The 144,179-nt window shown below is 39.3% G+C and overlaps 1 protein-coding gene and 1 long non-coding RNA gene across 2 annotated transcripts; one reads left to right on the top strand and one right to left on the bottom strand.

The window, feature by feature from the left end:
- The first annotated feature begins 408 nt into the window (after window positions 1-408).
- Window positions 409-6,289, top strand: LOC138745628 (uncharacterized). Its single transcript, XR_011346372.1, has 3 exons — window positions 409-489; window positions 2,819-2,950; window positions 6,153-6,289. It is a non-coding gene; the product is annotated as an uncharacterized lncRNA (long non-coding RNA).
- A 28,217-nt stretch (window positions 6,290-34,506) lies between these two features.
- On the bottom strand, window positions 34,507-129,594 carry LOC138746146 (voltage-gated potassium channel KCNC2-like). The gene is made up of 4 exons (XM_069904051.1): window positions 128,656-129,594; window positions 38,803-39,733; window positions 36,019-36,174; window positions 34,507-35,286 (listed from the first exon to the last, which is right to left on the bottom strand). The coding sequence occupies exons 1-4, from the start codon at window positions 129,199-129,201 to the stop codon at window positions 35,162-35,164; spliced, it is 1,758 nt and encodes a 585-aa protein (XP_069760152.1). The 5' UTR covers window positions 129,202-129,594; the 3' UTR covers window positions 34,507-35,161.
- Between the last annotated feature and the right edge of the window lie 14,585 nt (window positions 129,595-144,179).

The raw sequence follows: 144,179 nt of genomic DNA, 5'->3' as shown, positions 1-144,179 counted from the left end.
TGAACGTGATAACATTAACATTCATGTGGGCAGAATGAAAATTAACAAGCTGTGCTGTGTGATTAGTGTCATACACCTTGCTAAATTTAAGAAATAAAACCCCACTCAGATCTATGGCAGGTTTTGGATAGGGGCACCAGATCTAGACTTTAGATTTGTATGTGAATGCCTCAGAAAGAATAAAGTGGATAACTGAAAATACAGCATCAAAACAAATCAATTTTAACAACTCACTCATCACTAAACATGACTTTAGTTCAATGATTAATGGACATGTCACTTTTAGAATGTCAATCGCATTGAGAAATGGCAATGCTAATTGAGGGGCAAATGCATTCTTTGTACAGTAAAAGACTAAAAGTAGTAGATTGTAGTTCTAATGCCTGTATTAATTTCTGTGAACAGTGCTCTCATACAGCTCTAATCTTCCCAAAGAGTTTGTAAGATCAGTGGGAGTGTATATCATTCAAATAGAATAACAAATTTAAGGTATGTATAAGCCTTTACTAGATTTGTTGTTCAAGACATTTCTCTACCCACCCATATAATTTCCATTTGATATCCCTTTTGCTACATCAGTTTGCTGGTTTTACTCCCATGTCATAACTTATCTTGCCAGAAATGGGGAGTTTGCCCATTTAAAGGACAAAGGGATGTGTTCCACTATTTTCCACTATTTTCTAGAGGATGTCGAGCAGATGAAACCTCTGAAGAATTCTCGTCTCTCAGTTCAACATGTTGAAGACAGCAATGGGTTTCACATAATCACAGGACTTCCTAAACCAAATCAGTGGAACAGCTCTAAATAAAGATTCTGTTCATTCAAAATGGAACGTCAGATTAGGAATTTATGCAACAACAATAATATGAATGTTAGTGTTTTTGATGCAGCTTAAGATGTTGTTAGCAAATAAAGCTTGATACTACACCAGGATTGAAGGGTGTCCACTTAGAACAGAGAAATTTCTTTAGCCAGAGGGAGGTGAATCTGTGGAATGTGTGTTCACAGGTGGTTGTAGAAGCCAAGTCATTGTGTGTATTTAAGGCAGAGATTGATAGGTTCTTGACTAGCCAGGGCATCAAAGTTTACAGGGAGAAGGCTGGGCAGTGAGGATGTGTGGGAAAGTGGATCAGCTAATGATTAGATGCAGGCAAGATTCGATGTACTGAATAGCCTATTTCTGCTCCTTTGCCCCATGGCCTTGTATCAAGAGATATTTGGATGAATAGGAAATATAATGAATATCATAAAACAGGAAAGGGGAATTAAAAAGTGGATTGGTTTATAAAAAAAACACAGCTTATGACTTTGGCAACTGGCCATGGGATGGAGTGAAGGTATTCAGGAATGTAGGGTGGAGGTTACAGAGACAGAGGGGGTTAAGGTCATGGAGAGATTTGAAAACAAGAATAAGAATATTAAAAATCGAGTCTTTGCTGAATTTTCTGTTCAAGAAGGTCACAAAGCAAAGTGATGATGGGTGAACAGGACTTGGGATATGGGAACCAGAATTTGAGATGATTTCACATTCACAGGTTGCATATCAAGGACCCTGAAGAGGAATATTTTGGGACAATTAAGGTGAGCTTTAAAAAATAAACAAGACCAAGTCTTTAAGCAGTGATCACCTGAGTCAGATGCAGATCAGGATAATGTTTTGGAGGTAGAATTAAATGAAGCGAGTGAAGGGTTGGATATCTTGGGACCAAACATGAGACCAAGATATAAACAGTCTGGTTCAATTTTATCAACTCCTATAAAGATGGAAAGGGTCTTTGGTTAGGGAGCTTGAAATAGGACTTGGAATGGTTTCACTCTTGGTAGCTGGAAAATATTTCATCCGATGTTTAACTGTTGAACAAGCAATCTGACCATTGCATCACAGTGAATGGGTCAATAAGGAAGCAGAATATAGTTTATCCGCTGAGAAAAAAAAAACCATAATGGCTTAGAAGTTCAGGCTATTTTTTAACAGAGGAGAAAGAGGCAGCTCATTTTGTTTGAAGACTGGGTGACCTTAATGTGACTCTCCGGAAACTCGGGAAGTAGAAGGACCTTGAAAATCATTGGTGAGGTTGGAAGAAGGATGAAATTGATGGCTAGAGCTGTGAAGTTGAAAGCTGGGGTTAAGCCCATCAATGTTTTGACATGGGTCTGGAGGAGGTCACTTCAGATTTCTTCAGCCAAAGTTTAATTATACTATCCAGCACAAGCAAGGGACAACAGATAAAGTGAGAAGCTGAGGATAGTGCCAAGAGCCTAAGAGCCAAACATTTGTCCGACTCAGCACCTCCAATATGATGGGTAGAGTGGATCAACTATGGATAAATGCACACTGCAAAAATTGTGCATGAATGGTGTTGAGCATGAGGATTTTTTTTGTGTGATGACATCTTAGTTCGTTCAAGGATTTGTGGCTCAAGAGCTCTTGCTTCAGGTGCTGAGGATGGTACAACGTTTGATGAAGCCTACTCAACTTTCAGGAAGTCCTTCGCACTTGTATGTTTTTCAATTCTGCCTTCTAAAGTAACCTGACTGCCTCCTAGATTTATTTGCAAGGATTATGCTTGTATTTCACATATGCAACATCACATCATATCTTAAGCTGTAACCGACGATAAATTATAACTAGTCAAAATTTTCAGAGTTAATCAATGCAATTTTTTCTCCTCTGAGTTAATGTTTCCATTGATGTTTTTCATGTCAGAGACTTGGTTTATTTAGCAGTTAATTTCTATTGTTTTTTTTTGCCATTATTTTCACTGAGCTAATTCTACTCGATTCTTTCCTCTGTTCTTTTCCTCACTATTCAACAAGACTGGATTTATGGTACAGCCCTTTCATCATATTACTGTGACCTGGTGGGACAACCGTGCATTCCATGACTCATCCCTCAATTATCTCCGCTGCTACCATGGAAACAGAGGCACCCACAATAACTATGACAACGTATGTTTAACACTTTAAACTTTCCTAGAATATGCTCATGCAGATTCTTAATATCTGGATCTACATTACAAAGAATGTATTGCATAAACTAAGCCATTCTCTATGCTGGTTTATATGTCTGCACAGTTTTATTTTCCTTAACATCTTCATATTGACTCTTATCATATTTGTGAGTTAGTTATATACTTGAAGAATCATGAACTACAAAGTTACTGAATTCGTGCTTGAAGATGGAATTGCACTGGAGAATTGTAGTCAAGAGAGAATGGGCCAAAGGCCTTCATCTGTGTCATAAAATTTCTATAATTTACAAAATATTATGTGTACTTCTGCAGACATTTCTATCTGAAAGGCTATAATGTGGTGCTCATTGAATAATATTCCAAAAGATGCGACATGCATATTAATCTGATCTTTATCTTGCTTAGCTCCACCTATAACTCTACAATCAATCTTCGTCTGAATATTATATTGTAGCTTCTTCTATGTGTTTAACTGATAAATTATTCATAATTACAAAAACTGTGCATTGAACCTCTATTTGGAAAATGATGCATGATATTAATGCTTCCTTACATTTGCCAAACTGAGAGACTATGATTGACAAGTTCCACACATTGAAATGCACTTTACATAAATATTTGTGCAGCAAAAATCTGCTTGGAAATGAACATCCATGATAATGAATTAAAGGACATTATAAATATTCATTTGATTTAATGAATCTGTACCATTCAATTTTATTTGCAGCTTTTTCAAAGTGAAAAAGCAGGGCCTTGTCAAAATAATATTATTACTTTGGGTGTGAAATAGCCAGGGCTGGAGGTAGCTGAGTACATTTTGAGTTCTACTCTTGCTTTATGCTTGGAGTGGAAGGGACAAAATAACCTCAATGAATTATTAATTAAAATTGAATTTTTTTTAATAATTGTCCACATCAGCTGCCTTGTTGTTCCATGAACAGGCATAAAATGGCATTTTAATCACTACAGGATCATAAACCAGAGAAAATCCAGCACATCTAAATATTATAGTTAAGAGAATATTAATCTTGTCCAGAACGTACTCGGAAAAGACAGAGGGATGGACATGTGTCCTTCATTGCAAACAGTAATCACACATTGTATGGTACTCCATTTCCAAAATTCAGTTCAATTTACTTCATTCATTTTAGTACATTTGATGGAAGACAATTTTTTATTCTCTATTTGATAAAGCTCTATTCTCAAAAAAGTGATCCTATTATAATCTGACCTCAAATCATCAAACTGTATACACATACTGTATTAATTATAAATAGGTTTTGGTAAAAATACTCACTGATATTCTCCAAAATTAACATATTTATATGATTTTCTGAAATTATAATTTTTAAGATATCAGTTCCATTGATGCAGCTGGTTTTGAGGGGATGAATATAATCCCAGATATTCGAATGGCACTAGGAACAAATATACCATTGATTGCAGTGCAGACAGGATTTTTGTTGTCTATCTCTTTACCTGTCTGCAGCAACTTGCAAGCACTGAACATACTGATCGAAAAGCAGTGCAACTGCATAGCTAAATTTAAAAAAAAAAGAATATGTTGGAATGGCACAACAGGATAAATCGTACCTGAGAAGGGAGGAAAGAGTAAAATGGCAGCTGCTGCAACATTAGGTTTCTTTGAAGTTCATTTTCAGGGACTATCACCACTGACGTGGCCAACAGTTCAGCTGTAGTTGCCCTTGAGAATAAATAGTGGGAAGTATTGGTGTCTTTCTGGTAAAGGAAGTCATGCACATTGCTGCTGTGAGTCGCGTTCCAGGACTTGGACCCAATGATGGCGAAGGACTGGCAATTTATTTCCAAAAATCAGGATGGTGTGTATGATTGGAGGAGAACCTACAGGTGGGATAGTGTTCCCAAACACTGCTCTTCTTGTTGTTCTTGGTGGTGGGAACTGCTGTCAAGTAGCTGCAGTCACTGAGCCCCAGTAAAGAGGCCTGCTTTATCCTGAATGGTGGTAAAAGAGTGAAACATGAAAGTCCACAGGCGCTGCGATTGCATTAAAAACACAGAGATGCTGGAGGAACTCAGCCTGTCTCAGAGGATCTTCAGGAGGTAGAGACACATTACTGATGTTTCGGGCCTGAGCCCTCCTTCAAAGTAACTTGGAGAAGGACTCAGGGCTGAAAAGTTGGTAATATATCTTCAACTCCTGTCTTTTTACTGAATGGTGACGAGTCTCTCCAGTGCATTTGGAGACCATTCCATCACACTCCTAGCAGGTGTTTTGAAAATGTCGGAAAGGCCTTGAGTTATCATGAGGTGAGTAATTCACTATAGCATGACAAGTCTCGTGCTATTTCACTGCAGTACTGTAACTAGTACATCTGAGTTTCTGATCAATGATGATGCCCTGAATATTAATAGTGGCACACTCAGCAATGGCAATCCCATTGAATGTCAAGGCCAGGGGATGAGACTCTCTGGTTTCTCTCTTCACAAATGTTCACTAACCTGCTCTCTTGTGTATTTCCAGCATCTTCTGCTTATGTCTGCCTTGCTGATTATGAGTTAAATGCTTTAGAAGCAGCCAAATATTAACGTAATTTACGATGAAACTGCATTACTTAGTCAGCATGCATTCCCAAAGGTGAAGTGTTCTGTGGCTCGAGTAAGTGTTGATGAGTGTTCTATTAATGAATCTGATACTGAAAACATGGAAGAACGAGTACTAACATTTTTAGTTGGTGCAATGGAGAACCTGAACTTTGATGTGTTCTGTGCTTGCACACAATGGTGGGAGAGTGGGTGTGTCGATCCACTCCAAGCGCAATCAGACATCAGTGAAAACAAACAGTAAATGCTAGAGGAATTCAACCTGTCTTGCAGCACCCCTAGGAGGTAAAGGAACGTCACCGATATTTTGGTCCTGAGATTTTCTTCAAGGTATAAGCAAAACACAGGTAGGTGCTTCAATAAAAACTGGGAAAGGGGAAAAAATGGGAAGGAAAGGAGTCCAGATCGACAGACAAAAGGTGTTAGACCCATCTGCCAACAATTTATTTTAATCAGTATTTGCACCAAACACTCCTTCCATACCCTCACTGAACTCCTCACAAATCAAAACTCACATTTGCCAGTTATTTCATTATGTCAGCCAGAAAAAATAATCACTTCTCACTTGAGTCACTTTTCTTCCTTTTTGTGAACAGGAGAAAATGGAGACCAGAGGAAGCAGAGAAATCCACGCTGGGATGAAGCTGAAGATTGAACCCTTAATGTATGTACTTAATGGAGCAGCCTCTACCAGGACAGAAATTTCATTAGATTCACTAGACTCTGAGAGAATCAGTGTCTCCTCATTTTTATCTTAAATTTACTTCCATTAATCATGAGGTTAGGTTTGCTAGATCTAGTCTCTCCTACCAGTGAAAACAACTTTCCTGCTTCCATGTTATCTATTCCTTTTATAATTTTATATCTTTGTCACTCTTCTAAACTCCAGGTGACTTTAATCTCAAGTGCAAGTATTGACTTCGCACTTTCTGGCCCTATCCTGCACCACCTAACCTTTAGTAAGCCCAGCTGATCAACCCAGACATCTGTCTCTCATTGCCAAGATGGCGCAGTCTGCGTTAGGGCTTTTACCCTCAGAGATGGAAGGCCATCCTTCAAGATCACCTGGAATCAGCCAGCAGCTCCCACCATCTTAGCTGCAGCCGCTGAAATAGCATTGCATCATTGCAGTGAATTGAGCAAAGTCAAATGAAAGACAAGCTCAAAGAGGACACAAGAGTGACTGGTATCGGTGACTTGTGTGACGATTTCATTGATACTTTATTTGAAATAACATAGAACGTGGAATATTACACACATACTTCAGCCCGCACTGTTGTGCCGACCTATATATTCTTACTAAAATAAAGCTCCTGAATCCTTCCTACATCATATCCCTCTATTTTTTTATTTCATCCTTGTCCCTGTCTGAGTGTCTTAAATATCTCTATTTTGCCAGATTCCATCACCACCCCTGGCAAGGCATTCCAGGAACCCACAACACTCAGTGCAAACAAAATATTACCCCTGACGTCTTTCCTCCCTTCACTTTGTGCAGATGTCCTCTGGTGTTTGCTATTCCTGCCTTGGGAAGAATGCACTGGCTGCCTACCTTAACCTATGCCTCTCAGAATCTTGTAGGCCTTTATTAAGTCACCTCTCATCCTTCTTCACTCCAGAGAGAAAAGTCCCAGCTCTGCTAACCTTGGCTTGTTAGACTTATTTTTCAAGCCAGGCAACATCTTGGTAAATCTCATCTGCACTCTCTCCATAGCTTCTATATTCTTCCAAAAACAAGGTGATCAAAATTGAACACAAGTGTGGTCTCACCAGAGATTTGTAGAGTAAATGTGCATGAAAGTTTATTTCTGATGGATTTTGTTCCTGTAATGTGGCTAAGTGGACTTTCTGCTGTGACTTTCTGATGTGGGATGTTGGTAAATGGGGGAATAAGGGGTTCCAAAGTTGATAGCTCTTCTTCCATTTCCTCCTCTCTGTCTGTGGCAGCATAACTTTAACATTATGCATGCTGCTATCATATTCATAGGTTTGATCAGGAACCATCTAACATTCCTTTGGCAAATTTATCTTATCACTCTTTGGTTTGCCATGATGTTTCCAATGCCGCTGCCACAGTGATTTCAGAGGAAATCTCATATCGAGTCTGCTGCCAGATGATTATTTTCACTCACATCTTGATGCCTATGTTTACATTTCTGCTAAGATGTGAAACCCCTTTTAATTTTGCTGCAAGATTAACATAATGGCTCCTGCAAAAGGGATACACATACGATCAAAGGCAGGCTGCATTGAGTTCATCTACAAACTTCCCAAACCCGCATTGTTTCTTCTATACAATTCTCCTGAGGAAAGGTGTCATGGTGTTTGCTCTCGTAAAATAAGGAAGCTTGGTGATTCATATGAGTATTAGAGATCTTTCCAGATCTAAACTTGTAGCAGATCGATTAATGAGGATTCACCTTGGCAGGATCCGCGACTGCACATGTTTGCAGCAGGTAGAATTGCTTAGTGAAGAAGGACTTCCTCATAACCTGTAAGTGCCTGAGATTGTCTGATTGCTGAAGCTCAGGCCTGGTTAGTACTTGGAGGGGTGACTGCCTAGGAACATCAGGCGCTTGTAGGTTTCTTTGAGGGGCACTGGACAGCATGGTGACCCTCTGTCTGCCTTACGGTAAACAAAAGTTAAAGAATTTCATGTATGTTATATTATAAATGTAGTATTATGCAACAATAATGGAACCTTTATCTGCTGTTTGTCACTAGGACTCAGGACAAAGGGCTGTTCCCTGAGCAGAAGTGGATGGTAATGACATACTCCTAAAAGCCTTTCTTCCCACTTGCTTGCTCCCATTTCCCGCAGAGTGTTCCGCTCTGTACACCCTCTTCTCATTCTTCCAATATTGCTTTGTTTCAAAGAAAATTCACCATGCCCAGAGCCACCGTTTGTGTTGATGTTTTGAAATCAGCCAAGAGTTCCTTGGCATCTGCCAGACCACACCTCAGAGCCGCCTGTATCTGCAGAAAACACTTACAGAATTAAAGCAACAGCTTGAAGAAATCAATGAAACAGTTGTTAGACGATGATGATTTATTTCATTGAAGCTTCTTGTAGAAATAAAAGCTCATGGTACAGGGGCTGGATGGTAGATTGGCTGACAGACAATCAGCATAAATAATTTTTTTTCTTGTAGGCAAGAACTAGAGTCAAAGGGATTTGTGCTGGGATCTCAAGATTAACAATTTATATAAATTATGTTGATGAAGGCTCCAAGACTAGGGGTGGGGGTGGGAGATGGTGAGTATGTTGTGAAGAGGGCATAATGAAGTAATGAAGGAAGATATTGAATGAGTTGGCAAAGGTTTGGCAAATGAAGTAAAATATGCAAAACTGTCCATTTTCTAAAAAAAGATGTTGGGAGTTTGCAGAGGTCTGAGAAACAAAGGAAACTGGGAGATCCTAGTGCAAAGGTAGAGTTTGTAGGGACTGCAAATAATTAGGAAAACTAACATAATGTCATTCATTTTTTTGCTAGATTAACTGATTATAAAGGTCATGAGGCTATGTTTCAATTATACAGAACATTGACAAGCCAACATCTGGAGTTCAGTATGTGTTATTGGTCTCTATTCATGGAAGGATATTCTTTTCAGCTTTTATGGACTTTGGTGAAGGTTTACTTGATTGGCATCTGGAATGGGGCTGTTTTATAAGGAACATTTGGACAAGCACCAACTGGAGATAAGTGAGAAGATATGACATATATCTATGGGATTGTATGGGATGTTAAAATGGTGGTAGCAGGCGTTAAGATGGTAGATATGCAGAGGATGTTTTCTCGTGTAATAATCTAGAATTTAGGGATGGATGTGCAAAAATAAGTGGTTGACCATTTAAAGCAGAGATAAGATACTTATTTTTCCTTTCAGAGCTGTTAGTCTTTGGAATTCTCTTTCTCAATGGATGATAGAAGCTGTATTTGAATATTTTTAAGACCATGTTATATTCTTGATAAGCAGAGTCATTTTTATTTATAAATTTTAATGGCACAGCGTGGTGGAAGGCCCTTCTAGCCCATGAAACCTGTGTGGTCCTTATAGCAGCAGATTAGCTAACCAACCCCGAACGTTTTGGAGGGTGGGAAGAACTGCAGCACGTGGAGAAAACTCATGCCGATTGTGGGGAGAATGTACAAACTCCTTAAAAGCAGCACCAGATTCCAACCCGGGTCAGTGGCGCCAATAATAGCTTTGGACTGACTGTGCTGCCCACAGTAAATGTGAAAGTTACTGCGGCAGGGGAGGAATGAGAATGTGGTTACAATCAGATCTAATTGTTAGAAAACCATCTGGTCCATAATTCAGTGATGCAAAATATTCCAAATAATGGAAGCCTTTGCTTCTCTTCTCCAAATTTGAATTTCAGTCTTTTAGGCCTAAGGAATATTTCACAGATTCATTTAAAATGGATTTTGTTAAGTAGTTTGCACTGTACTAAATTCAACATATTTTTTATAAAATTACCGTCTCTTTATTCTAATTGATTCTTTGCATTTTTAATAAGTATCAATCAACTCTTCATTATTTCATGAGCTACCTTAATTAGCTCATGAAGTAACAGCTGTGAAATATAGCTTTCACAGACTGCTTTATTGTGATATTACATGATACTTCTTTGAACATGTGAAATTATTATTCTAGTTACAGTTTCAGCAACTAGAACAGCAGCTTGAATGCATTTGACTCAAAATATATTACCTTTAAATGAATCAGGCATGATAAGGGCTCTGTCAAGTCACCTTTATTCGTTGTTCATACCATGCATTGCACGGTAAAGACGAGATAGCGTTTCTTCAGGACCACGGAGCAGATTTACTTAAATAGAAGTTAAAATATTAAGACATACAATAAGAGTTCATGGAACACTATCATAACATAATAATAACATAACAATTACAGCACAGAAACAGGCCATTAGGCCCTACTAGTCCGCACCGAACCAAACACCCCTTTCTATTCCCACCTCCCTGCACAATGCCCATAACCCTCCATCTTTTTCTCATCCATATATCTGTCCAACCTTTTCTTAAATAATACAATTGACTCCGCCGCCACTATTTCTCCCGGAAGCTCATTCCACACGGCTACCACTCTCTGAGTAAAGAAGTTCCCCCTCATGTTACCTCTAAACCTCTGCCCCTTAATTCTTAACTCATGTCCTCTTGTTTTAATCTTTCCTCCTCTTAATGGAAATAGTCTATCCACATCCACTCTGTCTATCCCTTTCATAATCTTAAATACTTCTATCAAATCCCCTCTCAACCTTCTACGCTCCAAAGAATAAAGACCTAATCTGTCCAATCTCTCCCTATACTCTAGATGCTTAAACCCAGGTAACATTCTGGTGAACCTTCTCTGCACTCTCTCCACTCTGTTTATATCCTTCCTATAATTAGGCGACCAGAACTGCACACAGAACTCCAAATTAGGCTGCACCAATGTCTTATACAATCTCAACATCACCTCCCAACTCCTATATTCCATGCAATGATTGATAAAGGCCAGCATACTAAAAGCCTTCTTCACCACCCTATTCACGTGAATTTCTACCTTCAGGGAACGATGTACCGTTACTCCTAAATCTTTCTGCTCTTCTGTATTCCTCAATGCTCTCCCATTTACCACGTATGTCCTATTCTGATTCTTCTTACCAAAATGAAGCACCTCACACTTATCAGCATTAAATTCTATCTGCCATTTTTCAGCCCACTTTTCTAAGCAGCCCAAATCCCTCTGCAATCCTTGAAAACCTTCTTCATTATCCACTATTCCACCTATCTTAGTATCGTCTGCATATTTACTAATCCAATTCACCACCCCATCATCTAGATCATTAATGTATATAATGAACAACAATGGGCCCAATACAGATCCTTGAGGCACACCACTGGTCACCGGCCTCCAACCTGACAGACAATTATCCACTACCACTCTCTGGCCTCTTCCTTTCAGCCAATGTTCAATCCATTTGACTATCTTAAAATTTATACCTAAAGACTGCACATTCCTAACTAACCTTCCATGTGGTACCTTATCGAAGGCCTTACTGAAGTCCATATAGACAACATCCACTGCACTACCCTCATCCACAATCCTAGTCACCTCTTCAAAAAATTCAATCAGATTGGTCAAACATGACCTTCCTCCCACAAATCCATGTTGAGTGCTCCTGATCAGACCCTGTCTATCCAGATGTTTATAAGTACTAAGAATTTTCTCCATTAATTTACCTACCACAGACGTCAAACTTACAGGCCGATAGTTGCCAGGCTTCCTCCTTGAACCCTTTTTAAATAACGGAACCACATGCGCAATGCGCCAATCCTCCGGCACTATCCCCATATCTAATGACATTTGGAAAATTACCGCCAGAGCCTCTGCTATTTCCTCCTTCACTTCTCTCAATGTCCTGGGGAAGATCCCATCTGGTCCCGGAGACTTATCCACCTTTATATTCTTCAAAAGCCCTAAAACTACACCTTTTGTAATCTCTATATTCCACATATTTACCCAATTTGCTTTTTTTAATCTCACATCTCCCAATATCCTTCTCCTTAGTGAATACCGAAGAAAAGAAACTGTTCAATATCTCCCCCATTTCTCTAGGCTCCACACACAGTTTTCTGCTCTGATTTTCTAAGGGACCAATTTTGTCTCTAGCTTTCCTTTTACCATTAACACATTTGTAGAACTCTTTTGGATTAGTTTTCACCCTGCTTGCCATAGTTTCCTCGTACCTTCTTTTAGCTTTCCTAATTCCTCTCTTAAGATTCCTCTTACATTCAATGTATCTTTCAAACATCTCCTTAACTCCATGCTTCTTATATCTAATGTACGCCTCCCTTTTTCTTCGAACCAAGTTTCCAATATTCCTTGAAAACCACGGCTCTCTCAAACCTTTTGCCCCTCCTTTTAACCTAACAGGAACATAAAGCTTTTGCACTCTCAAAATCTGATCTTTAAAAGACTTCCATCTCTCTACTACATCCTGCCCATAAAACAAATTGTCCCAATGCACACCCTGCAAGTCCTTTCGCATCTCCTCAAATCTAGCTTTTCCCCAATCAAAAACCCATATGTTCTGGGAATTCAGGAGCCTGATGGCTTGGGGAAAAAAAATCTGTTGCCCAATCTGGACGTAAGGGCCCAAGCGCTACAGTACCTCCTACCAGATGGCAGAAGGGAGAAAATTTTAAATGATGCTTATTGCCTTCCATATGCATCGTGTGTTGTAGATGTCTGTCATGATAGAAAGAGAGCTCCCAATGATCTTTTCTGCTGACTTCCATATCCTCTTCAGGGTCTTGTGGTCTGAAGTGATACAGCTTCCAAACCAGGCGGTGATGCAATTGCTCAGGATGGTCTCAATGCATCCTCTGTCGAATGTCTTGAGGATGGAGGGTGGTGGCCTTCATTCACAAGTATTGACCGAGCTTCATCCCGCAGTGCACCACAACAAAATGCTTCACTAAATGAAGTACAATGGATCATTAGTCACACCAAAATGGCTAATCTGAAACAATTATCTATCTCAAGCAGATGTAATACCTGTTCCCATAAGTTAATCAGTGAAACTAAACTGAAGGTGACTGGCAGTGAGAAATTGGGTATCTTCACTTCTGACTTTTACGTTCATCTCATCTGTGTTAAAAGAAGAAGTGACCATGTGTGAAATGCCAATAAGCTCAAAGGAGCATCTATTTTTTCAGACTGAATAAACTTATTCATTACATGTTTAGCGATAGAGGAGAACTTGGAACAAAACAAAAAAATAAGTGGATCAGATGAGATATATTGTCCTGTAATAAACAGAAATGCAATATTACACATAATTGCCTTTAGTCTGCCATAAGGCAAAGATTCACCATTGCCTGGTGCCCTTTACAGTCAGAGAAAGAGAAGCAAAAGGGAATCCTCTCAGAATAACCAAGTGTCTGTGGATTCACCTCCAGTGCTCCTGATTGTCAATTATAACCATCAACTTTCCATGTTGTAATTTGGACCTCATGTCTTGTCGGATCTTGGCAACCAGCTCCAGAATCATGATTCCTAAAAGAAAAATCCATCTAAAAAGTATTGAATTTGCAGTAAAACTAACACCTTACATTTTACAGCACCATTAACTTGGGAAAATGTTCCAAAGAAATTTACAGATGATGATTGGGAGTGAAAATCAGGCAACAAAAGCAGAAAGTTGAAAATGGGGATGGAAAGCAGAGTGAATGCAATTGGCTATGATGTTTTATTATAAGTGGAAAAAGAAATGAAGACAGGAGTGGAGAGAGTTTTAAGTGAAAGATCAATTTGGTTGAACGATACTTCTGAATGTTGCTGACGGTAACTGAACTCTGTGTGACAATGGATGAATCATGCAAAGTTCAGATTTATTGTTAGAGTACATACATGACATCACATACAAGCCTGAGATTCTTTTCTCCAGAGGGCAAGGCAGAAATTCTACTTATTGGTAACTGTATGCTGTACTCAAGTAAAAAATATAAACAAAGGAAGAAATGTAAACAAACTGTGTAATACGAAAAAAAAATTCATTGATAAATAATAACGTGTAAATTAAGAGTCCTGAAATTAGTGTCTGATTGAGTTTGATGGTGGAGGGTGTAGCAACTGTTCCTGAACCTGGTGGTACAAGTCTTTTGCATATATACCTCTTTCCTGATGGCAGCCGTGAGAACAGAGCACGCTACTGCTACTACCAGGGTAAGTGTCAAGGAGAAAAGTTTGCCCTTGTGATGCAAAATGGAGAGAATGTTGGGTGGCACAGTGGTGACCAGATTGCACAGCTATCTCGCAGCTCCAATGGCCCAGGTTCAATTCTAACCATAGTGCTGTCCATGAGGAGTTTGCCTGCTCTCCCTGTGACTGTCTTGGTGTTTCTTGGGTGCTCTGCTGTCCTTCCACATCGCAGAATATCCTGGTTGCTAGATTAATTAGATACTATAAATTATTCCTTGTACAAATGAATGGCGAGGGAATCATTGGGGTGTAAATAGATATGGGTGAGAGAATAGTTTACTGGGAAATAAGTGGTGTGAATCCTCTGAGGACAGGCAAAGGCCTGATGGACATAATGGCTTTCTTCCACATCTTCAGAAAATATGAATATAACACCACTACAGAAATGTTTGTGAGACCATTCTGCTCTTCTTTGCTCCACAGAAAGAACGGTGCCCTGCCAGTATAATCGAATAAAGGTAAATATAAAACAAGAAGCGGCAGATCCCATAAGTTTAGTTAATTTAGTTATACAGTACAGCAACAGGCCCTTCTGGCCGATGAGCCAGTGCTGCCCAAATACACCCACGTGACCTTCTATCTCTGTATGTCTTTGGAACATGCGAAGAAGCCGATGCACCCAGAGGAAACTCATGCATGCGGGAAGAAGGCTACAAATTCCTTACAGATAGTGCCAGATTTGAACCTCGGTCACTGGTGCTGTAATAGCATTGAGCTAATCGCTATGCTAACCCTACCACCCATTTTCAAATGAAAAAAATTAAAAATTAAAAATGCTGAAAACAATTAAAATTTCAGGTCAAAGACCTAAAACATTGACCTGAAATATTAACCGTTTCCCTTTGAAAGTTTCTAATGTTTCTCTTTTTATTTAGAAAATAATAAATTTTTACTTATTATCAGATTTCTACTTGTTTTTCAATTTAAATTGGACCCTATTTAACTACATTCACAAAGATCTTAGGAGAGATGAGAAGATACCAACAGAAATCGAAACCTCCTGTATTTTGATGTTCATTTCTGCAGCACCCAAGTTCTGCCAGACAGAATATTAAAATTTAGCATGTACCACGGCAGTGAAATCGTAGGCCAGTTGAATGTATGAAAGAAAAGAAGTTGTGATTTCAGCCAGCAAACTTCTCAGAGTTGAGCCTGGAACTAACATTAAGTGTGTCAGGACAGTTCCCTTCTCCAGAGAAGGGGAATGACCTAAACATCTTCACAAGCTCACAAAAGAGAAATTGAATTGTGAAGTCTGCTCATTAGCCAAGTTGAAATCCAAGCAGAGCTCTCTGTATATTTATGAAACACTCTCTGAAAATTAAATGAATCCATCAAAAGGTTAAGAATGTGCTCAACATGTCAAACACTGATTCATTGCAAGTGTTAAATTTTAACAAATGTTGTCAATGTTCAATTAACATAATATGGAGAATGAAGGAGAAAAGGTCAGCTTACTTTCTTTGGAAAGTGAAAAGGATGAGAGAAGACACTTGGGATGAAACATCCCAACATCTCCTTCACAATCTCCATCAGTACTGGAGCATTTCAGGGCTGATTTCCCAGTCCCCTGTTCTACACCGATGACTGTGTGGCATGGAAAAACAACAATATCTACAAATTTGCTGACAGTACCACAGTAGTGGGTTGTATAAAAGGGGGCGATGTGTCAGAATACAGGAGGGAGGCTTGAAATTTGGCTGAATGGTGCACCAACAACCACCTCACACTCAATGTCACCAAAACCAAGGAGCTGATTGTGGACTTCAGGAGGGGAAAACCAGAGGTGTATGCTCTGGTGATTATTGGAGAATTAGAGGTGAAGAGGGTGAGCAAATTTAAATTCCTGGGAGTCACTATTTCAGAGGATGTTTCCTAGACCCAATACACAAATGTCATCATGAAGAAAGCATGTTGGTGGCTCTACTTTCTCAGAGGTTTTGGAGATTTGGTAATGACATTAAAAAAAAACCTTGGCAAGCTTCTACAGATGTGTAGCAGGAATTGTGTTGACCACTGCATCATGGCCTGCCTGGTGGGAGGGGGGGGGGAGGAAACCACGGAAACAGCCCAGTACATTGCAGACAGAACTTGCCCCACCATCAAATTAAAATTGAACTCTGCAAGCAAGTGCAGACCTTTTGAAATATTTTGTCTCACCACATTTGTGAACATATGAGGATCAATATTCAAAAATTAGATACATTAATGATAAAGGGCAACTTAGATAGATGCAGTGACAAAAAGTCAATCAATCAATCAATTTTGGAAGATGACAAAAAATAATGAATTATATCCAAATAAATACAATGAGTGTAGAGCTCGTCGAAAGAACCAAAGACTTGTTGATCCAAACCAAGGCTTTTATTAGCAAAAGCCAGGAGCTCTTCACAGGTAGCCCACCAGTCCGGAATGATCCGACCTGGCTAGGGACACAACCCTTTAAGGCCCAGACAATAGGCGTGGCTTAGCTCTCAGCCAATCGCTGTAAGCACAGTCTAGATACTGTTACTATATACACTATATACATTGGTGATAGATCTGTACTATCACACTGAGCCACTGATTATTGTACTGAATCATACTCGATCTGGTCTACTGTTTGAACTCACCAGCCATATCATCGATCCAGATGGAGGGTTGATTGTGTGAACCTCTGTGTCTGAGTATGATCCTGACTGAATGGATGCAGAGAAGACTGTTTCTCTTGTAGCCGAACTTTGAACTAGATGCTACTGTAGAAAAGGAAGGGGGTTGCTTGTTTAAGATAGAGATGAGGCTTTATCTTTCTCTGAAGATCGTGCGCCTTGGAATTCTCTTCCTCAAATGGTGAGAGAGAAAATAAAAAGTCTTTGAACAGCCTGCAATACTTTTTCAGTGCCGGTGGCCCAGGTGAGAATCTGCCACTCTATGTAAGAGGTTTGTTCTCTCTGCAACCATGAAGATTTCTTCCAGGAGCTCTGGTTTCCTCCCATGTTCTAAAGACGTATAGGTTGGTTTGCAAATTGGTCACACGGGTGTACTTACTGTTGTAATTCAGACTGAAGGATCAGTCATATCTTGGAATAGACATATGTCAGAATTGTGTACATTTATTAAAAAAAAATTAAAAATATAAAATTAACATTGTTTATGTTGTTTTTGACAAACCATAACAGGGATGCAGGACACGCAAGAGTCAAAATGTGCATACTTACCTTGTTAGTCGATGTTCCGGGGTCCGTAGGCTGGGAGCAACCATCATGATTCCTGTGCTCATGCGCAAGTCTCCAGTTGGCGCATGCGTAGTTTGCAAACTGGAGTTCATTTGAAGCTTGCGTGAGTTAAGTGCCCTAACGATATTGAATTTGTACCCTTAACTCTCGTGCATGTGCCAACTGAACTCCAATATGTGAACCCAAGTTGCAGGTCGGGGAGTACCTGGCGATACTGGCTTGTGGAGCAGAAGGGCCTACAACTTAGTTGTATCTCTAAAATTAAAAATGAAGACAGGGATGGATAGCACTTTGATTAGTAAGGCATTTAAATGTTACCATATTTGGATAGCAATGCAGAGTTGTGGTTATGTTCAGTTCAGGCACAATCTTATTCAATGATGGTGTATGGTTGAGAAGCCAAGCAACCTACTTCTGCTCTTAACGTATATCCTGATGTAAAGTAGAACAGTCCAGGAGTGGAGCCTTGTCTGCATCCTTTCTTACAATCTTAATAGAGCATGCTGCCGTCAAAGGCTATCGACATTTCAGAGGCATTTAAAAACAGTTTGTATTACAAAAATAGTTTAAACTTCATACAATTAATTAAATTTCAGATTTATTGTCAGAGTACATACATGACATCATATACAACCCCGAGATTCTTTTTTCTGTGGGCAGAGCAGAATTACCACTTATTGGTAGTGCAAAAAAAACTAAACACAGTGTATACATGTAAACAAATAAAGAACTGTAAATAGATAACAAATGTAAACAAACTGACTGCACAAGACAGAGAGGAAAAAAAAAGTGCACAAGAGTCCTTAAATGAGTCCCTGATTGAGTTTGTCTGATGGTGGAGGGGTAGCAGCTGTATTGAACTTGGTGATGTGAGAGTTATGGCTGCTATACCTCTTTCCTGATGGCAGCAATGAGAACAGAGCATGTGCTGGGAGGTGTGGATTCTCAATGATTGCCGCTGCTCTCTGTCGGCAGTGTTTCCTATAGATGTTCTCAATAGTGGGTGGGGTTTTGCCTGTGATGTCCACTACCTTTTGCAGGGCTCTACGCTCATGGCTATTGATGTCCCCATACGAGACCATGATGCAGCCGGTCAGCACACTTTCCACCACACATCTGTAGAAATTTGCTAGGGTTGTTGTGTCATACTAAACCTCTGCAAATTCCTAAGGAAGTAGAGGCATTGACGTGCTTTCTTCCCGATGCTATTAGTGTGTTGGGTACAGAAAAAGATCCTCTGAGATAATGCCTCCCAAGAACTCAAACTTGCTCACCCTCTTCACCTTTGATCTCCCAATGATCCCAGGATCGTATACCTCTGGCTTTCCCTTCCTGAAGCCAACAATCATCTTCTTGGCTTTGGTAACGTTGAGTGCAAGGTTGTTTATGGTACACCATTCAGCCAGGTTTCCAATTTCACTCTTGTATGCTGACTCATCACCTTTCTTTGTACAACCCACTACATTGGTATTGTCAGCAAATTTCTAAATGGTGTTATTGTCGTACCAAGCCACACAGTCGTAGTTGTAAAGTGAGTAGAGCAGGGGGCTAAGAACATAGCATTATAGTGCTCCGGTACTGATGGAGATTGTGGAGATGTTCTTACCAATCCTCATTGTTGTGGTCTGGAGGTGAGGAAACACAGTGGGGTGCTGAGTACCAGGTCTTGGAGTTTGTTGATCAGCTTTGAGGGGATAATGGTATTAATTACCAAACTGTAACCAATAAAGAGTATCCTGATGAATGCATTTTTCCTGTCCAGGTGTTCCAGGTCTTCATGTAGAGCCAGTGAGATAGCATCTGCCATAGATCATGATAGACAAACTGGAATGTATCCATGTCACTGCTCAGATAGGAGCTGATATGCTTCAACACCAGCCTTTCATTGAGAATATTAATGAGGAAAAAAATAAAGAAATCATTCCCTTAATAATCGTTATATCAACTTGCTGTTACTTAAATCAGACATGGGTGACATGATTCACCAATGAGTCCAGAGATGGAGTAGAAGATCTGATACACAGATTGTCCTGATACAGAAGACACTGCAGATGCTTGAACATGGAGCAAAAAAATCTGCTGGAAGAAATCAGTGGGTAGAGCAGCATGAGGGAGAGAATAAGGTCTTGAAAAACAAGTCTTGATGAAGGGTTCAGATCCAAAATATCAACTATTCTTTTTCTCTTGTTCATGCTGCTTAACCTGCTGAGTTCATCCAGCAGATTTTTTTTTGTTGCTCTAAATCTCCCAGTTCAATGAGCACATGAAGACAGAGAGAAGCTGACCCACAAAAGAAGACATTACTGCAGTCCACTAGTAAATATAACTATATCCAATAAATTACTCAAAGAGATCTTTCAATACCAATTGATTTGTTTCTTTAATATTCCCAATGGAATCATTAAATAACAAGAATATATTGGAAAACTGCATATTTATTCTGTTTATGCTCATCTGTCCGATTGAGGCACTGTAGTCATGTCGATCTGATTTCCCAGTGTTAAGGTTCTACGTGCACATATAAACATAAATTTAAAAAACACACACACACAGGTTTGAATTTGGCACTGTCTGTAAGGAGTTTCTACATTCTCTCTGTATCTGCGTGGGTATCCCCCAGGTGTTTCTGTTTCTTCCCTCTCTCCAAAATGTACTGGGTTGCAGGTTAATTTGGGTGTAATTATAATTGTGCAGCATGAATTTAAACAGCAATGGGCGAGCTCTCCACTGGCCACCGAGACAGAGGTGCACCAAAGAAGAGGCACAAGGACTGCCTAAAGAAATCTCTTGATGCCTGCCACATTGACCATTGCCAGTGGGCTGATATCGCCTCAAACCGTGCATCTTGGCACCTCACAGTTCGGCAGGCAGCAACTTCCTTTGAAGAAGACCGCAGAGCCCACCTCACTGACAAAAGACAAAGGAGGAAAAACCCAACACCTAACCCCAACCAACCAATTTTCCCTTGCAACCATGTCTGCCTGTCCTGCATCGGACTTGTCAGCCACAAACGAGCCTGCAGCTGATGTGGACATTACCCCTCCATAAATCTTCATCCGCGAAGCCAAGCCAAAGAAAAGAAAGAAATAAACACACACACATATATACTTCATAATGTATGCACACACACACACACATATATACACACATATATATATATATATACATATATATATATACACACACACACATATATATACATATATATATATATACATATATACATATATATATATACATATATATATATACATATATATATACATATATATATACATATATATATACATATATACATATATATATATACATATATATATATATATATATCTATATATCTATATATATCTTTGGCTTGGCTTCGCGGACGAAGATTTATGGAGGAGTAAAAGTCCACGTCAGCTGCAGGCTCGTTTGTGGCTGACAAGTCCGATGCGGGACAGGCAGACACGGTTGCAGCGGCTGCAGGGGAAAATTGGTTGGTTGGGGTTGGGTGTTTCCTCCTTTGACTGGTACACTTTATTCCCACTATTTCTGTTGTCCAATAGAAGGTGGAATCACTGCCCAAGTTTTTCCACGTTACAGGTACAACAGAAAATGTAAGCACTCTCCATGTCAAAAGTTTTCACTAGCTTATCACAGTGGAGAGATGACTGCCATTGCATTTGCAGAGATGTAGAAGGAGGCTCATGGAGCTTAGAGAGGCCAAGGAAACAGAGCTATCATTTGTCATTGGCATCTTGACAGGAGATTGCATCAGAATGGCTTGAGCTTATCTTCAAGATGGTGAGGAAAATGACTTTCTGTCTCAATGGGTCAGGATAATTTGCTAAGTCTTGCTGATCTTGGCAAAGCTAGTACTGAAGGGCACTCCTACAATGGACTTTCAAAGCCAACTCAATGGCAAGTCCTATTCAGAGGCTACTTTAACAAGAAGTACATTTTGATTGCAGCAGGGAGTAAACTCAAATTTCTTTTCAAAAATATGATAGTGGTAGAATCTCAGCCACCAATCTTATAGGCTTGGGGTTAGTGTAGGGCTGGCCCTTGTTAAGAGTGCCCATCGTCTAGGACAGGGGTGGGCAACTTTTTTTAAACTCACATTCCACCTTAAGTATTCTCTATGCCATAAGTGATCTGTGATTATTAAGGCGTTGCTTAAGGTGGTATGTGAGTGGAAAGAAAAAGTTTGAAAACCACTGTTTTAATTGTACCTAATGGACTCGTTATGTGCACCTTAAATTGGTCTTCCAAGGAGCATTTGGAAGTTTAGCAAAACAAAATGTAACACTACAAGCAATATCAACTACATTGTTGCTATGGGACTTAGATGGACAAGAGACCTAAAGGTCATCATACAGAATGTGAGCAGAATCCACCACACCCTAACTCAATATTCGTACATATCAAGAGTTTTCAGGGTTGAAATAACAATTACAGCATGGAAACAGGCCATCTCGGCCCTTCTAGTCCGCACCGAACCAAGTAGACTCTTCTAGTCCCACCTACCTGGACAACAATTGGTTTGCTTTCTGAAAAAAATGGGGATTATGACAGACAATTTCAAGCTGAACATAAAAAAAAAATTCAGAGTTGGTGTAAAATGTAGGAAGTTGGAGAAACATTAACTTTTATTGTTTAATCGCATAGAGATGCTGACACATTGCGTTAGTTCAACTGACTTTAAATTTTTACCGCTGATTTTTGTTTGTACTCAGCAACTGAGTCCTCTTGGGTCAGTGTCCAACTATAGTTGGCCAGTATTGATGGATTCCAGTTGCCCTGATACCACTTTTCCATGTCTTAGACTTAGACTTCGAACAGCTCAGTGCAGGCCTGAGAAAACAGTGCCAACCCATATATCCCTAAAGAAATACTACACCCACCCTACACCGTAACCCTCTATTTTTCCTTTATCCATCTGCCTGTCTAAGAATCTCATAAATCCTCCTAATGTTTCAGCCTCCACCATCATCTCAGACAAGGCATTCCCGGTGAAACCTTTCACCACGTTCGTCACTGACTGCACCAAGATCAGCAGGATGAAGTCCAAGTGCGAAGGCAGAAAATGTATTTTCAATGATATGTTGCACTTCGTGGTTTTGTATTCTTGAATTATACTTATGACAGGAAATTACAAAAGTAAATTATATCTAAAAAAAACTGTATGTGTTAGAAATATTTTAAAGTGAATTTTGTGTTCAACAGCCCAGAATTCAAAATATACCCAAGTGTTCAGGAAGAAAAATCTTCATTGTCCAGTATAATTGGAAAACAGAAAATAAAATCTGTCATTGTATAATTAATCTCTCTCTCTCTCTCTGATTAGTGTGAACAATCAGAACCAAACAATTTTGTTCAAGATTGTAACTGTAGCAGGAGGCATTTCCAACTTTTGAGAAGATGGTGGTGGTGGTATTGAAGGAGAAAACAGGCAGGTCCTCAGGAAGGAAATTGCAATTGCCCAATAGAAACAATTTTTAACTTGCTCAAGACAAGGGATGGCTGGGAGACAAAGCGGGATATGGAACCTGAGATGATGAATTCTCAGTTTGTTTGGACCAGGTGATTTTCTCTTTCAAAATGGCAGAAATGTTCTGTTTGCATTAGTTCTGCTCTAGCTTGGGATGAAAGGTGAAGCATCAACATCACTCAAAATGCACTAGCGTCCATTACGAGGAATTTACAGACAGTAATCAAGGTGCAAGAATACGTGTCCAGAGATACCAGACTGACTTCCATACCCTTGTGTGCAAGTGGAGTAAGAAAGGCTGAAAACCTACAAAACCAAATGGTAAAATTGGCACAGGCAGAGTCCCTCACACATTGACAATGATGGTAAACTCTCAGCATTAGGTCCAGCATTAGAAGCTCATCAGATTAGATCAGGAAATTATTTGATTAACAGAATGAAGGTGCTGCTTATATAGAATAAACTCTTATAAAATTAAAGTGGAATTACAAAATGCATAACAATTTTATACAGAAACAATGCAACAACTGGTTAGAATTGCCAGAATATGAGGCAATTTGATTTATCGACCACTCCAGAGAAAGTATTATGATTCACAGTACGAACCTCTGTTCATGTTACTTGAATGCAACGTAGCAATAAACCAACAGGTGAAATAGTGCCTGCACCTTATCAAAGTAAATTTACAGAATTCCTTTGTTTAGCCTAGAGTATATGTGTATGGAACTGCTATTAGAACAACCCTCCACTACACATTAATAACTCTGCAATGGAGAGAGTGGAGAACAACAAGTTCCTTGGAGTTCACTTAACTAGTGACCTATTGTGGACACACATCTGCTCATTTGTTCGAAAGGTGCACAGCGACTCTACTTCCTGAGAAGGCTGAAGCAGGCAAGGCCACGATCCTGTCATCCTTCAACAGGAGCTCTTTTGAGAGCGTCCTGGTTGACTGCATCACAGTATGGTACAGCTGCAGAGAAACAGATCGAAGGTCAATCCACAGGGACATAACAGTGGCAGACAGGATCACTGGAGTCTCCCTTCACTCCTTTGATGTGACCTGTCGGGATTGTTGTCTGAAGAGGGTGCACAAAATAATTGAGGAGCCCTTCCACTCCATGCCCAGCATCCTTCAGCTGCTCTTGTTGGGAAAGAGAGACAGGAGTATCAGCTTCTTCCTGCAGGTAGTGAGAATGTTGAATACCAAAGGAACTGGTCACACTAACCATCCGAGATTTTAGCGATTACGAAAGAATATTTATTTATATATATGAATACTTGTCCTGCATATGTGTTATGTGTGACTGCGTTTTGCACCGAGGACTCAAGAACGCTATTTCATCTGGTGCAATCAGATAATAATAAACTTGATTTAACTTGAACAAGTTGGAATCTTTACAGCAAGGCCACCTCGTACATTGTATTATATGCTGATCATGGTTCTTCATCCATCTACTATTCAATGCCTTGGCACACACAATATTATCTTCTTATAAATATTATAAGGTTTGAAGTATATTTTCCACAACAGCTATGAAATACAGAAACCAATCTCTAATAACATCAGTTGGATTTCTCTAGTTAAAGGTCAATAAGCCATCATAGTCCCTGATCTATGGGTGGGCTTTGAATGTGCCTTTGCTCAAAAACACATGACTGGTAAATTAAATTTTTAAAATTAAATTAAAAAAAAATTAGGCATACAGCATGCTAACAGGCCAATTCGGGCCTACAAGTCTATGCCACCCAATTTACACCCCATTAACCTTCACCCCTGGTACATTTTAAAGGTTGGGAGGAAACTGGAGGCACCAGAGAAAACCCATGCAGATACAGGGAGAATGTACAAACTCCTATCAGACAGCGTGGGATTCTAACCCAGGTCCGGTCCTGATCACTGGTGCTGTAAAGGCATTGTGCTAACTGCTACACCAACCATGCTACCAATACTCTTATTACTTGGAACATAGACCAGTGAATGAACAAATTGGCTACCGCATTGAGAGCAACATATATGCTGTAATAGTTCATTAACTTTGAAGCTATTTGGGATGTCTTATCAATGTTAAAGGCACTCTATAAATGCATATTCCTACCACATAATTCTTATACTTTATCTCTCTTTTCAAATACAATCATACAGAAACAAACACATAATATGTGCAATGATTACGGTATGGCATGGTATATGAAACTGTGATGGAAGATGTTTCCTGGAGGCAACTTATGTCATTTCCTTACCTAAACCTGAAAAAGTTAGTTCCATGGACTACTCACTGCCTATTTTATTCTGCATCCCTTTCCCAACTTAATAATTACCAGAACATTTAAGCATACATTTGATGGTGCCATAGTGTGGGATCTCCAACATCGAAGTACTCGAGATGGCAGAGGCCGACAGCATCGAATCCATGCTGCTGAAGATCCAACTGCGCTGGGTGGGTCACGTCTCCAGAATGGAGGACCATCGCCTTCCCAAGATCGTGTTCTATGGCGAGCTCTCCGCTGGCCACCGAGACAGAAGTGCACCAAAGAAGAGGTACAAGGACTGCCTAAAGAAATCTCTTGGTGCCTGCCACATTGACCAACGCCAGTAGGCTGATCTCGCCTCAAACCGTGCATCTTGGCGCCTCACAGTTCGGCGGGCAGCAACCTCCTTTGAAGAAGACCGCAGAGCCCACCTCACTGACAAAAGACAAAGGAGGAAAAACCCAACACCAACCAACCAATTTTCCCTTACAACCACTGCAACCGTGTCTGCCTGTCCAGCACTGGACTTGTCAGTCACCAACGAGCCTGCATCAGACGTGAACATTTACCCCCTCCATAAATCTTCGTCCGCGAAGCCAAGCCAAAGAAGAAAGTGTGGGAGGTAGTCAAGTTTGCAACATAAGTTACAAATGATGATGAACAAACATTCCTAAAAGAGGAGCAATAATTTTTTTTTTTATTTACAATGTACACATCATTATATTTGAAACAGGAGACAGATAGCACTAGGTAAATACGATCAAGTTGCATTACTCATCAGCAGAAAAAAGATGATAAATACATGATGCATCAAGTGTTTGTTCATAGATCACTGGACATCACATTAGCTACACTGCAGATGATCTATCTGGAAGCAGAAACAAAAAGTGTAAGTGCAGTATTAACATTGCCTGTTAGTGGTAGTGACAATCCTCTGGCATTGGTCAGTAGCAGGCTTCTTCCACCACTGCAACACAGCTTCCACTGGCAACTTTAGTCTATTCTGACACTGCACTTCGGATGAATCCAGGTAAATCCGCCACCAGTTGCGTGCGTAATTTGGAGAACGACGGCGCTTAGATGCTGTTCTCTTCTGGTGCAATCTTACCTGTTCTGCACATCTCCATCCCTCTTCTTCCTGCAGGAAACATAAATATAGCAGATTCCAGAGGGAATTGCCAACATTTGTAGGAGCCCTCAAAGTATAGAATCATAGAACTAAAGAGCATAGGGGACCTTGTGGTACATGATGCCTGCACTGGCCCTTTGACATCATTGAATTAATCGTTTCCTCCTGCTTTGCCTCAGGCACTTAATTAATTCTTTTCTAAAAGTTAGCCTTGAATCTGATTGTGCAAACCTCTCAGTCACTGTTTCTTCAAGATTTTTTTTTGTAGTTTCTAATTCTTTTGTCAACTAATTTATATCATCTGCTTGGGATACACACGTTTGCTTCTGGAAACCATTTTGCTTTACTAACTCTTTCAAAACCTCCAATAATCTTGAATACTTCCATTAAGACTCTACTTAACATTCCCTGCCCTTGATATTTCAGAACCAGGTCAGAGAATCAAAAATCTCTCACAAAAAAAAAAATTCAAAGCATACTTTCAAGCATGAGAAACTTTAAAACTTTACCTTTTGTAAGGGATATCCAAAAGTAAACTGATAATGCAAAATACCCACCATAAAGGCTGCACTATGTCAAAATGTTCAACTGACATCACCTCCTATCATTAAAATATTGAAATGTCTGCTTCCAGCAGAAGCTCCATCCATCAATCATTGATTATAGCCTTGAGAAAACATAACATTACAGCATGCAAAATGGCCATTTTATTAGGCGAGTCTGCTTTCACCTTTTTCTCCAGAGGAGCCATCCAGATCCAGTACTTTTCCAGTTTCTCAAAACATATTAGGTATTGGCAGAAGGCAGGAATTCAATACTTGGCTATGGACCTCGTTTCGGAGGAAAGGGGCTGTCTGATTACAGCAAGTGGTCGCGTGACTTCTTAAAATGGGGATATTCTTTAATCTTTTCTTCCATTTCCCCTTTGGCTCCAGTGATTGACTGCACAATACATGCCTGCTTCTGCCTCTTTGCAACGATGGGCAGGCATCCTCCAGCAACATGCTAATATCCCAAACATGGAATTCCAATGCGATAAATTCCACTGGTGAACCCGTGCCAGAGCCAGATCATGCATTAATCAGCTCACAGTTCTATTATTTAAATAGAAAATGACTGAAGTAAATGCAGAACACAATCTTTAGAAGAAAGCAGAATGCTTCCATGAAATGCTTAATTATCTTATCTTATAATAAAGGAAACTATGAAAATGGCAAATTTAGCTTCATGTTCCATTTATAGTTTTGTTCCCCATGTTTAAAAAATATTGGGCTTCATTGTATCAGAATTTTGATCCCTCTCATTGTTAGTTTCATACAGTATTTATTAAAACAATTGATTTTATTGACTTTCGTGAATGGTGGACTTCTATATCACTTCAATTTTCTGAAAAACAGCAAAGGGAATACATTTCACTGTATAGTATTTTAATCAGCTGATTTTTAGATTACTGGTGGCTGTCCAGTTAATTATTATAACAAAATCATGAACCTGTGCATGTGCAGAAATTTAAAAAAATTGCATTTATGTACTGCCTTTCATATCTTTTTTCAGGATGTCGCAAAGCATTTCACAGCCAACAAAGTATTTTTGAATATTAGTCCCTGCTGCAATTGGGAGACGGCAGACAATTAGCTTATCACAGCACCCACAAACATAAATGTGAGAATTACAGGATAATCTTCTTGCTTTAGAAAATATGAATAAGTAATAAACATGGGCCAGGATACCAGGGATAACTCATCTGCTCCTCAAAATAATGCCAGAGGATTTTGAAAGTCAACCTGAGATAACAAATGGCGCGTAGAACAAACATCTTATTGGAAAATCAGCAATTAACAGAGGTTCACCATTAAGGACAGAGTGCAAGCATCAGCCTATATTATTGGACTAAATTATAGAATGAAGCTTGGACCCAAAACTTAATGCCTCAAGAGGGCAGCTAAGATGCTGGTGTTTAACCATAACAAGCAACACATAGAATCTGAATTTATCGAGCACAAATCCCATATATTTTATGGTAATACTTGGTGTAGAGAGAAGTGTTTTTAGTCTGAGCATATCTGTCTGGGTTCCAACTTCAGGAGATGACGGTTTTCAAGAAGATCAGATTTAAATATAAATCTTTGTTAAAACTTTCAAAGAAAGATTTACTCATGTTGCAAGTTTGAGGAGACTGGGAAATATAGATCAACAATAAATAAACTACTGAAAAATATGTGCTGAAGTTAAACATTCCACTGATTCATCAGATAACAGATGCACTTTGATTATTGATCGTTGAAAGAAATAGCATAGATTAGATGATATGGAAGTGAAATGTACAGGCAAATTACTTCCTGAAAATTAATACAATACTTAATTTATTATGGGAAGATTGAATCCAGACCAGGTGACAACAATTTTGGATGTCACGGACATGGACCACATCACAATGGAAGGCAAAACTACAAATTATTTATGTATTAGATCAGTTGCTTCTACCTTGCTAAGCTGAGACAGAAAGATGGAAAGACAAACATGCCAATATAGTGTTGACATTCAAATAATCACAGAGACAATTGAAATAGAAAGTGTTATATTTGCATTGATTTGCTACTTGTTAGAAAGTGTTATATTTGCGTTGGTTTGCTACTTGTTAGAAAGTGTTATATTTGCGTTGGTTTGCTACTTGTTAGAAAGTGTTATATTTGCGGTGGTTTGCTACTTGTTAGAAAGTGTTATATTTGCGTTGGTTTGCTACTTGTTAAACCTAGCACAAGTCTACTGGCTGACATTCTTATACACCCTATGTTACCTTTAGTCTATTCCTGTAATGCATTCACCCCTTTGCCAAGAGGCCATGCATTAATCTCAATTTATTACTTGCCATTTTACCCCCTTGTGTTTTCATCCTATGTCTGTTTGTTTGTCTGTGTTCCATGCAAATCAATATGCAGCCCTCTAGAAATGTCCAAGGAGGTTCAATGCCATGACCACATTGAATTTGACCTGTAAGGTCATAGAAGTTCAAATGTTTAAAACAAATTTGAATTTGCACCTGGGTCACTTCAATTAGTTACAGCACTGTGCATCAATGTACATTCAGAATAAAAACAAATGGCCAACCCCAATTCAATATGGGCCCTAAAAAGCGAAGCAACACTGGCAGGAGCTCTTCAAAAGCCTGTAGACTTAGACAAAGGAGAAAGCAAGAGACAGCGGAGGAACATCAGTCTTGCCCCTCACTGTTGATGCTTCCAGACAAGCAAGGAGCAGGCAGCAGGAAACAGAACAGCAGCGATACGCCCGTCTCAGTGCTCAGGCCTCCAGACAAGCAAGGAGCAGGCAGCGGGAAATAGAACAGCAAAATCAGGCATGCCTCATTTTTATTTCCTGGGCAATGCCGGGTATCCTGCTAGTCATAAATAAAATGCAATCTCTCCCATAGACAGGTCACCTCAGCCCCTCTGGTCTGTGCCAAACCACTTTTTCATGTCTAGTCTCACTGAGCTGCACTCAATCCATAGAACTCCACATTTTTCCCATCTAAATACCTCTACAAATTTCCATTAAATGTTAAAATTGTGCCCTCATCTACCACTTCAGCTGGAAGCTTGTTCCACACTCCCACCAGTCTCGGAGTGAAGAAATTCCCCACATGCTCCCCCTAAACTTTTCCCCGTTCACTCTTAACCCATTCCTCTTGTTTGAATCTCACTCACCCTCAATGGAAAAAAAAACAATCTACATTTACTATCTATCCTCCTCATAATTTTAAATACCTCTATCAAATCACCCCACATTCTTCTGCACCCCAGGGAATAAAGTCTTAACTGGTTTAAACTTTCCCTGTAACTCAGTCCCTGAAGTCAGGGCAACTTCCTAGAAAATCTTCTCTGCTCTCTTCCTATCTTATTGATATCCTTCCAGTGGTTAGGTGACTAAAACTGCACACAATACTCCAAATTTGGCCTTATATATATTTATATAATTTTTTTTTTTTTTTTTTACAACTTTAACATAACATCCCAATTCCTGTACTCAATACTTTGATTTATGAAGGCCAATATGCCAAAAGCTCTCTTTACAACCTTATCCACATGTGACCACTTTGAATGAATTATTTATCTCTATTCCCAGATCCCTATTCTGCTACACTCCTCAGTGCCCTACCATTTACTGTGGATGTCCTTTCTTGGTTTGTCCTTCCAAAATGCAACACCTCACACTTGTCTGCATTAAATTCCATCTGCCATTTTTCAAGCTTTGAAAACCTTCTTTGCTGTCCACAATGCTTCCAATCTTAGTATCATCTGCAAAGTTATTAATCCAGCCTATCCTTTTCCATAATTAATTTGAAACTAATGTCATTATGATCACTGGACCCAAAATATACCTCTACATTTACCTCCATCACCTGTCGTTCCCTAATAGGAGATCCAGTATTGCACCCTCTCTAGTTGATACCTCTATATATTGGTTTAGAAAAATTTCCTGAACAGATTTGACAAACTCCAAGCCATCCAGCCCTTATACAGTATGAAAATCTCAGTCAATATGTGGAAAGTTAACATCTTCTACTATCACATCTTTACGTTTCCTGCAGCTGTCTGCTATCTGTCTACAAATTTGCTTCTCCAATTTCCACTGACTATTGGGTGGTCTATAATACAACCTCATGAGTGTGGTCATACTCTTACCTGTTCCTCAGCTCCGGCCATATAGCCTCAGTAGATAAGCCCTCTGGTCTGTCCTGCCTGAGCACAGCTGGGATATTTTCCCTGACAAGCAATGCCACCCCTGCTCTGCCCCACCCCCCCCCCCCCCACCCCCCCGGTTCTTGCACGTCTAAAGCAACAGAAGCCAGGAACATTGAGCTGCCAGTCGTGCCCCTCATGCAGTATCAGTTCCAGATGTGTGTATAAGGTGGATCCTACGATTATTTGTGTTTATTAAGACACAGACATTTTACAAGAAAATTAATAATATGGTCTGTTTAAAATGCTCCTTGATAATAAAGGTCAACAGTAGACAAAGTTTTCAGAAACTAAACTAATTTTGAAAGCCAGGTTGTCATTTGCTGTTGGTTAGTATGGAGTTATAATCACTAATCCTATGAAGGAGATCTAGTAACTAAAATATTTTCTCTTATTCGGGGTATCTTTTAAATTCTATTAATATTAAGGTCATTAATAATGGCTGCCCATTATACATATCTCTTGATTTTCTCTCTCATTTTACCAATATATTCCAGTAATGTTGTTGAAAATAACTTTTTCCAGTGGCAATTCAGCTCTTCCAATTTATTGCTTCTCTCGTTTTACTTCCTATACATTAAATATTTCCCAGAGCAGAAAATATGAACTGTGGTTACCACAATAAAGTTTATGAAGTTTCAAAATTTTGTGGAGGAATCAATATTACAAAAATAAGGAGCTTATCTCAATATGCATCTGATCTGTGGAAATTATTAGCTTATAACGTTCTTGTTATTCCTGCAGTATTTTGTCTACTTTGCAGCATAGCTTGATTTTCTGCCTAAAATTTAGAAAATAAATATTTATCAAGTCTGACAGCATGAATGGCGAATGTTGCACGTTTTGTTGAAATACCATAAATCTGAAATATTAATTTATTTCCTTCAACACACAAGAGAATTGATCTACTAGGTACTTCACTTATATCAGCTATATTTTTCTTTTGGTTTCCTGACTGAATGGTTAAATGTGTCTTGCTTCTGCAGTAGAAATGATGCATACAAAATATCCATAATTGGGTTTTTCCACATTTAAAAAAAAAGAAATTGTTATGGGAAAGATGTTTATTTTAAATGCTTTTCTGAGGAAGATATTGAACAATTTAGCCTTCTAAACATTAAAGGCACAATGAAGATCTTCACGTTGTGGGAACAAACCAAAACTTGGCCACTACCCTGTTACTTAACATGAAGTGAACACAAACCAAAGCATGTCAAACCAGATAGTTATTAATTAACATGGTGGAGACTAAAATTTTAATCTTCTCAAAAGTTGGTGTATGATGTAAATTAAACTAAGTTTACTTGGATCACTACGTTCAGCCTGTTTTTTTTTAATCCCACACAATACAATGTACTAATTTTGCTCCACATGTGAAAGTAATACCGTAGCACAAAAACTGGCTGTATGTGTCTACCTACCTTTCAATCAAGGTTGGGAAAATCAAAGGTAAACTTAAATTAGGTAAAGATTAATTGTGGATCATTAATATTGATCATATCATGGAATAAGACAAAAATACCTGAGAAGTATAAATCCCTTTTTTAATATAAGGGAAACTTAATTGTATCTTATCTATTTTCTATTCAACATTAATTTTGGATATATTATGAGGAATGGGTTAATTGTTAACTCAACAGAATCATAAAATTCAATGTTTTGAATGGGTTAAGTAAATAATTTGGTTATACTTCTGCTTTACAATTTTTGTGTGATATGTATATGATTTGAATTATGTTATTAATTATATCATGTAAAAAGGGGTTTTTCTATTAAACTCAATAAAAATATTTTTAAAAGAAAATCAAAGCAAACCATAAACTCACTGCCACCATTGAGTAAGCTTCCCAGGAGTAATCAATTGAAACTATTTCTCCATTTATAGGTTCATGATTTTTTATTGTCATGTAATAAAACAGATGTAATATTACATGAAATTAACTTTAGTCTGCCATAAGGCAGACCAAGATTCTCCATCAGCAGAAATTCCTGGCGCTGGGGGATAGGATATCTTCAAGGTTATTAATGTGCGACAAAACCAAAAGTCACAGAAAGGCTTAAATCTTATTTCTATTTTTGAAACTGAAAAGCTAAAGAAAACTTTTATTTTCCCCTAATCTGATGATGCAAAGCCTATTTATTCTTTTTGCTGCATAAATATTCTATCAAATAAGTCTCTGAAGTTTAAATTCAGGTTCAATTCTCCTTGTCTCCACAAACAAAAAATGCTATCAGATGCTAGACACGTTTTTGGTCCTTCGTTTTAAAATTAGTAGTTATTTTAATGATTAAAAGTAGGAAATAATATGTCATTCATCAGCTTAACTTTAACACCCATAGTTCGAAGATTACGTAGTCCACAGACCACAAAAACATACAGTAAATTAAAAAATAAATGTTTAATATGTTCATATGTTCACAAACAAAATATTGAACAATAACAATAGATTGTAACAAAATTGCACAAAAATATTTTATATTAACGACTTCACAAAAATAGCAGAAAATAATTCAAGATGGATATGATTAAATGCCAGATGATTTTTCTTTAAGTTTTATCCCAGCTATGTTTCCTGCAATCATGTGATTGTACTTGTCTATAGCACTAAAGTGTCATCTTATTGCAGGGAACAGGGTAAATAAAGAGAAAAAAAAACATTGCTCCCATCAATGATATACAGGTTTTATATACAGTTTCAGTAATGTTTGATTTCAGCATAAATAGATCCTGCCTCAGTGATCAGCTGAAGCACCCCATATACACAATTTTTATAAGTTATAATTAGCCCATCCACTTCACCACATATTCACTTCATGGACGACTGATTCCAGACACTTACATTTGTAAAATGACATTTTAACTCGATTGAAATCTTACCAGTGTCACTTCTGCGATAAGCTCTGCTTAACACCACTTCATATGCAACATTCATCCAGAAAAAAGATCTTTATGGCTAAAATCCCTTTACGGCTTCAAAAAGTCTGAAATCCTTAATACCAGTATAACACTGCAGTCAGTTACGGCAACACTTGCTGAAATCTTTAAAATAAATATCTTTGCTGATAATGTTAACAAAACTGAACAATGTACATCTCTAAATATCAGAAATGTATGTTTCCATTAATATAGATATTTTACAAGAATTTATCACGCAGATCATGCTTATAAGGAATAAAACTAGAGACACATAATAGTGACTCATCTAGTTAACAGGTACATATATATGTTAATAATTAAGACATGAATATGGAGGTCCATTATGGTTTCAGTTAAACCAGCTAGGGATCTCTTGTTGGAGTGAAAATGTTACCCCAGATGATGGATATGTTACCTCTTTCATGTTTGTGCCTTCCTGACGCCATTAAGAATGAGCGCTTGTCTCTGCTTGCGTGTAACCAGTAAAGACAACATCTTTGCAGTTATCTGCAAACAATCGGAAACACTCAGTTCTACACGCTTGATTACTCATCTTCTCTACAGAACAGTAATGAATTCCAGCATGCACCACCAGTTGGTCAATGCTTTGTTCAGCAAATGGTGCAATACACACAAATATCCAGAGCCATCCACGTCCCAGAAAGTGTACATTGCTTGCAGACGATGAGACAGAATGTTCCATGCAAATGATTGAACCCAAGTCACATTGCGTGAACTCAGACAGAAGTCAAGACATCTTCGAAATGGATCAAAGTCACAGAAATGAAGTCCAATGGAGTGATATCATTTGGAAGCACACATTTGTATTCAGTATCTCCCTGAAAAACACTTATTATTGAACATAGTGGCTAAGCAGATCTTTTAAATGTCCTTTGATTGCAATGGTAATGCAATAACATTTAAGCAAGACGCATTACTTTGCGAAGATTAAATGCAAAGGTCAGAAACTTCAATTAATGCAGTATTTTTGATATTTACAGTGATATCATGCGGGCTGTAAATATTACTGGTCGGGTTACTTAAAGCTGTCATCTCAATTATATTGTTATGCAGTAGACGGTAACGAATAAATTATTCTAAGCTTGTTTACAGTATAGATGGGATGGGAGATCGAGAACGTTTCAGGGGACATGGTGAAGCTACTGGAGACAGTCTCAGAGCATTACCAGCCAAGCCAGCTATGTTGTTTAGGCTTCTGGACCTTTCATATCCTTTTACAAAAAAAATGCACAGCATCAGTTTGCATCAGTTAATAGTCATGAAAACAACATTACAAAATTCAATGCAATTATACATGATTTTCTTTACTACAAGGTGGCTTGATTAAAATCTATTACTTTAAGAATGGTTTGGGATTTTGTAGTCCTTTCTATGCCAAACATCAATAAATGTGCTAAAATAGTGCAGAGAAAGTAATGGGACATTAACTGGGTGTTCTGCACAGATTATAATTTTTTTGATAAGGATACTATATGCATTAATTTTTAGTATACCATAGATACTTCTGTCCACTGGGCAAACATAGTGCTAATATAGAAAAAGATATTAACCTACTAATATAATAACTTCCAGAATTCTGTCATTGAATAAAACCCTGAAATTTACAGTTTACATCTTTTATTTAAAAATTAACCTGAGGTAAAATTTGATCAGCTAAAGAAATCAAGTAAGAAAACAGAAAATACAGGGGTTAAATGTTAATGGCGAATTATTTGCATTTCTCTGTGCTAACTGAAGCATCGGTGAGCTTATACAAGAGCAATTAAATTTAAAACATACACAACACACACTTAAAAATGTATACCATGATGCTCATTAGCCAATGCATTACAAGAAAAATGATTACACAGAAAAGTATGACATGGAAAATGCACTGTTTTCTAAATTAGGTTATGCAATAAATTTCATAACATTGTTTCAGCTTTCTAAGGAGAATTGCGTACCTTTCCTGAGCCCTCCATCTGTTGTGCAGGCATAATCACCCATTGCCAGCAAGAAACACGTTTCCCCTCTGCTGTTTGTGTCCCTGGTGCTAGAGCGTCTGATTGGAAACGTGTCTTCAGGTGTTAGTGGCTGGTCACTTGCTGCACTGTCTTCACCTGACAACACCATTCACATCACCACTCTATTTATTGTCTCTGAACACACACCACAAGTTCAAAACAACAATCTACAATCTAAATTCACAGCAGGTTCATGCATTTGGAAAGAATGTTGCCTTTAGAAATATTCATTACTTATCAATAAGCCCACTAATGAGGCATAGCAGAGAAAATGCCAAAACATAAAAGCAAGGAGACCAGGCAGTCAATGTGAATAGGATTTGTCAATTGCCTACGATTATCATGTAAACATGCACATCAAAAAACACCATCACTCAAAGAAGTCAACTAAGCACACGCAACTCCATTATGCTGCTGTTAGTCTTGTATGGACCATTTCTTTTCAAATCTATTACGACATCATGAGCAAAACAGTGACGCTGCCTATCATAAAACAGCAATATTTATTCAGCAGAAAGCAAATTCCTAAAGCTTGTTTCATTTGTATAAGAATCTGGGATTCTATACAGCAAATAATGATGCATTCAACAGTAACCTTAATATCTAGTTTATAGAGCATTCCTTAAAAAATACATTCTAAGATGGCACTTGTCAAGTTTAAATAATTAAAGATTAGAATTACAGGTACACAGTTAAAGCATAAAAGGGTGACATTTTGTTGTTAAGACTTAAGTAAATGTAATGAGGAAATACTTCACATAATTTCTTGAGAAATCTGTGTTGTGGAATTATTTCAGTCTTGCACTTATTGTGCAAGTTGTGTTTAATTGTTAATTAGACTTTAAATCAAATGCAACCATTACTTTTTTTGAAAAAGAGAAACCAGTCACTTAAAATTGTCTCACAATCATGAGGACTTGCCCTCCATCGGGGAGATATGGTTAATGTAGAGGTTAGCACAACACTGTTACAGCGCCAGCGACCTGGATTCAAATCCATCGCTGTCTGTAAGGAGTTTGCCTGTTCTCCCCATGTCTGTGTGAGTTTCCTTCGGGTGCTCCGGTTTCCTTCCACCTTCCAAAAATGTACAGGTCTGTCGATTACTTGGGTGGAATGGGTTTCAATGGCCAGAAACAGCTTCTACTGTGTTGTAAATATTTTTTTTTCTATTTTTTTTTATCTCACGTAACCAGAGTCTGATTTTTTTTTCTTCTTCATGGTCACATAAGTAAGCGATAGGGCATAAAGAATTTGAGAAATTATGAATTTGGCTCTTAAACAGGTGGCAAGTCAGATGTTCAAAATGTACGTGCAATCATCCTTGTAGATATCCTTCCAAATTCTAGTAATAATTTATGATCGAGGAGAAAATCTACTCTAAGAATTGGGGTACAAAAAGGGGGAGAAGTGCCCAAAGCAATCTTTTTAATTCCATGCTACACTTTATAATCCAAGTTTTACATCCAACCACCCACCACCTGTGTTTAATAAAGTGCTGACGAGAACAGCTATGACCATTTTGAAAGACAAAGCTGGACAAATTTCAGGCGTTTGCTTTTAAGCAGAAACAACTATACAAACACTGGAATAAATAAATTTGATCTTCTATAATTGGTATTTTTTTCTTCATTCAAGTGATGTAGGAGGGTGGGCCTAGTATTTAAATGCCCATCCCTAATTGCTCGAGATAATGGTGGTGATCTGCCTTCTTGACACTTCTGTGCACCTTAAATTGTGAGTCTCTTCAGCTGTTGTCTTCCCATTAATACGAACAACAGGCATATACATTACCCCCAGAGGAGGCTGTACTGTCACCACTGAAACTAAAGAAAGCTCGCCAGACGCATTTGGATGCTATTAATATATCTGAGTGTAAACGGAAGTTAGATTTGATTGCCCACGTTGCGTGTGCAACCATAAAGTACTTTAACAAGGCCACATGGTATTTTCCTGTTTGTTTGTGGATTTATTACTTTGAAGTCGGTGTAAGTTTTGGTTCAAACACAGTAAAGTCCATAATACAAAACTGGTTACTTATCAATTGTGGATTTTCATTAGAGAGTGTTTCTAATGGGCCAAAATCAACAAGCTTCAGTACCGTATATGCCATCATATAGGACAACTCGTGTCTAGGTTGACCCTAGAATTTCCACCTAAAGTTTTGATTTTGAGCGATACCCTCTGTATAAGACAACCCAAAATTTGGCACTTACTGCTGACCAGTGGGTACTGTTAAAAGCCAATCACAATTTTTAAATAGCAAAATGTATTTGGATATTTTAAAATAAACCGCTGTTCAGCTCTGTACAGGCTGTTTAAAGCCTGTACAGAGCCGAATGCTGTCAGACCCAACAGAGGAGTGCTGAGGCATTGCTCATAATTAATGGGGAATGCACGAGATTGCGTCGGAGCCAGCATGAAGATGGAGGCAGGGTGGAGACCTTGGCAAGGTAAGAATGTACACCCGGCGTATAGGACGACCCGCGATTTTATGATGAAATTTTTCAGTTTCCTGGATCGTCTTATACAATGGCATATACAGTCATGCAATCTCCTTGTCCAGACATTATAAGCTAACTTGCTCATGTTTGAAGTTAAAAAGTCAGAAAATATAACTTTTTAATTGGCCAGATGCACATTAAAGTCGATGATCAGGTACAATGTGCAGACTAGTCCAGAGCTTACCAGGATATGTCATTTCCATTCACTGTAGATTTGGCTTACCTGTTCTGTTGTACTCCAAGTTATCCGTCCCAAAAGGAAATGCATCACTCTGAGTGTTGTTGCAAGGTGAAGTCGAATCTGTTTTGCAGTATGTAGGAGACCCTGCATGAGGAGCTTGGCTGATATGCTTCTTCCTCTTTTTTGGAAGTTTTTGTTTTGCCATGGCCAGTGAATAGTACAATCCAAAATTATTGACAATAACAGGTACAGGCATTGCTATGGTGAGGACCCCAGCAATAGCACAGAGTGCCCCTACTAACATTCCTGACCATGTCTCAGGATACATGTCTCCATATCCAAGTGTTGTCATAGTGACGACCGCCCACCAGAATCCAATCGGGATATTTTTGAACTTGGTGTGGTCACTCGCTGTTGGATCATTTGGGTTTGCTCCTATTCGCTCAGCATAGTAGATCATTGTGGCAAATATCAACACGCCCAGCGCCAAGAAAATGATTAGGAGTAGAAATTCATTTGTGCTAGCACGGAGAGTGTGTCCGAGCACTCTAAGTCCCACAAAGTGACGGGTCAGCTTGAAGATTCGCAGAATCCTGACAAATCTTACCACCCTGAGGAAGCCCAGTACATCTTTTGCAGGCTTTGATGAGAGTCCACGGAGTCCCACCTCCAAGTAAAAGGGTAAAATTGCCACAAAGTCAATTATATTTAGAAGATTTTTGATGAATTCAAGTTTGTTAGGGCAGAAAGTAATGCGGACTAAAAATTCAATTGTAAACCATGCTACACATACTCCTTCAATGTATATCAGTGTTGGGTCTGTTTCAATCTCAAACTGATGGATTAATTTAGATGAATTTCCATTCATTACATGCTCTGTTTTGTTAACAATTTCGTTAAATGCCTCATGTGTCTCAAGGCAGAAGGTGGTGATGGAGACAAGGATGAACAGTAAAGAGGCAAAAGCAATAAACTGAAAGAGAAAGTAAACATGCAATTATTTAAATCAGAAATGACACAGTTTCCAGTGATTTGGTTAGTTGCAAAAAATCTATTAGCAGACAAAAGTATTATTCCCTTATTAATTAGTGATATGTATAAAACAACATTATTGCATTTAGACTTAAAAATACATTACAATATTTATAAAATATCCACAGATGATAAAGCCATTCAAACTTTGCAACTTCTCAATACATTGTGCAAGTCAGACATTGGCATGTGCACTCCATCACACAGATAACATACTACTTCGGGTGACTAATGTAATCGTATTGAACTGATTTTCAAAACTAGCCTAAATTTTTCAGCCCAATGTGCACAAACAATTTTGCCTAGAATTTCATTCATGGGAATCTAAATTTAAAGTCTAAGGCGGCAAATAAATTGTTTCTTAAAATGTGCCTTCATGATGCAGCCATCAGAAACTTTAAAAAAAATCACAGAGATGCACTCTAATACCTGATTAAATGGTTGTATTGAGAGTTCCAAAGGAAGTGCCTCCACAATGGTTTACATTAACATAATATTCTAAGGTTATCATCATCTATAATATATTATTTATTTATTGAGATAGTCTCAAAACAATGGCCTGGGGAACCTTACTCATCATGAGGTCAGTTATATTACTACAAGTATGCAGCTAAGCTGCTAATAAAGCTGCTACTGGCTAAGAGCTGCTGAACCTCTTGTTAAACTGCAAACCACGACCATAAAGAAGCTGTTGATGAATTTCACTGGGCACTGCTGTCAGTTCAGCCATTTGTTCTTTTGCCCAGGCAAAGTTTGGACAATCCGAGTAACTCAGAATTAACTCATACATTTTTACTTGCGACCATTCTTTCATAAACTTGCAAATGAATTTTACATGCCTAATTCGATTTTAATGCATCTTCTACTCTCTGCTCGTCAAACTTCCTGTCCTTGTGAGTATCACTCACTCTCTCGCTAATCACAGAGTGTCGTGGGTGGCTAGAATACAATGATAGAGATGGTGGTGGAGGCAGGAACAATAGGGCCATTTCAGACAGCCATTTCATTCTAGGACCTTTTTGGTCATTTTGCCGGCACGTCTACTGTCTGAAAAATGCCGACACGGAATGGGGGGAGGGGGTCATTCCTGTGCCGGCATTTTTCCACCAGCAGACCTACTCCCAGCCCCAGAATGCCGCTCTATCGGAAATCTGCTTGGTATTGTGTCACACGACCCATCTCCTTTGGTCCAGGAATGCTGGCCTTCTGTGTGAAATTACTCCCTATCCAGGCATTTTGCTGAGTTTTTTCAGCTCTCTGTGAATGACTGGGTCAGGCTTGAAGCCAGGAAACTGCAGAGTCCTCTTTACAGCAATATCGCAGCATTTCTGTGTGAAAATGTCTTTAGACAGGCACGTAGATGAAAGAAAAATAGAGGGTTTTGAGGTAGGGAGAATTTAGCTACTTTATGAATATAAAGGTCGGCACAACATCTTGGGCTGAATGGCTTGTGATGTGCAGTAATGTTCCATCTGCAGGTAGTGATGTACACAAATACATGCATACTACACCTGATCTAGCCTTATATAACAACCTGTTCGCTCCATCTCCTGCTGTCTATGGAACAACCTACATTAATGCATCTCCAAACATTCTTTGGAATAAAGAATAGGAATCAATCATATATCAAGCCCAATAGTTTTGAGTTAAGAAAGAGTGGTCACCTTAAAACAGGTTTAAGACAACTGAATGGAGTATAACACAAAAGTCTGCAGATACCATGATTAAAGTAAAGGTAGAATGCTGGAGAAACCCAGCAGGTCAAACAGTGCACTTTATATAGCAAAGATATACCCTGTATAACCAATGTTTTGGGCTTGAGCCCTTCATCAAGGTATGGTTTTGGGCACAGGACCCTTGATGAGGGACTCAAGCCCGAAATGTTGGTTATATATCTTTATCTTGATATAAAATACACTGTTTGACCTGCTGAGTTTCTCCAGCTTTGATTTTACTTAACTATGCCTCCTCATTTTGTTTTTGCTACAATTTAGATAATCATTAAGAGCAATCCCATTTCCCAACTGAAACCCACGCTGTCCCACATCTCCATCAATTCTCACATTATCCATCTATGCAAGTGGTCATTTACATTCATCAGTTGGCCGAATGACCAGCACATCTTTCCGATGAGCACATGGGTTAAAAGAGGTATGTGTGAACTCCACAAAGACAACAGTGGAGGTCAGGATTGGACCTGAAAGATAATGACACTTCCCATTGCATGACTATGCAACCTTCATGCTGAGCCTTTACTGAGTTAAAGAGAGCAATGAATATTGTCCAGGACTTCCCCTCACCAAGCTCAGAGCTAGTCCAACAACACTAAGGATGCGATATGAGACAATATGAAGAAATAGTGTTTCCTCTTACACCCATATGATGCCTGTTCAGCCATCGATTGATAAACATGGAATGTGCATCTTATTTCAGATGGAGCAAGTGGAGGATCTGTGAAAATGTACCGCTTGAGTAAGGCTGCTCATGGATGTAGCTGATAAAATGCTCATTACTTCACCTAAAGATAGAAAGGCTTGTTTTGGAAAATCATCAATGCTATTTTTTCAAGGAACTTTGGAAACAGGATCAATTGTGCCAAAAAAGGTCGATGAAGACCAATCTAAACATATTGCTGGTGAGAATAGAGTTTGATCGCATTCGTTGTAGATGAAGTCGATTCACTACCAGAAGAGTTTTCTTAGTTAAATTTACCTTAATATCACTGACTAAAACTCCAAGTATAGGAACACAAATCTGGTAATTCACAGAGAGATGAAGATGGCAGATGGAGTACAATGTTGGCAAATGTGAGTTTATCTACTTTGGAAGGAAGAATGGAAGAACAGAATATTATTTAAATAGCGAGCAATTGCAGCATGGTGACATGCAGAAGGACTTGGGAGTGCTTGTTCCTGGATTGCAAAAGATTGGTTTGCAGGTGCAGAAGGTATTTAAGAATTTAAGAGCAGGCAGGTTATGCTGCAACTGTGCAAGGTACTGGTGAGCCAGCATCTGGAGTTCAGCATTCAGTTCTGGTCTCCTTACTTGAGTAAGGATGTAGTGGCTTTGGAGGTGATTCAGAGGAGGTTCACTAGGATGATCCCAGGAATGAAGGAGTTGGGCTATGAGGAGAGATTGAGTCGTCTGGACTGCACTCGCTGGAATTTAGAAGAATGAGAGGGGATCTTATAGAAACATATAAAATTATGAAAGGCATATATAAGATTGAGGTAGACAAGTTGCTTCTATTGGTAGGGGAGACCAGAACTAGGGGACATAGCCTCAAGATTCAGGGTAGTAGATTTTGGACAGAGATGAGGAGAAACTGTTTTTCCTAGAGGGTGGTAAACCTATAAAATTTGCTGCTGTTACAAACTAACAACTCTTTCAATTATTTTTGGGACAAAAGGGGGTTTGTTAGTATTAATACAGAACAGAAATAGAAAGGTTGGATAGATTTCTACAGTCAGAGAATGAAGGGAAATGGGGAAAAGGCAGTTAGGCAGAGATGATCATCAGATCAGCCATGATTACAGGCTTGGCAGGCTGAATGACCTACTCGTGCTCCTATTTCTTATGTTAAATTTTAAATTAGACATAGAGCATAATAACAGGCCATTTCGGCCCACGAGACTATGCTGTCCAATTTGTAACCCATTAACCTACACCCCTGGTATGTTTTTTTTGAACGGAGGGAGGAAACCGGAGACACTGGAGTAAACCCATGGGGAGAATGTACAAGCTCCTTACAGACAGCATGAGATTCGAACTCCGGTCTGGTCCCGATCGTTGATGCTGTAAAGGCGAGGTGCTTACCGCTATGCCAACTGGGCTATCCTCATTCTTATATTCTTAGTTGTTGAAATGTCTAGTCACATTTCAGATGTAACATAGGACTGACATAACTGTTACTGGTTTCTGACAATATATGGCCACCTTGTAATGTAAAGAGTTGCTCACTGTGCTCAAGTGGAAAGCAGGGCCCCATCATTCACCATCATATCTTCTCAACAGCCATCAGAAATGGTTTAGCTGCTGCAATGTTTTGCCACATCCATTAACAATGAACCCTTCATCTTGTCAGAAAAAAAACCTGTCAATATTTCTACCAACCACTAATGTTTCAGATGCACTGAGCAGGTCAGACAGCACCTGAGGAAGGAAATATGTTTTGGGTCTGAATCCCTTAATGAAACCTGGAATTTCTGCACCCAAAATGTTAATTCTGTTGCTCGTTACACACATCTTGTCTGCCCAGTACTTCCTGTTTGTTTTTATTTCAGATCCCTAGTATCTCCAGTTTTTTTTTTGCCCTTACTAACCTTTTCAACTAACTATAACCAGTATCTGAAAATTAGCTCTTGCAATTCGTAACTCCAAGGGCACCTGTGCAATACAAAACTCAACAGGTCGCTGTGTGACCTGCTGAGTGTCTCCAGCACTTTTGTGCACTGCTCTACAATCACAGCATCTGCAGACCTTCAAGTTGTAACTCCAAGGGCATTTGGATGGTTTTACAATATCCCTGATTTTATTGGCTCAAATAGAAATGTTCAAGGATAAAAATGCTGCATGTCTGACAAACACAAGGTCGTCGGAAAAATATGAGAAAAACTGATCCAAGAGACAATGCAGTGTAAAACAGGCTGTTGTAATGTAAGTTTGAGGGAAAAATCATGCAAAAAGAAGCACACTCTGTGAAGCAAAGTGACTGCAGCTAAATTGGATAAAGCATTGCTTCATTTAAAGCATCTAAAATGACACTAGATGATTAAGTGCCAGGTGTCTGTGGCAGGAAACTGGGTCTATTTCAAGAATATCTTTACAGAGATGAAAATTCGAGAAAACTTTTTTTAAAAAATTACCACCCTAGAAAAAAATATCACACTATAATATTTCATTCAGTGTAATAGACTGAGTTAGGTGCAAGTTTGTTGAGGATTTACAACTGCAACATGACAGAGCAGGTGCATGATCATCCAGTAGTGAATCACTTCGTCCCATTCATTTTATGTGTGCACACCAGATGTGGGCAGTGTTGGGAGTGCCAGCATCACTCCACAAGTACCCCATGCTTTGAGGCCTGCTCAGGAAAACTGCAGCAAGAATGCATCGGATACACGGTATGAATCATGAACTGATTATAATTTTGTACGTGACTACCCCATGTTATGGGGTACAGTCGGACAAAACGGCAAAGCTACATCATCTTCATAAACGTCACCAGGTATGTGTTTGAAAATTACTATTTCTTCTTCCTATAAAGTCCATGAGAGCACATTTTATTTGATGTCTCAAGCTTATGGGTCATGCTATTGTACTTTGTAAGGGTGAATTTGTGTTGCACAGGGATCACCTGTATTTATGAACCCTATTCAAGTACCGACTCTTGTGGAGCATTCTATGTCACAACCTTTAGTCTGAAAGGCAACCACTGAGCACGACTTGCTCTTCCCTCCTCTAAAAACCAAATTTTAATATATGCTGATCCGCCTTTTCCACAAGCCTCAACTTTGTAAAACAAATGTTATGTACTGCTCTAAAACTTGCTTAAAATTAACACACATGCCTTTTACAAATGTGTGTGTGTTTTCTTCATTAACTTAAACTTTTAAATATATGTGGGTTTTTTTCTCTCTGATTAGAGTTTCTAAAACCTTGCCTTCCATCAATTTTAAACAGAGTGGTAGAGTGTCCTTGCAACATTCTTATGGGAAAAAAAATTCAAATTTATTGCTTATTCTCTGGTGCAATCAGCAGAACTCAAACGTTTTGAATGGCAAGGCCTTCCATTATTTCTCATAGCAACCTGGATTGCAATCTGCTTCAACCAAGTGTCCTTTCTATTTAAGTATAGTGAATCCTTCTTTACCTTACCATTACATCACGGTGTTCCACAGGGGTCGGTGTTGGGGCCACTTTTTATTTTAAATGTTGTACAATATATTGAGAATTTGGATGATGGTTTTAGCTTGCAGATGATACAAAGGTAGGTGGAGGAGCTGATAGTGTAGAGAAAATACAAAGGCTGCGGAAGGACTTAGATTAGGAGAGCGGGCAGATGAAATGGAATATCAGAAAGTGTACAGTCATGTACATTGGTAGAAAAAAAATGGCAGGCTATTTTTTTTTTAAATGGGGAGAAAATTGAAAATTCACAGATGCACTGAGACCTGGGAGTCCTCATGCAGGACAGTGGTGAAGAAGGGAAATGCAATGCTGGAATCCTCTACAAGAGGAATAGAACATTTGAAAAAAAATTTAAGAGCAGGGATATCATGTTGCTGCTTTGTAAGGCGCTGGTGAGACCTCACTTGGGAGTATTGTGAGCAGCTTTGGGCTTCTCAATTTAGAAAGGGTTAGGGTTAATGTCTTGATTTTGGAGAGGGTACAAAGGAGATTCACTGGGATGATTCCGGAAATGAAAGGGCTATCATATGGGGAGCATTTAACTGCTCTTGGCCTGTATTTTTTGGGGATTTAGGAGAATGAGGCGAATCTCATTGAAACAATTTGAATGTTTAAATGTGTGGACAGAGTAGATGTATTTCTGTAGAGTGGAACACAAAAGTCTGCAGACCCTGTAATTGTAGTTAAGAACAAAGAGAAACGCTGGAGGAACTCAGCCGGTCTTGCTGTGTCCACGAGAGATGTAGAAATATTGCCGACATTTTGAGCCTGAGCCCTTCTTCAAGGAATAAGCAAAGAATAAACTGTGGAGACAGTTTATAGACTTAAGCCAGGGTTGGACAGAATATAATCAAAATGATGCATTAAAATTGATCGTCCAAAACAGTGACAAATTAAGAACAAAAATCACGATAAAGAAATGAGTTTTGGAAGGAGTTAAATTTTCCTTGATATTGACGGTGGCATCTGTGTCACCTACTGCAAGTAGTAAACGTGCATTCATTACAGAGTAGCAATCAGGAAAGTAAATCCATGCCAACCTTTTGGCCCATCGATACGAATGCAATTTGTCTGCATTAGTTTGTCTGCTTCTCTGCCATGCCCATTCATGGGCCTGTCTGAGGGCCTTAAAGATTGGGATTGTATTTGACTCCACCACCATCACTGGCAAATTTCTACCATTTTTGTGCTTAGATTTTCTTCAGATTTCCTTTAAAATCCCCTACTTCTCGCCTTAATTGCATCTCCTCTTTTTTGATACCTCTACCATGGGAAAGAGATTCTAAATATCTACCCAACCTATGCATCTTTTAATTTTATACACTTCTAGCTGAGCCTTCTTCACTCTAGGGATAACTAGCCCAGTCTATCGAGGAGTGCTCCTGGAGCCAGCTCATCAAGGCAACCATGAGATGGCACGAGAGCGCAGAAGATTTGGATCGTGTAGATTTTTAGGCCGATGATAATTTGAACTGGACCCTGTGTAGTTGCAATGGCTGAAGACACTTGGGCCTCTGAGGGGATTCATTTTTGCTTCTCTTTCTCTCAGAGGTGCTTCAGACAATTTCAGCCAAAAACAAATTCCCCGTACTAGTGCGCTGTCTTTATTAAATGTCAATACAGGAATTTTGATGGACTTGGGTAGGTTTGCCACTTCTGCATTCCTGGGCACTCGAAATACCAAACCAGGCTGCGCTGCAGTAATCAGTATACTTTTCTCAGTACACCCGTAGAATCGCGCGAATAGGCCAAATCTCTTCAGACTTCTTAGCATTTCTCTGTGTTTTTACTACAATCACAGGGTCTCAGACTCTTGTGTTTCACCCTACAGAAATAAATTCTCATTCCAATCTGATAATCAATTTGCTTGAGTTTCCATATCATTGAATTACATCATCATAAATAATAGATAAACACCACTCTTTACCTCCACTATCTTAATATAATGTGATTTTTCTTTAGACAATTTCTGATCTAATTCCGTCTCATTTTAGACAACTTCGTGTAGCCTTTAAGAGAAGATTTATCAAATGTTTTTTTTTCCGTCTTGTGATTAGAATCTCTCAGTAACACAGAGTGGTGTGCGTATAGAATGATGCAGTTATAGAGGATGCAGTTACAACATTAAAAAAGTATTTGAACAAGCAGGTGGACTGGGAAGGTTTAAAGAAAGAGTTCTCAACCAGTAGACCATGGCCCACTAGTGGGTCACATGTTTTTCCATGTGAGTCTTTAAAAATATTAAATAAAATACATTAAATTAGATAAAGATGTGTTTCTTTCAGAGGTGCCTTTGAAAATATTGCTCAGTCATTGTCACTAGTGAGGCGGGAAGCCAGGTGGGCTGTAGGCTGCAAAAGTTTGAGAACTATTGGAGGGATATGGGACTATCTCGGAGTGGCATCTTGATCCTTTGAGCCGAGGGATCTGTTTCCAAACTCTATTGCTCCATGGCTAACAGAAAGTAAAACTAAAATAATGTTGAAGTGTGGCGGCCCTTCGCAGCTTCCCCCACGACACCTCACAAAATGAAGGACGAACGCGACGATCCAGCAGGCTGCACGAGGCCTGCAGCGCTGCCCTCCAATCGGCCTATCAGGGAAAGCGGATCACAAACTCACCAATCAGTGTTGAGAAGGTTTTGACCACACCCCTCATCTTGAGAATAAAAGCAGGGCTGTGAGCCCAATAAAGCTGACTGTGTTAACTACATCCAATTGGGGATGGTGTCATTCTTTCTAAGCTAACCTGCATACAGCTATAGCCTCTCCTGTGCTATAGGCTCCATAGAGCCATAGCTTGTAGCAGTCAGCTACAGAAGCATCAAAAAGGAAATTAGAAATCTGCTGTCTATCAGTTTGTGAAATCAGATGTTGCCCTTGGGGAAATTCTCAGTGGGACTATATAATGAGCCACATAACTGGAAGGAAAAAGCTGATGAGATGGGCTCAGACACAAATATTCCAGAAGGTACAAATGAGGAAAAAGAGATACAAGAATTTTCAACAAATCAACACAAAAGAATCATTAAATTACTTTACTCAGAACATCCTGAATTTGTATTCCATGGAGCCTGTCAATTATTTTACAATATGAAAGCTGTAATGAACTGGACATGAAGAAAATTAGCAGTATGTAAGCAGATTTAATAGGACCATTGGGTCAACTTGATGGACCAAGGACTGGATGAAGAGTAGAATGCAGCTTCACCACCAGTGCTGTAGCAAGTCTGTACATTTATAGCTCTAAGTCTCAGTCTAAGACATTTGGGCATAGGTGGCTCATTTCTGAAGCACAAAGTGATCCTCTTAGGCTTCGTTGTGTGTTGGGGAATGTGTGGATTATACATGTGTGATTAATGATCTCCCCTAAAACAGTGAGGCTTGAATTCCTACATAGGGCCTGGGTGACCAAGAAGCCAAAGTGACATTTGTCACTTAAACACATTAAACAAATACTGAAGCAAATAGTGAACCCTAACCTAGAAACTAATATCCCGATGGAAGCTTGCACCAGTGACATCAGAGGAAGCAGTAGTTCACGCAGCCTGACATCGAGCACAAGGTAGCCTCAAGGCTATGGAGTTTTGTGGACAGTGTTTGTCCTGATCAGATTATTCTCCTGATCAACTTCAGTTGCCAAATCCTTTCTATAAATGGCATTTCAAACTTTCTCAACAATCAGTTCGGTTAAGTTATCCTGACCAACCTGTTTCCGACTTCCTTATAGCTTTCTTAATCTGCACAGTACAATAAACAAATGGGTAATAACAATTCTAAACTAGGCAGCTAATTATGCCCATCTACAAAGGATCCTGGTGATAAACACTTAGTAACACTTAAGAGTTGATTTGTGGTGTTCAAGCCAAAATACTGATTAAATTGACGCAATGAATGGGATGAAAACAATAACTTTTTTTCTTAAAGAATTGGGTGTATTGGAAGGATAGTTGAGCAGCCATTACATCATTTGACCGAAGTGCTGCGAGCACGGAGAGCCCACCTATCGGAACAGTTAACCACTTGCTTGCTGAAACTTTGGCGCAGAAACTTGGAGACAATTATTTTAGTTTGCTCTTTTCCTCTTGGATTCTTATTTGAATTATTTTCTTGTGCTTCCACCACAGTTACAGAGGACAAGCAGGAGATTTCCTTCTGGGATTTTCTTTTGACTGAACTTCATTCAATTAAATCTCTGTCATCTTTAAGTGTACAATAAAAACAAATGAGAGTGTTTTCTTGAGTTAACCCACATGTGTATCACAGAGTATTCACAACAAAGGAAAATGGAATAATTATGGGTATCTAAAAATCATAATTAATAAAGTGCTTTAAAACATGCTTTTAGTTGAAGGGAGTTATGCTTTACATTCATATAATTTGCATATGGCCTCTATTATTTGCCTTTGGTTGCCTTCATCTTTGGAAGTTCTTCAAAACTGGATGGCCCAAGTCCACTCCAGTTTTGCAGGTTCTGACATAACTGATGAGGCCAATGTGGGAATCACAGACTCTTCAATGATGGGGCAGCAGGTAACTGATGTGATGTAGGGGTGGGGCAGAGGAAATCAGTACTTAGTGAGGCATTCTTTCTGCAGTTTATCCAGGGATCATGTGTAATCCCAGTGCAGGCCTTAAATGCCCTCAAAGTCTTGTCCTGTGGCAGACGGCAGGGGAATCCTGTGGTTACTACAGGTCAGACTTGTTCTTTAAAAGTGGTCACCATTCAGCAGAATCATTTAATATACCCCCTCAGATTTGCAGATAACTGACAAAATAATGCTGTCATCGATGACTGACATTTTGACACTATTTATCTTCAAATTTACATCTTGAAATTTCTAACTTTGCTATTTCAACATTAGGCACAAAGGAAGATATTTGAGCAGACCAAGCAGTAAATTTACTTTGAAAGATCATAACCTCTTTAGAAACATCACTAATCAGTTAAAGCTCCTGGAATCTGGCCCAAATGCGGATTGGTAGATGTGGTGAAGTACTAACAACAAGACTCTGCAATTTTGAACTTGTAATTTTTCCTATATATTTTCACTGGTTGCTTGAATTCCAGATAACAAGGGTTTTCCTGTATTAACTTTCTTTCTTTCTCCATCTAAGCTGCCTGACCTGCTGAATATTTACAGCATTTTCTGATTTTATTTTGGATTTACACCTTTTTTTTAGTTGCGTAGAATTGCTTTTGAATTCATTAGTTACTACCAAGGCACAGTTACACTAAATAGCATTTTGGTGACAGTATACCTGTGCAGAGTCTGTCTTGTAAATGTCTTCCTGATGTGTAGTTCGCAGAGCCAATGAATGATTTGTTGGAATTGTTGCTAATGTTGAGCCCATGTTCCACTGATATCACTAGTGGGAAGATAATCCAATCCATTCCTATTTCAAAAATTTATCAACCACTTACAAATTAGCTGCTTGGTCTCCATAAACAAGGAAGGAATGCTTTGACTGGAGACATCATTTGTAACATAGATTCTCTAAATTATTTGAAGGATAAGAGCATTTACCTTGAGGAATACTGACGCATACTCGCTGTGGATTAAAATGATCACACTGAGATGTGAAAATATAAGAGGGACTGAGAAGCCAATCACAAATTTGGATAATCGAGAACTAAGGGTCTCGTGGAACCGAGATAAAGAGAACTTCCTTTCTGCAGTGGGGTGTAAATTTATAGCATTCATTACCTCAGACCAATATGGATATTCAGACCAGAGTACATTCAAAAGTGAGGAAGGGTATCAGGATATGGGCAAATCCATTAAGAAAGTCAAAAAAGATCAGCAACAACAAACTTGCACACTACATTAGCAAAACCAAGGAGATGATTGTGGAGTTCAGAAAGAGAAAATCAGGAGAACACAATCCAATCCAATCCTCATCAAGGGGGTCAGCAGTGGAGAGGGTCAAGAACTTCAAATTCCTGGGTGTCAACATTTCTGAGGATCTGTTCTGTAGCCTCAATGCCGATTCAATCATGAAGAAGGCTCGCCAGCGGCTATACTTCGTGAGGAGTTTGAGGAGATTCAGTATGCCATCAAAGACTCACAAAAAATTCTACAGGTGTACTGTGGAGAGAATTCAGTCTGGTTGCATCACTATCTGGTATGAAGGTCCAACACTCAGGACAGAGTGTTGTTAACTTGGCCTGTGACCTCGCGGGCAGTGGTCTTCACTCCCATCCGAGGCATCTACAAAAGGTGGTGTCTTTAAGAAAGCAGCCTCTATGCTCAAGAACCCCCACCATGCCCACTTCACTCCGCCACCATCGGGGGAAAAAAAGGTACAGGAGACTGAACAACGAACACTGAGTGGCACCAGGACAGCTTCTTCCCCCCTGCCATCGGATTTCTAAATGAACAATGAATTACAGACACAACCGCACTGTTTCCTTTTATTTGTTTTGAAATGTGGTTTACAGAAATACTTGCATTGAGATGCTGCAGCAAAACAATGAACTTCGTGACATGTTCATGGCAACCAATACTGATTCTGAAGTGCAAAATCAGCCATGGAGTTGTTGCAAAGTGGACCAGATTGTAGGGTATGCATGGCCTCTCCCTGTAGCTGTTTTTAATAGATGAGCTGTTCTGGTTATTTGAAGATTTCTATTATTTCAAGATTCAAACATCCCTGGGGAACTGGTGCTGAAAAAAATGTTTCATATTTTCAAGGCTTCCACACAACTCAAATGCTTTGAACTTGGCATTCCTTCTGAGATTGAGTCTAACTGGCATCTTTGGAAATGAGGAGAGAACACACAGAGCTGGATAATCCAGCAAAAGAGGGGAACATCATTCGAAGGAGATTATGTCCACTCAATAAGTATTTCTCAAACCTGAGTCACAAAAAAGAAATAATGGCTACCTCCAGTGGCATTAACTTCTGCTGCCTCAGTTTGCATATTGGTGTGTTACGTGTTTAGCTAAATGCGTTTATAATATATGAACATAGTAAAGCGTGATCGATACACAAAGATTGAAGAGAGGATAAGTCTAATGCAGCCTGCCCTTTGGCAAAGAATATTTTGACCTTACCAGCTCTGACCTATATGATCCCATTCATATGTTTAACTTAGAACAGAGAACATCACGTGCCATTCAGCACATGATGCTGTGCCGACTTATATAAACAGAGGTATATGAACAATCAAAACCTTCCCTGCTTCACATCCATAATCCTCTAATTTTCTTGCATCTACGTGCCTGTCTAAGAGTCTTTTAACTGTCTCTGTTGTACCAGCTTCTGCCATCACCCCTAGCAATGTATTCAAGGCACTCACTACTTCTGTGAAAAAAAACTTACCCCTGACATTTCCATAAACTTTCCTCCCCTCACTTTAAATAGATGTCCTCTGATATTTGCTACTGTCACCCTGGAGAAAGGGTGTTGGCTGTCAATATTATCTATACACTCAGGACTTGGCCTGAGTTAACTTGGCCTGTGACCTCGCGGGCAGTGGTCTTCACTCCCATCGGAGGCATCTACTAAAGGTGGTGTCTTTAAGAAAGTAGCCTCTATCCTCAAGAGCCCCCACCATGCCCACTTCACTCTGCTACCATCGGGGGAAAAAAGGTACAGGAGACTGAACAACGAACACTGCCATCGGATTTCTAAATGAACAATGAATTACAGACACTACCTCACTGTTTCCTTTTATTTGTTTTGAAATGTGGCCCTCTATTAAGTCACCTCTCATCCTAGGCTCCAAAGAGAAAAGTCCTAGCTGTTATTCTTGTTGCATGAGACACATTATACAATCCAGGCAACATCTGGTAAATCTCCTCTGTACCCTCTCAAAGCTTCCACATTGTTCCTGTGATGAGGTATCAAGAACTAAACACAAGATTACAATTGTTGTCTATCTTGAGTTTTATAGAGCTGCAAAAATTACCCCATGGCTCTTGAACTCAATCTCCTGACTAATAAAGGCCAGCATACCATTGGCCTTCTTGACTACTCTATCAATCTGCATTGCAACCTTGAGAGATCCATGGATTTGGACCCGAAGTACCCCCATTCTTCCATACTGTGAAGAATTTTACCATTAACCATACACTCCATCTTCAAGTTCAATCTTTCAAAATGCATCACTTCACACATCCAAATTGAACTCCTTCTTCCACTTTCCCGCCCAAATTTGTATTGTGTCTATATCTTGCTGAAACCAATGGCAACTAAACTATCCACAACATCTCCAACCTTGATTCCACCTGCCAACTTATTGACCCATCCTTCCACTTCTATGTTCAGGTAATTTATGAAAAATCACAAAGAGCAGGGGTCCTAGAACATAGCCCTGCAGAACTCCACTAGTCACTGACCTCCAGGCACAATACAATCCATCTACTATTACCCTCTGCTTTCTGAATACAAGCCAATTCTGAATCCATACATCCAAAGTTCCATAGATCCCATGTCTCATGATTTTCTGAATAGGTGTCCCTGTCAAATGCCTTACAAAAATCCATATATACCTCATCTACTGCGCTGCATTCATCAATTTCTTCTGTCGCTTCCTCAAACAAAGCCAAGTATCCCTGAGAAGACAATGTTTTTCTAAATGCTCATAAATCCTGTCCCTAAGAATCTTCTCCAATAGTTTTTACACCTCTGATGCAAGACTCACTGATCTCTAATTCCTAAGATTCTCCCAATTACCTTTTTTAAACAAGGGGGCTAAATTTGCCATTCTCTTATCCTCCGGTACCTCCTCTGTGGCCAGAGAGGAAGGAAAGATCATTAGAAATGCCCCAGGAATCTCTTCCTTTGCATCCTGTAGTAACCTGGGGTAAACCTTGTTCAGTCCCAGGGACTTGTCAATTCAAATGATTTTAAGAAGATACCAGTACTTTGTTTTTCTTAACCTCAACATGGTCCAGTACATAAGCCTGTTCAATACTGATCTCACATTGACCAAGGTCTCTTTCTTTGGTGAACACTGATGCAAAATATTCATTTAGGACCTCCCATCCATATGCTCCCTTCCTTCTTTATCCTTAAGCGGCCCTAGTCATCCTTCTGTTCTTCATGTATACATTGAACACCTTAAAGTTTTTCTTAATCTTACTTGCCTTCCTGTGCCTCCTTCTAGATCTTCTAAATTCTCTCTCAAGTTTCTTCCTGGCTACCATATAATTCTTATGAGCACTATGTGCACACACATTTTGCAACCTACAAGCTTTGAGGAAATAATCTGTTTCCTGGGTTAGGGAATAATCGTTCTCAGCAGCATCCACATTCCATGAGTGAATGAATCTGCTTATTACCCCAACCTCCTTTCAACAATTTCATTACTGTAACCACTAAATGGCAAATTTAACAAAGGAGCAGTTTGAAATATGGATCTAGTTAGCTCTTCATATAACAGCCCTTATCTAGTTTGATAAAAGGGTACTACAAGCCATGAACTGACTTTGGGGTGACAAACACTTGTGGAAGTCACATTCTCTCCAAGTGCACATACAAATAGAATGATGTACTGAAAAATAAACTCTCTTCTGGTTAAGTAAGAAATTCTCTTTCATTTTGTTGAAGGAAGAGATATAATATACATCTCACATTCAGTTTACATCTGCAACCATTGTACCCCTGCAGACTTAAAATAATACAATAAAACTCCCAGTATCCAGCACCTGTGGGGATTGTTAGATGCTGGATAAGTTAATTTTCCGGTTGCTTGAGAGTGCATGTTGCTTTATTGGCGAGCCGACTGCTAGGTGATGCTAATTTTAAGCTCCTATGCTTTTTAGTTATTTATTTTCCATAGTTTTTTTTCAGGTTGCTTGAGACTGCTGGTTGCTTGAATTCTAGATAACAGGGATTTTACTGAAAATGGTCAGTACAGGATGAGTTCAGCCACCATTTCTGAAAGAATGAGATGGAGTTTGACATTGGCTGTTGAATTCATGACCCTGTATTGCACCAAACTAACCTGCTTAATTGTTTTCTCTTCCAATCTATTAAATCAATTTGCGCACTGCACATTTTTGCATTATCATACAGTTTTCTTCTGCTGGAATCCAACAAACTGCTAACTTATGCAACTATATTTCACTTCAAATATCCACAATCATGTTCATCACAAATTTTGTTTTCCATGGAACAATTTTGATCTTCTCAGCTTTTTGTGCAATTTCCAACTAATAACTCGGTTTTTTTTAAGACATACAGCATAGTAATGGCCCTTCCAGCCCACGAGTCCATGCCGCACAAATACCCCAATTAACCTATGACCCCGGTATGTTTGAAGACTGGGATGAAACCAGAGTATCCGGTGGAAATCCACGCGGACATGGGGAGTACATACAAACTCTTACAGACAACGCCAGATTCGAACCCGGGTAGCAGGCACTGTAATAACGTTGCACTAACTGCTGCACTAACTCCCGCTCTTTGTTGTTGACATTATTTTATATTAAATTCCCTCTTGCCCGCTCACTCCTTATGCCTACTGGACGTCTTGCTCAGAGTGTCTCCTGTGTCTTTCAGTTTAAAATGAGGGGAGGAAAGTTCAGGGGAGATGTCAGGAGTAAGTTTTTTTTAAACCAGAGAGTAGAATGCATTGCCAGGGATGGAACAATAGGAACATTTCAAAGATTCTAAGACAGGTATGTCCATAAAAGGGTTATGGATGTGAGATTGTGGTTGCTATAAATGCCTGGGGGTCGATAGGGGGTTGATTGAACATTTGCAATTGAAAGTAGAGGCATATCTACAGAAAATAACGCCTATAGCAGGAGTAGCTCACCTCTCAAAAAATTATGTCGCCAGGGTCGTGGTGGGGGGGGGGGGGGGGAGAAAATCCATGCCTGGTTGGGGTGTCAATGAAAGATCAAGGATTCCATGAAGGGGTCGATGGTCTAAAAAATTTGGGGGCCTCTGGTTTAGATTGGTGAGAAACTATGGGTCAGCACAACATCGAGGGCCAAAAGGCCTGTACTGTCATATTTTAAGTGTCTTTATATGTCACATTTTTACTGGGCTCTCACTGACATAAAAATGTTAGTTTAAAATTACTGGGCTCAATATTTCTGAGCCCAGGGAGGTATTCTGCAGTAAGAGTTGCAAAAAAAAAAAATTAGGACCAAGTTTAATTCTGCCAGATCACAGCTGGTGATGATATAAAAAAAAATCCTTATGGACAGGAATTGGAGTTTTTATTCATCCCCTTCCCAGGGCTGACAGTGAAGGGGGGACATTAGCCATCAAATGCCTGTTGTGATTTTGCTTGTTATGGCCATTTCATAGCAATTCATCCTGGTGAAATAATATACAGGTGTTCTAAACAATACAATTCTTAAAGATGTACTTCTTGTGCATGGGAACACACGTATTTTAAAAATAACTTATAACTCATAATGTGACCAGCAATGTACAAGTCTTTAAAGGAATCGGAACAAAATTGGAAACAGCTAATTAAAGGTCAGTAAATTTGAAGTAATACTATCTCTTTGGAGCGAAGAAAGATGAGAGGTGACTGAATAGAAGTCTACAATTCTGAGAGGCCAGCACTTTTTTCCCAGGGCAGGAATAAGAAACACCCAAGGGCATCTGAAGGTAGAAAAGTTTAGTGGAGACATCAGGGATAATTTTTTAAAAATATATAGACGCAGAGAGTTGTGGGTGACTGGAACACTTTACCATGGGCGGTGGTGGAGGCTGAAACATTAAAGTCATTTAAGACACTTACACAGGCACATGGATGAAAGAAAAATAGAGGGTTACAAAGTAAGAGAGGTTTAGTTTTTTATTTTGGTAGGAATATATAAGTTGGCACAACATTGAGGGCCAAAGGGCCTATACTGGGCTGTAGTGTTCTATGTTCTGTATGATAACTAAATAATTGAATTATTTGAATTAAGTCAAAATATATTTGAAGTAGCAATTCAGTAACATAATGAAAAATTAATCTTGTCACGATAACATAATTAAATGAGTTACTTTTGGAATATTAAAAGAAATACCATTGCTGTGTCTAATCTACTACTACAGGAAAATCTGGTGGATGGCAAAGGTTTGTAGGGATATGTCTCAATATAAGCATCAAGATGCATCAGTGCCAAAATACATCATCCACTGCATAGCCAATAGATGTTTTGCTTCATAATTGTAGTTTTGGCTGACAGTGTAACTGAGGTCAAACCTGCTAACTGGGATCACATACTGGTTTCTGGTACCCCTTTTACACAGATCATTAAAAGTGGGAATTATCTGCCTTTTGAGCACTTCACCTAGTTCTGTGAGTGAATGCATCAAAAGCAGATTGGGGGCAGCTGAACTTGCATGGCTTTAATCTAACATTTTCCCATGCTCTTTTATAAACTGTGTGCGTGTGTTTTATTGCTGTTAACATTTTCCCAAGCTCTTCCACAAATTATTGTGTGTTAATAAAAGCTATGTGTGATTACAAACCCTTGTGTCCAGATGCACCGAATCTGATTCTTTTCTCAACACATCACACTAGGAGCTGACAGGAAGCAGGCTTGCTATGTAAAAGGACTCATTGACCAGGTTTTCTTCCATTCTGGGTGAACAAGCAAGCGGTTTTCAGAGACAGAACGTGTATATGGCAATAACGCGGCTTTTCAGTGTAAAGAGGGCTTGGATTTGCAGGAGATCAAATGGTTCCCATGTTGCAAGATGAAAATTATATTGGGGTAGAACTTCCAGAATACCTAACTCACTTGGCACCACAAGTTTTTCCAATGTGATCCCAGGCACAAGCTTTCTCTGAGAGCCTGGGTGCCAGCACTTTAATTGCAGTAAAGCATTGCAAGGGCTGCTCAGCATAGACAGTCAACTGCACTCACAGAACAGATCTGACAGCGAGTGAGGGTTCACCTCCAAAAGCACTGGCTGGCAAAGCTAATTGTCATTGAATGTGCGAGAATGCATTTGACATCTGCAAAATTCAAAATGACTTGATACTTGCTGAAAATATTATTTTTACATTTAAAACACTGAAGAAAAACAAACTTGCACACCAAGTTTAATTTAATCTAAAACATCAAAAATGACTTAATTAAACTGAAATACACCTAACTTTCTCCTGACAACCACCTTTTCCCGTTCACTTGAATGGGATAGCTAAACTTATGTCAAGGTTACATTGGTGCAGGCTCCCCGAGGAGGCTTCCTCATCTGAGACCTGTGGAAGTTTGCTTTGATCACTTGTACTTCACACTGTGCAGCAGCAAGAACTCTTGAAATTGGGATGTCGAGGCCGAATGTGGGCAGGTCCCACCATAAGAGCTGGTAAGTTCCAGCCAAATATTTATGTCATCTTGTATCTCATCAGAAGTCATTCGGCCTTTCGTGTGTATTCCTGCTCTTTTTTTTTAATACTTTATTTAAAAATTTCTCCATTCACGTAGTGGTCAAAAATTAATATAATACGAATTATAAAAAGAAAACAAACTACATACATGACGGTATATATCGCCACCTCAAAAATCTCCACCCCAAACCCCCAACCGTCAAAATAATTAATGTATAAAAGATAAATTATACCTATATAAAATAACAAAAAAAAGAAACTTTCAGAATTGCACAGAGGGATGCCGTCTAACGCATAGGTTTAAACAGAGTTCTCGAAGCACATTACAAATTTAAGCCTAAAATTTGAGTATATAGGCACCAAATTTGTAAAAACGTATCATATTTATTTCTCAATTATATGCAATTTCTTTCCAAAGGATTACAACTTCGAATTTCTGCATTCTACATTACCATACCCCAATGTGTATCTGATTTACAAATAACTGCAATGCATTTCCTTGCTACCACTAATGTAACTTTAACAAATTCCAATTGTTTATTGACAGTTTTAATTTGTCTTGTTCCTTCATTGTTTCCTAATAAAAATAAATCTGGATTTTGCAGAAATACAACACCTGTTACTGGTTTCAAAAAAATTTCCTAAATTCACCAAAAATGGCTTACCTTGGGACATGGCCAAGTTGAATGCAAAAAAAGGTTCCTACATCCTCACTACATCTAAAACAATGATCTGATAAATCTGATTTCAATCTATTCAATTTCTGTGGTGCAAGATTAATAGAGTTTGTCATAAAATCTCTGCAGAGATCTGACCATCTTTGCTCATCAATGCAATATTCAAATCTAGTTCCCACCTTGGTCTAGATTTATGACATCCATGTTTAGGAGTTCCTAGTTGTAAAAAAGAATATACTGTCGAAGTAAACCTCTCCTAACAAGAGTTTCTACTTCACTACAACCAAGTAACTACATGGTTGGTCCTAGCTTGTCCCTCAAATATACTCTCAGTTGAAAATAACAAAAAAAATATTTTGGGTTATTCCATATTCATTTCTCAATTGTTCAAATGACATTAATTGACCCCTTTCATAACAATCTTCAACATTTCTAATCCCCTTACAAAACCAGATATCCAAAAATTGATTATCTTTTAAAAATGACATGAGAATTACTATTTTGGCTCTTACAGCAATCCCACTCATTTTCCTTAAATCCTTTCTCATGATTCCATCCTGATTCTCCAGTCATGCCCTGCACTAATTTAGTTACCAATTAAACTACGAACTAGCATGGCAGACCAATGCACCCAGGAGGAGCTTATAAAAGTCATGGGAAGGATGTGCAGGGTCCATACCAATGGCACCAGAGGTCAGGATTGAACAAGTACCTCTGGAACTGTGAGGCTGCTGCCCCAAGTATATCACTGTGTCACTTGGTTTACTGAATCTTAAGAGATTCAAGCCCTGACCCAGTTCCGAGCATCTACGTGAGACCCTCACTCATTATTCAGGTGCCTAAACATCCAATCACATCTCATGCACCCAATTTTGTAGACAATGAGCACTATTTTTTTTTTTTAAAAAGAGAATGGCGCAGACACTCCAGGCATTGGAAGTGCCAATCTCTTCTCATCCTACCCTGTTCTACATCAGAGTCTTGATTAGATTGGGTAGGCATTCATCATTTTACAATGTCCACAGAATTCCTAGATCATACCAAAGTTGCATAGTTTCCCACCTGAACAGCCACTGATATTTTTGATGCTACGTTTCTTTGTTACTTGTTCTCTTCCATAAATGTGTTATTCAATGCTGTATTTAGCCAGGGTCCTAGGTGCACCCCATTTAGTACCTGCTCAGCTTAGCTGGCTACTTTCAGCAGATGTAGAGGAGATAGTGGACATATGCAACAAGTAACCTCCATATCTACCAACCTTACTGGAGGAAACTTGCTGTCTTCCCAATTCTGACTACAATTAAAACCTTTCAGACCTGTGTATTGGTGGGCAGCTTCCAGTTCCACCACAATATACCCCACCTTTCAATCATTCATCTCACTTCCAACTGTTTGCATATACACCTTTTCCAGCTGACTGCAAAGAACTGAGTATTAGTAATAAAAGGCACACCTTTGTAAATTTGATTTGATCTTAAAATTAATGGAAAATGCAATCATATCATAATCTTACTGAGATTATAGCACACATCAAAGCTTCAATGGGGACAGATCAATCAATGGCTCTTCCGTTTTGTCAGAAAAGATCTATCATGTTTCATTGGTACACTGCGAACTTCCGCAGCACCAGTATGAAATACCTACTGTGATTTGACATTTTAATGAAAAGGATCTCATCTGACTGAATGAATATAACTGAGCAACTAAAACAGAGGAATAAAACTTTTAGAAATCTGTTAATTACATTGCGATTTAAGCTGGTTTTGTGCACTATTAACAGCTGCTTGACAACTAAATAAAGATATTTCTTCTTTGCCTTCGCTTCGCGGACGAAGATTTATGGAGGGGGTAAAAGTCCACGTCAGCTGCAGGCTCGTTTGTGGCTGACAAGTCCGATGCGGGACAGGCAGACACGTTTGCCGGGGAAAATTGGTGGGTTGGGGTTGGGTGTTGGGTTTTTCCTCCTTTGTCTTTTGTCAGTGAGGTGGGCTCTTCTTCAAAGGAGGTTGCTGCCCGCCGAACTGTGAGGCGCCAAGATGCACGGTTGGAGGCGAGATCAGCCCACTGGCGGTGGTCAATGTGGCAGGCACCAAGAGATTTCTTTAAGCAGTCCTTGTACCTCTTTTTTGGTGCATTATATAGATATGGTACATTAAAAATGACATTACATTTTAAGAATTATGATATGGAATACTTTATGGCCTAACTTGAGAACACTCCATATCCGTGTCAAGAATGTTCAGCATTTGCTGCTGAAAGGATGATTGATGAAGGCCCTAATTTAAATAATTGAGATACAGATCGTCCATGAGAGGCAGCAAAGAATGGTTAGAGTTATCGTCTTGGTTGGGTGGAAATTGTATGGATATTCAATCCCCAGATTAAAGCCCATGCGTAAACAACCATCTCTTTGGGTAGATGTGATGTGTGGAATAATGATGGTGGCAAGGTAGGGGATCTTGCAAAAGGCCAATATCTTCAAAAGATACGAGATATCATTTGAATCTATTTATATTGTGTTTTTCATGATCTGACTAAATATTCTAAAAAAAATCTCATCACTTCTTTTCTAATTGGTCCTACAGATATTACAACGCCTTATTTTCTACTTAGTTACAATAATGAAGTAACCAATTTGCAGATTACTATCTGCAATTATAACTACTGAGTTGGGGTAATCAGCTTAAGGGTTGTGGGAGATGTTCAACTGAGTCAGCGATTTTAGTTTAATTATTTCAGGCTTCAGGGCTAAGCATTAGATTTCTTCAGTCTGAGAGGTCCGGAGCCCATCCTTTTTAGGACCTGGGTGATGCACACATAAACTTTCTGAGAAACCAATACTTTTAGGCTGACAAGAAGCTGGGTTGTTCGGGAATGCCTAGAACTGCCCCTGATGAGTTTAATGGTTTTTGATTGTTAAAATACCAGAAAGTAGAATAATTGAACAAAACAACAGCTGTTAAAAGATTCTAATAGAAAGAATAAATAATTTTTTTCCTTGAATTTGGGAAGGTGAAAAATATAACCTCTTAAATAGGAAAAAGGGCAACTCTTATGCCTGTAAACTTGCCAGGTTCTATGGAGAGTAAAATAATCCCTCTGTAATGATGAAAGGTTTCCGCAGGTCATAGCACAGCAGGTGGTTTTGCTACCGTTCATGATTAGGTACGATCTTGACTTTGTATAGAGTTTGCATAGATTTCCTCTGGACGCTCGGGTTTTTCTTGCATCCTGAATATATCATGGGCTGTATTGGTAACTGTAATTTACCCCCAATGAAAATGGGTGAAGGGAGCATTAGGGTCTGCCAATGGACATATAAATAAAAAATTAAGTCACTGGGAAAACAGTGGGGTTAAAGTACAGATGCAAAAAAAAACCTCTGGAGAGCCAGGGTAAATTCAAAAAGTGGAATGGTCCACTTCCATGGTACAAGGAAGTATGAGGACACAAGATGAAAGTGAATGAGGTTAGTTTCAGAAACCGTACCTAAATGTGGCAAATAATGTTGACATACAAATTGCATCCAAATTAGGTCACTAGGGTACCAACAGTCAGAATCTCTTGTTAGCAGAGAAAGAGTGAATTGTACGCTTCCACCCAGTGAATCTGAAAGGACCATACCTAAATGTTGTCAATAGAAATGTTTCTGAAGTTGGTTTGTATTCTCATCAGGACAGGGGCACCTGACTTTTTTTTTAATGTTTAGATTTTATACAGATATCAAATATATAGTATTTCCACAAACATTCCTAATATTAGAGATGGAAAAGAATGCAGTAAACAATGGAAATACATTGCAGGCTTACCAGGGGTCACCGAGTGAAGAAGGGATTGCATTTGAGAAGAATGATTTTATTAGAAACACTGAAGGGAAATTTCCTAATTTATCTTTTGCAGATGTACCAAGATTTATGTTTTTCTTTCAGCATCTGTACTTCCATCCATGTGAATAATCCTTTGCACCTCCAGTGTAACATTTTTCAGCTCCAATTCCAGGTGAAGTATCTCAACCTCCCAAAATGCTTGCGAAACAATTTTAATTCCATACTTTTGATAAACAATTGACCTCTTCCTTGCATTAATGCTGATGAGTTTTTAAGTTGCTCAAAAGCAGTTTTCCCTTTCACTATAATTGTACTGGATATGCGTGCATAGAGGAAAGTAATCAATTAACCTTTGCAGGTTTTAGCTCATTAATTGAGTTGATAGCAGTTTAACATTGGCTCTGAAGCAGGTGCAGGTTGATTGGTTGCTCAGAATTATTGAAATATTCTTCCAGACCTGGCATTTCAGCAATAATTTGGAGTAGAAATTATTCACATTTTACACTTCTGCACAGTGCAAAGAGGAAATCAGCTCTCCCTAAACTCTAGCTGTGAAATCTAACAAGTTTCAACAATTGTATGATTGCTCCTTCAAACAAGTTGAAAACCATCACTGTGTTATTTTTAGCACTTTGGTATTTTGCAGGAATTAACTTTGAGTCATTGTTTATATTAAGCTTCATCTCATTAGTTTTTCAATACTTGAAGCTCCAATCAAAAACTTTGCCTGGTTCAGAGTTAAAACTTGTGTTGACCATTGCAAGATTAAAATCTTCCATATCAAGACAATCAATTTATTGAGTTTTTTTTTTCCCCCTCAATTTTCTTCCTGTGAACACATTAGCTCTTTTGCTTTCCTCTTGTATATTATTTACATGCAATTGTTTGCAGTGAATGTTTGCAGGCTTTGGAACCATACAAGGCATCACAACCAAGTTGTTTTACTCTTCATTAACTGGCAGGCATCTCAACCTTCAGGCAGTACGAACTCTAACCCAAGCTGCTGCCTGTCAATTAGGGTGAAAGCCGATCAGTTGGCCTAGGAATCAAAATGAGTCACAACTTCAACCACAACTCAAAAAGAAATGTTGAAAGTTCACATTTTACAAGGTTACTAATCCTAAATAGGAATTAGAAAGCTGCCCAATTGTTTTCTCCCTATATTATTTAATAAGTCACTGTAGTGGCCTGCTCAGAAGACAAACAGCAAGGTATTAAAATGAATACTACTGGTAATTAGCTAATATTAAATACATCTACTGGAATCTTTAAGGATTTTTTCATTGACCTTTGATGCTCAAAATATTGCGGGCCTGACTGAGAGATTTATCATTGCTAACTGGCTAATAGTGGAATAATCTTACTTTAGGTAATCTACTTAAGTAATGTACTTAACATTTAATTGTGTTTCTTTATCCAACTGAACTAATAATTTATTTCAAAAGTCGGAAAACAGAACCAGCAGGAAGATGACATTAAACGATTAAACAATAGGCTAAAAGTACATTGGGTAAATTAAACAGAGTAGTTACCTGTGTACAAAAAACAAAGACAATGAGTGACAAAAAGAATGGGCAGTTTCTCAGGACATTTTGGGTGAAATACAAAGAAGAAGTGAATATGTGGATTATTCATAGCTTTAGCTCTTATTATTAGGTGGTTGCCAGCCTTGGGGTTCATCTAGTCCAGTGAAGTACTGACCAAAACATTCATTTGGGAAAGTAACTTGCTTCAAGATTTGACAGTGAACAGATTCCCTTTGTGTAACTTTAGAAAAGATCAACCGTCGAAATTTCTTTTTTGATGCAGTTGATGTTGCATCACTTGGCGTACTTGAATGGGTTTTACACGACGTGACAGGCCAGAGTCTGATGCCATGAACTAGTGATTTTAAAATCCTTTCTCTGAAGAAAGTTACCAAACAAATCTTTTTAAAAATGAAAATCTGGCATGTACCTTCATTATTTTGCTTAGGTTCAGTTGAGAGACTATCATTTCCTTCTTCATCGTCCAAGTTGCCAATCCAGTGCTATTACCATTGTATTACCATATTTTAATTGTCATCAACCTTTCCTACACAGCTCGCTTGCAGATGTTAATACTTCTGATATGTGAATATAAAGTAAAATCTCTGTTATCCGGAATTCAAGCGACCAGCAAAAAAAAAAATTGCGCAAAATAAATGGGTAAAATATCTAAGTTTAAAATTGACGTGCCTTGCTGTTAGTTCTCCATTCCACACAACATGCAATCTCAAGCAATCAGGAAGTTCACTTATCCAGCATCTGACCATCCCCATAGGTGCTGGATAATCAGGGCATTTACTGTATAAACAACAGATCCAAAACCTTTGCCCGATTTTAATTAGTAATTAACCAGGAACTAATATATAGTGAATGGATTAACTCAAGATTTATTTAATCCCATTGTATTATTTTCTTTTATTTAGAATGATGATGAATGGAACATAGAAGAGGGCAACAAAGAACCAGACCCTTCAGTACAACATGTCTGTGTATCTACTTGCACATAATCGATATCCCTTCATTCCCCATCTATTTATTTGTTTGTCTAAATGCCTCTTAAATATTGTTATTTATCTGCTTCCACCACTTCTCCTGGTATTACATACCAGGCACCTTGCACTGTTTCTTTTTAAAAAAAAAACTACCTTGTATATCTCCTTTACATCTTCCCCCTCTCACTTTAATGCTATGGACTTGGGTATTTGATACTTCCACGCAGGGAAAAAGATCATCTACACTTGTCTCTCATAATGTCATATGTGTCTATCAGGTTGCTCCTCAGCTTTCAATGCTCCGGAGAAAACAATCTAAGATTGCCCAATCTCTCCTTGCAGCCTATATTCTTTAATGCAGGCTGCATCTCTTCTGTACCCTCTGTAATGTGTTAACCAGAACTGCACATAATGCTCCCAGATATTGACTAACCAAAGCTTTAATTGAGCTGCAACATGATTTCCTCACTTTTGTACTCAATGGACTGATCAATAAAAGGAAGCAAGCCATATACCGTATATTCTTTGTGAAACATGAAAGTCTGCACACTGTGATTGTAGTAAAACACATCAAAATGCTGGAGGAACTCGGCCAATCTTTTCAGCGTCTCTAAGAGACAAAGATATATTGCCATCGGCAATAGTTCTTCCTTACCAACCTTGCGCACAGTGCAGTAGAACTCCGATTATCCAAAATGGACCGGACAAGGTCCATTCCCGATAATTTTTTTTTCCCCTCGGAGAACTGATCATTTAAAAACAGGCCAGTAGCAATAGAAAAAAATGACTTGTAACAGTGTTTAAACAACCACAAACAACAAGGGAAGGATTTTAAAGCATTAATGTTTGTCACCAAAAAATAAATGCTGGCCACCGCCAATCACTGACACCTCCCCACCGAGGTCCTGCTCATCCCAGGAGTCCGAGATCCCCACTGCCACCGGGAGCCCGAGATCTGTTGCTGCCGCCACTGCCAGGAGCCCAAGGTCCCCAGTCAGTTCTGCTCCAAAAAAAATGTTTCGAATATCCTCACTTATCCAATTAAAAACAAAAATTTGGATAACTGTGAGTCCAATTTCAGATAATTGGAGATATACTGTATTGGGTTCTGCTTTCGGTGAGTTACGGATTTGCAGCCCAAGATCTTTCTGCTCATCAATATTCTAGGTCCCTGCCATTTACTATAAAATTACTTCTTACACTTGACCTCCCCAAGGGTCTGGATTAAGTTCCATCTGTAATTTTACTGTCAATATTTCTAACATCTACATTCTCCTGTATCCTTTGAAACTCTTCTTCAATATGCATCATTTCACTAATTTCTGTATAATTTGTAAGTTGACTAATTAGTCCACCTACATTTTCATTCAAATTATTTAATTGATGCAAGATCAGAGGGAGTTTGAGCTTCGACAGAGAAATACACATCAGTACCGTGGGGACCTTTTGGTGATTAGTACAGATCAGATTTCATATCAAATTTAAGAGCAAATTTGATGAAGCAAAGGCAGGAAATGACAAACTAGCAATTGATGTTCATTTGCTTATTACACAGAAATGGGAGGGATGGGGGATTCATAGTATTATATCTCTTCTTTGGCTTGGCTTCGCGGACGAAGATTTATGGAGGGGGTAAAAGTCCACGTCAGCTGCAGGCTCGTTTGTGGCTGACAAGTCCGATGCGGGACAGGCAGACACGGTTGCAGCGGCTGCAGGGGAAAAATGGTTGGTTGGGGTTGGGTGTTGGGTTTTTCCTCCTTTGCCTTTTGTCAGCAAAAGCAAGGCAGTCTAGAACCATAGAACATTACAACACAGCCCTTCTAGCCTGTGGTGAACCTTTTTCTGCCTAATTCCATCGACCTGCACCCAGTCCATAGCCCCCTTACCACTCCCTCTTAAATGTTAAAATTGATCCCACAATCACCACTTCAACTGGAAGCTGGATTACACCCCCACCACTCTCTGTGCGAAGTTCATAGAACAATACAGCACAGTACAGGCCCTTCGGCCCTCGATGGTGTGCCAATCCATATATTCCTTCCTAAAAAAAGGAACTAAATCCTTCCTATCCCATAATCCTCTATTTTTCCTTCATCCATGTGCTTAAGAGTCTCTTAAAGCCCCCCAATATTTCAGCCTCCACCACCATCCCTGGCAAGGCATTCCAGGCACCCACAACTCTGTGTAAAAAAAACTTGACCCAATGTCTCCCCTAAACTTCCATCACTTAACTTTGTACATGTCCTCTGGTGTTTGTTGATCCTGCCCTGGGAAACAGGTAAATCTTGTAAACCTCTCATCCTTCTACACTCCAAAGAGAAAAGCCCCAGCTTTGCTAACCTTGCCTCATAAGACTTGCTTCCCAATCCAGGCAACATCCTGGTAAATCTCCTCTGCACCCTCTCCTTAGCCTTTCCACGTCCTTCCTATAATGAGGAGAACTGAACACAAAATTAATGAGGCTATTCAAAACAATTAACTTGAAGATAATGGCATTATGATCACTGGATCCTAAATGTTCTCCTACGCATACTTCTGTCACCTGTCTTGACTCATTCCCTAATAGGAGATCCAGTATTACACTCTCTTTAGTTAGTACCTCTATATATTAATTTAGAAAACTTTCCTTAACACCTATAACAAACCCCAAGCCATCCAGCCCTTTTACAGTATGGGAGTCCCGTCAATATGTGGAAAGTTAAAATCTCCTACTGTCAAAACCTTATGCTTCTTGCAACTGTCTCTCTACAGATTTGCTCCTCCAATTCTCTATAATACAACCACATGAGTGTGGTCATATCCTTTCCTGTTCCTCAGCTCCACCCTCAAGGCCTCAGTAGACGAGTCCTCTGGTCTGTCCTGTGAGCACAGCTGGGATATTTTCCCTGACAAACAATGCTACACCTTCCTCTAATTCCCCCTGTTCTATTGTGTCTAAAGCAAGGGAAGCCCAGAACACCGAACTGCCAGTCCTGCCCCTCCTGCCACCAAGTTTCACTAATGGCTGCAGTGACACAATTCCATGCGCCAATCCACGTTCTAAACTCATCTGCCTTTCCTACAACTTGCACTGAAATTGATGTGCCTGAGAACATTTCCACCACATATAACCCTTTGACTTCTAACAATGTATTCAATTTTAACATAATCTTTTCCCTCCTCCACTCCTCTATCTACTCTGGCATTCTGGTTCCCCTCCCCCTACAAATCTAGTTTAAACCCACTGAAGCAACACTAACAAACCTTCCTGCAAGGATATTAGTCCCCTTCCAGTTCAAATGCAAACTGTCCCATTGGAACAGATCTCAATATCCAGAATCCTGAAGCCCTCCCTCTGACACCATGTCTTTAGCCATGTGTTAAGCTGCATCATCCTCCCATTTCTAATGTCCCTAGCAAGTGAAACAAGTAGCTCTCCTGCCCTGGGATCACTATCCTGGAGGTCCTGTTCTCCAACCTAATGCCTAACTCCCTGAACTCTCCTTGCAGGACCTCTCCTCCCTTCCTACCCACGTCATTGGTTCCCTCATGGACCATGACATCTGGCCACTCACCTTCCCTCCTGAGAATGCTGAGAACTCAAGCTGAGGTATCTTGAACGCTGGCACCAGGGTGTCAACATACCATCCAGGATACTCTCTCTCTTCCACACAACCTCTTATCTGTCCCCCCAACAATGGAATCCCCTAACTAGGTCCCCCTTCCCCCCACCAACAGTTTCAAAAATGGTATACTTGCAATTGAGGGGGACAGCCACAGGGGTGCCCTGCACTGCCTGCTTGTTCCCTTTCCCTTTCTTGACAGTCACCCATCTTTCCTTCTCCCAAGTGTGATAGTTTCCCTGTAACTCCTGTCTATCACCCCCTCCCTAATGATCTAGATTTCATCTAATTCCAGCTCCAATTCCTTAACTTAGTTTGTCAGGAGCTGCAGTTGGATGCATTTCTCGCAGATGAAGTCATCAGGGATACTTCTGGCTTCCCTGACGACTGACATTTTGCAAGATTTTTCCTTCCTATGGATGAACAAAATATATGATTTCTAAATAAAAAAAACTCTGCCCTTACCTGTGCCTACCTGCTGAATCCTTTTTGTTCCTTGAAAATTCCTCTAAATTCAATTCTGTCTGTTTATATGACTTGATCAAATGTCTCTTAAACATTGTGACTGTATCTTTTCTACCACATTTCCTACCATTAAATTACCTACCACTCTGTTTAAAACAAAACCTACTTTTCAAATCCCCTTTAAACTCTCCCTCTCTTAAAGTTACGTCCTCTGGTCCTTGGCATTTCCATCCTGAGGAAAAGACTGACTATTCACCATATTAACACCTCTCATAATTCCATCGGTTTCGGTCAGAGCATGTCTCAGCCACAATGCTCCACAGAAAACATTTCAAGTTTGACCGATCTTGTGCCAAATGACACAAATTTTCTGATGTCCATCACTAAAGAAATTACTTGGCACTTTAACACAATTCAAACAGCAACAAACAGAACAAACGTATTATTGTTCAGATGTTTGAGTGTTACTTCGTGCATACTCAATTTTCATGGTTTAAATCGTGCTAGAAATTTATAAGTCCTGGTGACAGTTAATTATTAAGACTTTGCTAACATTCTATTCAATTTTTATTTAAAAAATATTGTATTTCACATTGGAAGTACCAATATTGTGATCCTCTGTTTATTGGATGGTTTAGAGAACTCACTATGAGAATGGAGGTGCTTCAATATCACTCCAGGTCTGGCAGAGAAATGAAATGATACAACATTTGCCATTGACGAAGTAAGATCAACAGGACAGGAAGTTGAGGTGGGAGCCAGCAGGATGGAAAATCTGCTCAGTTCTGATCCTCCCATACAGGGTTTTTCTTTGCTTTACTTCAGCCTTTTGGCCTTAATGAAAGCTGCCATTGTGTAGAATGCATTGGCTGCCATACGATCAACAGAATTGGGGAAGTGTAACCACATACACCGCAGCATGAAAAGAGCTCATAAGTGAAACCTTTTGGTCTCCAGGCAAGTTAAGATTGCGATCATCAATAATTAGATCTGAAATTCCTGTTTATCACAGACTTTCGAACAGGCATAGCTCCTATTTAGCTATTTATTTTACTGCATATTTTGCTGAAGCAGAAGACTGCTTGCTCAATGTTATAATTTCTGTAGAAAGGAATGTATCAACTACTGGACATAATCACACACACACACAAACACCCCCCCCCCCCACCCCCCCCCCCACCAAACATTTCTCCAGACCATGGTGCATTCACAATATACATACAGTAAAATCCCGGTTATCGGAATTCAAGCAACTGGTAAAAAAAAATCATGGAAAAATAAATGGATAAAAAAAACACAGCAAGCTTTGCCATTAGTTCTCAATTCACGCAACACAGTCTCAAGTAACCATAAAATTCACCTATTTGGCATCTACCAATCTCTGTAGGTGCCGGATACCAGGGGTTTTACTTCATCATAAAAATCACATAAAACAAAATATTACCACAATAATTTCTCGGAAGATCTGAATGAAATCCCAAATACTTTCCTCCCTGAGGATGGACAAATAGTATATTTGTCTAACTTGTTCCACATGTATAAGAATCGTTCTTTGTATTGAGACTATGTGCACTATTTTCCAATCTGTTTTCCATACCTGATTTTACCACCTATTTAGAGTGCCAGTTCACCACAACGAGAAATAAATGATGTTAACCATTTGCCCATGGATATAAACGGGAAGCCATAATCATTGAGCATTATGTACTTTCTTAGTAATGTTGCTGACAACAAAATTCCTTCAAGGTTAATGTGTGTCAATTGTATTTACCAACTATATTTCATGGTCTGGTTTGGGGACATCAATACCCCTGAGTGTAAAGCTTGGCAAGAGGTATTGGCGATAGCCCAGGACATCACAGGCAAAACCCACACCACGACTGAGAACAATTACAGAGAACGCTGCTGTCAGAGAACAGCAGCGTTCATCAAGGATCCACACCACCCAGCACACACTCTATTCTCGCTGCTGCCATCAGGAAAGAGTTATAGGTGCCACAAGATTCGCACCACCAGGTTCAAGAACAGCTGCTATCCCTCCACCATCAGACTCCTCAATGACAAACTCAATCAGGGACTAAAGACTCTTGCTTGTGCACTTAATTGTGTTTTTTTTTAAATTGTGCACTTAATTGTTTGCTTACATTTGTTATCTGTTTACAGTTCATTTGTTTACATGTATATGTGGTGTAGTTTTTTTTGGAACTACCAATAAGTGGTAATTCTGTTGTGCTTGCAGAAAAAGAATCTCAGGGTTGTATATGATGTCGTGTATGCACTCTAACAGTAAATCTCAAAATCTATATGCTTATATTGAAGATTACAATAAAATTAGTGGTGCCAATTGATCAGGTCATCAGAAGGGTAAACATCCTAATCATGTCAAATTTCATTTAATACTTCTCCTTTGAAGACCATTTACATATTTCATCTCATTAAATGGACAATAATAAAGCAAGCTCTTGTTGTGCACAAGAATGCTTCAAACAATACAGTTTTAATTGAAAAAAATATTTATAGCGTGGCGGCTCACCACTAGGCAGGCGAACTGGCCCCGCTTGTAAGCCACGCGGCGGGGGAGCCGGTCAAAATGGCGCCGTCGGGGGGTGTTCCCTTCCTTCCAGCACGGGGCTCAGAAGCCCACACTGGGGGACCATGTAACGCCCGGGTAACATCAGCGCCCTCCAGCGCAATTCTCAGCCAGGTCCGGGCTGGGAATATAAGTACAGCCCAGCAGCCTGCAATAAGCTCACTGAGCTCAACCCATCTGGTTGTGTGTGTTTTTTCAGGAGCGGTGTAGCTGCCACTACAATAGAATGCTTTTTGCAATGTTTAAGGTTTTACAAAACTTTCTGACAAGAAAGGTCAAGTAGGTTTTCTGCATGTTGAGCCTGTTTAAAATATTAAGTTAAAAACAATTTACAAATGAAAAACTTAAGCATAATTCAAGAGCTCCAATTACCATGGATCATATATACCTCAGAATTGAATTGACCACGGAATGGTTAATTTAATACTGGGATCAATATAAACTCTGAGTTGGCAACTAGTCATTGTGACTTAATTAAACCGTGCGAAAGAACCATTCACAGGATCATTTGGCAAATCACCTGACATCATAAATGTCCCATGTGTCATGGATTCAAAAGCTTACACTTTGAAATACAAGAACATTATAAACAATTGGATAAGTAAGAAAGACATAGTCAGTAAGAAGGAAAGATAGATTGCCATTGACATGACCTATACCGATAAAGCTTTGCTTTGTTATGTTACAACTGCCTATCCTTCGAAGGAGATCGAATGGCTTTGTGCTCACAGAGCCAAGTAACAGGAAGCCTGCAAATGTAACCTTGTTGTGCTGCATTTTTTGACACAGTTTTAACATAAGCATTTATAAGGAAAAATCCAGCTCATTCTAAGAAAATACCATTGAATTGCTTTTTTTCTGAAATCACAGACTGAACTTCATTTTTTTCTGTAACTGGGTAAGAATTACTTTCAGTTTTCAAGGAAACAACATCTCAGATAGTCTTCTGGGGTATAGGCAGTGTTTGGAAACAATACACGTGAAATCAGATTTTGATCATCATTTCAAATAATGCATTTTATAGAAGGCTGCTGAGAGGTAAACACTGGTAAGGAATGGAGTAAACTCTGACTTCCAATTGAAAGATTTATGTGCTTGGGGAGGTATCGCACAATGGAGCCGACATAATTTCAGGTGACTCAGAGGTCAAGCAATCGGAGTTTAATTCTGATCTCTGAAACAGTCTGGTTAGAGTTTGGATGTCCTCCCACTGACCATCTGAGTTTCCTCTAGGTGCTTCAGTTTCCTCCCACATCACAAACACTTGTGGGTTGGAAACTTAACTGACCATGTTAAACTGCTTATAAGTGAGTATTAGCATCTAGCGGGGGGGGGGGGGTGGTGTCTGGTGGGGGGAAGATGATGATAAATGTGGGAGGAATAAAATAGGATTAGTGTAAAATGTCCTTGATGGCAAATGTGGACTTGGTGAGCTGATGAGCCTGGATCCATGTTGTATGACCTTATGCCTCATATTATCAATGGAATTGATGGTAAGACAATGGATGTAGCAGTTGTGCGGAGAATAACACACCCTTTAAAAGTGTTGCTGCCTTTCCTCAACTTATCCAAGAAGATCATTAAAATATATTCTGCTACTCAACCACAATGCAGTACAAAGGTAGTGTTTATGCAATCACATGTACCATGTTTCTAAAATTCATTCCATTGAAACCACTAGAGAGTGAAGTTCAGAAGCAGCAGACAAAACATTTCTGAGATTTAGCCACATTCAAATGAACTACTACAATTAAAAACATTAAATTAAACAAAATAACCTAAATTTCTTAATAACACAAAACACATTTAAATAGTTCAAATAATTTAAAAAATCCAAAATGCCTTGTTCGAATTTTACCATTCCCTCAATTGAAATGAATGGAAAAGCAGAATCTTTACAAGCGTCAACTTAGCACGGATCTCTGTGCAGATATTTCATCTATAAAGGTCTGGCAATGGACTCAATTCATGAAAAAAAACATGAATAGATTAATGTAATTTAAGATCTTGTGCATTCCCCCAAAAAAACCCAAGTTGCTGATGTTCATTTGGAGAGAAAAAAAAATTGGCACTTTTAGAGATAAATGCCATCGGTTTCTTATGTGGCATGAACTCGTGAAGTTCAAGGTAATTATGATCAATGGGTATTCCCACATTCCCATTATCAAAGAGATAAACAGAGCATAACCATCATTTCATCTCTTGCCTACATCGTCTGAAAAGTCAGTTTGACATTTCAGAGAACTTAACAATCTACAATATCTGTGGCTCTGCTTGTAATTACTGCATTGAACAGACTTGTCTCATTTCACCTCATTATCATTCCCCTTGTGGAAAAAACAAATCTTCCAGAAAGTTACCATTTACAAAAACAGGACTAGTGAGTGAGTGACAAATGTGGTGGCTGCCACAGCAAGCCACAGTCCTGAGCCTGCAGCGTCCCATGACTCTTCAAAGAATATCCAATATGTACAAGGTCAAAGAAAAGTTGTGGTGGAATCCTCTCCACTTGTCCGGGTGAAACGCAATTGAAATGCTGAGGTACAACAACATCCAGAATACACAATCCACTTGATCAATGTCTTATCTACAAGTACATCTTGGCTTCAGCGTGTACTAGTTATAAGGCTCTCTCCAGTAACTCACCAAGTCTCCTACCCTGTGGAAGGACAGAGCAATAAACACACAGGAATGTTATCAACCCCCCCCCCTCTCCCCACACACATGCGGTATGCTGATTTAGGAATAAATCCCTTTGCCTTCACTTTCCTTTCTGTCAAACAGACAAAAGCATTAGTCTGTCATTTCCTTTGTCAGATGACAATGAACGAATATTACATTTCTAGTCTTTCAATTTTTAATTTAAGTGTTTTATTCCTAACTAAATTAATATTCACAAAGTCACAAATAATCACTAAACAAAGCAATCTTAGCTAAAGCTTAATTTGATAATTAAAGCATTATCTTAGACATTATCAGTTATACTATGTTATATTAAAGTATATGATCATTTATTGTTGCCATTATATTATTACTGCTACTTGTAGAGATAAGAATCAGTTTTTTTAAAAAAATCAATAGTCAGCCAGAAAAGGGAATCGCAGAGCAACACCAAAATAAATCTGGAAGACAATTAAAGCAATTGTGAAGACACAGCTCGATTACACATAAATTGAGAACCAAAGGAAAATGAATGACCAAGAAAGACATCTGGGTGGAGAGGACAGAAGGGATAATTCTATATTCCTAAAAAGATGCATCCACCATTTGCAGTGGCTATTCCAGCTCCATAAGGGAAAAAATTTCTGCTAAGGATGCAAATTGTTGAACCAGCGGTTTCAAACTTCTTTCCTGAAGGCATATTTGAGAGACTTGTCACAAGTCCCGCTGGAGAGTCCACAAATTGAACTACAGAAATAAGATTAGCCATGTTTAATTCAATGCTATCACAGCTGTTTTTCCGAAAATCCCACAGCATAGAATTTTGTAAAACTTAACGTGAACCTTCTTTGTAATTTTTGCAAACATTATTTTATATTTTGTGAAGACTTCATCTTTATTGCAGAAATAGAAGGTAACAAAATAATCATTGAGCAATGGCTGAGAAAAGGTACAAAGGTAAAGTAGTTTACATTTTTTTCTACATAGAAAGAGCAAAAAAAATAACAAAAATGACATCATTATTCACTTTTGTTCTGGGTCCAATCAACAGTCTTGAGCCAAACCTTGCTAAAAAAACAACTAATTTTCCGATTTGGTCATGATTTCAACTCAACATCATGTGTACGACCACAAATGTAAACTCTTGCATGAATAAGTGCCCTTGTTCCACTTAATATTTAAGACATAACAATTTTATTAATTTAGTTTAACAAGGGTTTAATCACAAGAGACATTTTTATTATGCATATACTTTGCCAGCTTGAGTAATTTAATCTTAAATAATGGAAATTACTGAACTTCTGAAGAACCATTGACTTGTTTTATTACCTGACACATAAACTTCCATGGTTTTTATTTATTACTGTTTACATAAATATGAAAGAGTTCAAAGCTACTTTTAAAATTCAGTTCCATTGAATCCATTGTACATTTAGCACATCCAATTGATCATAAATTTCAACTCCAACATTCTACCTTTGCACCTAAAGAAAATATAATATGAAGAGCTTGAAAGAACTGCAGACAAACAAATGGAAACTTGCCATGTTCTCCATTTAATCTAGTTGTGGTTAGTACCTTGTATTGGTTTGATCTGCGAAGAATGCAACATGTGTTTGAAATTTATGCACAGGTAAATTAAGTTTGGGTGAATTCCACTGGAAAATCATTGCATCCAAGTGGAAATTCCACTTGAGAAGGTTTTTGTTCTGCTAATTGTGAGAATTTTGATATAGCTCTCAATGAGCCATGCATGGTTCACGGGGTCTAAAAAAGCTATGGGCAACAGTGATGTGAATAGCCACATGCGGTTATTATTTGCAGGAAGAGATATTTCTGATAGACTGACACATGTATGATATCCTGATCTTCAGGGTACAGACACATGCAGACAAGCCAAAGCAAATCACTCTATGTGGCTCAATATCTTCTACTCTGTGTAAAACATACTACCTTGTCAGACTTCTCTCCACTCAACAATTAAGCAAGCACTATCTGAATAAATGGCCAATTCTAAAGCTCAAAATTTTCCCATCAGCTGTACTCACAAGTATTTTTTTTTAAACTAAATTTAGACATACAGCACGGCAGCAGGCCCTTTTGGTCCATGACCCCAATTACACCCAATTGACATACAACTGCTGTTATGTAGGAAGGAAACCAGAGCCTCTGGAGAAAAACCATACAGACATGGGGAGAACGTACAAACTCCTTACAGACAGTGCAGGATTCAACCCAGTTGCTCGCTAACCACTAGGCTCATTGTGCTATAAGTATTTCTGATGCTGTTGTACATTCGTTATTTACCACTGTTACCTTGCCTCATTAGCAAATTTCTAGAAATTTGGTAAACCTGAGAATGAGGTGTTAAGCATGAAACTATAAAATAAACTTTAATTGAACAATTTGAATGTGTTAACAAGCAACTTGTTCACTGAGGTGCTTCAGTTGAATATGAAAGCGGTCACTTCCTTTTGCACGAATCTTTGTCTGTTTTCAAATCTCTTCTTGTCAATATTTATTGCCAGATTAAATTCCACCATTACCCTGATGTAATGGAAGAAATTTGATAAAAAAGATACAAAAACATCTGATAATCTGACATAATTGTAATTTTTTTTTGTGCTGCAAGTTGAGCAAGTTTTCCCAGACTATTGGATATAATTTCTCTTAACCACCCTCCATACTTTTAATTCACTTTTGTTTACTTTCACTTTTGTATACCTGTATTGTACAGGTATACCCCACTTTACAAAAGTAGAGCATTCCTATGAAACCTATCACAAGCCAAAATGGCACAGAGCGAAGATCCATTCACTATTGAAGGGTGAAGGCGAAAACCCATTCAAATTTCTTTTGGATAGCAAACACAGGTTTCTTCGTATAAGCAAATTTGCATAAAGCGAGTATTCGTTAAGCAGGGTATACCTGAAATGTATTTCCCATTGACTACAATAAGTTCATAGGAAAACAGAAAGTTGGATTCTGGTCAGTTTAACAAGAGTGTGCTAACCAGGCCACCAGAAAGTGTGAAGGGGGCATGGAAAACTGGAACTAGGAAAGTAGGAAAGGCATCCAGAAATCAATACTCCGATGAGTGGAGAACCAGTGCTCCAATGAGTCGGAAGAGAACCCAGGAACCAGGATCCTGTTGAATCAGAAGGGAGCTTATGAAACACCATTCATTGAGCTAGAGACCAAACTACCTGCATTTGGAAATTGTTGGGTAATAGATTATTAGGGTTTTATTCTATGCATTTCATATGATAAAAATTTCAACTTGTAAGCAATACTATCTCTGTTCTGATATTCATTTGTTCCATGGGTAGAACACAGGATTCTGTTGACACTGTGGTTAAGTGAAAAAAAACAGCATTTAGTGTGTTTTTTCATTTGTTCCATTGTGCTCACTACAACTGGTAAAGAAGTTGCCTGAACTTTGCATTTAATTAGCATATAGACTGATCGTTTAAAAAAATCTAATTCCATTGAATTTTTGCATTTAGATGTAAGCAAAATGTTACTTCAAATTAATGATACATTTCCTTTTAATACATTGCTCTCCATAATGGATAACTTAAGTAACTAGATCAGCACAAATGAATAATGTGAAATACTATCCTGGCCCAACTCCAATTGTTAGCAAAACAAACTCATTGTAATGCTTTACTTAAATTAACAAATTAGGTAATTAACATTTTAAACATAGTTATACCCCTTTATAATTGTTACTTGCCATATTAAAAGGTTACTTCTAATGGGGGTTTCAGTCAGAAGGCAAGCAATGTAATGGTTTTCCTTCGTGATTTGGCTGCACAGTCTATGGAGATAATGTGGGCACTGAATCTTTACTGAGGGTTCAATCTTTACTGTGTGTACAAGATCAGTGTCATCACAGCCGTGACGACTCACAAGATGCACTTGGATGCAGTAAACTTGTCAGAAGGTCCCTGGGCAGTTTGTGGAAGGAGCCATTAGTTTTTGCAGCACCTTGCAAAAGGGGCACAGCGGCAAATCTATCAATGCTCGGAGAGTTGGAAAAGTGCAAAAAAAAACATGATGGCTAAAGGGCCTTGAAGCAAAGTGGGCAACAGTAAGAAATGGCTGAATATCAATTTAGTATTACTTGAAGTATCTTAATATGATGTTTTGAAGAAATAAATATTTTGGATGAGCTTTTTGGTTTAAACTAATAAAACTGGAAAACCACTCTCAAAAGGTCTTCTCAGAAAGTTTTTCCTGAATGATAGGTTCCTGACCATTCCAATTTATCTGGGGGATATGTCTGTTAATTGTATGAGGACAGAGAAAAAGAGTAACAATGAGAAATGGAGTAAAAAAAAACATTGGTATGCACCTCTGTATTAAAATGACGACTGTGTTCAGTATGAAGTATTTCACCCTGGATGCCAGCAGATATTTGGTATTTGGTGAAGCTCCTTCAGAATTCAACCAAGCAGTTAACTATCCTATGAAATAAAAACTGATCAGACATTGTAACTGATAGGATTACCTGAGGTACCAAACCCATTTCATGGCAATTGTGAGCAGGGTTGCAGTGCTGCTGGAGCTCCCCTGAATGCCGCTCCCGCACCTCATGGGACTGCTCCAGGCACCTCCTTGTCGTTGATTTTTGGTGACCTCTGGCACCTAAAAAAATTAGCGCTGCACCACTGATTGGGAGACATCCTCACTTCAACCTCTAGACACAATTGAATAAAAAGCCAATATGAATGAATTTACCATTTACCCAAAGGAAGCCTAGTGAAGGCTAATCTGTGTTGAGTAACTGCCAGGGGGCCCCTAAATGTAATCCTCTATAGTTAAAGTTGGTAGATTTCAAATTATGGATTGCATGGAAAATCCGTGCATAAACATCTCTCATTAGCCCATGGACCTGTTGTCATTTTCATCTTAGTTCTACTCAAAGACACCGTAAAAAGACTCCTTCCAAATGCAATAAAGAACTACTTGAGGAAAACAAGAAAATCTGCATTTGCTGAGGCCAATTATCCAGCACTTTTGGAGGAACTCAGCAGATTGAGAAGCATTTGTGGGAGGGAAAGGAATTGGCGACATTTCGAGACGAGACCCTGCATCAGGAGTGGAGAGAATCCCCTTTCTCCCCACAGATCTTCAATCCATTGAAGACCCCCCAGTAGTTTGTTTTGTGCTCTCTATTCCAATATTTGCAGTCTCTTGTGTCTCCTACTAAATGTATCTTATTACATTGGGTTTTTTTTTTAAAAAAACAATAATCACAATTGAGAAACAGTCAAAAAACAAAAACCCAAACAGCACCAAAATAACGATTGCAAAATTTAAATCCCAAATATTTTCAAAGAATAATTTTAACTTGCTTCTCTCCCAATCAACATCAATAGACAGTCAATCAAATTGCTGTTTATGGGAACTTGTGTGCAAGTTTGCTGCCGCATTATTCCACATTACAAATATTACAATTCAAAAACAATCAATTGACTGTAAAACACCATGGTTATAAAAACATTTCTTTAGCATTAATAAAAAATGTTTGAAACTGTGCTTTGTGTAAACCTATGGTAAGTTTGGCATTTGTGTTTCAAAGAGGTGCAAACCTGCAGTGGCTTCACAAATACTAAATTGCCCTATGTTCAAAAGCCACATGATGTGCACCTTCAGATTTGGCCTGGAGGTACATTAACAGCCTACAGCAGTCATTCTCAACCTTTTTAATTTCCATTCGCATACCACTTTAAGTATTCCCCATGCCATAGGTGCTCTGTGATTAGTACAGGATTGCTTAAGGTGGAAAGGAAATGTTTGAAAACAAATTATTTTAATTGTACCTCATTGACTCATTATGTGCACGGTTTCAAAGGAAATGGGCCAATGACAACTTTTCTTAAGCAAAATATTTCAGCAACAATTGGGTCTAGAGCAGTGATTCTCAGCCTTCCCTTCCCACCCACATCCCTCCTTCAGCGATCCCTTACTAATCACAAAGCACTGATGGCATAGGGATTACTTAAAGTGGTAGATGAAGACCTTTGAAGAAGACCGCAGTGCCCACCTGACTGACAAAGGACAAAGGAGGAAAAACCCAACACCCAACCCCAACCAACCAATTTTCCCCTGCCACTGTGTCTGCCTGTCCCGCATCGGACTTGTCAGCCACAAACGAGCCTGCAGCTGACGTGGACATTTACCCATCCATAAATCTTCGTCCGCGAAGCCAAGCCAAAGAGAGAGAGAGACGAGTGGAAAGAAAAAGGTTGAGAACCACTGGCCTACACAGACTGACACAAGCTTCAAAATTGTTAGTGAGGCTGGAAAAACAAATTAAATGATGAGGAAAAGTGAAGTTGAAGCTCACTGCATTTGTAATAGGATTGCTGGATGGTTAGATTTTAGCCAAGTTTATTTGTCCAAGGACAATTAAACACCTGCATGAATATCTTGACCATGTGATTCAGGAAGTACCAGCCATAATCCTGTTTGGGCTGGGCTGAGCCAATTGTTGTCAGCCACCAGATAGAACTTTCAATTATTTAGTACCAATCCATGGCTATAGGTTGGGGTTTTACTATCCTGAGAAGAGGGATGACACAGTTCTAAAGACACAGGTTCATTTCTGACCTCTGGCGCTGTCTGTGTCTAATTTGCATAGTCTTCATTGTCTTGCATAGGTTTAGTTTGGATGCTCCAGTTGAGAGTGATACAGGACAGAAACAAGCCCTTTGGTCCAACTCGCCCATGCTGACCAAGGTCAGACAGGGTATTTAATATAGCAAAGATAAATAACCAACGTTTCAGGCTTCAGCCTGTTATCAAGGTGTTAGGTCTCTGAGTTACTCAAGAGGCTTCTTAAATAACTTAGAGATGCAAGATTTATATAACAGAAGAGACTTTACTTACTGATGCCTTCCACCATCTCAGGAAACTGTTCTTTGACTTGGCTTCGCGGACGAAGATTTATGGAGGGGGTAAAAAGTCCACGTCAGCTGCAGGCTCGTTTGTGGCTGACAAGTCCGATGCGGGACAGGCAGACACGATTGCAGCGGTTGCAGGGGAAAATTGGTGGGTTGGGGTTGGGTGTTGGCTCTCTCGCCCTACATCGCTCTCTCGCCCTACATCGCTCTCTCGCCCTACATCGCTCTCTCGCCCTACATCGCTCTCTCGCCCTACATCGCTCTCTCGCCCTACATCGCTCTCTCGCCCTACATCGCTCTCTCGCCCTACATCGCTCTCTCGCCCTACATCGCTCTCTCGCCCTACATCGCTCTCTCGCCCTACATCGCTCTCTCGCCCTACATCGCTCTCTCGCCCTACATCGCTCTCTCGCCCTACATCGCCATCACTCGCCATCTCTCGCCATCTCTCTCCATCTCTCTCCATCTCTCTCCATCTCTCTCCATCTCTCTCTCTATCCATACATCTCTCTCTCTCTATATCTATCTATCTATCTCTATATACACATACACCCCAAGTAGCACATTACAGTTACTACAGAGAGAAGGCTGTATTCTTACGCAGTTACAAAATAGTTCACATTATCCTGACTATATAACAAAGGTCTATAAAGGACACTGTTTGACCTGCTGAGTTTGCCATTATTGTGTTTTTACTTCAATCACAGTGTCTGCAGACTTTAATGTTTTACTACATGCTGACCCAGGTGCCTTCCTGAGCTAGCTCCATTTGTCTGAGTTTTATTCATATCCCTTTAAACTGTTTCAGTCTATATACGAGCCCAAATATCTTTTAAATGTTGCAATTGTATCTGCCTCTATCACTTCCTTTGAGAGTTGGTTCCACATGTCCACAAAACACTGCCCTCTGGTCCTCCTTACCTTAAGCCTGTGCTTCTCATTTTGAACTCCCTACTCTGGGGAAAAAAAAAGTGTATAACCATCCACCTTATCTGTACCCCCTCATGATTTTATAAACCTTTGTGAGGTTACCCTGCAGCTTCCTTTATCCCAGAGCAATCATCCATTCCTGGTAACGTTCTTGTGAATCTTTTCTCCACCCTCTTCATCTTAATCACAATCTTCCTGTATCGAATTACACACAATGCTCCAAGTGCAGTCTGACCAATGACTTGCAAGGTTATTACATGATGTTCCAATTATTGTACTGAATACCTCAACCAATAAAGGAAAGCTTTCCATATCCTTCCTTCACCACTCTGACTACCTGTGTTGCTGTTATCAGGGCATATTGTGCATTTTCCCAAGGACTTTTTTGTTCTATAACTTTTCTAAGTCTGCTAGTCACTGTGTATATCGTGCCCTCGTGTAACGTGCATTTTAATTACACATGAACTGTGTGATTACAAACTTAAAAGTTTGGAACACAGGGCAAATAAAGGGGGAAAAAAAATGTCTTTGTCTCAAATTATGGAGGGCACAGTATGTATTTGACCAAAAAAGCTTCAGTCTTTTTTTAAATTGTGGTGGTTAAAACTTGTAAATATCCTTCTTCCACTTAAAAAATTGTGAACATAAACTCCCATCTCTTTTTATTTTTGCTTCACCTTTAAAATTGTGCAACATTGCATGATCAGCTTCGTAATAAAATACATTTTAATTCCTCGAGTATCCCTGAAACTCCATAATCTGTCTGTGCACTTCATTAAGTCTTGATAGGTCTATTCATCCCATGAGACTTTTAATATCTTTTCACCTGACCAGACTGGTTAACTGGTTAGTGTAGTTGTTAACGTGACATAATTACAACACCGACCCAGTTTTGAATCCAACCTCATTATCAGCCCAGTTCAGGGACTGGATATCTGTCCCCTCAGCTTACACCAATCAAGAGTGGTGAATCTACTGTGGCCCCATGCATTTGAAAGGTCAATGACATTCATTCTCTAAAATGGTTGGTGAATGTAGATGGTTTGTTTAATTTTTTACCACCCCTGCTTATTTTAACATAACATAAACATAACATAACAATTTACAGCACGGAAACAGGCCATTAGGACCTTCTAGTCCGCACCGAACCAAACACCCCTCTCTAGTCCCACCTCCCTGCACAATGCCCATAACCCTCCATTTTCTTCTCATCCATATACCTGTCCAACCTTTTCTTAAATAATACAATTGACTCCGCCGCCACTATTTCTCCCGGAAGCTCATTCCACACAGCTACCACTCTCTGAGTAAAGAAGTTCCCCCTCATGTTACCTCTAAACCTCTGCCCCTTAATTCTTAACTCATGTCCTCTTGTTTTAATCTTTCCTCCTCTTAACAGAAATAGTCTATCCACATCCACTCTGTCTATCCCTTTCATAATCTTAAATACTTCTATCAAATCCCCTCTCAACCTTCTACGCTCCAAAGAATAAAGACCTAATCTGTCCAATCTCTCCCTATACTCTAGATGCTTAAACCCAGGTAACATTCTGGTAAACCTTCTCTGCACTCTCTCCACTCTGTTTATATCCTTCCTATAATTAGGCGACCAGAACTGCACACAGAACTCCAAATTAGGCCGCACCAACGTCTTATACAGTGTCAACATCACCTCCCAACTCCTATATTCCATGCAATCATTGATAAAGGCCAGCATACTAAAAGCCTTCTTCACCACCCTATTCACGTGAGTTTCTACCTTCAGGGAACGATGTACCGTTACTCCTAAATCTTTCTGTTCTTCTGTATTCATTAATGCTCTCCCATTTACCACGTATGTCCTGTTCTGATTCTTCTTACCAAAATGAAGCACCTCACACTTATCAGCATTAAATTCCATCTGCCATTTTTCAGCCCACTTTTCTAAGCACCCTAAATCCCTCTGCAATCCTTGAAAACCTTCTTCATTATCCACTATTCCACCTATCTTAGTATCGTCTGCATATTTACTAATCCAATTTACCACCCCATCATCTAGAATGCTTGTTAAGTTAATTTTACAAAGGTTATGTCATTTAGCAAAAGCCAAAGGCCTTCTAAAAGCACAGGAAGTGGAAAACCCATTAGTGAGATATAATGGATTGGGGGGGGGGGGGTGCGGGAAAGCAGTGTTTGATGCTTGGCCTCATCAAACAGTTACAGCAAGATGTTGAAAACTACAGTTCCAGGTTTTCTGTGAGGGACGAATGCTAGACACCAGCAGGGGTGAGAATAATGCATTCTATTACAAAAAGCCTTCATTAATTTACTAAAGGCTTCATCATTGAGCAGGCATGAATTTTCTCAACCAAGTTAAGGTTACTTTCATTCAGCTGAGATAGACGTTATTAAACAGTATGTATTAACAACTGTGTATAAGGTGTTATATGGTATGACTCATTAACAAAATCAATTTACTCAAAAATCAGTCTACCTTAAAGAGCTTAGGAAACCGAGCACAGTAATTTTATCCAGTAAATGCTGGGTTATTATCCAGCAAATAGCAATGAGTAAAGGACAGTTTACAAATATTTGCAGAACATCAATCTCAATTTCATGAATTAATTGGAGGGAAGAATCAGCTCCACAATGATGGACTGTAATCACGCTAATTATGTATCTTTTCAGAAAAATTACCACAGCGAAATTCATGTTAGAGTCATGGGAAGTACACACAGAGATCATGAACGTTCTCATCAAATGTGTTTTCATTGAGAACATGTGTTCGTGTCGGTGTGCGTGCAGAAAAGAGAGGAGGCATTAATGAGACTCCTACATCTAGGCCTCACTGGATGTTAAGAAACATGCAGTGTAGGACGAAGCTCACATTAAATATGAAGTGCTCAACATTGCAGAAAGTTAAAAAAAAATTGAGTGAGGTATCTGTTAGTAAAATGGGAAGGAAATAACAGATACACGAAAAGCAAGATAACAAATATAAATGCTGTTAAGGAGTATTGAAAGTTTAAAGGGTTGAAATGTACACTGCAGAGAATTTGATAATTTTTTTTTCATGCAGTGAAAGAAAGAAATGATTTACTGTCAGTGTTTGCCAAAAGAAAGTCAGGCAAGGACAGTATTGAAGGCAGAGATGTCAGCCATTATGTTAATTTATTGATATCTATCAACTCAAATAAATGTCAATCATGACAGAATAAGAAATTCCCGCTCAATCATTATTTATTAATTGTCTGCAATGGTCTCTCATACATCCAGCAGCAATTCAATCCCTGACTATTGTAAAGTGATAAAGAAGCTGTATAGAACCATAGAACAATACAGTATAGAAATAGGGCCTTCGGCCCTTCTAGTCTGTGCCAAATGATTACCCTGCCTAGTCCCACAGACCTGCACCCATTTCATATCCCTCCTGTCCCTGTACCTGTCCAATTTTTTTCTTAAATGTTAAATCTGAGCCCACATTCACCATTTTCAGCATTCCAAACTCCCACGCTTCCTGTGTGAAGAAATTCCCCTGAATGTTCCCCCTTAACCCACATCTTCTGGTTTGAATCTCACCCACCCTTAGTGAGAAAAGCTTACTTGCATTTACTCTATCTATTCCCATCATATTTTTGTATTCCTCTTTCATATCATCCCCTCCCTCCCATTCTTCTACATTTCAAGTAATAAACTCCTAAAGTGTTTAAACCTTCCCCTGTAACTTAGTTCCTCAAGTCTTGGCAATATTCTACTAAATCTTCCCTGTGCTTTCAATTTTATTGATAGCTTCCTTGTGGAAAGGTGACCAAAATGCACACAGCACTCCAAATTTGACCTCACTGATGTTTTATACAATTTCACCATAACTCTGAGACTCAATATTTTGATTTATGAAGGCCAATGTGCCAAAAGGGCTCCTTATGACCGTATCTTCCTGTAATGTCACTTCCAGATCACTCACACTCCTCAGTGCCCTACTGTTTACTGTGCATGTCCTACCTCTATTTGTCCTTCCAAAATGCAATGCCTCACCCTTGTCTGCACTGAATTCCATCTGCCATTTTTCAGCCCATTTTTCCAGCTGGTCCAGATCCCTCTACAAGCTTTGAAAACCTTCCTCACTGTCCACTGCATCTACAACATTGTTATGTATCCTTACTTTCCCAAAATATACAGTATATATTCACAATAAAACTGTACAAAGGGAAAATAGTGCAGTTTTTAAAATCTTTACAACTCTTTACTGTATGCTGTAACGTTAATCCTCTAATTTGCCACATAGTACAGTTACTGCTAATCTGGCCCCTTGTAGTTTCTTTCCCCTTTCCCCTCCCCCCCAATCATTGCTTGACAGTCTTCTCCTCTGGACTCAGCCCTTCAATATTTGGTAGCTAAAGGTCCTTCCCCACCAAGCCCTTGCTTTGGCTGTGGCAAGTCTCAGCACATACTCCTGCAGCCTGGAGTGTGCCTGTCGGCAACATTCCCTCACCGACACGGTGTTGGTAGACCAACAAGTTTTTGGCAGGAGTGTTGAACCATCAACACGAAGAGTGGGGATATTCTGCAAGCAGTTTTGAACGCTAGAATCCTAAGAGCTACAGGATTCTGAGAGGTATAGACAGGGTGGACAGTCGGTGCCTTTATCCCCAGAGCAGGAAGTGCAAACACCAGAAGATATATGTACAAAGTGAAGGAAGGGAAGTTTAGGGGAGGCATCAGGGGTATGTTTCCACCCCCCACACAGAGTTGTGGGTGCTTGGAAGGCCTTGACAGGAATGGTGGTGAAGGCAGAAATATTAGGGGCATTTACGACAGGCACATGGATGAAAGAAAAATAGAGGGTTACAAGGCTGGAAAGGTTTAGTAATTTTTTGAAAGGAATATTTGGGTCAACACAACATTGAGGGCTGAAGGCCCTGTACTGTGCTATGTAAAGAAGTGACATACTTCTCAATTCTAGACACCAAAACACTCAAGCAAATCTAGGCCTCTAATGGTGACTCAGGTAAAACACCTGGAAGAAATTCCCATCATCTCAGCCCAGATTTATAACAGATCAACATTGGTTAGATGATTTTGCAGGTCATGCCATCTGAACTAACTCCAAGCAAGAACTTGCTGAGGTTGCGAGGCAGAAATACCAGATGACCAACAAGTGCATGAATAATGTGACCATCATGACATAAACCCATTATGAAAATATTAAATTCTTCTGAAACTTGTTATCACACTGATCCTTAAAAATATAAAACCATAGAAAATATTTTGTTGCACAAGTTACCTCAGTATTTTCAGAACTCAGCAAACAACTAATATGCGGTGAAAAAAGTGTCTCATCTGAAGGAAAAAAAACACAACTTGTGTCTATTGCAAGCAATGTTCATTTTACTTTCTGTTGCTGAGACATTGTACAGCCTTTTCATCTCGTGTCACCTTTTTCGTTCTGTATTCTTGTCCCAGTTTACAATAATAGGGAGTGTAGAGCAGTCACTGCAAACCTGCTCAACAAAGTGTTTATCCTTTGCTTAATCGTTAATTATATGAGTAATTTATTTCGATTGGTGTCCATTGTTAATGTTAACCAAATCAAAAAAAGTGACTGAATATTACATAGCATTAAAAAGTATGAAGACACGTCACCTATTTGTGTCAATGGAATTCATGCAACAATTAGAATGTGCTAGCACTGAAGGCGATTCTAGATCTCTCCAATCTGAGATTTAGGAGGTTGGCTCTCTAATTTTTCTACTTCCAGTGTGATCGTTATCTTTGAAGATCAAGACATTTTTTTTCCCTATGATGTTCTTAGTATGTGTACAAGTTCACCTTGGATGTATTTTAATGGCTTACTCCTCGGTTTTATTTCATTGTGAACAGGCTAACCTTCAGGGAAATTACCTGCATGCACTAATCTAAACCTAAAGTTAGAAAAACGTGAACACAAGCTTCAAAAAGCAGATATTCTCAAGGCTCTGGGATCAAAAAATATTTAAAAAAAGGTGATATGCTTTCTGATCGTGCTCCTGTGTGCAGTGAATACTGGGAACTTACATTTCCACTAGCAGTGGTTTACTACTTGTCATTATTTTTATTGATATGATAATGTGCGTGCATAAAATTGTTCTAGTTATCTTAATAAAGCCTATATACAAACCAGCAGAATGATAACCAGATGGTGATTTGTAATGTGAATTAATACATTAAAAAATTGTGCTTTGTTTAACCTCTATTGGCTTTCCATCGGTGTATTTTAAATTATATTTCTTGGTCAACTGCATTATGCTCACTCATTAAGCTTTCATATGAAATGTTCCTTAAAATAGCCCTTAAATAAATGGTGGACATTGCTATTCTGTTATTAACCAGTGATACTAATATGGATAAGCACAATTACATAATAATCAAAAGAAATCCAAGCAATTGTTGGAGTTTCCAAATGAATGATCTTCATAGGATACAGTTTCGTATGGTCAGTGTGGCAGTTAGCACAACTCTGCAGCACCTGAAATCTGGGTTTGAATTCAGTGCTGTCTGGAAGGAGTTTGTACGTTTTCCCTGTGTCCTCTGGGTGCTCCAGTTTCCTCCCACCCTCCAAAAAACATACGGGTTTGTAAGCAAATTGGTGTAATTGGGTGGCATAGGCTAGTGGCTCAGAAGGGCCCATTACTGTTGTGTATGGCTAAATTTAAAAATGTTTAAATTTAATCAGACCCTACCACATAAGTGTGTCAGATAAGCTGCTACTTAATTATCAGCTATTCTAGGGCACGGACTAGAGAATAATGCAAGTCAGAATATATAGTAGCCCAGATACCTTCTTAGTGAATGCAGCCTCCCTCATCTCGGTCTATATCAAACAAGTTTTATGCCCGTATTACGACAAGAAACCTTTCCAGTGATCCAATAATCGGTGTCGGGGAAAATCTCTTTTCCAGAATAACTCAGGCGGAGACATTAGAGTTTGCTTCGAGAGCTTTATTTTGTGATATCACGGAGAGACCGTCTTGATTTACACCAGGACAGGACTCTGCCTTCTCCAGGCATTCTTATACAGAAAAGCAAACAACTCTTATCTTTCTCCTGTGCACAAAGCACATTCCTAAGTATACTACATCATGGGCACAGCTCCGTGACTGACAAAAACTGCGAGTTTCTTAGTTCACAAAGGAAACAAATGTCTACAATTTCAATATTTCAAAGTATATATAGTAAGATCAATTTTTTTCTTCCACAATCGGTCACAATTCTCTTGCTCCAGTCTGCAACCTTGTCCATAACTCACCCCCCCCCACCCCCCAAATCTTTTGCAACCAATTCCCATCTCTTCTCTATCCACGTTCCTATTCCCAACAGAGCAATACTGCCTGTCTACATGTTGGCTCCCAGCAAAGAACTGCAAGAAAGGAAATAGCGAGATCTTGGCAAATTTAATGGTGTGATCCGCAACTAAAAGACTATGTCTCCAAATCAGCCATTTCTACCTGAGCCCCTCCATCCCCACACACATGTAAATGTCAGGGTGACTGCCTGTGAAAGACTTCAGCAAACAGCAGAGATAATGTACAGGGTTTTCTGTAGTGAAAACAAATTGCATTTATACCAGTTCTGCATGTTAGAAAACAAAAGGCATTGGGCTGTGATGTCTTGCTTGTCATGTACTTCCAAATCAAAAGTTGAACCACATATCTTCTGCTATCCAGAGGATGAGCTCTGATATGACAGGCCTCTTCTGAAATACAGCCAAATATGTCATGGTGGATAAATTGCACTGTGATATTTGTATTGTGCATTGAACTTTTAGCTGGAATTTGATGTGGGGGGAGGGGGGGGAAAGAATGAACAACCTGTTTCCATGACAATAAGAATAACTCGATTCCAAAATTAAAGACTAATGGCATAAGCAGGGAAATTCCATATATACACTGCAGCTTTTTGGCTTCATGCCCTGTGGCATGGCAAACAACAAAGCACAAATGAGCTCGACTGTTACTTTAACAGAGAGTTAAAGAAAAATGTAACCAATTTGATTTTAATTGCATATTTTGTTATGTATTCAGAGGTTAAATAAAATACTTTAAAAGTTACTCCTGAAATAATTGGATGATGGAACAGCAATTTGTAGGTTTTAACCAATTTAACAATTTATCTTGGTAGCAAATAGATCATAGACAGATGTATTAGTTTTAAGCAATTTACAATTACATTAAAAGCTGTCTATTTGGACTGTGAGAATCTATTGATACAAAGAAGGCTTAGATCGTGCCGTAAAAACTAAACAGATTTAGTATTACTCATCCTTCTTCCTGCAGCCTCAGGCATCAGATCATGGTGAGTTCTACATACCCTGCATCTATGTGAGAACATAAGACAGAACAATGAAAGACAACTCAATATACAGATCCCGTTCCAAAGAGCCTGTACCAATTATTTTAATGTAAGTTCAATAATATGTTTTTATTCTCTTTAATTCTCAGAATTAATCAAGCTAAAATTCAAAATATTTATAGTTTTGTAATCTTTCCCTATCCAACCTTACAAAAACTTCCCATCTAAAACTTTAATGTCATAGCATTGTCCATTGCATGGACCGTTTTACCACTAAAGCACATCGAAAATTGCAGGCCAAAATGTAAAGTGGGTATTAATTTCACTTGCATGTTATGTTCAATATTGTTACTCTTTCTGGGAGAAAAAAAAAACCTAGAAATTGGATTGCTTGGCATCCTTTTTATCCAGAAATTATACCAAAACAATTTTACCTGGATTAGATCATGCTTCCATAGAGACCACTACAGCACTGAAACAAGCCTTTCAGCCCTTCCAGTCAGTGATGTACTCAGTCCAAATCTCTCTCTACCCTTCCTGTCCACGTGCCTGTCCAAAATTTTCTTAAATGTCAAAACTGAGCCTGCTCGTTTCACACTCAGCATGAAGAAATTCCCCCCTCCTAATGTTCCCCCCAAAGAGCATGAGACACTGGAACAGAAAAAGGCCATTCAGCCCACCGGGTCCTCCCTGCCACCCAACCATGAGCTATGAAAGCACATTCGTTGGGAAAATGGTCCAGGCACTTCTGCGCTTTATCACTTCAGCAGCATTGATTGTTGCTCATGTACCGTATCCAATGAATATTGTAGGTTGCACACTACAAATTTCCTCCATAACAGCATAAACTGGAGCTTCTGAGTTCAATCCACCAGTTCCATTGAATATGCATGAAAGAACTAAAGCACATTAAGCTGAACCTGCCAAAAGGTATTTCCATTTTGACACTGATGTCTATTTGCCTCAGTTTTCAATTCTCAGGATAGCATAAACCTTAGTACTGATTGCTACATCATTTATTACTGACCTTTTATACAGTTCACATTAGACCCAAAAACTGTAATTGATTCCTCTTTGATCATCCCATGCCTTGCAGTGGTGTGGGGCCAGTCATGGCCTTGAAATCAAGCCATCGATCAGGGAATGAAACTATGTGGCAGGGGGTATACACTCCAACGCACGCGCGCACACCATCCTCTGCTCAACAGTCTTTTTCTCTCTCTGGCCCTATTTCCCCTCCTCAACCCTCCTTACAAATCTTCCTTCTTCCAGCCCCCTCATCCTTCCTTTCCTTCTTCCCATCAGAGTACATCTTTGTTAGCCTTCTGCCCCTTCCCCCATCATCTCAGCTCCTTTCTTTCCTTCCACCTGTATTCACCTGCCACCCTGTGCTCCTCCCCATCTTCTTCCTTTAATTTGATGCTCGCCTGGTTCTTGCTATTCCCAATAAAGAGTTTTAGCCTGAAACCTAGACTGCCTATTCTTTTCCATGGATGCTGGCTGACCCAAGTTCCTCCAGGACTTTGTGCATTGTTGCAGTATTTTACAACGCTTTACTTTCTTGTAGCTCCCATGGGAATGTACATGACATGTTCATTAAGGTCTGATGCTCTTCCCTTCCCTATAAACATCATAGCAAAAAAAGTCTTGAACTATTAATGTCACTCCCACTAGGAACTAAATAGGCTCCTTTTAGTGCCTGATTCTGTGTGCAATCCATCACAGAACTATTTTAAATGTACTTTTTTTCTATTTTGTTATGCATTAAGAGAGAACCTATTGGCTCTTGGAATATATACAAGCATGAAAAACAGAATAATCCAATTACTAGGCAAAAAAATACTCGAGAAATATTCCAAAACCATCTTATAAATACAGTGACTAATTGTGTATAAATTGATCTTTTTGCTGTCACATTATGCTCTTTCACTGCTCTGTTACTCTTCTATTTGGTATGGCTGTGTGTATGCTTTGCTCGACTTCTCATGAAAGGACCCTCCACATAGCAGGTGTAATGAGATGATAAACTTGAACTTGAATAATTGGAAATGCAGGTGACCTGCAGATATTTTGTACTGAGCAATTTTCTCAAACCTTATGGTTGAATAATTGTCTTTACTGCCGGTACTACAGGATAATCCAATGTTGCTTAATGCTCCAGATCCTCAAACAGGGCCATAGTACTAGTTCAAGTTCATTTATTTATCCTGTGATTATACAGGTACCAGTCTTTTCTGCCCTCCCACCCAAGCAGCGTCCTCTGGTCCACAGTGCAAAAAGTGTGCAAACACAAAGACAGACGTAACTAGGCATATACACAGTACAGAGAACTTATATACATGTATTAAAAATAAATATTATTAATAAATAGAAGAGTCACGAGAGTTGTTTCAGCGGTTCAGCAATCAATAAGCTTTCTCACTGCCCATGAGAAGATGCTTTTTCTCAGCCTAGTGGTTTTTAATACTTCTGAATCTTTTAGCCGACAAAAGTGGCTGGAGTGGTAGGGGTTCTTACAGGTGTTGTGAGCTCTCTTTAAACAACGATCCCACTAAATCATATTGATGAGGGAGATGGAGACCTAGTGTGATTTCATTTTAGCATCACATTCATCAAGATAACACCAACAGTGTTTGAGAAGAGAAACTTCAGCTCTCTGTATGCAACAATTATTCCCAACTATCATTCCTTCTGTCCCAACTAATTTACAATTGTTTCCACGTTCATTTGAGAAAAAAAATGTCAAACCTGATAAAAATAGTTTTTCTAAATCCATGACGATTATAATTCAGCACACCTTCCCTGCTGAGAGAGTTTGATAGTGGAATTAAAATTCATATCCACAGGACAGTACCATCCACTAGTTTGCTGTTACCTTAAAGAATTCAAGCTGGCAAGCATAATAGTGAAATAATTACGGAGTTCACTGAGGACAATTAGAGTGGGTTTGTAAAGACAGACTATAATAGGATATCATTCCAATACACTGGAGGAAATTACAAAACAGATAGTGGGAATGCAGTCACCAAAATATTTGGAATTTTAAAAAAAACTGCATTAGGGACTCGATAGAAGATCCAAATAAATGAGTGACGACACAGATCAAAGGATGACTAAAGGATTTGAGTAAACAAATGATCTCCAAATGGCAAAATACACAAGAAGGTCTAAAGCCACAAAAAGATTTAAATTTCATATTCCCTTCCAATGCAAAAGATGGTCAATCCAGCCCATCGAGTTAATACCAGCTCACAGAGGAATCCTCATCCTGCTGAGTTTCTCCACCACTTTTATGTGCCCACATGAATAGGATTGTCCAGGGCCTCATGCACTGCCACACTGAGGCTACCCGCAAATTGGAGGAACAATATCCAATATTCCTTCTGGACATGCTCCAACCAGATGGGACTGGTATGGATTTCTCCAGATTCCATTAGGCCCCACCCCTGTCTTCCTCTTCCTTTCTCTATTCCTCTGTCACCTTTTCTCCAGTTTCCCACCTCCTTCCCTCTCCATTCAGAGAGCTACTCCCTCCCCTATGACTTCTCAATTTTTTTTTCTCTTCTGCCCTCCCACCCATATCCACCGACGTCCTCTTGCTTGTTGTTATGTGCACCCACCCTGCCTCTTCTTCTCTCCCCTCCTCCCCAATCCTTTTATTCAGGCGCCTGCCTGCTTTTTGCTCATACCTTGATGAAGGGCTCAGACCCGTAACATTTGCCTCCTATAGATGCTGTGTGACATGCTCTCTTATGACCTACTCTCTTATGTTTTTGAAATGCGGGAAGAAACTAGAGGAACTGCAAGCGGTTCCAAGGAGAATGTGTAAACTGCACCCAGACATTGCCAAAGGGCAAGATTGAACCTGAATCGCTGGTTCTATGAAGCAGCAGCTCTTGTAGTTGCACCACTGTGCCAAATCTTTTCATCTGGTTTTACATGATGTAGAATACCAGCCAGTAATAGGCATGGGGCAGATAAAAATCAAAGATTGACGATTCATACCTAGCTAGGCACAGCCAGTTATCATGAGTAACACTCAAAAAAGGGCAAGAAGTATAATGGAAACAATAAAGCATTGTGGAAATGGGACTTGAAAAGAGGAAATGCTCAGCAGGGCAGGAAACATAAATGAAGGATTTGTGAAAGTAATCCCAAAGGTAATACATTGTGCATAATTAATAATATATAATAAATTGAAAGTTGTACAAGCAAATCTCTGCTTCACAGTGTAAGAGACAGAAAGATCAGAATAGGAAAAAGAAAATGGGAAGAGAACAGGAACTTAAGTTTGTTTTAGTCCATCAGGGATTGAATGAACTGCATTGTTTCAAATGCAGTTCAATAGGATTGAAAAAGTACAAGAAGTACAAATGAATCACTGGAAGATAGGCTTGGGGTGGTGGATTAAGACATGGAAGGGCTTGTGAAGATGCTGTCTGTATGGAAAGAGGTGCTGGGATGATAGCAGACTGGACCACCAGGTTCTTTTGGATTGGTGAATGGAGATGGCAGTGTGCCATCCAATAATGTGTTTTCATGGAGGTTAATGGAATGGAAAGCAAAGACTAGGGCAGGATTTCTATCGTGGTCTGACAGAACGACGAAGGGTCGAGGAATGGGAAAATCAGATTTTTTGGTATTACCCTTTCTCTTGCACAGTAGATAACACAGTGAAATATTTACTGCTCTTCATTATCTCACCCAAAGGCATTATAGCTCCTTTCATTTATATATAAGGTAGCAGACACAAAGTTTTTTTTACAAATATAGTCATTCAGCACAAAACAGATCTTTCGGCCCAACTTGTATGTTCTGCCAAGTTGGCCTTCTAGTCACATTTGGTCCATATCTTGCTGAGACCCTCTGTTCAAATAACCTGCCAACTTCCATGATAAATTTTCTGGTGCTGTCTTTGGCATGTTTATTGACTCCGAAACAAAACAAGATGGGTCCAAGTTCAAGGGCTTTCCTTAATAATTCAGTTTTGAAGTTGCTCAATTACCTAACTCTCACATAGCATCCGACAAAAATATAACACCCTGTAAGTCCTTGAGTATACTCTAAATTAAAAAAAACTTTGAGTCAAATGACTTTTTTTCTCTCATAAAATTATGAATAAATTGAAATAGTACTGGTAATTTGTGGAAAGATCGAGATATAGGAGAAACATTTTGCTCTTTCTTGTAGTATTTTTAAAAAAATCAGTGTAATCTGAATAAAAGCTCTCACGACTGGAGGGAGAACATATGCTTTTATTAGCTTATAACTGAGAGTAGGGTCTTACAGTGGTCTTCAGAGGGGCTCAGGGTTGAGGTGGGAAACCAGGGTTATATGTGTAGATGGAGGCGAAGCCAGCCATCAGTATAACACACCACCAGCGAATCTCAGTTCACTGCACTCAGATAAGGAAGTTCAGTTCATTTGAAATTCTCCTGAGCATATAGCTTGACATTAATACTTGAACTGAAATGTTCACCTCAATTATAAGCTCACAGTGTGCTCACAAGGCATGAATGTTCAGCCACATAACTGAGGGGAGAGACGCTCAGAGATTACTTCTAGGGCTAAAAATGACTGAGCATGGTCTCATCATCACGTGGACGTCAATTGCTCTCTCCATTATTTTAACACAGGCAAAAACCATTTTTTAAAAAAAAATTTAAAATAATTAATGGCTCTTAATAAAAAAATTTTGAATCTCATACCTGTAAACTTACTTCTCTCACATCCACAAACAAATACACAAGTCCAAACTGTCTAACAATTGAGCCTTACAGACAGGAGGCTGGAGGAGAGTGGTACATTCTTCCAGCATAAACATCCCCTGTGGTCTGTCTTGTAAGGCTCAAAAGTAGCTGAGAAGGTACAGCCAAGAGCTTTGCACTTGGCCTCCTTAGATATAAGGATTAACACAGATGTACACATCCTACCACTTGGGATGCCTAGAAGAATGACTAAGTTGGAATGTAAAGCAATAAATCATACAGCAATTACAATGATGAAAAATGTGAAGGTGAGCATGAGCGCACGCACGCCAACATACTCCCTTTGGGCATCAAAGTTGGCTACACTGAGATTGCATCAACTGCATCGTGGTACAGAGGTAGAGATAACACCTTATGCTCGAGAAAGATGGTTTGGTCTTTTTATGCAAAGGTTTGATTTATGATGGCCCTAAAGGTGTGGCTGCAGGAATACCCATGCTCTGTTCTCGACTCCTGTCAATAGTTATTAGTCCTCCTCAAAGTCTTAAACACTTACATGGAAAATCAGACTGCATATTACACATCACAGTGGTTGGAAAGTTTTAAATGGTATTTTTGTTGCATGAAATCTGACATGTCATGCCAATTGAAATACTAGTTCAAAATGATCCATGTATGCTCTGCAATACCGCAAAATTCCTGGTATCTGGCAACTATGGGGATTGATAAATGCCAGAGAAGTATTGCTTGAGACTCACTCTTCCAATGACTAATACATCTGCATTAAGAATGAACAGTTTAAAAGACAAAATACTATACAGTATTTACATTCATTTGCATGAATATATAAACCTTAAAACACTTACTTTATTTTCAGTCACATCCTTGTAAAATACTTAACCTTCACTGCGTCTGCAGGTCCCTCCGCCTCCATGGGGATCCCCGAAAGACAAACAATAACATTATACATAATTAACCCCCCCCAAGTCTATAGTTAAAACCTCTGACACTGGTGACTTTCACTAAGCAGGGATAAGGAGATACTTCAAGAGTCACCCTGACGGCATCAACCAGCTCGACATCCTGGGCGACTTCATTTCTGTTCCATACAACTTTTGTTCAAACAGCTGCTACGACCAAAGCATGGCCAAGGCTCGCCACTGGCTGGATATCTGCTTCCATCTTCACCAACTGTTTGTGTGTTATTTCACGGAGCATTTACAATTTTGTACAATTTTAACCTTACACATGTCTTGCCTATTATTTCATAATTTTTTTAAAATTATTTATTTCCTCAATCTTTTTTGCAGGTTGATTTATGCCGCCAGGTTCTTGAATTCCAGATAGCAGGGATTTTACTACATCTATCAATAGCCCTAACATGTGCCAGGACCACCAAAGTCAAAATTGCATTATTCTGCCAATATCAAGCAATGAGAACAAACCAAAACCTTCCAGTAATCAAGAAAAGGTAACACCTGCTGTGCCTTAAAGCATTCAAATATTACCTGAGGGCAACATGAACTCCACAGGGAATTCATGCTATTTACGCTTTCACCAGGGAATGTGATATATTAGTTTGTGCCTCCAAACCATGGAGCAATGACTTGCTGTGCACACCTGAGCTCCTGTGTATAATGATGAAAGTATTAAGATAAAACTGGCCTGCGTGGATGTGATAGTACAGATCTATCACCAATGTATATAGTGTATATAGTTACAGTATCTAGACTGTGCTTACAGCGATTGGCTGAGAGCTAAGCCACGCTTACTGTTTGGGCCTTAAAGGGTTGTGTCCCTAGCCAGGTCGGATCATTCCGGACTGGTCGGCCACCTGTGAAGAGCTCCTGTCTTTTGCTAATAAAAGCCTTGGTTTGGATCAACAAGTCTTTGATTCTTTCGACGAGCTCTACAGCGGAAACTGGGATATGATACATCCATGATTGGGTGAGTCTCAAGGTCAATTTGGAACAACCTCTCTTGGAAAATGCAGCTGAGAAGGGCAGACAAATCAAGACAAATGGTCTCTGTCTGTGGGTAGAAGTTGGATAATAATAATGAGAGTCAAATTTATTGTCAGAGTACATACATAACATCACATGCAACCCTGCGATTCATTTTTCCTGCAGGCGAGGCAGAATTACTACTTATCGGTAGTGCAAAAACAACCCCACTGAACACAACTTGCACACATAAATAAAGAATGTAAACTAACTGTGGTATACTGAGAGGGAAAAAGATCAACAAAATACAAAAGTAAGAGTCCTTAAATGAGTCCCTGATTGAGTTTGTTGTTGAGGAGTCTGATGGTGGAGGGGTAGCAGCTGTTCCTGAACCTAGTGGTGTGAGTCTTGTGGCACCTATACCTCTTTGCTGATGGTACCAGTGAGAACAGAGTGTGCTGGGTGATGTGGATCCTTGATGATCGCTGCTGTTCTCCAATGGTAGCGTTTCCTGTAGATTTTCTCAATGATTGGGAGGATTTTGCCTGTGATATCCTCCACTGTGTCCACTACCTTTTGCAAGGCTTTATGCTGAGGGGTATTGGAGTTCCTATACCAAACCAAAATGCAGCCAGTCAGTACACTTTCCACCACACATCTGTTGAAATTTGCCAGGGTTTCCAATGTCATAACAAAGCTCAGAAAACTCCTGAGGAAGTAGAGGTGCTGATGTGCTTTCTTCACGATGCCACAAGTGTGTATGGTCCAGGAAAGCTCCTCCGAGATAGTGACTCCCAAGAATATTTGTTCACCCTCTCCACCTCTGAACCCCCAATGATCACCTGATCATACACCTCTAGTTATCTATTCCCAAAATCAACAATCAGCTCAAACCCAGAACTAAAGCAAGTTCTGGGTTTGATTGTATGATAGAATTTCTTGGCCAATATTTGTAGAATTTCCATCCTTTGCCCCTTTTCCCTTCTATAAATGTAGGATACCTACATTTATTAAATGAGACCAATAACAGTTACTCCAAAACTTCTTCATCATGGAAATCTTACTCATTAGAACTGAAATAAATCTATAAAGGCCAGCAACAATATGTTTCACCGTAGATTGAACATCTGGAATAAGAATTACAAATGCTTCCTTCAATCCCAAGTTCAAAATGTTAGGATGTATTACAAATTGTGGATCTAATGTAACTGATATACAGTGATATCTCAAATTACATAAATAATAAAGTAATCCTTGCTTTATTTTTTTTTCCTGCTAAATAAGAACAAAATTTGGCAATTTTAGCCCCATTTCCACTCAGGACATCTTGTACCCGCCAACAATTTAAGGGATTCTTGTAGTAAAGGTCATAAAATTGATGAGTTTCACATGAGTGCATGAAGCAGCATCAATGCAGTCCACAATGTATCAGAAATAGAATTGGAGGGGCGTGTCACAGTACGGTTGCAAGGACTGTCCACATTGCCAATGAAAAACCAGGGTGGATAAGAACGCAAGAAACAGGAGCAGGCCATCAAGCCCGTTCTCCAGATGTAGCCTCACTAGTACCTTGGACAGTTGCAGTATGACCACCCTGCTCCTAAATTCAATCCCTCTTGTAATGAAGGCCAATATTCCATTTGCCTTCTTGCTGCACCTACAAACTAACCTTTTGTGATAGGGTAGCTAGGGCACACACAAGAAAGAAGTGGAGGGCTCCAAGATTTTTTTTTTCAAATGAGAAATAGAAGTCCATAAAAACTGGACATACATTTTTTTTAAACTTTATTTATTCATTCAAAACACAAATAACATATACAGCAATTGAACATGAACATTTTTTATATATAAAAAACAGAAAAAAAATCCCCTGCCCCCCCAATCAGCCAACTCTCAGCCATAAAGAAAAAAAGGACATAAAAAAAAAGTTAAATATACATGATGGAAGACGAGGCTATGGGGCTCAGGGAATCAGAAGTTCTTAAAATTGTAGAGGGCATGAGGTGTCCTGGCTGTAGATGGACAAGGGAAAACAGGATAGAGCTGAGACACGAGAAGAAATGAGGAGGCAAGATGATCAATGCTGATGCTGCAATACTCAATTATGGCCTTAGATAAGAGGGATGTGGCATGGGGGTATGGAATGCAATAGCCAGCAGAGCCTGATAGTGTTTCACAGTAATGTTAAGGAAGAAGAAAATGTGCCCCATTAATGGCAACCTTCACAAGCTCATTTGAGTCAAAAAGAACAGATGATTTTTAAAAATTTCAGAAACAAGCACTTAATAACTGTGGTGGCCTAATGACCATTTTCGATCGATTCCAGAGATATCTCAACAGCACCCTAACCAAAGTGCTGCTGAATGTATTTCTGGCACTGTTCTAGCATGGTAATCATCCTTCTAAAAGGAATTACTATGCATCCATAGAACGTAGAAAGTACATCATGTCTGTACTGAACATAATGCTCAAATTAAACCAAACTCTGCTGCTTGCACATTGTATATATCCCTCTAATCTCTGCATATGCTTATCGAGAACCCTATTAAACACTATCATGTGTGTTTCCACCACTATCTCTGGCAGCCCATTGAGGGAACTTACCACTCTCTGCAACTTTCAGCACATTTTTACCCCTGGAGGAACATATGCCTCTCATAATTTTATAAACTTTAACAGTTTGTGTCCCACCCTCCAACTCTCTAGTAAAATGCTCAAATGTGTCTCACCACCCCCAGAGCTTATACCCTCCAATCGAGGCAGCATCCTGGTAAATTTCTTGTGCAACTTTTCCAGAGCTTCCACATCATTTCTGTGGTGGGGTGACCAGCATACTATACAGTTCGAAGAGTTAACATACAGTCAGCTCTAATTTAAGTTGAACAAGAAAGTCTGCAAATACTGGATTGTAGTTCAATGCACAAAAGTTCTGGAGAGACTCTGCAAGTAACGTGACGTTCCTTGTGTAGCAAGGATAATGTAACCAATGTTTTTGGCCTGAGCCCTATGTTAATGTATGAGCAAAAAGAAGATAGGCACCTGAATTAAAAGGTGGGGGAAGGGGCTTGGGGAACAGTACAGTTCCACAGCAAAGAGGCCATAGTTGGATATGGGCGGGAGAGCAGAAATGGCAGGAAGTGATGTCTCTGAGAGAAGGGGGTTGGAGGTTGAAGGAAAGGAGGGATATGGGGGAGCTGGAGGAAAGGAGATGGAGGGAGGATAAAGTGAGAGAGAAACATAATGGAGACAGGAGAAGTCTCCAACTTCAACAGAACAATAAAGTTGCAAATGTTCTTGAAACTTTCTGAACATATTTTCTTTTAATATCAAGATTGCTTTTATTTGTAATACAAGAGCCAAAACAAAAAATGTTTATTCTGATTGCTGATTCTAGGTTAATGTCTACATGCTAATGAGAAGAAACAATTTTACCTTTTATATTTATTCTGATGACTTTTTAAATGGTTGCCTGACTGAAATGCACTCATTTCAAATGTGTTTTTTTTTTAAATATACTATTTTGAGTAAACTGATGAAGGGACAATAACCAAGAGCCCATTTTAAAAAAAAATGTTAAGGCAGACATAGTCAGGTATTTGTTTAGTCGGAGCATCAAGGGTTATGGGAGAAGGCTGAGGAGTGGAGCTGAGTGGGGGGGATGGATCAGCTCATGATAGAATGGCAGAGCAGACTTGGTGGGCCAATGGGCCTTCTTCTGCTCCTAGATCTTGTGATTACTACATTTGCCTGAAAATTCTGAACATTTAACCCTTTTTACATTCTGTGGTTATTTGATTATTTTGTACATTTAAAGCAGTCACACCAAATAGGCTGAAAATTCAGATAGTCTTTAACCTTATTGAGTCAGTAACAACTTATTCCCCCACCCCGAATGCCTCTTGCCAATGTTCCAAATTATAAAAATAAATTCAACTACCATTATATTTAACTACTCACTGTTTTCACTCTGGTCTTTATGAAAATTACATTCAGAAGTTCACTAAAAATAAAATTACCAGGTGCATAGAAAATCCACTGGGGAAATGCTGAAGTAATTTTAGCTGCAGTTTTACTATAGATTTGACAGCAATCGTTTAAGAATCTCCAGCATAACCAGCGAAATGTGCTGTTCCGTAGTTTGTAAGTTACAGCAATTTGAATGGCACCTTTATCATCCCAAAAGATTTTAAGACAATTCACATCTGTAATACCAAACAGCTGATGACATCACACCATACTGGGCAGATGCCGATAAGCTTAATGAAAGGATACTTTTATGAAATCTCAAAGGAAAGGTGATATGGAGGTAGCGAGTTTTAGGGAAGCAATTCAGAAGTTCAGGACTTAAGCAACTGAAAACATGGCCCAATGTTGAAGCAATTAAACTCGGTTTGATCACAAGATGAGATTCAGAGAAATACAGAGTTTTGGAAGTACGTGAGCTGGAGGAGATCACAAAATTATCGAGGGGAAAGAGCATGAAGGTATCATGGTTGACATTTTTGAGCTTATGTAGAATGTAGGACACAATCTGTGGACATTCATACCCATTTTGTGTAAGCAGGCTGATCATTTAGAGGCAATGAACATGTCCAGGGTTTTGAGGTAAAGCTGACTGTCAACACATGTACAAACTGCCATTTGTTTTGCATGATTTTAACTGGAGCATCACATAACTGAGAAGAAACATTTGGGGGAAAGGTGGATATGTGTGGCGTGGGATGGGGAAGACAAGAAGTAATGGTGGGAAAAGAAGCATTGCACGTTCAATCTCTGACTGGATGGATGAGATTGGAGTCAAGTGCATGCACTCCCATGAAGCTGCACAAAGTTATGGAAGCCTTGGAGGATGGTGAGATTGCAGATGGTTTGTGAAGAATAGGCATGGATAGATGAATTTTGTAATGATCTCAAAGGACATCATTGCATGAATCTGATAGGAGCCATTTTGTGGCAGGGATGGAGAATCTAGTTAACATGCACATTTTTAAAGGAAATTACAATGCAAATTTGAAGGAAGTAGTTCAATACTCAGGAGGAGGAGAGTTATTTATATTATCATTTAATGTGGGTACTAGGAAGGGAAGTTAGGTGCTCATTGTGAATAAAGTCGAGAACTGTAACCTCATTTGGGGTGCAAGAGTGACTACAAATATCGGGTAAAATGACTCAAATAATGTAGAACCATACCAACAAAGTTGTCATATTGTTCTACTCAGAAAGAGAAATTATTTTTCATCTCCATTACCCTGAAAAATATAACAGATTTTGCAAGTACTCTTCAGATTAAATGTTTGGCAAATCCAACATAACCTTCTGTTGTTTAGGATACACCAAAACATTTTGTATATTTGAATTTATGAAAGATTTGATGAACTAACACAAGAAAACTTTCTATTCAAAAATAGAACTGGCAAAGATAGTGTTATGAATTGTGGATGAGTTAACTGACAGTTGGAATGAAGTGTCATTTTCATGTTGGCAGACTGGGATGTTCGTACTGCAGGATCAATACTTTGGACTCAGCTATTTACAACCTAAATCAATGACTTAGACAAGAGATTCAGTCTCATGTATCCAAGGATTACTGACTAAATGAGCAAGTAAACTGTGAGAAGGACATAAAGAGGTGACAAAATGGTAGAGACAGGGCAAGAATACAGCTGATGGGATATATTGTAAAAGAAGGTGAAGTTATTCACCTTGTAAAAATTTTTAAATATACAAATAGGCTGAAACAAAGAAACACCAATGACAACAAATTAGGTGGAGGGAATGTTATGGTGAGGATATTTGGATTCTGCAATCGGATATTGATGGATTGAGTAAGATGGTAAAATTTGGCAAATGAAATTAAATGTGGGGAAGTGTGAGGCGAAACATTTTGGTAAGAAGAATCTAAGGAGAAACAAACTGTCATCTAAACTAAATTATCTGAACTCATGAACCCTGCATTAATAAAATGGTGCTCTTGTGCACCATTAGCTCTCTTTCTCTCTCACTCTAATACTGCACATGGGATTGTGTTACATTGCTGTACTGTGGTTGGATTGATAGCCTGGACAGCCCACAGAACAAAGCTTTTCACTGTACCTCATATATTTGACCTTGAAACTTGAACATGAACATGGAGAATGAATGCAGATGAATGACGTAAAGAAGTAATACAGGTTTTGTGGTGTACAAATTGCAAAATTTTAGCAGATAGGCAGAACGAGTAGTTAGGAAAGTATTGCCTTTATTTGTTACTAAGAATTATATTTAAAAAAAAAAGTATTGTTTCAGTTGAATGTACTGATAAGGCTACAGATGGAGCCTCCACATTACATTTACCAGTAACAATACCTCGTGCACAGTTTTAGCCCTCTTATTTAAGAAAGGATTTACTATACTGGCATTTTACCCCCTCCATAAATCTTCGTCCGCGAAGCCAAGCCAAAGAAGAAAGAAGAAAGATTGGAGCAGTTTATGAGATTCACCAGGCCAAGAGAGAATTGGGCTATTCTGAATAGCTAAAGAAATTAGGTGTGAATTCTTTGGAGTTTAGACGGATGAGGGATGATTTTATCTGAAATACTTCAGACCCTGGGGTGAGACAAGAGGGCAGATGTTCAGATACTTCCATTCATAGAAGATTTTCAAACAAGGGGACAGGGGATAGAGAAAAACTTAAAGAGTGATAAATTCCAACTCAGAGAGTGGTGAATCTCTGCAATTTTCTACCCCAAATGGCTGTAGAGAATACATCATTGGGTTTTTAAAGAAGTAGATAATATTTTGATCACGCTGCCATTGGTGAGTAACAGCAAACATCAAGGATCCATACCACCCAGGGCACGCTCTGTTCTCGCTGCTACCTGCAGGAAAGAGGTCTGGATGCTACAAAACTTGCACCACCAGATTCAGCAAAAGTTGCTACCCCTCCCTCCTCAAAAACAAACTCAATCAGAAATTCATTTAAGGACTCTTACTTCGCACATTATTTATCATTATTTATTGTCGAACATTTATTTTCAGTATTGCACAGTCAGTTTGTTTACATTTCTCACTTTTGGATACGTATCTTTTCTTGAGTAGAATTTTATACTACCAACAAGCAGAAATTCTGTCTGGCCTGCAGAGAAAGAATCTCGGGGTTGTATGTGATGTCATGTATGTACTCTGACAATAAATCTGAACTTAGAACTTTGAAAGATTCAGGAAGTGAGGACAACAGGTAACAGGCACTGAAGATGAGATTAGGCCTGGGTTAGATCAGTCATGACCCTACTGAGTGCCTGGGCAGGTTGAGGAGCTAACTCCTATTACATCAGTCACAGATAGCTAATATAAAGTACATGATGCTAGGAAATAAAATAGAATATAACCAAATATAAAAGAATTAAAGGGCAAAATGAACCAAAGGCTTACTACAACCACAAAGAAGCCTTAACAAAGCCACAGATAGTAATTTATACAGTTTTGGTCCCTTTCCTCTGGAAGGATAAACTTGCTTAAAGAGACTGTAAGAATGTTTCCTCTGGGAATTGCTGTGAAGAAGGTATTATCTGTTAATTAGACTGCAAAGACAAGCTATTTTCTCTTAATCTCATCGAAGCATATGAAATTCTTAAAGGGTAATTTATGAATGCTGGGGTGATTTTGCCTCTGATGGAAATTCAGAACTATCTATCAAAATGGCAGTCAAGAGATTATAACTGAGATGAGGAGAAACATTTGCCACTCAAAGATATTTGAATTCTTGGAATTCTCTACCACATTTCATCATGTATGCTCAATCATGGAGTATATTCAAGAAAGAGATGGGAAGAATTTGCACATGAAAGGAATCTGAAGCTCTGACGGTGATACAAGGTTTTGAAAACGAAATAGAAAATCAGCCATGGTCTTCAGGTAAAAGCACAAAATGCTGGAGAAACTCAGTGGGTCAAGTGGTGTCCTTTATGTAGCAAAGGCAGAGATACATAGCTTATGTTTCAGGCTTGAGCCCTTCATCAAAGTATGTGAAAATGAGTGTCAGAATAAAAGAGCGAGAGGGGTGTGGTGATACAACCACCAGCTGACTGCAGGGGGCGATCTCTGTACCTGTAGGAAGACCACCCAAGGGCTGACTCCTCCTGGCCGCCTGTCATTCACCCTCCTGCGCCAGTCACATGGGAGCCACCGAAGCATGAACTGGTGTTCAGACTTTTATCTGAATAAAGCCTGTTGTGGTCTTTTGAGTTTTGTGCTTGCTTACTGCGACCTCAGTGCACCACAAGGGGGAAGGGTGTTTGGTGGCAGGGCAGGAGATGATCGGTGGAGAAAGGAGGGAGGGACCCATGGCCTTCAGCAAGAGATAAGGTTGAATTTCCCCTTATCAGTCCTTCAATTATTCTTAAAGTAACTAATTTGTGAGCTATTTGAATCCAAGCCAATTTTTTTTCACTTGAGCCTTAACTATACTTGAGTCACTGGTAGCTGACATCAGCATCATGGAATGCATGCATCATACCGTTCTAAAAGATGACTCATAAAAGCACAGTGATTTATCGATTGCTGGATTTTTATCAACATCATTTTATATTGAATAAAAGATTCTGGAAAGAGTGCTATGATTGCGACTGATAATTCAGGCATGTTATTAACATGGGAAGCCATAGTCAGTGGATATCAGCAAAAACCCCTGAACTGAATCTGACGGACCCTCAATCTAAATTACATAACAAATAATTATGTGTAAGTTATTATCTTTTTTTTTTTTAAACTGTATTTTTTTTCTTAGGTATTTGAGCTATAAAGAGAGAAGAAATTGCAGCTGCAAAAAAAATTTAGAAAATGACTTATTCAAACGGAAAAGGCCTCAGAATTATTGGACAAATGAACAGGGAGACTCAAATTTAGAGACACAAGAATGAGGGTTAGTTATTCTCAGCCCCAATGATCCATTACATTCTGAATAAAGAAATACCTTCTCATCTCATTCCCAACTGATCAAACCTCATACCCAGACAGTATGGCTTTGGTTTCCAGAATCTCAAGCCAGGGAAAATGGCCCAACATCTACTTCATCAATTATATTATAGGTTTCAATAACCTGATCTCTAGCTTTTCTAAGCCACAGGGAAGTAAAACCCACCGTACTCAATCTTTTCCCAAAGGGCATTTCCAGCTTCTGCAAAAACCAATCTGATGATATCACCAAATCCTTCGATAATTGCTGGAAGCAATAAAGGTCATCATATCTCATGCCCTCTTACCCGCTTCTTGTACATACATTTTCATTTTCTAAGATAAGCAGAAGGAAGCAAATATTCCTCAGTACATTAATTATCTTTCAAAATTAAATAGAAATCCTGCTATTATCCTGTCAAACTGGATACATTCATGGATTTTCCATTAGATTATACTCCATTTCTCCCTTTGCTATTCATCTTTTTAGATATTTTTTCCACCTCTTTATGTCTGCCTCATAGTTTTGCTTCCAATATATCTTTATATTATAAGGTAATCTGGATTGGTTAGTGCAAGCCATTGATATAAACTGTAAATAGCTCCTGTCCCAAGCACTTTTTTTCCCATCCCATTGTGTCATCCATTGATTATGACTCAACAACTAAAAGATAACCCATTTATTTTTATGGAATTTCTCCAAGTTAACTAAACTTTTAATACGATGCTCCAATACATTAGATGACTTTACTCCCAATCCCATGAAACCTAATCTTATTCAACAAGTTTTTGGATAGCAGCTTTTTATTTGCTTTTTGAAAAACCAAATACCTGTACACTGTACCTTCTGCAAAGAGTAGTTCACGGACAAGTTGCTCTTGTGTCTTGGTGTGAGCTTGAAGGCATCTCAGATTGAAGAGTCTGCATTCCGTGTGGTACCGGATGTAAACACTGTCTTCATTGTCGAGGTCTTTCATGGCTTGTTTCAGCATCATGCTGAAGAAGATGGTAAAGAGGGTTGGTGCGAAGACGCAGCCTTGCTTCACACCGTTGTCAACCAAGACACAAGAGCAACTTGTCCGTGAACTACTCTTTGCAGACGATGCCGCTTTAGTTGCCCATTCAGAGCCAGCTCTTCAGCGCTTGACGTCCTGTTTTGCGGAAACTGCCAAAATGTTTGGCCTGAAAGTCAGCCTGAAGAAAACTGAGGTCCTCCATCAGCCAGCTCCCCACCATGACCACCAGCCCCCCAACATCTCCATCGGGCACACAGAACTTAAAACGGTCAACCAGTTTACCTACCTCGCCTGCACCATTTCATCTGATGCAAGGATCAACAAAGAGATAGACAACAGACTCGCCAAGGCAAATAGCGCCTTTGGAAGACTACACAAAAGAGTCTGGAAAAACAACCTCCTGAAGAAACTCACAAAGATCAGCGTGTACAGAGCTGTTGTCATACCCATGCTCCTGTTCGGCTCCGAATCATGGGTCCTCTACTGGCATCACCTACAGCTCCTAGAACGCTTCCATCAGCGCTGTCTCCGCTCCATCCTCAACATTCATTGGAATGACTTCATCACCAACATCGAAGTACTCGAGCTGGCAGAGTCTGCAAGCATCGAATCCATGCTGCTGAAGACCCAACTGCGCTGGGTGGGTCACGTCTCCAGGATGGAGGACCATCGCCTTCCCAAGATCGTGTTCTATGGCAAGCTCTCCACTGGCCACCGACACAGAGGTGCACCCAAGAAGAGGTACAAGGACTGCTTAAAGAAATCTCTTGGTACCTGCTACATTGACCACCGCCAGTGGGCTGATATCGCCTCCAACCGTGCATCTTGGCGTCTCACAGTTCGGCGGGCAGCAACCTCCTTTGAAGAAGACCGCAGAGCCCACCACACTGACAAAAGACAAAGGAGGAAAAACCCAACACTCAACCCCAACCAACCAATTTTCCCTTGCAAACGCTGCAACCGTGCCTGCCTGTCCCGCATCGGTCTTGTCAGTCACTAACGAGCCTGCAGCAGACGTGGACAATCCCCTCCATAAATCTTCATCTGCGAAGCCAAGCTAAAGTACCTTCTGCCAACACACTCAATTTGGAATAAATTACAGGCTTGAAAATGGGTTACTAGACCAGCAATTATTATTTGAGAAATGTAAATCCAAATATTACTAAGGAAGGTGCAGAACTTAAGGTCAAATAATGAAATACATGTATAACTTAAAAAAGAAAACTGGTCTCATTAATGGCAATAATTACACTATTACTTTGTTATGAATGTTAACAGGAAAAGGTACCTGCTAACTCTTAATTGATTTGTCAGGCCCGAAGAGCAATGGATAATAAATGCTGTCATTGCCAGAAATATTCCCATCTTGATAACAAATTAAAAAAACTGCAATGTACAAAGAAAAAAACAATTCTAAAATATTCTCTTCTCATAAAACTGTAATGATAAATGTATTACATCATCATTTTCCAAGTACTGTAATCTGTAACGACTCATAATAAACTCAAGTACATTCCCTGCTAATAATCTCAGGCTAACTAGTCACAGTTAGGGGTAAAACTCAAAAATTTGCAAACACCATGTTTGAAGTAAAAACACAATGTTAGAGAAACTCGCCAGGTCAAACACTGTACTTTATTCAGCAAAGATAGATACATAGCTCACATTTCGGGCTTGTGCCCTTCATCAAGTTATTTTGATGAAGGGCTCAAGCCTGAAACGTTGGTGATGTAAAGTACACAGTTTGACCTGCCGAGTTTCTCTAGCATTGCGTTCAACCGTGGTGTTTGCAGATTTTTGTGTTTTACCAGGGTTATAGTTCCGTGGTTTCACTTAGAGACTTGGCACTTTCAATAGTCACTTGACAGCAGTCTAGATACAAGATCTTGGGCCAGACCATTTCCCTCCACAGATGCTGCTGACCCACGGCATTACTCCAGCACCTTAGTTATTGCTCCAGATTCCAGCATCTGCAGTCTCTTGCGTCTCCATGACACCTTTGGTAGTCAAGCAATAGGAGGTTTTCCTGGGTCTGTGTCATGTGACTAGTGAACAATGATAGGTCGTAATCCATAAGTGTTAAGGAAGCTGTCCGATTCCATGAATACAAGATGACTTATTAGAATATCAATACCACAGAATAGTTTGGTGAAGGTATTTAAAATGACAGGACACAACGAGACACAAACAACTGTAAATGATGGAATATGGAGCAAAAGCAAACTCAGCAGGTCAGCCAATCTGATGGTGGAAAGGAGCCTGCATCAGCTCTGAGAAGGGGGGATACACAGAATGTGCAGTGTATGGGTATTTCATGAGCGCAGGTGGGTAGAACCACAAATCTAAACCTAAGCGATATATCTCAGGGAGCAAGAGGAAATTCTTGTATTCCCTACCACAGGAGATTTGGGTGGCTATGTAATAATAAGTTAATGTGGACATTTGCTAACATTGGGGAGCATGAATGAAGTAATATGGAAGCAGAGCAAGATTGTGCTTTCTGGTCTAGGATGCATGCTGGACAAGGCCAGTTGGGCTTTACATCCTGGACTCTGATGGAACATATTACTTTGGCACCATGGCCCTTTCCTCAAAAACCCTCAGTCAAAGTCCATACACACTGTACTTAATGGGAACTGCATGCTGTGTCTTTAACAAAACCCAGAGTTCAATCCCCAGGTTCCACAAGCTGAGTTAGTAGATTCTATTTAACCATTTGTAGCTGGTTAGATAATTACCTGAGTGGACGTAGATCTGTTTATACTATACTATCTTGTACTATATGCCTACTGCTAGAAGTTTGAAAAAATTATGTTAAATTTTTTAAAAAATTAAATATTTAAAATGAAATTACCCTCCTTATTCAGTAAACTCACCAGATAGTGCAGTTGGTTGCAAATAAATAGCTGCCACCGGATAATAATGTTATCCTAGAAACCATGACAAGACCATTTACTAAATTTAGTCTGCATGTCAAGCATAGACTTTTAAATGTTGGTATAACTTTTAAAAATGTGATATCTAATTAAACTATATTTTCCATACTTTTCAATAAGTAAATAAACTTTCACTAATGAAACTACCAAAATCAATCTAATATCTTTTTTCATAATTTCATTAAAAATGTTTCAATGTGTAATAGCACCACTCAAATCTGACCTCTTCATTGAAATCCTAAAATAGAAACTCGCTGAAACAATTCCTGGCACTGAAAACCAAAACTGTCTTTGTTACAATTTTCTTCACAGAAATAAGGTAGCATGAAAGGATTTCTTCTGCAGCATTTGTCAAACCTGAGAAGACTACTCTGTATAGATTTACGACTTCTTGTCATAATTGGAGAAAAAATGGAAGTGAAAGGCAGTGTCGTTAGGTGATGGGTGAAACCGACCCATCGTATCAAATTACCATCCTGCAGTGATGCTCTGGAACTTCCTGGAATATTTCCAGAGCTTTGAGTTACGGGTGCAAAATTGTAAACACAATTAGCCAAGAGAGAGCTCATTCTACACACACCGTCTTCTTCATCGGCTCCTTGAATGTATCACACCAGCAATACACATCCTATGACGTGGATGACTATTTTTGCTCTCTCACTTCACACCGTACCACCAAGGGGGGGGGGGGGGGGGAAGGGAGGGGGTTGAGTTTGCATGATGTGAAAACTATTCGTATTGCAATTTTCCATAATGCGAAGCCTCGCCATCCACGCATGTATTAAGAAATGCAACTTAACAAAACCGAACACACGTTCTGTGCCAAATATTACTTTTGGTAAGATTTAAGGGGCTCGGATTGGAGGAGGGCAGATCTTTCCGGGTTACAGGAATAGAAGTGATGATAAACATAGGATGAAGTGAGAACCTGGAAAGGTTTGAAAAGAAGAATGGCAATGTTAGAATGATAATGTTGATGTGGGATGATTGTTGGCCCACGAGTGCAGGTATTTGATTGGGAGAGGTCAGTCAGGACTAACCAGAAGAAACTTAAATGGCAGTTTCAGTTGGAAATTTGGGATATTTCAGGATTGGAAATCAAAACAATGGCAGAGATATGAGATGCAAAACTCAATTCAGGGTTTAATATGACAGCAAGGTTTTGAGAACCATCAGGGGCCTTTTCAGGTAGTTGTTTGTGGGGGGAAAAAATGGAATCGTTGGCGGAGAATGAGAATCGTTGGCTCATCCAGCAATAGTTCTTGTACAAACAATCTGATAGTTTAAAATTAATGGAGGGAGTCAGAGCAAGAATGAATGGTATGCACTTGGAAATAAAAGACAGAATCTTAATTATGTGTTTTGAATTCTCATTGATCAATTACATCACTAATGATACTTTGTGTGCCATTCACTATTGGATGCTTGACAATAGTTAAGATAAAAAATGTATTATTATATCTTGTTTATTATTAAAATCCCCGGTATCCAGCACCCATGTCAGATATTAGAATTTTACAGTTGCCTGAGACAACTGCATTAAGAATAAACAGTCTAAAATACAAAAGACAGTGCAAAATTGAATCTGAAAAAAGTATTGGAGTTCTTAATTATGTAAAGTTCACTTTAATCAGGTAATTCCCATATTTTAAAAAATTTAAATTTAATTTCAAATCCCAGTCACTGGCTTTGGCTAACCACTACACCTTGCACCCATCATAATTAAACACCCTCCCCCAAGTTTACAGATCAAGTCTTACTAATATACTTAATACTAATACATTTGAAGACTCTTAATAGGCAGGGATAGGGAGACACTTTGGAAGAGTCGCCCCAGTGGTGAACAACATCAGCCAGCTCTTCATCCTGGGCAACACCATTTTATTCAAACACAACTTTATTCGAACAGTTGCACGATCGAGATGCTCTGCCGGCTGAATGTTTGCTTCCATCTTCCCCAAGATGTGTTGCTTTGGAGAACATTTACTTTTATGCTTTAAACTTTTACTTAGACTTCTATTTATTTATTTAATTCCTCCATTTTTTTTTTTTTTGCCAGTCGCTTGAATTCTGGATACCGGGGATTTTACTGTACTTATGAATGATGCTCATTTACATACATTTTTTATTGAACCAACGCTAAACTTTTAATTTAAATTCACTCCAGGTTAATAAATGCTTTATCTCACCACACAAATTTCCTGCTTGCCTTCATGATTTATTTACATTTTTTCATTCAGTTTTTGGTGCTGAAAACCTCTGCCGCTGTAAGATGATTTACTGAGGATAGCACTTGGGAAATTTGCATCCATTATCAAAAAGTGACGTTGACGTGACCATTTTAGTCATCGCACCAACCAAGTGGGAATCTATGCCAGAGTTATTCTCATTGTTTCATCAAGAATAAATTTCCGAAAATCTGTTGGCAATTGTTGCCATGACAATGTCATGAACAATTGATGTTTCAAAGCATTTGGATGCGATTCATTTATCTTTACAGCATGTTTGTAAAAAAAAGGGTTGCCACGCATTTATTTTTATAAAGACACCCTTTGATGTGAACAGTGCATCTTAGTTGCCTCAGTGGGTTTTTTGATAATTATTTTTAATAACTCATTGATCACCGAATATATGTCTATTTTTAATACCAATTTATAAACAAGATTTATAAAAATATTAGGTTCACTGGTTCATTTTACTGTACAAATGAATCTGACAAGTACATTAAAATTCCTTTTTTTATAAAAAAGACAGAATTATGAAGGTACTTTTACTTTATTCCATTCTGTCCAAGAGGTGCTTTAATACTGAGTTAGTGAAGTAATTTCAGTGAATACATCCTGTGGTCAGGTCACAAGCACTCGTGTCCTTACTAGTCATGTCTCTAATACTTTATTCCGTTTAAAAGTAATAAAGCAAAAAAAGCATGTACTGTTTTCAAGCCATGCCCTGGCCCACGTGATATTTGAGTATTACACTTTCTGACTATCTTTACAGTTGCTACTGGATTCTTAGGCAACAGAGCAAATGGCAAAAGTTGTAAAATTGGCAAAAAGTAGCTTTACTTTCCTTGATACGGAGTCAATCTGATTACTAAATGAAAGTTCAAAATGAAACCTTTTTAAGCTAAATGTTGATTCTTTTTAAAAGAGCAATATTGAAGTAGGAGATATTTCTCTGGTAATTGGGATTGAAGTCATTAAAACTGTAAAGGGAATAAAGATTCTAATATAGAGCCATGACACAATGAAGCACTTTCAATAGCTTCAGTGATATTGAGAACAACAAGATTTTTATTTATTGTTAAGTGATGAGCTTTGGGATAAACTCGCTAAAAGAAGGCCTTTGTCGATTGTACTTGAGGGCCTCATAACATTGCACATCCTATAGTCCTGGCACCAGAGGTACAACACAGGTGGGTGATGTGTTAGAAGGCCAATAGGAATAGGTCCTGATGAGGATCATGTACAGGTATCCGAGGATTGGAGTGAGATGTGGTATTTATGAACGGGGCAGGAACATCTCAGGATGCCTTGCAGGGCTAACAGTACAACAAAACTTTTTTTAAAAAATCCAAACGAGTGACCGTTTCAGCTCTCTTTTGCACTTCACTGAATTTTTTTACCCTGACAGAATCACCAGATTGCAATGATGAAGTTAAAATATTGGAATTTAATCAACTTATTCAGACCTCTACCATCTTATTGTTTTCCTAAGTTGAGATCTATATATATATATATATATATATATATTTATTTTGACATATGAATGTTTTATTATGCTGCAAAATATGGCAGTGTGATGGTTAATCCAACACCGTTACAGCACCAGTGGTTGGGTTCAAATCCAGTGCTGTCTATAAGGAGTTTGTATGTTCTCCCTGAGCCTCTATGGGTTTTCTCCAAGTACTCTGGTTTCCTCCCACATTCCAAAGACATACATGCTCAGTAGGTGAATTGGTCACGTGTGTTTATTTGGGCAGCATGGAGTTCTGAGCCAGAAGGGCCTGTTATTGCACAAAATTAAAAATTAAATCAACAAAAAGATCTTTCAAGGTCTGAACAATGTGCTGGCCTGGAGTAAAAGTTGGACAGCACAGGTGTCAGATATTGACCAAATCCAACAAAAGCACATTCATTTTTACCAGATATTCTCTGAATCACCACCATGAATATTGCAAAGATTTTTATTGAACAGAAAATCAGATGGGCCTGCACATAATCAACATAAGAACTAAGCACTTTAGAGTTGTGTATTCTGAGGCAAGTGTGAATTATGTTCCTTCACTACTGACCACAATGCCCAATTCAGAACTCTGAAGGATTATTCTAAATGTAATTCCAAAAGCTTGACACTGTCAAGCATAACCCAGTGACCAGTGGCTTAATTATCTACTTCCTCCACTGTTGTGTGTCCTATTTTGGTAAGTTTCACGGCAGAACATCCAAAGTCCATTTTGGGACAGGAAATGCATGGGTCTCCAAGACAAACAATGTCAACACTTGGAGGCAAGACACCTATTCCTTCATTTACACATCACGAATGGTGACTCCGCATACAGTGGTTGTCTGAACACTACCATGATTCAACGATGTAGTCCATCACCATCTACTTTTTTCTCCGTATGATCCTTAAAGCCCACCACCTTTAATCAAACGTGTTAAGAGACTCTCTTAGCACAATGTCAAATTTGTTAACAATATTTTTGTGCAATACCTCAGAACATTTGGCTGCAATAAACATGCTACATAAATACAAATTGCTGTTGTCACAGATATGCACAGCACAGATTGATAATATGCAAATGATTGGCTGTATTTCATATTCAGCTGTGCCTACGTCCAATTTTCGAGTAACATTTCAGAATGAATTCCAACAGCAACAATCAGTTAATAGTTTCCATTGTCTCCTCTATTAATGATTCCTAACTACTTATAAAAGTCAGGTTCCCCACCTGAACAGAGACATAGAGAATACTTGGAACACTCAATGGGATGAAGCTTTGCTTTTGGCTAATTTAATAGAAAAAAATTGCGTCTCTCCTCACCCAGCACTGCTTTTTTAATTATTTAAACTGTCAGTACAAATCGAATTACGGACCTAGAGGACACGATTTAATTTGACGATTCATTCCAATATTAAATAGCTGCTCCAAGATGGGATGTTAAACTGAAACCCCTGTTGTAATTGTTGGGGTGGATGAAAAAGATTGCATAACATGTTCTCAGTTGTTATGGTGTCCAGGTCAATATCCAACCATACATCTTCACAAAAACATCAATCCATTATTCAACTCCTTACTCTGCACAAGTTGTCTGGTTCACCTGCAATGCAAACAGTCACAACAGTTCCAAAGTAATCCATTTGTTTTCCTTTCTCTGCTTTTATTCTTGGTCTCGGTTCATCAGTGTGGTACCACAAAATGAGATTCAATTTGATGACTGAGTGAGTACAAATGGGAGTGGAGATAATCTGCTACCAACCTACTGACATTATTTGACAGGATTTAATAGGTTGACTGGACAGGATGACCAGCAACATGTGCCGAAGCAGCTTTATTGTCTCCTTTACCCATCACAGTCCTTGTTCCCTGCAGAATATATGGCCCTCATTTATGACATAGGCACACAGGAACCGATGTTTCAGCCAGCCTCAAATCTTTAATCACGAGTATGACTCCATCTCCATCTGAATATTGAATCCCCATTTAAGATCTAACTGTATCTGTGAGTAATTACCCAGCTGAAGACTGATCAAATTTGGTTCATTCTAGATCACTGTAGCTTCCAAAAAGGAGATATTCAATCCAACCATTTTTACTGAATTTTTATTCAGCTACTTTTGAAACTTAGTTTGCGCATTTCCTCCAGATGCATTGATATATTATCAAGATAGCAAGATTTAATTTAGATAGACAGTTCTATTATTTAAATTGATGGCATATGTCATACTAAAATTTGGCCACGAGAATGTCCCAGAACTGGAATGTTAATGGCTCAGGTCAAATTCATCTAACAACCTAATAATAATCTGTGTAAAATAACCATGTTGAAAAATCTAATGGCACTGAATTACTACTTTAACATAAACATCACAAAAAGTACGTAATTCAAAGTTGCAATGGCTTAATTTGAATAAAGCGGTTTCACTTTTATCGTGATAAAGGTGGAATTAAATTAAATTTAAAAGTGCAGATTATTTCAGCTGCACTTATTACCAACTAACAAGAATTTGCAGTTATTTCCATGATCATTCCCCCTTGTTGCATCTATTTTTCAAAAATCATCTTACTATCTCTGAATATAAATTGTGACAGAAAAATATTTCATCTGTCTCATACAGAATAATATAATTGGCCACTTATTAAAACCCTTTTGATTTTAATGAATAAAAGGAAAACATTCAGTGATACAGAGCTGGAGAACTTTATTTCTATTCAACCTATTTAGTGGTTCAGTTGCAAGGATTTCAGTGATCATTCTTAAAAAGATGTAACAATTTAATAGCATTCGTTACATTATGTTATATGCAGTGGGCCCATAAACATAGGCAGAGTGGTGCAAAGAAGATTTGGGATGCTTGCCTTCATCAGTCAGGCACTGAATACAAGTGTTGGGACATCATGCTGAAGTTATACAAGACATTGGTGAGGTCATACTTGCGGGGACTTCCGATTGGCTGCAGCAGCTCCTACCTACTTCTATATTTTTCTATTTTACAACTGAAGGGCTTCATATTTGATGCATTTCCTCTCCTTTATTCACACATTCTAAAATGGCCCCAAGAAGTGGTAAATCTGGAAAGAAAGATGAAGCGTCAGCTAATCTAAATACAGAAGCTATTTCTGAACTACTGGAACAGCATAGACAGTTATTATCTGATGAGTTTAATGCTATTTTAAATCAGTTTGGTGCTAAACTTGATGTCTGGTGTTTAACCCAGGAACACAGTGATCACTTATCATCATCTTTTGAGCTTATTCTGAACAGTTTGACCAAGCGTATCGATGGATTAGAAGAAACATGCTCCAAACTAAGTGACGGTAATTTGAAGTTAACAGGAGAGTAGTTGACCTGGAAGGCAGGAGCAGATAACAGAATATATATGTCCTGGGCTTAGCTAACGCTACTGAAAGTGGGCAAATTGCAGAATTCTTTTTGGAGATTCTCTGTATGGTTTTTGGGAAGAAGTTGCTCCCATCGCTGCCAGAGATTGAGAGAGCACATCACTCACCAACACCCAAGCTGGCTCAGGGGCAGAGACCATGTATGGTCATTATTCAGTTGCATCAATATCAAACCATGGATCTTCTGATTTGTGAAGCTCATCAAAGAAGGAAACTTGTCATGGCCAGCTAAGGATTGTATAAGATTACTGCCCCAAAGTTTTGAAGCAACAGGCTAAATACAGAGATGCAATGTCGAAGTGTATAAGCATGGCTCCAAGCCCTCCCTATTATATCCTGAGTGCCTCTGCATTACACTTTCCAGTGGTCTTAATAAGTGGCTACTGTGAGAGATGAGTAAAACTAATATGAAAATATGAGGGATGAAGAAAGCTAGTATGGATATATGTGTAATGAATAAAGCCAGTATGAATAAGATAAGGGTAGATAATAGAATGTAAGAAGTAAAGTTAGTCTGAATAAGATGAGGGTCTTCTAGCCTTAGACAGAGTCAGCAAGTTCTGCATATAAGAGTTTTAGTAAGCCCTGAGGGTTGGGAAGGTGTGAATAAGGACAAAGGCAGGTGTGTGAATAAGGACAATAAGGACAATGACATGATGGGACACCGACAGGATACCCCTTGGTCCTCCAAGTTCACAGAAACAGCACGGAGGCAGACAGGATTGCCTAATGCCAAACTCATCCAGGAGGCAGAAGAATGTAAGGGGGAGGGTACTTCTATACTGAAATAAACTGTATAAAAGTTGGGTGAGCCCCTGTGTGTGTGTGTGTGTGTGTGTGTGTGTGTGTGTGTGTGTGTGTGTGTGTGTGTGTGTGTGTGTGTGTGTGTGTGTGTGTGTGTGTATTCCCAGGGTAAGGGTAAGGGGAAGCACCCAACTTTGCATTGTTGTCTAATAAATGTTCTTTGTTCTCAGTTTTTGTCTCGAGCAATTTCTGTGAAGGTACTTCTTTCTGTTTCTCACACTACCTTAGGTTGAAGATTCCTGGAATTGCATCGAGGGTCTCCCCCTACATCATGCCAATTGTGAACCTTTTCCCCGGTGACTGAAACTGTTTAACTATTATCACCTTTAAGGTATTTAACACCTGTTAAATATCATTTGTCAGCAACGGTTTATGGGGTAAGAAATCCACTGGTTCTAGTTTTGTAGTTATGTAAACATTTTTCTTTGTATTAAAGCATCGAGCTATGATATTTCTAAGTGAAAAACATTGAGAGCTATACATTTATTTTTCTCTTAGTATAAAATGATTTATATTATATATTTCTGTAAGAGAAATTTTAAAGAAATTTCTTTTTCATAATGTGGCTGAAGTTTTAGCAAATTTACGTAGTGTTTATAAGTATTGACTATAGTTACATTAACAAGATTGGAGCAAGAGGTAAGAACTCCAACAGGAAGATATGTTTGGGTTAAGAAATGATTGTTTTGTTGTGTGTGTTGTTTGAATCTTCAGCAGCTGTTTGGATTTTGGATTTTGGATTTGAGAGAAGGGAGGAAGCGAGGGAGGTCATTTTCTTAAGGTCGTTTTAGTTTTATTAGAGTTAATTTTTAGCTGCAAGGCTAACACCTGGAGTTTTTGGACATTAATTGTGTTAATCAACCTACAATTTTAATGTAAAAATAAATCTATTAATTTCTTTTGTTGGAATATAGAAGGCTTGAACCATTCAGTTAACAAAAAAGTGTTTTTGGATATTAAGCAACTTAAAGTCACAATTATATTTTTACAAGAAATGTACATTTGCAGTCATGTCTTATGACAAGGTGGAGGGGCAGCATTTTCATTCTTCATTTCAGGCTAAAGCAGGTGTCAATTCTTATTAATCAAAATTTTCCTTTTCTCCATCATAGAGTTATATCTGACACAAATGGTAGCTATATTATTGTTTCGGTGCAATTAGATAATAAAATGGTATTTATTTGCGATCTTAGAAAGATTCAATTTTTCCCCATGTTTTATTGCATGGATTAAACTACTGTATTCATGCCGTACGGTTTCAATTTTTAGTAATTTTCAACAGTCGCAGCATTTTCCATGCTGCTAGACTTAAAAAAATCCACCCAATACAGATAAAACAACATTAACACATTCATGGAAGCTCGAAGGTAAGGAACTGCAGAAAACTTTTATCACTTAATAAGTTGCCTCAAGAGTAATAAAACTGTAGGTGACTCATGAATCAATGTCTGGGTCTCAATTACAAAACATTTGTTGCCATCTCATCATTATATGCTTAGAAAACAAAGAAATAAATGATCAAATTAGATGTTTTAATTTGAACTTGGAGCAATATTATGGATTTTATTTATTTTAGAAGCACCATCTATTTTTCCAAACATAACACTAGATGATATACAGTGCTTGGGGGAAAAAAAAGACACTTTTTGCCTTTATTTGCCCCTGTGCTCCACTGTTTTAAATTTGTAAGCAAACAATTCACATTTGATTAAAGTGGACATTCCAGACTTTATTCAAGGTTACAGTATTTGTATATATTGTGGCCTGCCTCCTTGTTGACTGTACCAGTGACTCCTCTCCTTGGAATCCCCTAATAAAGGCAGTTACACCCAAACCCCTCCCCAATATGGGATCTGGACTCAGGCCAAGCAACATGAGTGTACATAGAGTTTTAAGCAATCAAAAGCCTTTCGTTCTGGTAACTTCTAGTCTTTGAAATTAATTTATAGTGGATCACTGAGTAGCTTCTCTGGTGATGCTCTCCCAGACCTCTATTGCAGCCATCTTCAGTACCTGCTTGTTTCTGGAACTTGTGCCCTTAGGTTTTCGCTTCAGCATGTAGAAGGCATGCTCAATTGGATTTAGATTGGGTGAATGATTTGACAACTCAAGAATTTTCCAGTTTTTAGCTCTGAAAAACACCTTTGTGGCTTTAGCAGTATGTTTTGGGATCATTGACTTGCTGTTGGATGAAACGCCATCCAATGAGATTGGAGAAATTTTCTCAAAACTGAGCAGATATTATTTTTCTATACACCTCAGAATTCATTTTGCTACTGCCATCAATGAAGATTAAGTGCACCTCTGCTATTATGCTTCACAGGTGAGGTGGTATGCTTTGGATCTTTGGCAGTTCCTTAATGCCTCCACCTTTTGCTCTTGCCATCATCCTGATACAGGTTCATTTTGGTCTCATCTTTCCACAAGACCTTTTTTCCAGCATTCTGTAGGCTATTTTAAATGCTTCTTGGCAAACTGTAATCTGGCCATCCTATTTCTGTGGCCAACTAGTGGTTTACATTTTGCAGTGTAGTCTATTTTTTTCCAATGAAGACTTCTGCAGACAGTAGTCAGTGACACATCGACTCCTGCCTCCTGAAGAGTTCTGATCTGTCGGACAAGCGTTTTAGAGATTTTTTTTTCATCGTGATGAGAATTCTTCTGTTATCAGCAATGAAGGCCTTTCTTGGCCTACCAGTCCCTTTGCCATTACTGAGCTCATCAGTGCGGTCATTCTTCTTCATGACGTTCTGAACAGTTGATTTTGGTCATCCTAAGTTGTGGACAATGTCTCTTACTGTTTCATTCTGGTTTTTTGGCCTCTTAATGGCTTCTATGACTTTGATTGGCACAAAACTGGTCCTCATGTTCAAAATTGGCAACTAAAGACTCTAAAAGTGATCAAAAGCTAGGCCGCTTATACCTGCACCAATGAAGCAATTAACATGCCTGAATACTCACAAACACCCGTGAAGCCAAATGTCCTGAACATTATGGTGCCCTGAAATGGGGGAACGAAGTATAAAAAGTGCTGTAATTTCCACATGGTAAAACCTGTACAAATAATCTTGAATAAAAATCAGGAATGTACATGAATTTTGATTTTAAATTTAAAACTGTTGGAGCACAGGGGAAAATAAAGGAAAGAAATACGACTTTGTCCCAAACATCCTGAGGGCACAATAACATTAGAATACCAAATATCAAGTCTTAATGTGAACTAGTAAAGGAAGCATTTGTTTAAATAACCCTTAAGTGACCTACATCAAATAGATGCAAAACTGTAATTAGCATTTTACTTTTCCCACAGATGGTCTCTTGGGTTACTAAATTCCTGATTTTAACACTGACAGCTTGAACACACGCGCCAAGTTAAACTGATCCAATCTCTTCCTTGTTTCTTTATATCGCAGTTTTATAGCAAGCATCATTATTAAAGATTAGTTAATATTTAGAATAAGTTACAATTCCATTGACAATCATTTACTTTGCAAATGTCCAGTGACAATTAATCTAGAAAAGTCTGAATGAATTCAGGTTCACAAAAGAACAAGGTTGATGTTTATTTATTTATAGCATGAATGTCAGTGAAAATTCAGTCTTTAAATTCAGAAAAAAATTCTCAGGAGTGTTGAAAATGTATTTTTAATATCCGCATGCTCACATCAAAATATATTTTCTTCTGATCTGGGAAAACCCAGGGGAATATGAGAGAGCTCTGGGTTAAACCATGAAATGAGCTCTTAACATGTCAACCTAAATTAGAAATAGAGTGAAGATGTGCAATTATAATTAAGTATAAGACAGAAACTCATGAATTTACATAGTGACCAGTTTACTAATCACTACTCCATTTACTTTTCACTTTTGTTAGCCTTACATATTTCCCATTCAGGGTTTCATTTAAATTAAATTAGATTCAGCATGTTGGCAATGATCCAAATAGATCAGAAACTCAATCCGTTACTTTGTCTCTCTTGATTTTGGACAATTTACTTCAAATTTGCTGAGAACCCCACTCTGTCTACAATGGCCATCTGGAGATCCCAGTTGCTCGTTACTCCCACACTAACCTGTCTGTCCTCAACATGAAACCAAATACAAATTCGATTAACAGAACTTCATATTCCTCCTGAGAGGCCCACAACTCAATGGCACAAACACTGAATAATTCAACCCACTCTCTTTCTTACTCTCTCCTGATCCAGCGAGGTCCACTAACACACCCTTCTTTCCATTGCTCCATCACCCTCGTTTCCTAGTTTCTTCCCTCAACAACTATCTGCCAAACATCCACTCACTCAAGCCCTGGTGGAGCAGACTCAATGGGCCAATTGGCCTTCTCCTGCTCCTATATCTTGCAATCTTGTGGGCCATCAACCCTCCAAAAGGCTTGTCTCATTACCTTCCTTTCTTAACAGATTCCACAATATGCAGCCCTTTGCTGTCTCACTTCCCATTTTTAAAATCGCTGTCTCCACCTTTCCCTCCCACACCTACCTCTCAACCCTTCCTCACGCTTGCCACCTGCTGTCTCGCCTCCCCCCCTCCCCTTTACCTCTTTGTATTGGCTAATCTCTCCCTTGCACTCTTTGACCTGATGGAGAGTTTCAACCCAAAATGTTGCTCAATCCTTTGCCTACGCAGATGATACCTGACTTGCTGAGCTCCTTCATGTCTTTTTTTTGGTGCTCTTGCATTTCCCTTTTACTTCAAATGGGTCACTGCTACTCAGATGGTTAAGGCTGTTTCTGTGCTGCAATGTGAACTTGATTTTCTTATAGCAACTGGGGAATTTAAACAAAATAAACAAATCACTAGTGAAGGATGCAACAGCGAACATGAAACAACTAGATGGTCATGAAACCCAGCACACCCATAGTATTTCAGGGCAGAAAGTTGAGTCTTGAAACCCTCAAAGGGGACTCAAAATCAGAGGTCGACTTATACACTATGTACAAAAATGAGACCTTAAATACAACTAAAAAAAAACTCACTCGACGCAGATTCGACATACAAGACGAACTCGAAGCACCTCCACACCACCGGTGCCGCCACTCCCCGACACTTCCCCACCGCCGCCATGACCCGCCAAGACATTTTACAATTGTAGAACCTGAGGTCCCCGCACCTGCTGGGGAGCCGACATGTAGTCGTAGTTCTTGCACCGAGCACACTTCGGCAGCGAGGCAACTTCTCTGATACGGCCGGCACTGCGCCTGATGTTGAGAATGGAGTCGGCATCACCGACTGCGGCTGCAGCCGATGCTGAAGACTTGGACCCAGCACTGTTCAGTATCTTCCCAGCCGGAAGCAAAAGCTTTTTTTTAAAAAAACCTTTTTTAAAACTTGCTTAATTTGTTACATAGTCATTGGGGTATTGCAACAAAGTTTGGGTTGTTGCTAGGAGGCCTGGACACCCATCTCCAGCACAGAAAATTGGGGGGGGGGGGGGGGGGGGGAGGTTGACTTATACATTCGATATATGATTTTTTTTAAACCATGAAAATGAAGCTGAAAATGGGGGAATCAACTTATACGCCAAAATATACGGTAGTCTTGCCACCCTCACCAAATTAAACGGATGCAATCTCTCTCTTTATATCTGCTTCTTTATAGTAAAAACACAACGCTGAAGAAACTTACCCGGTCAAACAGCACACTTTATATAGCAAAGATAAAGGTATATAACATAAGTTTCGGGCTTGAACCCTTCGTACCTTGATGATAGGCTCAAAGCTGGAAACATTATGGCTCTTTTATCTTTGCTGTATAAACAGTTTGACCTGCTGAGTTTCTGCAGCATTGTGTTTTCACTTCAACCACAGTGTCTGCAGACTTTGGTGCTTTATATTGTTGCTTTATATCAGCAGGCGTGACTATTTGAGCTCAGTGAGCATGGAGGCCAAGTTGCAACTCCAGTGACCATCATTTGATTTGCAAACCTCCAGTTAATACAGCCTGGAAAAATCTGAATGAATTCTCCTTCACACAAAGAACATGGGTGATGCTTATTTCTGAACTGGTGTGTGAAATGGAGCAGCAATACACGGCCACCTCATCCAGTGCAGACCAAGTCAGATTGCTCGGAACTGAATGAAGCAATCAGCAGCTTTGGGTGGAATCAGTCAAGTCGACTTAGCTGTGTCCTAGGCATGCGAGTGGTTAGGAAGGGGGGGGGGGGGGGGTCATATGCCCTGCATAGCTCGTTGATTACATTTACTAGCCTAAAGACATTGCAAGATGGAAGGGGAGTTTGCATTTTTTGTTTGCCATGAAACTGAGAGCCACTTCAGGAGCCCAGGACCGTGATGTCAATCAAACATTCGCGGCGAGGAAGAAACCCTTTGATCTGCATTTTTTTTTAATGGTGCTAAACAACGCGTGCACGGTTTTTGTGTGAGTGTCCTTTCTTCCCTTTTATTTTCTTGACTCACTGGGTAGTACCAGCCCGCCAGCCAAGAGCGCAGATATCGGTGCAAAGAGATGGCGGTCGCCATGGCAACCGGAGCCGGGCAGCCGAGCGAAGCGCGCCCGCGAGGGAGGCGGCGCGTCACCGCGCTCCTGTCAATCACCGCATGCCTGGGCATCGCTCTCTCCCCCCCTCCCCACCACCAAACATGAGTTTGGAAATTCCAACACAGCGCTTCGGGGGCGCCGAGTAACGCGGGTCTGTCCCCGGCGTTATTCTCTCAGCGAATGGGTTGAAACTGTCGTTGCAAATATATCATCACGTGCTGACAAAAATAGAATGCACTTTAAATCTGTGCAATTCACTCCGACAACCAGAGCAATGGCTCCCTCGCTGGCAGACTCGTTCCCACCCCAGAGACGTTGCATGCATGCACCTATTCTGCTGTTTTGTCAACGCGGTTGCAAATCCCCCTTAAAAGGACATTCCAATCAGCCTTTCCAAGCACTTAAAATCACGTTCCCATTTTCTCCGGCCTGGAGACGCTTACCTTGCATTAATATTGACTCATTCTTGTGACTAAAAGCATGGTCTTTCCAATCAGCTGAATAACCCAAGGGACAGACCCATCAAACCTAACAGGTTGCAGAAGAGAAAGGTTGATGGACTGGCTTTCACAGACTCAAAGCAATTGTCTGTGAACGTGAAATCAGGGAAAGTGTCTTAATCCGTCTTTCTTTCGCACTTTGCATTCTCAGTTTCATTTTATGAGTATATCGTGGAGTGTTATTTCTGAAGTTGCTAGACTCAACTTTTTGAGACGATCGCCTTTTGGTTTGGCTGGCTGGCAGAATGAAATTAGATTTCTTTCCAAAGGACTAGGACACCGGAATTTAGCGCAATCTTACCAAAAAAAAACCAGGATTAAATACGTTTTTTTAAACAATCTTTTGAAACTGCAACAGGTTGCAACCGGCGTTCGATTTGAATTTTAATCTGTAAAGGTGGTGTTAATTTACTGAGGCATTTATAGGAGGTAGAATTAATAACCATTGAGCAGATACGCCTATCCATTGTTGGATATTGCAATCGTTACTAAAAAAGAACTCACATTTAAAGTTATTCTACACGTTTGTTGGCTCGAAAGTCAATCGATTATTTATAGCCAATATCGTTAATGGTATTTTAAACTTAAATTTGCGACGAACTCGCATGCACCCAACTTCTTTTCAGAATATTAACAAAAGAAATTTGCTGGATGGCATAAATTGTCTGTGATTATTACAGTACACGCTGACTACAAGTCAACATTCAATTCTATATGGAAAAAGTTATCCACACATAGCTGATTTAGATTGCCGTAATTAAAATTAATGACAGTCTGCCCCCCCCCCCCCCCCCCCCATGTCACCGCATCCACGCCATCTGAGAAGTCGCTATTGATGCAAACTTATCTGGACCAACTACATCACTGCTGTAGCGAAAGATGCAGGTCAAAGGCGGAGTATCCTTCAGCGATTGACTCACTCACATCCTGCCCCCTCACAGCCTCCACCGGCACAAGCCAGGAGTGCGATGGAATTCGTTCCTCGTGAATAAAGATACAACAACACTCCAAAAAGTTTTTTTTTAACTCCGTCCAGGTGAATGCAACCCACACGTTCAGCCGCACCCCCGTTGTCCACCTTCATACTTATCCGCTCCCTTGGTTTCTGTGAGCGTGTCTTCTGCTGGCGAGACTTCTTCCCCACTGCTTCCCAAACCTCGCCTGCAGGTGCCAGGGGATCCCAGCCCGAATAGCATCGGGGCTTGGAGAAATCTATCGCGGTTGTCTGTCGACGTGACTGCCAACCTGGAATTCCCCGCCTAGCAGCGAGTTCCCTACCTTGCACAGTGGGAGTACCTTTCACAAGGCAGCAAGAAAGTCGCTGAGCGCTACCTTCTCAAGACCAATCAGGAATGGCGAAACCCGTGCACAAATAAAAATGAAATCACTCGGAGTGCCATCAGATTGAGGCGTGGGGCGCAATAACACGAGCAAGTGTAAACTCTCCGTGTTGGTGTGGAGCATGCATTCATTACTCATTTCAGGAATAACTGTGCAACCTGTAACACTTTCCATTGAAGAAAATGGATAATACCCAGGTAACGCACGACCCTGTCAGTAAAGACATCCATTAGCTTAGTTTGAGGAGTGAGACCCTCTCCAAAACCCAAAAAAAATCAAGGTTAGCCCCCTCCTCCTCCTCCTCCAAAAGTGACTCCTTTATTCAGCCGTTTCCCTCCTTACCCTCGCAGCTCTGGAAGAGTATGGATCCTCAAAGAGTGCCCATATCCTCGGCTGCCATCTCTTCCAGCGCCTGGTTTTAGCGGCGCCGCCGGGGCTGCACTCCTCGATGCCCAGTCTCTTGTTGAGCTCCGCCTCGTCCTCGCCGTCTTGGACCTGCCCGCTCAGGAGATCGGGCGTCTCGAAGATGTCGAGGGCTTCCTCGGCGTCCCGGTGTTGCCTGTAAGTCATCCAGCAGCAAGGCTCCACGTCGGTCTCGTCGATCCCCCAGAAGGCGAGTTCCTCTTCGAAAAGTGGCCCGCACACATCGGCAGGGCAGTGCAGCTTGCCCGTCCGGTAGTAGTTGAGGACATAAGCGAAGACCCCCGGGTGACGGTCGAAGAAATATTGGTTCACTTTGGGGTCGTTCTCGGCGTTGCTTTGGCTGTCGGAGTCGGCGAGCAGCGCTAGCCGGGTCCCGGGGAGGGTCTTCAACGTGTTCCTGTATGTTTCATGCCGAGTTCCCCCAACGTTGAGAACTATTCTCTCGTTCCCTTCGATCTTGCCCATCTCTCCGGTTCAGACATGACTCGGAAAAAGAGATCCGCAGCTTATTTCTTTCTCCTTTTTTGGGGAGGTGTGGGAGGGGAGGGGTGGTATTTTGTTGTTGTTGCAGTTTTCACCTGTAATGTTTCTCTCTCTCTCCCTCCCTCCCCCCGCGGCCAACCAGGAGGAGAAAGCGGAACGCTGAACCCCTCTTGCTGCCGTTCGCAGACAGTGAGGCGGCCAGGTGAAGTCAAACGGAATGACACTGCTGCTCAGTGTTGACCAGATCCCTCCTTGGGTGCAGTCGACCTCGGAGAGTGTGAGAGCGAGCTAAGTGATCGCATGATTTTCCCTGAAAGTGCGTGACCGTGTTTTCCTCGCTGGGAACAGCGGGAGACTACACCCTGCTCCCGACAACCACGTAATGCCTCGCTGTTATTTTCCAGCGTCCCTTCTTCCTGTTATGTCCAGATCGCCCCTGAAGGTCGCTGAGAATGAGAGGCACGGGTGGAAATAGAGGACCAGACAGGTTTTCTTCTCTCTCTCTCTCTTTTGGGGAGGGGGAGAGAGAGAAAATAATAATATTGGGGTTTGTATTCGCTGCGCAAAGACGGTTCAGTCCGGCTTGTGTCCGGGGCTAAACTTGGACCCAGCAACTTCTTGGGTTGAGACCGTCTCGCGTGTTTATTTCTCTCTCCGAGTCACCCGCCTTCTTCTCACCTTTAAGAGCGCTGTCTAGTCTTGAAATCTGACCACTGCCTTCCGAGGTGCACGTATGGTTTGGGTGAGATACCAGCGTTTCGCTGTTTCCCCCGTGCAATCGTTGCATAAACAGCAGGCGATTCACACAGACGCCTTCAATGGAGGATCCTACCGAAAACACGTCTTAAAAATAACTATTCATGCTTTGCTCGCATATTAGACCATGTAAGCCACTGTCAGCGTTAAACTTCCAGCCATCGATAGGTCACAGGCTTCAGGCTGCCCGCTCAACAGATGGAGGCAAAGCGGCCTCTAGCTACAGGTGAGTCTCTTGCCAACTCGCAACAGCCTGCGCTGATCAGACAGAGTTCCTTCCCATCAAGGGTTTGCAGCGTTCAAGGCACTGGATTATCCAGACTTGATGAATGTACGTGATGGTGGCGGGTCCGTTCGTTCGACGTTGCAACAGTCACAGAGCAAGGTTGAAATTGACACGGTGTACGGTCAGGTTTTATTAATAGAATCGCAACACCTTGCGCTGTTCTGTTGAAAACCCTAAACGCGGCTTAAGGAGCCTCATGAAATGTTTCTAAGTAGGAACGCAGAATGTGCAAACTGGTGAAGTGTGAGAAATTAAACCGGCAGGTTCAGTCAGTCCCAATAAAATGAGCTCTGATGCACTCGGATTTAGGTCAATGGCTTCAGCAGTTGTGCAGTTATTTCCAACGGATAGGGAAACCACCTTATTCCCTCTTTGCATCCACAGTCATTCCACCCATATCCTCCATAATCACAAGGAGAGACCTTTGAATAATCATGACTCTAGAGAATCATGACTCTGAGGACTACATTAGACCAGGTAGGATTTATTATTCTGTTGCCAAGTCACAAACTCTTATTGCTGTGAAGTGAGCAATGGGAAGTGGTTATTCTTTATAGTTGTGTGGATGGTCATCTTCAGTTTCCCGATGCGACCTGGTAATCATGGTAGAAATTTAGGGGTTTATTCACTGGAGCATCGAAGAATGTTGGGAAATTTGATGGAGGTATTTAAAATGATGAGGGGGGGGGGTAGACAGAGTAAATGTAGGGAGGTTTTATTTTAACCCCCCCCCCTCCCCCACAGAGGTTAGGTGAGATACAAACCAAAGACCTGGGTTAAGGATAAAAGGGGGAAAAGTTTAGGGATGACATTAGGGGGGGGGGGATCTTCTTCACACAGAGAGAGGTGGGAGTATGGAATGAGCTGCCAACTGAAGTGGTGAATGCCGGCTCAGTTTTAACATTTAAGAAAAACTTTGGACAGGATGAGAAGGGCATTGAGGGCTATGGACTGGGTGCAGGTCAGTGGGTCAAGGCAATAAAAAAAGTTTGGCACCAACTACAAGGGCCAAAGGGGCTATTTCTGTGCTGAAATGTTCTATGGTTCTATAAAAACAGGTTGGAGATGCATTAATAACAATGAATAATACGGAAAATAATCAGTACATCAGACAACATCTGCAAAGGGAGTAATATAATGAAGGGTTTCTGACATGAAATAATAACGGTTTCTCATTACCAGATGTTGGCTAATCAATCTGCCGAGTGTTACAATTTTAGATTTTCACCTTCTGCTTTTTAAAAAAAAACTTTCTGAACATGCATTACTTTTTAAATCAAGCACCAGATTTGAGGTACAGCCTCAAGAAGACAGCCAACATTAAAATAGAATGTTGGAGGAACTCCGCCAGCCTCACAGCATCCATAGAAGGTGAAGATATATTACCGGCATTCAGCCTGAAACATCAGTAATGTACCTTTACCTCCTATGGAGGCTGTGAGGCCGCCTGTACTCCTTCAGCATTTCTAGGTTTTTAATACCATCACAGTGTCTGTAGACTCATGTTTCACAGCATCATAATGGATGTCCATCACCCTGGCTGTGTACTCTTCTCACTGCTGCAAGAGTGCAGAAGCATGAAGTTTGTCTTCTCTAGAGTCATGAGTAATTATTTTCCAATAACTATCAGTCTCTTGAACCTACCCGACCACTAAAGAGCTCTCTGCACTACTGACTCAGTACATATTTGCACTATGGCTAACTGAGAATATTTTCTCTTTTATATTTACTGGTTGGTTTGGTTTTTGTTTATAAATGTGTTTTATATTTTGTGCATCTACACATCTGCAGCCAGGAAGACTTTCATTGTATTATACCTTGAAATTACGTATGTGACAGTAAACATTTTTTAGTCATTCATTCAGATATTAAGTGAAGACCAGGAAACTGACCAACTTTCAATCTCTCAAATCATATCTGGATAGGACTCAGTTTCTGCGACTACCCTCTTTTCCGCAAAATCATGACATCATTAATAACTTTGTGCACCTCCTGTTCATTTTGTTCCAGGAAAAACAATGCTGAAGGACTTAAGGGCCCAGCAAGAAATCTCTACTCAGTCCCTAGCTCAGACAGCTCAAGGAATCTAAATCAACTGGAAATGCAGAATATCCATACTCTCCCTTGTTCCTGCAGTGATTAGAACCTGTCCAAAGGTTTTTGGTTTCTCTACAGGATACCAGGAACAGTCTGATGAGAATGACCAGAGATTCACAATCTAATCATAAACCAAGATGCTTTTGGACAAGAGACATCAAATTCAATTTTTTATCATTTGCACTCCATATAGGAGCTCACGGCAGTCTGAGTAATCAGTCTTCAGACGTTGCATTGCATGCGCATGCTCAGATATGTGGATGCTCAAATAGTTTTTACGCTCCTTCACCAAAATATGAAATAATGGGCCTTGTATGAAATAGCCTGAAATCAAATGCACAAGTGATTCTATAATTACAATCAGTGTTTTGCGTCAAAGGCCAGATCTGGAATAACACAGAGAACATGAGGTGATTGGGCTACATACAAAGTCCTTGGAAAGAAAGAAGGATTTTGAAACCTTAATGACTTGTTCAGGCAATGTGTTGCCTTCCACTTGTAATAAGGATGCCACAAGAGATTTATGCACAAAGAATGATGGTATGTAGCAGGCATCCCACACAAATCTCACATTTTACAGATGCAAGTCAATCTGGACACAGCAGTCTCTACAAAATGCTAGAGAGTGGCAGAATTCTTAATGTGAGCATTAAGAAAAGGGATGGGGGGCAAGGGAGACTCCAGTGATCCTCTCTGCTACACTTATTGTCCTGTGCATTGACCTCCATTTCCCTTGAGCAACTGTACCACACTAATACAGCCAGCCAGGATTCTCTCTATAGAGCTCCTACAGAAGGCTAACATAATGGTGGCCAATAGCTTTGCCTGCCTCAGTCTTCTCAGGAAGTTCAGTCACTGACAAGTGAGGAGATGTGTGTCCATGATAGGTCACTAGTTAAATGAACTCCAAGGAACTTGGTGCTCTCCACTCTACTACAGAGTTGTGGATGTGGAGGGTGGTTGTTCCTAGTCCTGAAGTCCACAGTCATTTCCTTTGTTTACATTAAGACTCAGATTGTTAATCTCATGAGATTTCATCTCTCTGTAGTACGACTTATCATTGCTGATGAGGCCAACTACTGTTGTGTCATCTGTAAACATGATGACACTGTTGGAGCTGGATCTGGCACTGCAGTCATGAGTCGGTAGCATGAACAGGAGCAGCATGAGCCCGCACCCCTGAGGTGCGCCAGTACTCAGCATGACGGGCTTGACGTTCTGTTACCGACCCAGAGAGGCTGTAGCATTTCCATTAGGAAGTCCAGGATCCAATTACAGAGAGGGGTGTTGAGTCCCAGGGAGGACAGCTTCTCCCAACAGCCTCAGAAGAGTGAGGTTGTCACATTAGGTCATATTTTGTAATGCTGCACTTTTGCAATTCCTTGTATTAACACTACATTTTCCCCCTAAATGACCCTATATATAGCTCTGAACATGCGCAAACTTGCAATTAAGAAAGCAACTATGATTCTACCCTGCTCAGGAGTGTATAATTAATCATAAAGGTTCAAACAAGGTTTATACTTTCTATTGATGAAATATTTCTCACTTGATTCTTATAACAAGAGTCACATGCATCTTTGACCATACATCCTTAAATGGATATGCCCAGCGTAGGCTTTCCAGAGAAGTCTGCACGCTCATGATCGGAGAGCTGATTGCTCCCATGTGACTACTCAATCAGCCAAATACAGAAATATGGATCTCAGGCACAGTGGAAAGCCAATCAGTTTAGTAACACAAGGGACAGACCCATCACCCCCAACCCACACTAACCTCACCAATCCAACAAATTGCAGAAGAAAGAAAAAAGATTTACAAACTGGCTTTCACAGACTCCGGTGGATAAAAGCCTATAAAGCAAATGAAGCAATTTTCAAGTTTTGCCATTTTTGTAATATGGGAAATACAGGAGAAAATGTCAATGTAGTAAAGTACTGTGGTAAATGACTTTTATCTCTTCATATGCTATTAATTTAGGAATGTATATGGATCACCAGGGATAGCTCCTCTCCTCTTCAATGAATCCACATGCTCTTTTACCACATTAAAGATGGTGCTGTGTTTAAACTCTCATCTGAAAGGGTTCATCCAGCACCCCCTCAGCTGAGCACTGATTTGTTTAATCTGGATGGCTAAAGGCAAATATCTGGAATTTAATTTGAATTCGCATTATATTGACTCAAAGGCAGGAGCAGCTTTTAAATGAGGCATAGCTGAAATTAAAGAACATCAGCCTTGCCTTTTTTTTGTGGACCCAGAGGTACAATGAAGATCCACTGGTGGGAGGAAAGTGACTCATTGGTACCATGATGAACCATTGGAACATGGGCAGTGAAGCATTTACTTTTATGTTGGCCCTTGCGTCAGACCAGGAGACATGAAAGGTTTGTTCAATAAACATTGATTTAGACACCAAAGTGGCCTCCATGTTAAGATGAGCAAGTTTACTTGCATTCATTTTGGACATATCTATAGTCAAATAGAACATGCAACGGGTCTTGTTTTGGTATTCATGGATATTCAAGCTAAGCAGGAGAGATTGCACCAATTTTATGATATGCCATCATTCCATTAAAAGTGCTTAGTTCCGTAATACAATCGGAGTATAACAGGTCTTTAGACTTGGGCACATTATGTCAAATTACATAAATACTGTGGACAGACTACTGAAATATTGAGCAGCATAATTGGGATATCCACCTCTATGTAAAGGGACATCCTAATCATTCCAACATTCATGCTGCAAGATTTTATTCCATCCTTACTCTGCTATGCCAAAAATATTCTCCCATGGAAAATGGCACATCTGCTCCTGGAAAATTCTCAGTGGGAATTGGATAAAATGAATATGCCCCAGTGGCACTGTGTGAAAAGTGAGACCAGGCAAAATGCCAAAGAAAAAAGCTGCAAAGTGTCACTTCCAGCTTCAGATATTGCTATGGCAATTCTCATCATTTTTCAGCTCACAATATTCACCTGACCATCCATCTCAGTCAAATCTAGACACAGCCAAGCCACATCATTCCATTTCACTTTGACTGAAGAACCTTTCAGTTATAAAGCTGAGCTGCATTGCACCAATCCATGTGATTTTAAAAAATGAAATTAGGAAGGACTTGGTGTGGAAATGCAAAATGTATTGAATGCAGAGGGTTGGGGAGAAAGTTGATCAGAGTAGAGTTAAAAAACACGAGAATGGATTGTAAATTATGGTACAGTCTTCATATTCTGATTTGTTCAAGTCAGTAGAATTTAGTGAGTACAATTGGCCACACACACGCACGCCAAATTCTCTTCACAAGAAGTACAATTTTGTATCAGCCTTGGGACAGGAATCTTGATAATTCTCTCCTCATTTTCTGCCAAAACTATTGTCTGTCCATAATATTGGCCAAAATGTTGTCAAGGTGACCTAAAATGTCCGAACTTGGATCTGTGGGCTATACTATGGATTACTTTGGTACCACAGATGAATAATGGGTTTACATTGTATAACGGATAGTAATTTATAACATTTGAGGCTTTTTGTTAGCAGGCGAGTTCCACTTCTACTTCGTGGTCAGGCACTGTAATTTCAGCACAACTACCTGTCACTGACAAAAGGCAAAGGAGGAAAAACCCAACACCCAACCCCAACCAACCAATTTTCCCTTGCAACCGCTGCAATCGTGTCTGCCTGTCCCGCATCGGACTGGTCAGCCACAAACGAGCCTGCAGCTGACGTGGACTTTTTACCCCCTCCATAAATCTTCGTCCGCGAAGCCAAGCCAAAGAAGACCTGTCATGCATGTTAAAGCAAACTTTTTTTTTGGAATCTTTACTTTCTTTCTCCTCCTAAATCTAGCAAGTTAGAACCACAGAAGACAAAAAAAAAAAATCACAAAAAACTGGCCCTTCTGCCCATCTAGTCCATGACAAACCTTTTCCACCTAGACTCATCGACCCAGACCATAGCCCGCCATACCCCTCCCATCCATGTACCTATCTAAATTTCTCTAGAATGTTGAAATCAAAGCCAGGAACTTGAAGGTTCTGTCTCCACCTGTTTTCTATCAATCGATGCACTCTTCCAGTCATATTGATATCTTTTCTGTTATCTCTACATATCACCCTTTCATATTTATTTTAAGTTTTTGATAAATTCACTCATTGCTTTTTAAAAAAATATTATAGCCTTGCTAATGTTTATAAAAATGCCGTGAACACAAAAAAGCATGCAGCACAGTACAGTCCCTTCGGCCCATGATGCTGTTCACATCTTTAAAAATCTACTCCACAATCTAAACCTTCCCAACCCAAAAAATACTATATTTTTCTGGCATCCGTTTGCCCAAGAATGTTCCAAATTCTCCTACTGAACCAGCAACACCACTGAGAATGCATTCAAGACACCAAGTGCTCTGTGTTGCGCTGACATCTCTCCTAAAGCTTCCTCCAATCACCTTAAACAGATGTCCCCTGAATTGGCCATGGAGTAATGTTGACTAAAGTAACAGGTCTTTCATGCACACCAAAAGGTGGGGTATTCTCCATTATATTGTCTTGCCTTTTGAATATTTAAATTAGATTTAGATTAGATTAGACAGATTTATTCATTATTGTCATGCGTGCCGAGATTACATGAAAAGCTTCCTTTTTTTGTGCCATTGAAAGGTGAGGAAAGAGTTGCTGTCTTCCAAAGCTTCACTACATGTTAAAATGATCATTTGGATGAAATGTGTTACATTGAACTATTTTTTTTGGACAGAATATGTATGGATCATTGTTACATTTGCCACACTAGTTTTTTTTTATTTCAATATTTTTATTGGTTTTATAAAATAAATGTTCCATAGGTAAATTACAATGAAGTATTAACAAATCTCATACAGCAATATAATCAATACTGAGACCTATGTTATATTAAAAAGATATAAAAAGTAAAACACTATACTAAATATTCAATCCCCTCCCTTCAGAGGCTACGGACTAATGTAAACAGTCCACTAATAATAATATTAAAAAAAGAAAAACATTGGGCTCAAAAACCAAAAAAAACCTAGTTCATCATAGATGATTTGAAAATAATCAAGAACCCCTTTAAAAATAGTTAAATTTCAGTAGTGGAACATCCAATTTTTTTTCCCACCCCGAAGTCAAACATACCATCCCATCAAACAAGCATTGATTACGAGTGGGAGGGACAGCATCTCATTAAAATGATGGCCCTTATTGCAACAAGGGAGGCGAGGGCAACAACATGGGATGCAGAATTGAACCAGATGGCCCACTTATTCTAAAGAGAGCAATAAAAGGATTTGGAGTCAAAGTAATGTTTTTAGTTCTTAATTCCAAAAACTGGAAGGAGAAGAGCATAACTAAAACATATGATACAGTGAACCTTCTTCAGTTATACATTTATCACATTTAGAAGAAAGGTTAGAATAAAATTTGACAAACTGGTTTTGGAATAGTGGGCCTGGTGTACTACTTCCTTGTTACTTTGTAATGCGATGGATTAGAACTGTGGTTTTACTTCTGAGATGCCTTGAATTTGGCCTAACTGATTGATTGGAAGCTTTCATTCCTGCCAGCTGTGAAGGCATAAATGAAATGAATTTGTCAATCTAAATCTAATTCCCAGGAGTTATCAGTCCACTGCACATTAAAGAACAAACAACACAATTGAACAGGTGCATCAACTGAATCAATCGGGATGTATTATCAGAGTGATTTTGCCATTCCGTTTGCAGGCTTTTACTTCATGGTATTCAGAAAGCTTTTTTTATAAAAAAAATCCTCGAGTTAATTGTGCACAAGTCCATTGAAAGTGGACTTCTCTGGAGATATAAAACAAATGTAGATTGGATATCCATTATGTGAGAATGGCAGTAAACTGGTGAGTGGCTTTTCCTGTAAACAATGCTTTTATAATTGGCCTGATGCAATTTTGACTTCTCTATTCTTCTAAAAAAATGCTGCTCAATGGTTTGTAACAGTTTGTGACTGTGAGCATAGTTGTAAATCATTTTAATGTTTGAAAAAGAGCTAGTAACATTTCAAATAACCTTTAAGTAGAGTGAATTTGATCCAAGTTAAATAAATTAGTGGTATAGGGATGATAATAGTAGACTTCCATTTTTGTCAGACACCAATATGCATACATATTTTTGTCTGCCTACCAACATTGGGGTGTCACAGCAAGTAGAGCCTGACATTGCTAGCAACCCAGGCTCAGTCTCTGGAGCAACATACATTTCCTGAAGGTGCTCTCGTGTCATTCCACACCTTAAGGCTGTGTAGATGGTCTGATGATTGATTAATTGCCCATAATATGTAGGTGAGCATAAGAATGTAGGGGAAGTTGTTGAGAAAGTTGGGAAAGTTTACTGGAATTAGCACAGAGTCAACTTAAAAGCGTGCTGAATGTTCCTTACAAACTGAGTAGATTTGTTTCTGTTGTGGTCTGACTTTCTGAACTCGCCTCAGAAACACTAAATAATATTAGTGTTGTACAACATGGAAACAAACCTTTCAGCCTCAATTTATCATAACAAGTATCAATTTACCCAAATCCAACATCAATCAGACTTTGATTATATTCACACAATAATCCCATTTGCAGCTAGCATGTCCTGAACATATGCAAATAAATCTAGGGAAAAAAAACATTTTTAATACAATACACAAAAGTGATGGAGAAACTCACCAGTTCGTGCAGTATCCAGAGCAGTGGTTCTCAACCTTTTTCTTTCCACTCACATACTACTTTAAGTATTCCCTATGTTACAGGTGCTCTGTGATTATTAAAGGATGCTTAAGGTGGTATGTGGGTGGAAAGAAAAAGGTTGAAAACCATTGTTTTAATCATACCTAATTGACTCGTTATGTGCACGGTTTCATAACTCCAAAGGAAATGGGCCAATTACAATTTTTCTCAAGCAAAATATTTCAGTAATAATTGGATCTAGAGCAGTGATTCTCAACCTTCTCTTCCCACTCACATCCCACCTTAAGCAATCTCTTACTAATCACAGAGCACTCACAACAGGGATTACTTAAAGTGGGATGTGAGTGGAAAGAAATTGAGAATCACTGATCTAGAGGAAGCAAAGGGATATAACTAGCATTTCAAGCCTGAGCAAAAAAAAGTTAGATTTCTAAACAAGAAGATGGGGAAGGGAGAGAGTAGTAGAAAAAAAAGCTGAGAGGTAGTTCTCTGAATTGAGATGATAGGGGGTGAGGAGTTGGAGGAAAGGAGACGAGAGAGAGAGAGAGAGAGAGAGAGAGATAATGTCATCTGTTTGATAGTGCCCTGATAGAGTATTAGGTGATGTTCCTCCAATTTGTGTGTAGCCTCAGTTTGGAAGTGGATGAGGCTATGATGGGGTGTAGCCACTAGAAGGACCTTGTTGTTGTAGCAGATCAAGAACAAATGCTCCATGAGTTGATCTCAGTCTGCATCCAGACTCTCCAAGGGAACGCCGGATGCAGTAAATGACCCATGCCGAATCACGAGTGAAATTCACAAGGACTGCATGGGGCTCCAAAATAGTGGTGAAAGAAGAAGTGTGGGTGCAAGTATGGCATTTCCCGAGGTGGGTACCAAGGAGGCAATTAGTAGAAGGGTGAGTGGAAGAGAAAGTCCTGGAGGGAGTGGTCCTTGTGGAAAGCAGAGTGGGGAGGAGAGGGGAAGATGTATCCAGTGGTGGGATCATGTTGTAGAAGCCAGAAATTGCAGAGGATAGTATGTTGGATGCAGAGGCTGGAGGGGTGGTAGGTGAAGACCTGGGGAATCCTGTCTTGGGAAAGGTTGTCTTCTGCAGATGGTGCAGAGAGGAACTACCTACAAAAGTTATAGAGCAACAAATCCCTGTTGTTCTTCCTTGGCTGAGTTCTCCAGAGAACTGGACAACTTGCAGATTTTGTCTTTGGTCAAGTTCATTGTTATATCATTAATTATTATTCAGCATTTTTTAAAATTGTTTAAAAAATTGGGAAAATACATCAACATTTGATTTTATAATAATTTAAAAAACAGTTGATAAAGGCAGTAATAACACCTGAACATTCAACATTGCCCATAACTTAACAAATATTGGTCTGTTTCCCCTGAGTTACTCCAAACACATCAATGACAAAGGTAAATATAACTTATCCACCAAATCTAATTGGTCAACAGTCTGTGTGCAATGTCCTCATTTAAAAACTCACATTTTTAAAGCAAAGTGCATGATTAGAAAAATTATTTCCAGCATGGAATTTTATTCATGTAAGAAAATAAGTTTTTGAAGATGCCATATACTTTGGTGGATAAGGTGACCTTCAAATAAGGCAAGACATGATTTCAGTTTGAATTTTATGGTTTTAGCTCATAACGGTGGTATAAGGTGACCCCTCCCCCTGGCAAAAGTTTTATCAAATTGTTATCAAGGAGCCACCAGCAAAATGAAGAAAGCATGAAACAAGTTTTAAGTTAAAAATTTCGAGGACAATGGATGGTACAGAGGATGATTTATTGTAGGATACTAACAACAAAGTCAACTCACCAGATTCAGACAGGGACCCATATGATGACATGTAAACAGTGAGACTCCAGATGTACTTGCTGAGTTCTTTGCCTCAGACGATGAAGCCGGTGATTCTCAAGGATTTTAAATGTGTGTAATTTTTTTTCATTTTATAATTCTTTTATTGATTTAATACCACATTTAATATGTTGGTATCTTAAAAATTTGTGACTGGGTGGGTTATTGAACGAATCAAGTGGTACTTTGATTAGAATTTTGAGGTCACTATTTTTGTATCTGCCCTATAGGACAATGTTTTTTTGGGGGGGTGCTTTTTATTTCAGATAGTTTTGATAGAAAAAATATTTAAATGTTATTAGTCCAATATTAGAGCAACTTCCTTCTGCTCTGTGGCCCCTCCCATAGATATGTGTGCCTCTCAAAGCTCAAGCCCACTAGAATATGTATTGAAAGTCTGTAAAGTTGTTGAATGGAAGGCTTGCTATCTATGTTGTGCATGTGGAGATTATTCTCTAAATAATTCACATGCACTCTTAGAAGAAAATCGATTTCTCGTCTTAAATTCCAGCTGTAATTAAAGATTGGCCGTTGGCCTTCATCTCCAAATGAAAGGAAGTTTTGTACCTTGCTAAAATTATACTCCCACGTTCTCATACAAGATGGTTCTTAAAATTCAGGATGATGAACCAACAAGCAGCGAGGTGGAAATGAGAGCATGAGAAATGTAACTGACAGTGCGAAGTGTTTTTGTTTTCCCTGGATACATTTTCATTTCTTGGTCAATCAATTATTCTATTTGTAGTTAAACCTTTGAAGCCTTGTGTATTTAATTTCACAGATACATTTTAATTTAATATGTCAACCTACTTGAATCATATTAATACCACCATGTGTACACTACAGGTCAAGTACCCCTTATCTGAAATGCATGGGACCAGAAGTGTTTCAGATTTTGTATTTTTTCTGGATTTTGGAACACCATTTAAAAAATCCACTCATTCACTTAGACTTCACATTACAATACAAATTAGAATCAGAAGTTGTCATGAACAGTCATGAAATTTGGTGTTTTGTGGCAGCGTCATAGAGCAAACATTTATATTATTACCATCTTGCAACATTATTATAAAAAATAAAAATAACAGTGCACAGAAAGTGAGGCCGTGTCTTTGGTTGATTGATCATTCAGGAATCTGATGGCAGCGGGGAAGAAGCTGTCCTTGTGCTGCTGAGTGCTCCTCTTTAGGCTCCTGTACCTTTTTCCCTGATGGTAGTAAAGTGGAGGGTGTGGCTTGGGTGGAGGAGGGTCTTTGAGGATAGAGGCTGCTTTTTTTTTAAGGTACTACCCCTCATGCAGATGTTCTTGATGGAGTGAAGTCTGGTGCCTGTAATGTTGCAGGCTGAGTTAACAACCCTCTGGAGTATATTCTTGTCCTGAGAGTTGGCGCCTCCATACCAGGCAGTGATGCAACCTGCCAGAATGGTACACCTGTAGAAGTTTATGAGAGATTTGGTGACATACCAAATCTCCTTAGACGCCTCACAAAGTATAGTAAATATATGCATATATGTACATATGCACAAATTAACTGTAGTAGAAGTATAGCCAAAGAAGGAAGGGTGGAAGGAAACACTCCACCACAATGTCGTAAGATGCTAAATATTGGCTTTCACCTTTTTAGAGGCAGGTGGGTAGGATGGAATTGGTGTAACTGATTCGAATGGATTGTCTGACTTTATAATATGATGATCACTCCACTGATTTTAATGAAGTTTTTTTAATATTATGGTCGAGTGATTCACTTTGACATTTTCCATCTGGTATTGAATCATTCAAGGAGTCAATTGAAATTCAGGCTGCAATGACAAATGCAGAGCTACTGGTCTCAACTCTGCAAGAACGTTCAAACCAATACTTTACCAAATGACTGCAGAGAGAGGAATAGGTGACCATGATGTAGAAACAAGAATTTATTTAACATCCCACGAGAACTGACATTAAATAAAAGCAGGTGACACAAAGTTTGGTCAAAGTAAAGTTTGGCAGAGTTAGAGAGAGAGAGATATGCTAAGGTCAAGAGTTTCATGAAATCGTAGATAGCTGTAAGTTTGATTGAGTCAACTCATAAAGATTTTGATGGAAATAAATTGTTGCCATTGAGTAATTTCTGTATTCTCTTTTCTGATAAACCACCAAAAAAATTCTGCTTTTAGAAACTCCTCAAAAACTATAGCTAATAAATGTTATTCTCTAAAATGATCTGATGTGGGACATGCCTGAGATGAACAATAATCCCGAACACTGCTGATAAATCACCGAGAAGTGTTTCATAGTTCTGACATCCACAATTGAAAGGTGAGTAACTGTCTTCCAATTAGTTCAATCTTAGATTGGTAACTCTACATCAGGATGTAAAATTTTACCAATGCTTGGTATCACCAGGATCCCTTAAAATAACTTTTTTCCACAACTACTATCAATTAATTTATCTCCAGAAACTTTTTTGTCATATAGTTTTCCCTTTTAATAACAGGATTTTATGCCACTTGATTAGCAACCTGCCCACCAGTCTAGCCACTTATTTGCTCCACTATTGGACACAGTATATATTTTCTACTAAATGCATTGAAATTACTTGCAAAGTTTCTTTCAACAGCACCTCTTAAATCCACGATCTCTACCACTAAGCAGGACATGGGCAGCAGGGATGGATCTTACCCATACCATCTTGACTTAGGAGCTTGCATTGTTCCATTATACTGGAAAACAATTTTTTTCAAAGGTTTGCTTCCTGAAGAAAAGTTGGGGATTATGATAGACATCTTCAAGCTGAACACAAAAATAATTCTATATTTTCTGTATCATATAGGAAGTTGGAGAAACTTTAAATTAACTTTTATTGAATTTAGCATGTTTAATTGCATAATCATGATGGCATATTGTGTTAGCTCAATTGACCAAAAAATGCTTTGCAACTGATTTTCATTTGTACTTTGCATCTGATCCCTCTTGTGTTAGTGTCCAACAATAGTCAGTCAGCATTGATGGATTCCAGTTGCCCTGATACCGCTTTTCGATGGTTGAAATGTCCTGGTGAAACTTTTCACCATTTTCATCACTGACTGCACCAAGATCAGCAGGGAAGACGTCCAAGTGCGAAGGCAGAAGATGAATTTTCGGAGACATGTTGCACTCCATGGTCTTGGATACTTGAAGCATGTTGTCAATCAGCTGGATATAGTTTGGTGCTCTGTGGTTGACATGAAAATTCTAAGCAACATCTTTAATTGCCTTCCATGCTATTTTC

The sequence above is a fragment of the Narcine bancroftii genome, chromosome 11 (genome assembly GCF_036971445.1).
Source record: "Narcine bancroftii isolate sNarBan1 chromosome 11, sNarBan1.hap1, whole genome shotgun sequence".
In the NCBI taxonomy this organism is placed as follows: Eukaryota; Metazoa; Chordata; class Chondrichthyes; order Torpediniformes; family Narcinidae; genus Narcine; species Narcine bancroftii.
The sequence above is the reverse complement of the archived record's forward strand: the minus strand, read 5'-3'. Positions and strand labels throughout refer to the sequence as shown.

What these genes read in the sequence shown, in the direction of transcription:
- LOC138746146 (XM_069904051.1), bottom strand. Translation starts at nt 129,201, where the DNA reads ATGGGCAAGATCGAAGGGAACGAGAGAATAGTTCTCAACGTTGGGGGA. An exon ending in CTTGGAGTACAACAGAACAG is followed by an intron (nt 36,175 to 38,802) that starts GTAAGCCAAATC and finishes TGGTGTTGTCAG; the next exon opens with GTGAAGACAGTGCAGCAAGT. An exon ending in AGATGGAGGGCTCAGGAAAG is followed by an intron (nt 35,287 to 36,018) that starts GTACGCAATTCT and finishes TTTTTGTAAAAG; the next exon opens with GATATGAAAGGTCCAGAAGC.